We start from the raw sequence: 144,179 nt of genomic DNA on the forward strand, positions 1-144,179 counted from the left end.
TGTGTCCTTTGATAATTAAAGAGCTTCTATCATAATTATGAGTTTGCTGCTTGCTATTCTATTTTACTCTGGTTTTTATTTTGCTCGCATCACAACAGTGTCTGAACACTTTCTACTAGTGCATTAAGCAATGTAAACAATATCTGTCACGTGACATATAATCTAGTATTTTGTCTTGGTAGCTCTTTTATTTTAAGGTGTACATGCCACTGCAAAATTCATTTTGGTAATAGGTAATGCTAACAACCTTCCTTTCAAAGGTGATCCAGAGGGTGTGACGTGTCATCAATTGCTTATCTTCTCTGAGGAATTCTAAATAGGAGCTATGTGAGATTCCTGCAGGTAGAATTAGCTCTTGTGATTATACATATTGTTTGAGTGGGAGGATGCCATTTTCTATTTGGGATCCCACTAAATGCAAGTAAGTTGAAAGGACTGTGATATCTAGTGATAGTGGTTTTAGTGAAGGAAAAGTGGATGTGTATAGCTCCTAATTCTGCCTTTCAACTGAAGGAAGAGATAAAGTGGAAGATGTAACACCTTTCATTGGACCAACTGCTGCTGGTAAAAGAGACAAGCTCTATGTAGCTTGTGAACTTGTCTCTTTCACCAACTGAAATTGGTCAAATAATATTACCCACCCACCTTGTCTCTCTAATATCCTGGGACCAACACTGCTACAAAAACACTACAAACAACTAGTTGAAGGAAGACATTGGCAAAAAATCCTACTGTTTTCAATGGGAGCTGGCATGGGTTTAAATAAAAAGGGCATGTCTACATGCAGAAATCTAACAGCATAATAGTACTGGTACCCTGGTATACCAGGATAATTATAGCATTACAGATATACCAGTATAATTCTTGAAGACACCCTTATTTCAGAATAACCATAACTAAGGCTAAGATTATGTCATGGAGCCCACGGAAATCAGAGGATAGAAGTGAGCTGTAATTCACAAAAGCTTATTCTCTAAGGCTGTGTCTAGACTGGCAAGTTTTTCCGCAAAAGCAGCTGCTTTTGTGGAAAAACTTGCCAGCTGTTTACACTGGCCGCTTGAATTTCCGCAAGAACACTGACTTCCTACTGTCTGAAATGAGTGCTTCTTGCAGAAATACTATGCTGCTCCCGTTTGGGCAAAAGTCCTTTTGCGCAAAGCTTTTGTGCAAAAGGGCTACTGTAAACAGCTCAGATTTGTTTTACGCAAAAAAGCCCCGATCGCAAAAATGGCGATCGGGGCTTTTTTGCTCAAAAGCACGTCTAGATTGGCACAGACACTTTTCCACAAAAAGTGTTTTTGCGGAAAAGTGTCCGTGCCAATCTAGATGCTCTTTTCCGCAAATGCTTTTAACGGAAAACTTTTCCGTTAAAAGCATTTGCGGAAAATCATGCCAGGCTAGACATAGCCTAAGGGTATGGCTACACTAGCCACCCTAGTTCAAACTAGGGTGGCTAATGTAGTCATTCAAACTTGCAAATAAAGCCCAGGATTTAAATATCCCAGGCTTCATTTGCATGTTCCCAGGCGCCGCCATTTTTAAATGCCCAGTAGCTTGAACTACCGGTCCGCAGCTACACGCGGCACGGGCAACGTAGTTCGAATTAACACTCTTAATTCGAACTACTGTTACTCCTCGTTGCAGGAGCAGTAAAAGTAGTTTGAATTAAGAGTGTTAATTCGAACTACCTGGCCCGTGCCGTGTGTAGCCGCGGGCCAGTAGTTGGAGCTACTGGGCATTTAAAAATATTTAAAACCTGGGCTTCATTTGCAAGTTCGAATGACTACATTAGCCACCCTAGTTCATACTAGAGTGGCTAGTGTAGCCATACCCTAATGCCCTAATACATTTGTTAATTTTAAAATACCACTGGACACTGTTTTGCTGAAACAGACTAACACAGCTACATCTCTGAAAAGTGAACAGTGGTTCATTGCTGATCCCAATAAGGATTTTAAGAACTAGTTGACTAGTTGATTCCACCCCGCTTGCTGCCTCTATTAGATAAAAGCAGCAAAGGAAGGGAGAGGGGAAAAGGGCGTACTTCAAAGTGGCAGCACCACACAGCTGATCCCCAGCTCAGCTGTGCAGCGCTGCCCCTTTGAAATGCCAAAACGGCGTTCAAAGGGGTGGCGCTGCACAGCTGATCCCTGGCATTTCAAAGAGGGGTAATGAGGTGGTGTTTCAAAGCGGCAGCTGCTGCATGGAGCCCGGGGTCAGCTGGACTCCCCAGCTGATCCCGGGCTCCACGCAGCATTTTCGCAGAACCCAGGATCAAGCGGGGCGTTCTCAGCAGACCCCGGGTTCTGAGGAAATGCCACGTGGAACCTGCAGTCAGCTGGGGAGTCCCCAGCTGATCCTGGGATCTGCATGGCATTTCAAATCGGCAGCACAACATGGAGCCCAGCTCTTAGTCCCCCGCTGACTCCAGGCTCCATGAGGGCACTTCTACTTTGAAATGCACATGAGCCTCCGCTGAGGACTCTTGTACATTTCAAAGCTGGAATGCCCGCATGCAGCCTGGAGTCAGTGGGACTTCTCACTGGCCCTGGGCTGCACATGGACTTCCGCATTCCTCCTTTGAAATGTACAAGAGCCCCCACTGGGGCTCTTGTACATTTCAAAGGAGGAATGCGGAAGTGCGTATCAACTAGTCAAGTAGTTGATGGAAACTCCATCGACTACTCAACTAGTAAATTAACCTATATTTAACATCCTTAGATCCCAAAAGCACCCTAGTCAAAAGACAAGAAACAAAAGATGAAATAACTGCAGTTTTGCTAGGGAGTTTAGAGGCAGAGTTTGAAAAGGTCTGGATACACTGAACACTTAACATTCTTTAAACTTCTTTAAACTAAAATCCAAACTACCTGAATTTTAAAAATAAACATAAAAAGGATAAACTCGTAGGCTGTGTCTACACTGCACCCCTTTTCCGGAAAAGGGATGCAGATTAGACAAGTTGGAATTGCAAATGAAGCGGGGGATTTAAATATCCCCTGCTTCATTTGTATAAACATGGCTGCCGTTTTTTTCCAGTTCGGGGCTTTGCCGGAGAAAAGTGCCAGTCTAGACAGGATCTTTCGGAAAATAAAGCCTTTTCCGAAAGATCCTTTATTCCTCTTAAAATCAGGAATAAGGAATCTTTCGGAAAAGGCTTTGTTTTCCGAAAGATCCTGTCTAGACTGGCGCTTTTCTCCGGCAAAGCCCCGAGCCGGAAAAAAGCAGCAGCTATGTTTATACAAATGAAGCGGGGGATATTTAAATCCCCTGCTTCATTTGCAATTCCAACTTGTCTAATCTGCATCCCTTTCCAGAAAAGGGGTGCAGTGTAGACACAGCCTAAGGCTATATCAACACTGCAGCGTCTTAGCAGTAAGCCCTTTATTTCAAAATATAACGTGGTTTGCTATTTTGACGTCCCTGTAAACCTCATTCCATGAGGAGTAAGGGACATTTCAGAATAGTGGGTTATTTTGAAATTGACTCGAAATAAGCTACACAATTTGCATAGCTGAAATTGTGTAGCTTATTTTGAACTATGGGTGCAGTGTAGACACATCTGTAGAAGCTATTTTATGTTTAGCTAGAAGCCATCTTGTATATCAGAAACCATTTCAGCTTTTCTCTCAAGCACGTAGACCAGAGTGAACTTTCTGTCACCCCGTGAGAAGAGGCCTACAGGATGGGCTATTGGTATGTGTTAATTGGGCTGGTTGGGACAGGAAAGGTACTCCCTCGTACCTGTCCGCCATCTTGTTGATAAGGCTTTGTTTTTCCAAATTTAATTGAGGATTTCTGTAATTGATGCCCTGACGTCAGACTGTTTGGCTAAGGGTATAAAGATACTAGGATTGATTGTATTAGCAGCTTTACTGGGCCCGACTTTGCTGGGACCACGTTTGGCTCACTTTGCTTTACTGATCAATAAAGGAAATCAGTTGTTAGCCGCCTAAACAGAGAGGAGCGTGTTTTTGCTTCGACAATTTGGAGGTTCCACCGAGATTCCTAACGCGCCACTTGCCCATATGGACGGACCGGCACTCCACTTCCAAACCTCTCAGAGCGCTCAATGGAAGGTAAGGAGATACCTGTTATGAAATCTCCTGGTGAGGGCTTAGGATTTGGAGTGCCGGCCGGCCATCGGGGTAAGGGGAGCTACGGAATTCAATTTTGTGGAGTGGCTAACATTTTTGTCTGTCTGTGTCTGTCTTTGTCTATTAGGCCTGTCTTATGTGTCACAGTTCCAAAAGGTCTCTAGTGAGGCAGCCATGTGCTGGACCCTCTGTGTTCGGGCGCTAAAAGCTGGTGTGGTGCCATTACTCTCTCTCGGCACACGGAACTGTGGGGAAGCTTTGTTGTCTCTCTCTGTTATTTGTGGGCGTAGTACTGACCTCTGAGGCTAACCCCAGGCCATAGTACCCCATTCCGCCAGGTTGTCTCCAGGCGCCAGGACGTGGTGTTCTGCTGGGCTGGGGCAGGTGCTGGAAACCCCTGTGAGCCAGGTGGACTTTGAGTCCAGTGCCTCGCAACCAAAAGGGGGGGGACCAGTGCGAGCAGGTGAATTCTTAATTCGGTGACTCGCAGAGCAAGCAGGCGGATTCTGATTCGGTGACTCGCAGAGCAAGCAGGCGGATTCTGATTCGGTGACTTGCAGAAGAAATAGTGTAAGCAGGTGGACTTTTAGTTCGGTGCCTTACAGAATTAAGCGCGCACAGAAAATGGGGGTAGGTCAGTCTACAGGAATTCCAGTGCCTTTATGATAAGAGCCTTCTGGTATAGGATCCTAATGAAGTCTGATATTAAGTGCCGGATGTCTTAGGGCAGCGCCACTTAATAGAAACACCCATGAGAATTGGACAATAAAGAAAGATGCATCTAAATGTGGAAACTGTAGGAAAAATGTGAAAAAGGAGAAAAAAAATGTGTGTGAAAAACGAGTATGAATGTAATGAGTGAAGAATGAATGCCGCTGCATAGGTCTGAGACTTGAGCTGATCCCAGCTGCACCAGGGCTCTCCCACGAGGGAGCTCTGAACGCAAGGAGGGGGGTCAGCTGAACCTCGAGACTCAGCGGATATGTGAGGGAGTGACGACTCCCTTTATTTCATGAGCTGCTATGGTCTGACACTCTAGACCCGGCAGACTCTTTCTTTGGAGTGTGTAAAGTTAGTTTAGGTGGGGGTTAGTCTAAGCACCCCCCCACTCTGCCGAAAGGCACCCCTGTGTACTACATGTACGTGCATAATGGTCCAAGGACCTGTAAGCATTTAACAACTTGGAAAAGAGGAAAAATTAAAGCCCTGAGGGATGAAAGTAAAGCTCAAAAAAGCAAAAATCCTCCTTGCAGTAAGATAGGTAACTTAAAACTTGCTGCAGCACCTCTGTGCCAAAATAATGCACAAGAAGTGGGGAAAAAAAAAGAAAAGAGATTTCTCAGTTGGCACACCCATATCAACCAAGCTTGGGGGGGAAATTTGGCACAACATCACACCTCTATCCCTCTTTATAACACATACACAGATAGAGAGGAAACATGAAAAATAACTGAAAGGAATTAGCTCTTCCCTTTGAAAACACGGGCTCCTGTAACAAACTTGCCCGATCCAAAGCAAAACACAAAGTTTAAAATAAGTTTAACAGTTTAAGGAAAGTGTTCCTCCAAATCCTAAGGGGGAGGAAAAAAAACGTGCTTTAAGAAATGACTCCTTGTTTCTTGCAGCCTCTTTTAATCATCTTAGCAATGAAACAGTCAAGTTAAACATTTGGCTACAGACACTTTGTTAAATCTATTAAAGAGAAAATAAGGAATTCTACTGAAACTTAATTGGTTAACCACATAAAAGAATAGAATCTATACATTGTAAATTTGTAAAACCTGCACCCTAAGGGTTAAATGTGTCTTCCAAGGAACCTAATTATTGTTTAAAAAAATCCAAGCCCAGAAACTTCACAGTGTTTCTGTTCAAGGCCGAGCTGATAGCACTTTGGCTTGCTTTCATATACAAGGTTGTGTGTGTCTGCAAACTGCCTGTCTGTTCTGGAAGGGGGGGAGCACTGTCCCCCATAAGTAAGTCTGTAACATTGCATGTGATTCTTTTCAGGAAAGGAAAACCTTTTTGCTTGCTGGAATAGTAACTAGCAAGCACCTTGTTCTAAGAGTTTCTGTAGCAGTAAAAAAAAGCCTGGTCTGCAGTACAAGAGGGAAACTGAGGCATGCCACCTTTAACTTAATAATTAAACAATGAAGTAATTTACTCAACCCCTCTGAAGCTAGCGTTCAAAATAAAAGCATACCATTGGGTAACAGCAGGCTGATCAAAAAGTAGCAAAAATCTGTAAAGAAAAAGTGTTCTAAAATATAATGCACCACTCCAATGTGGGTATAAATGTTTTTTTTTGTCTTTCAGATCATCAAGAAGCGCTAATATCATCTGAAAATTAACTGAAGAAAAAAAAATCATGGTTCTGTCTCATGACATAATAAGTTTGTGTTCTGTCCAGATTTGTCTTGTGTGTGTCTTAATTGTGATATATGTATTTCTAACATTGTTGTGTGTACAATATTGTTGTTTTAATGAAAGAATAATTTAAGTCCCTTGAATAATCTTAACTGCGTGCTTTACACAGATGGCTTTTTTGCTTTTATAATTTTAGTAAAGTTTTAGTAGCAGGCTATGCAGTTTGTACTGTCTAGAATGTAGTGAAATCTGCTCCTCTACCTGCTATTTTTCCCTTCTCTCCTACCATCGCCAGCTCCTTTGCCGTCTCTGTCAGAACTGGCCCTCCTGCAAGACCAAGCCCCAGAATTGGAAAAGCAGGAGTAGAGACTGGCAGGGTGCACCTTGCAGCCAGACCATTTGTGGTGCAGCTCTGATGGCCACATTGTTACCCCAGTGGTCTTGCTACCTCACTTGTCGCACGTTGGCAAAGGGGGGATGGTAGCAATCCTTAAAACAAAATTGGTTTGCTCCCAAATTCTCCCAAGCAGCCAAAGATTACTGTCTGGCTTGCCCTGTCTGCCAAGCCCACAACGTGGGTAAACCTGTAAAGACAGTTCCGGCAACCAGACCTCCGCCTTTGGGACCATTTCTGAATTTACAAATGGACTTTATTCAATTGCTTAAATGTCAATCTTTTGAATAATGTGCTGGTTATTGTTTGCTTGTTTTTGAGATGAGTAGAAGCTTATTCCTGCAGGAAAGCTGATGCCATCACAGTGGCAAAGAAACTTCTAAATCATTACATCCCATCATGGGGAATACACCTTGTGATCTCCAGTGATAAAGGTACCCACTTTACTGGGCAAATTGTTCAAAAAAAACTGGAAAAGTACTACTCTACCAGACAAGCACTGCACTGTGCATGACACCTGGAGAGCGCAGAAGCAGTAGAAAGATGAAACAGGATTTTAAAGAACAAACTTGCTAAAATATGTGAGAACTCTGGCTTAACATAGATAGTAGCACTTCCGATTGCCCTAATGAGCAAGAGAGCCACTCCTAATCAGAAAACTGGACTCAGTCCACATGAAATTGCATGTGGCCAACCTATGAGACTGTTAAGCAGCCCAGAAATTAACCTGGCTGATGCCACACTTGTTAAAGGAAGCATAGTCAAGTATTATCAGAAACTTATGAGGTGTGTACAGTCTTATCATTCACAGGTAAAGGACGCCTTCCAAGAGGCCCCGACTGAGCCGTGCCATAAACTACAACCAGGAGACTGGGTTTGCGTGAAAGTTCACAAGCGAAAGACTGCCCTGGAACCCAGGTGGAAGGGTCCCTACCAAGTCCTTCTGACCACCCATACTGCTGTAAAGTGCGAAGGATTGCCCACTTGGATTCACGCCTCTCACTGCAAACTGGTTCCAGCGCCTACAGAGGTTGGCCCCAACAAGGAGCACCGCTGACCTGGTACCGGAGACCCAGGTCCAGAAGCAGACGGGGATCACCACAGACCTGGTACCAGAAACCCAGGTCCAGAAGTAGACGAGGATCAGCGCAGGCTTGGTACTGGCAATCCAGGCCCAGAAGCAGACGATCCTAAGAGGCCGAGGCCAAAGTACCAGCTGCGGCCCAGAAGAACCTGCCAGCGATAGGTGAAGCAATCTACGAAGTCCTGAAGAACAGCCAGCATGAGGCTGGACAAACAATTCATGTTGAGCTTATGCTTAGTCTTGTTTTTAATACCTAGTAGTTATAACCTATATGGTTCAAATGTACTTATGCTTTTAATGAACCAAGTTTCCCAAGAATTTAATTCCACAGGTTGCTGGATATGTGCTCACAGTCCTGTACATTCAGAAGGAGGCATCCCAATGATTCCAGTCCCACTAAACAACACTCAAATGAATGGCACACTGTTTAGTGAACTAAGCCAAATGATACTTGGCAGGATAAAGGGTTTACTAACCCAGGGTATATCCGCCTAGCCTTGACCCCAATTGGAAAGTACTGCTGGACATGTAATGGTTCAGGAGCCAGGGTGAGAAAAAGCCAAAACCGAATGGCCCTAGACTATGTCCTAGCTAGTAAGGGCGGGGTTTGTGCCTTAGTAAGAAGAGAATGCTGTGGGTATATTTCTGACACCAGCAAAGAAGTAGAGGAAGATGTCTCAGAGATTGAAAAAAACTGTGGAACGCCTAAGGCAGGGGGAAGACTGGACCCTCTGGGATTGGTTGGGAGGCTGGTTTGGACATGTGGGAACTTGGATTTTGCAAGGTATAGTTTTAGTATTAGCTATATTCTTTTGTGCCTATTTTTGTTTCTTGCTAATCAATTGCTTTATTTCTTGTATTCTGGAAAACACAAGACAGACCCTTACCAAAGGGAATGTGGAACTCGTGATGTTAAAATAGGATGAGCAGAGAAAGGAACAAGAAATGTACATAAATATTTTAATGGAAAATGGAGGTATAAAATGGTTTCAAGGTTAGCCTTTAAAAGGCTAAAAGTGGGGAGTTGTAGAAGCTATTTTATGTTTACCTAGAAGCCATCTTGTATATCAGAAACCATTTCAGCTTTTCTCTCAAGCACGTAGACCAGAGTGAACTTTCTGTCACCCCGTGAAAAGAGGCCTACAGGATGGGCTATTGGTATGTGTTAATTGGGCTGGTTGGGACAGGAGATGTACTCCCTCGTACCTGTCCGCCATCTTGTTGATAAGGCTTTGTTTTTCCAAATTTAATTGAGGATTTCTGTAATTGATGCCCTGATGTCAGACTGTTTGGCTAAGGGTATAAAGATACTAGGATTGATTGTATTAGCAGCTTTACTGGGCCCGACTTTGCTGGGACCACATTTGGCTCACTTTGCTTTACTGATCAATAAAGGAAATCAGTTGTTAGCCGCCTAAACAGAGAGGAGCGTGTTTTTGCTTCGACACATCCTAAGAGAAAAAAAGAGAATGCAGGGAGAAACCATCACCGGAGTGGGGGTTATCCTATTTATTGCACCCAATGTAGCATGCATGATTACCTATCCTATGGGGACTGTATACAAGCTTTGGAGACCAGGGTGGCAGAGCTGGAAGAACTGAGGGAGGCAGAGAGGTATATGGATGAGACTTTTTAGGACACTGTACAGTAATCCCATCTCTGGTCAGACAGTCTGGCTGTGTCTAGACTACATGACTCTGTCGTCAGAGGCATCTAGATTAGACACATAGGCAAAGTCAAATGAAGCCGCGATTTAAATGATCACGGCTTCATTTAAATTTACATGGCTGCCGCGCTGAGCCGACAAACAGCTGATCAGCTGTTTGTCCGCTCAGCGCGCTAGTCTGGACGCTCCCCTGCCGACATCAAAGCCCTTTGTCGGCAGCCCCGTTATTCCTCGTGGGATGAGGTTTACCGGGGCTACCGACAAAGGGCTTTGATGTCGGCAGGGGAGCGTCCAGACTAGCGCACTGAGCGGACAAACAGCTGATCAGCTGTTTGTCGGCTCAGCGCGGCAGCCATGTAAAGTTAAATAAAGCCGCGATCATTTAAATCGCGGCTTCATTTGACTTTGCCAAAACAACAAATCTACACGGCTCCGTCGATGGAGCCATGTAGTTTAGATGTACCCTCTCTGTGCTACTGAGGAGAGTGAAAGTTTCAGGAAAGGAGAACAAGCAACTGGAGCAGAGGGAAATTATCCCACAGTTGGGATCTTCCTTCCAGATGATGTCATGGTATCCTTTCATACTGAGGATATCTCTCCAGGGAAGGGTACTCCAATTATTAGGAAAAGATAGGTGTTAGTAATCAGGGATTCAATAATTAGAAACAGACAGCTGAGTTTGCAATGACCTGGAGAACTGGATGGTAACTTAAATGTCTGGGGTGAGGGTTGCAGATCTCTGGAGATATCTAGATAAACTTATGTATAGTGCTAGGGAGGAGCCAGTGGTCATGGTGCATATAGGTACCAATGACATAGGGAAAGAGAAGAGAGAGGTCCTGGAGGTCAAATGTAGCTACAAGTCAAGGTCAAAGTGATACATTTTTAAGTGCTTATATACAAATGCTAGAAGTCTAAATAATAATATGGATGAACTAGGCTATGTCTACATAGCAACATTATTTTGAAATAACTAATGTTATTTTGAAATTACAGCCTGCATCTACACAGCCGGCAGTTATTTTGACATAATGTAGAAATACTGTCAAGCTGGAGGACTTCTTGTTCCTACTCCTGTAACCCTCACTTTATGAGGAGTAAGAGAAGTTGGAGGAAGAGTGCTCTATTTTGAAATAAGTGCTGTGTAGCCAACACCAAAACTCGAAATAAACTATTTTGAAATAAGCTACACAATTGATGTAGCTCAAATTGCGCAGCTTATTTCGAGTTAAGCCCTGCAGTGTAGACATGCTCCTAAAGTGCCCTGTATTGAATGAGGCTATTAATATAATAGGCATCATAGAAACTTGGACTACATGTAGACTGCAGAGTTAAATAGGAAAAAGATACGCAATTTGCAGTATGCAAATTGCGTATCTTTTTCTGATGTTCTTTCAAAAGAGGCTTTTCCAAAATTTGGCACATCTACATGGTGCCAAATTTCAGAAAAAAATTCTCTTTCAACACATCCATTATGCCTCCTAGAATGAGGTTTACAGGGATGGTGTAAGAGTGCGTCTGCTTTTCCAAAAACTTTTTGATATAGACAGACACAGAACTCACAAATAATGTCTGTGACATGCAACTTAGGATATGTTGGGTTGCTTACTGCAGGGTATGTTGTAATTAATATTTTAACCAGAACATAAAAAACATTTAAAAAATTTTGTACCAAATGGATGCTGTTGTAAACAGCTGAGGAAAATGCACTGTGAATGATCTCTAGTCATAATAGACAAGTTTCTTGCATTGTTTTCTATTATTGAAACAGGTTGCTATTAAAATGGCTTCCTTAAAATGGCTGTACAGTAGAACAGGTCATCTTCAGCAACTTTTGTTTTCTTTTGAAAATAATATTGCTGTGGTAACTGAAAAACATTATCCTGTATGGATGACTAGGCTGAGGTGAGGACTGGAAAAAATTCAGGTGCAACCTCGTGAGTCTGCAGATTGTCAACTGAGAAAATTATACAGGAGCCTAGCCAAGAAATACACTACATAACACACATGGCTTGCTGCTCCCTGAGAGGTGGTTCATGTACAGTAGCACAAACGTATATACCAGCCTGATTGTTCAAAAAAGAAAGGGAATCAAGTGCTGTGATGTCATGCCATGGTTTAATGGCAGAACGATCACAGAAACAATGTTTTCCTTTTAATATTTAACAAAAAACTGTATTGGAACAAAGAAAACAGTGTACCCCCTAACACTACTTACTCACTCTGCAGTTTCTTTCCAGCCAGTCATTCATGTCTGGGAAAATTTAGCTGCAGAGCTAGTACTGAAAGTTAGTGTTGGTTTTGGGTTTTTTCCCAAATTCTTCAATGCTGAGTTTCCCCAGCAGGTCCAAATAACATTTCACTGGTCCCAGGACAAATTCTTAGCACAGTCTCCACCTATTTCACACAGGTAGATACATAGGTACAAACCTACTCTCATCAGGTTTATATAAATAACATTTAAAAAAAGTCAAATATCCATAATTTAGTCTGCATGCTTTTTTTCTGACAGGTGATGGGCTTTCGGCTCTGTGGCCAATCCCCTCCCTTGGACCAGGCCCTGGGAAAGTTCTCCAGCCCCCTCACAGAGATGCAGCGCTCTGGGAGAGGGTGCTGGTCCCCCCTCTGTGCGGTGTCCCCGGACGAGGTCCTTCCCAGCAGGTGCAATGTCCAGATCCTGTGCCAGAGTGGCGCGTACCACGCTGCAGGGATGGGCGGGGGGGTTGAATCGGGACTGCTGCTCCTGCTGGTAGAGGAACTCGTGTCAGGGACAGTCTCCCCCCGCTGCCCAGTGGAGAATAGGCCCAACCCGGAACTGGGCCGACGGCCGCAGGCAGGGATTGGAGCCGGAGCCGGAGCCGCGCTGCATGGCCAGGTGGCAGCTGGGGCGCGGCTGCGCCTGGCCCGGGCTGAGGGAGCGAGCAGCGGCGGCCGCCCCGGGGGATGGAGCTGCTGGAGATAGACCTGGAGGGCGGGAGCTCTTGGGAACCCGCGGCAGGAACCGGGAGCCCCGGGCCGCAGCGCCAGGGCGCCCGGGGCAGGGGCGGCAGCAGCGCGGACAGCCTGGCCGAGGAGGAGGAGGAGGAGGAGGAGGCTCCCGCAGGCAGGTCCCCCCGCACCTCGGCCCTGGTGAGCGGCCTGCTGACCGAGCTCTACAGCTGTGGGGGCCGCGCCCGGCACCGGGACAGCGTGGACAGCTCCACCGAGGCGTCCGCCGGCTCCGATGTCTTCCCCGGGGGCAGAGGCAGCAGCGCTGAGTCCCGCTTCCTCCACGAGCTGCAGCAGCGGCCGAGCCAGCGGCACCAGATCGAGTATCTGGGTCAGAAAGGTAAAGGCACGACCGGCTGCCTGTGCCTAACCCGCCTCCACCCTAACTATCCACCCGATTGGCACAGGGAGTCTCCTGCCCCCGGACCTCTCTCTCTGATGGCCTGGCCACCCCCAACGCAGCCAGGGTTTCCTGACTTGCAGTGCAACCTCAGCTTGGCCTGGTCACTCTACCAGCTTTGGGAGCTTTTAGTCTCTCAACTCAATAACCTTATCCCTACTCAGCCACTTCACTGACACAGGCAATACCCTGATCTAAGCCTGGCCTCATGATGCCTGTCCAGGACACCCTGATCAGCAGCAGAGTTGTCTTGCACCACACCTCTACCTCATTCCTGCCTAGCCACTCCATTGGCACTGGGTGTATTCTGCCCTGCTCTCCCCCCTCTGTCATGCCCGGATATCCAATTGGAAGTGGGTGTTTTTTATCTCATGCCCCTATCTCCACCTTGCCCAGCAACTCCATGGAAATGAATATTTCCTGCCCAGCCATCCTCAGGAACCAAGTACCCTGCTGTACAGCTTCACCTCATGTTGCCTGGCCACCCCATAGTAATAGAAATCTCTTGTCCTGCATTTCAAACCCAGCCCTGCCTGACCACCCCTCCAGCACTGGAAGCATCCCGTCCCTCAGCCCGAACATTCATACTCCACCACCCCATCAGCAGTACCCTGGGTGGGTGGGTGGGTGGATGAGGTTCTGCAGCCTGCAGTGTGTAAGAGGTCCAATTAGATAGTCATGATAATTACTTCTGGCCTTAAAGTCTATCCCTGTGTAGCCACTCCACTGGCACTGGGTGTGGCCTGATTGGCATCCTACACTCACCCCTGGCCAGCAACTCCACCAACACAGGAGTTACATTCTTCCAGAATTATCCACAACTGCACAGGGGTTCTGGCCATTGTGACCCTTTCCCTCCTCTGTACAGCTCTTCTTTGTACCAGAGGAACAGTGATTGCATCACTCAAATCCTTCACAACATCTTTTATTTTGCCTCCTTTCTCTGCACTCCCACCTCCTCTCTATTATCCTGGAGTTACTTCTCCACCCACTACTTCACTTTCTCTGCCCATGCAAGTGTTACCTTTTCCTTCATTTCCACAAAAGTTACTTTCTTACCTCTCTTTCCAAAACAAACAGGAGCTGGTTCTGCTACTAAGTATTGCATTCTTCCCAATTACACTGCTGTTTCTCCTCTCCATAAACTGTTCATTCTATCACCTGCACAAAAGAAAGAAGGATAACCAGAATTTCATCAAAATATTCAGTACTTGAATGGTGACCAGGTGCAGCATGAGTGAAATGCATAACTGAAAATATTGGACCATGTTCATATTTTTCTGAAATCTGTCACACAAGACATGGGTTCCTGATTTTTATATGAAATTACATAAATCTCAAATAGTGACCAGCTGTCACTTATTCCTGAAAGATTTGTTGACCTTACCATTGCCAGATAGTGCCTTAAGGAAACAGGTTTTGTGAATTTATTTAGCTCTGTGTGACCTTATGCACAATTTCTATAGTATTAAACTAGTGAAGCTTGACAACTCTGTAAACTTGGCCATGCATTACGGTTTCTTTGTTATTAAAGGTAGCATTTGGGTCACTTTTTTTTTTCTGATGAACTTTTTGACATGTTAGCTTGTTTGTTTGGAAATAGAGTCTGAGGGGAAAAGGTAAACAAAGCTTTTACCTCATTTGTCTTACACTTTGGAAAACTTGAACTCAGTCAAAAGCAAAATAAATCTATCCAAGAATGTTCATGAAAACTAAGCAACTGTGATGCCAGATATTAAGCAAAGGAGGACTGTACAAAGGCCTCTTGTCTCCTGGTACTAAATCATTCTTGTTGATGGGGGGAAAAAACCAGGAAGTGAAACCTGCCAATTTCTTCAATTCTGTGCAAATAGCTTTCTACATCTATATCTGGCCTCTTAAGGTGATATTACTCTGTCTGATGTTATGGAGGGAAACCACAGTCTTCCTCAGTTTCTAGTGGAAACTTGCAGTTTCAACTCATGATTCGTTTAGTCTAGAATATATTTAATGAATCAAAGCTTGTGAGGGTTTGCATGAGTATAACTGTAAATTAGTGAATGGCTCTGATACACAGGAAAGAATAAAATCCAGCTCACTCCCTCTGTTGAATCTACCTTCAACCAGAGTAAAAAACTAATTCTTACTCCTAAGTCCATGAAAATGATCTGATTCCTCTATGTATTCAGAATCTACAAATAAAAGTGTTCCATATATGGTTTCCAGAGAGAACCATATTTTAAGGTATATATGTAACTGCATAGCTAGTAAGTATTTTAGCTATATCTGTCACAATAAGCACAAATTTATAAATTAGAAAAATTAAAATTCTTCCCTTTCACAGTGTGTGTAAGTTAGTTATTGACTTTGGCTTTGCTTCTGAAAACACTTATGCATACGAGTAGACCCATCCAGTAAAGCTTCTATAGTTAGAAAAGCAACATGTGTAAATGTTTGCAGGACTGGGTCCTTTGAGTGACTGCTATTGCAGTTATTACCATTAGTCAGGTGCGGGCAAAATATGGCCTGGAGGCCAGATCTGGCCCTCCAAGCCTTTTAGTCTAACCTGTGGCATACACCACTAGACCCAGAGGCAGGGAGTAGATCCGGGTCTCAGAGTGGCTGGCTGTTCCATCTGCCCCTCTGTGCTGGGGGGAAGTGGGGGAAGCTTTGCACACTCTGAACCCCCTCATTCATCTAAACTGCTTCTCAGACCCCACACCCTCTTCTGCACCCCAGTCCCTGACCCTGAGTTCCCTTCTGCACCTAACTTCCATCCCAGACCTCACGACTCCTCCACAAAGAAAAGTGAGGCCCTTGACCACTTACCAAAATCTTGGAGTGGTCCCCCATCAAAAATGATTGCCAACCCCTGCCATAGGTGCTACAGGGAACTCAGGTTGTGTGTTTTAGGCTAACTTATAATAATTTTGTGTTCTGCTTATTGACAGATGCTGATGAATTGGCAACTATAGTACGAGAACTGAATTACAGAATTTGTGTTCAGTCAGCAAAGCTGCTTCGTCATCTGAAGCAGAAAGATAGGCTTTTACATAAAGTGCAGAAAAACTGTGATATTGTCACAGCATGTTTGCAGGCCGTTTCCCAGAAACGACGTAAGTACTGTTTTGCGTACGTGTATATTTATTGCGATTAGTTTATTTAATTAAATAATTTGCAGTATTTCAATTAAACCCTTGAATTTCTCGCAGAGTACTCTTATGCATTTTCAACTTTAGCATAGAAGAAACCTTTTTTGTTTCTGCTTGCTGTGTTTAATTGTAAACTTTTGTATGGCTTGGGGAGTTGGTAAGTGCTATCATTTTTTCTTTATTATTAACTGTATATTGTATGTGTGTTTTAATTCCAGAGTAATATTAGTAATATGCCATTTCTTTGCTAAGTGGATTCAGAACTATAGATATTGTTAGGAAGCTTGTATATCAGAATCTGTCACTTGTGCAAGTGTTTCAAAATAAGAACTGTAGGGAAGAAGAAAAATGTTGCTTTCTGAGTGTTAGTTTGTTTTTTTTCCTCCAACTAAACAGAATATTTTTGTATTTGATTTTTTATCATTGTCAAAAAACTAAACTGCTTTCAATAAGTTGTTGTACAGTGAAATTGTGAAATATCATATCTAAAATCTTATCGTAGCTTTAGAAAGGATATATGAAAATTACCTAACATTCCGTCTTATTTTTTTATTAACACGCAGCGTGACAGGTACAGTAAATGTTCAGGTAAAGTAAATATAAGCATGACCACTTACAAAAATGCCTGCAACAGCTTTGAGGTGCATGTAAAAGGTTTATTTTATAAACTTACTCTAGTGACATTTGCTAATGGGGTGTAGTTAGGGGTTTGTTTCTATTATAAAACTAAGTCTTTGAACATTTACAAACGGTTATGTGCTCTGCGTGAAATTTAGCAAATGAGTTCTCAGTTGACATATAATACTTACAATGCATGTTCTTCCTCTAATCTCTCCTTTTTTCCCCAGAAAAATTTGTAAGGCCCCAATTCTGCAAGTGCTTACGCACAAACAAACAAGATTACCTTTAATTTTGTGAGTGGTCCCAAAATTGGGCCCTAAACAATGACAGTGAAATCCTGGCAACAGCAAAATCAATGGCAAACCTCCCATTGATTTTTACTGGATTCAGGATTTTTCACCCTGAGTGTAAAGAATGGTGAATCTGAATTTTAGGTGGGTTTTTTTCAGTTCATGCTATTGGAAAGTGGCACTTTAGTTTGAAAGGGAACCAACTAGCTACCCCGGAAAAAACAATTTCAGTTTAGAAATGTGCAGTTATTGTTTAACAGCTGTATGTGTGTATGTATGAAGCCTAGTTACTGGCATGAAGTATATTTAAATGCTTTTGTATTTAGTAAACTTGTTTTAACATTGTGATAGATATCTAGACACACTAGGGATGTAAATCGATTGACTGATTAACCGATAAGCAAAAGCTTGTAGTTTAATGCTACAGACTACATGAATCCCCTCCTCCAGCCAGTAAATTTTTAGCCAGGCTGGCCAGCAACCTGTCTGTTCTGGCTTGCAACAGGTCCAGGACCTACCCCTGCTGCGTCTCTGCATTTAAAGTATATTAGGAGGTATGTGGACAGGCAGCCTGGCTTAATTCCAGTTCACACCAGGTCCAGGAGCTCAGACCTCCCCTCTTCCTGGACAGGGGGTTGCTGCCACCTCTGCATCAGAGGCAGCAGCTTTAGGTGACAGGCAGCCGGTCTGCGAGAGAGGCTGGTTTTTAAATTGGCTTCCCTTGCAGACCAGCTCTCATCAGGCACCCTGTGCTGCTGCCTCTTGATACAGAGGCAGTAGTGCGGAGTGGCAGGGGGCTCCTCGGGAGTGGGGCTGGATTTCACTGGCTGCTGGCCCCGCTGTGGGGACTACAGAATAGTCGAGTAACCAATACGAATTTATAAGGTTACTCAATTATTCAATTAACCAATATTTAATATCCCTAAGACACACACAAATCAGGAAGTTCAAATGTAACCCAAAACAGCTGTAACTTAGACATCTTGAACATTTAGGATGTAATCCAAACCTCACTAAAGTCAGTGGAAAGATTCCTGTTGACTTTCATGGGTTATTGATCAGGCCCACACAGTGTTCATTTTTATGCCTTAATGTAAAAATACTAATACTGTATATGTACAGTGTCAGAATTACATTTGCTGTGAGTATAATTTTGAACATTCTGATATTTATGCATCTAAAATCTTAGAAATGTTATGGCAATAACAGATTTTTCTGCTTGTCTTCAATTTTTAAGAAGACTTAAAATGAATAATTATTGTGATAATATTGAAATAAATGCATAATATGAAATAACCAACATTTAACTGAATTTATAGCTTGTCTACATGCCTCAGTACTTGTTAAATATTAGTAAAAATCATTGGATGTTATACATTATTGTACTAGAAGCATAACGTTTTAAACCTCTTTTTGAATCTTATCAAAGGTAATTGAATTTCCTGTCCACTTGTCTTTCAAATACAAATGTTGTTTCTAGTGGGTACTGAATTTTTTTTTTCAACTAAGTTTTTAAATATCCAGTTTCTGGTAGGTGAGCCATTATTTGAAAAGTACTTAAAGAAAAATGTTGATAAGCACCAGAAAAATGAAAGTGTGTTTTTGTTATGAGAAGTATAGCTTTCTAATATGCTGCTTCATATTAGTAAGGCAGCATCTTGTATTACTAACGAATGTTTGTGTTAAGAGCCAATTAAGGAATATCTGCGACCATCCTCCCCCCCTCTCTAAAAATGTCTCAAATTTTTCTTAGTGACAGGCTAAAAAATTGTTCAGACACATAAGTTAAGACATATTAAACATTGCTTAAAAACCTACATATTTACATAATGGCTCTGTGGCAGATGTACAAAGTTTGATAGTATGTTTATGTTGTATATAAAAAACAAAGCACACAGCACTGAAATTTGCATCTAAAGCTAAGAATCCAGTCTTAACTTGCCTGTGATGTTCAGTTGTTACAATAACCTCCTCACCTATAATAATAGATCAAATATAAACAAGCACTTTTGTTAAATAGTTAATGGAGTGATTCTGCCTGGACTCTGTGCTTTATTTATATGATATATTTCAGACCCTTAAATGAACATGGTAAATCAAATTAATCCCTTATGCAACTTCATTTAATCAATGGAGCTATATGACGGATATATTTAGACCATTATTTTGTGGCCAAAAATATTGTACCCTTATCTGTTCCTCTGCAGCGAATAAACTGTCAAAGAATTTAAATTATCAGTGTAAAGGTTACGGGCACATCTACACTGCACTCTTATTTCAAAATAATGTTGACCTGGAGAACTTCTGACTCTGATTTCTGTAACCCTCATTTCACAAGGATTAAGAGAAGTTAAAGGAAGAATTATCTTCCTTTGACTTCCAGCTGTGTAGACAGTGCCAAAAGCTGAATTAAGCTATTTTGATTTAAGCTATGCAATTGACGTAGCTTAAGTTGTGTATCTTAATTTTACTTTTGCCCTGCAGTGCAGACATGCTCCAAGTGATAACATAAGAGTTTAAAATTTAAAACTTTTATCATACCATGTAGATAACTATCAGTAGTTGTCAGTAGTTATCTAGGCTATGTCTAGACTGCAGGCTTCTTTCAGAAGAAGCTTTTCCGGAAGAGATCTTCCGAAAAAACTTCTTCCGACAGAGAGCATCCACACTACAAAAGCGCATCGAAAAAGCAATTTGCTTTTTCGAAAGATAGTGTACACACTGAATGGATGCCATCTCTCATGTAAGCTGTGATTGCTGTGGACGGAATGGCCACCAGCGCACCTGTGCTTTTTCCTCTTCTTTGGAAAGAACTCCCTGTTCCCCGGCCACATATGCCTTTTTCCAAAAGAGTTCTTTTGGAAAAAGGCTTTTTCCTCGTAGAATGAGGATTACCAATGTCAGAAAATCCCCTCTGTTGTTTCGATTTTCTTTTGGAAGAATGCGATTGCTGTGTGGACGTAATTGAAGTTTTTTTTTTTCAGAAAAACAGCTGTTTTTCTGAAAAAACCTGTTGTGTAAACATACCCACATAGAGCACTTCATATAATTAGATGTTTTGACATATGCATTTGTAGAATGAAATGCATGATGGTCTCAACTAGACATTGCTGTAGAAGATAAAATGTATTGCAGAATTAAATGCATTTTGATTAGAAGTATACACTGCTAGGGTACTGTTGCACAGTGAATAGGTGCTAAGTATAGTAAACCATCTTGGAATTTTAATTTGAAATAATAAGACTACCTTTGTTTTAATGGAACCTGTCTGAAAAAAAAATACAAAAATGTTAAGTGGTAAGTCAGTGGAATAGAATGTCATAGTGGTCTTTTGATGCCAGATATTTTTTTCCCAAGCAGTCATTATCTATAATTTAGTAACTATCTTATTTATTTGGTATAGTAAGAATGATGAGGCATTTATAGATATCTATTAAGGATAAACTACTTCGGGTCCACATTTGGTGTGTGCACAAAACTGCCATAAACAAACAGAGTGCTTGCTTAATGTAGAAGAAACACTGTATTTATATCTATCAGGGATTGTGGAATAGAATTCAGTAAAGAATAAATGAAGGGACATGTGTCTGTATTACATATCAGAAAATTGCCTAATATTATGTTGGCCATTTTCATTCAGTGGATATGTAAAAGCAATACCTTATTTTCTTGAATGAGATTACACAAACTTTTTGGTTGATTTCTTGACACTATGCTTGCCATCTATTACATTTCCTTTCAGAGTGACCAAATGTAAAGTAGAGTTTCTTGAAACCACACATTTTTACCCTATATTTAAAAGATGTTAGAGTGACTTAATTTTATTTCCATTTAACTTGTAAATAAAAGGTTAGTCATCTATCAGATTGCCACACATTTAATTTGGGGTGTTTAAAGCTAAAATTATTGTACAAGCTCTATTGAAATTAGTGTCAAAGAGGTGAGTAGTGACAAGTATTTTCCCCTTCTAGCAATATACTTTAGCAGAACTAGGTGGATTAAATTTCCTCTCTTTTAATATTTTTATGAGACTTAAAAATATTCATGTAGTTACAAATTTATCTTTAGAGGGGAAGCTGAGTTAATCTGTAACAGGAAAATTTTTAAAAAACAACAAATAGTCTAGCAGCACCTTAAAGACTAACAAAACATGTAGATGGTATCATGAACGTTCGTGGGCACAACCCACCTCTTCAGATGAGTGGAGTATTAGAAGTCCAGATCCAAGTATAAATAAGGGAAGGTGGGGAGGGTGGAAGAGAGAAAAAAGGAGGGGGGAGAAAAAAGTGAGAGAGACAGCGAGTAGATGGTTCAAGTAGTTACAAGAGGCTGATAAGAAAAATTAGCACCTCCATTGGTTGGTTCATTAAAGTCATTTTTGATAACTTATCTATATGTTTCAAAAATATTAAATATGTTGTATTGTAATGCCTTTTTAGATACTTAGGAATAAACTGTTTAGCAATGTTGCAAATATTGTTTTCCTGCAGAGTTCCATAAGAGACCCAATAAATGTTAATTTTTCAGGTGTGTTTTCCCCTCTTCTCCTGCCTTCCAATTCTAGCCTCTGACAAGTGATGGTATCGAACTGCTGAGACAGCAGAGGGAGCTATAATATTCCATTTCCTGAAGAAATGGAGACTTAAGATGGGTGTTGGATTTTTATTTTGTTTTTTTCCCCCATTTGCAATGGTGGCTATATTGTCCCTTCATTCTGTTTCTCCCCCTTGTTTTTTGTTCTTGTTAAAGGATTTAGAAATTACTTGAAATATGGTATTTTCATAGATTGGTCTCAATTGCATGATCAGACAAGAACCTCATTGATAAGAATTAGGCACAGATTGATATTTTAAAATTGCATTAATGAAGAGTGTATTCTGCTCTTGGTATAAGGTATAACATAGGAATAAACTAAAAAATGTGTCTCTTAAATTTATAGTGGACACTGATGAATTCACATACACATTCTTCCACCCCCACTTTTTCTCAGTCCCAGTCTGCTTTCCCCATCATACTCCAGCTCCCTGTCCTAGTCTTCCTGCCCTGTCAGTCCCAGTCTGCACCTTCTAACTCCCAATCAGAGTTTCTTTATCACCTCTTACAATTTTACCAAACTGCAGTTCCTGGTCTACTCCTTTCCCATTCTCCCTGTTCTGGCTCATGTCTTATCTTTCTGACGAATGGAGAGTTTCCCTCCATACTGCCTATGTATCTGTACAGAGGTCATAGAGAGCACTGGAGACACAGGCTTCCTGCCCTCAGTTCTGGTGTCTGGCATCACCTTGTCCTGGAAATGTCTGGCTTCACCCTACAGTCCTGGCTTGGAGCATGCTGAGTTAGAAGCCTTTCAGGGTGGAGGAAAAAATGTGTTTGCACCTATTTAGTATAGGGTGTATTCGAATAGTCGACTACCCAATAAAGCCTAGGCTTATCGGCTAGTTGAGTTGACAACTCGCATTTCTCCCCCGTTTGCCGCCTTATATCAGAGGCAGCAATCAGGGGAAGCAGGAGCCAGTGCTGGGGGGAGCCAGCCTAAAAGCTGGTTCCCCCCACACCGTCTCCGGTGCGGGAGGGAGGCAGAGGCACAGCAACACTGAGGCTCTGCCTTTTAAATGTAGTAAGAGCTGCGCAGCCAGCAGCGGATTTGGGGCAGAGCGAGTGGGGTGGCTGCCCCGGGCCCTGTGCTAGCAGGGGCCCCGCGCTTGCAGAAGCCCCACGCATGCGCCGTGTCAAAGGGGAGGGCCCTGCGAAATTGTGCTGCCTGGGACCCCGCGGCACTCTCATCCGCCCCGTGCGCAGCGCTTACTACCTTTAAAAGGCAGAGGTGCAGCATGCATCCTGGACCCACTCCGCTGTGGCTTTGCAGTTTAAATGTAGTAGGAGCTGGGCCTCCTGCACATCTGGCTTATCATGTACTCAATACAAATTGTATCAAATACACGATTAGTCATTTACTTGACACTTAACATTCTTAGTTTAGTGGAGACTTCTTAGGGTTTAGCCGTGAAAAATCTTCAAAAAGTCCATTCTCATGGAGCATGCTCCATTCCCCACTGTTTCTAGTGCTGACTGGATTGAGCAAGTCCTGTGCAGCTGCTGATGTATTCAGAAGTCCAAGCATCTCATACTATATGGATATACAATGGTTTCTCCACCAGCTGACTTGCGGGATTAGTAATCTCTGTGTTTGACTGAAACAGATATGAACCCTTCCCTACTATACCCTACTAGGGCCCTGAGGACTTCTAAGAAAACTGTGAAAGTCCCACTTTGGGCTGTAACTGCATAGATGCCTGGCTGGGTGACAATAGAAGCACCTTTGGCTTCCACTGAAATCTCTGGGAGTTTGAAACACTTGATGCCTTGTAGGATTGGATTGTAAGTTGCATGACAAATATTGATTTTGGTTTTCAAAAGGTATGTTCTCTGCTTAAAAAGGACAATTCTATATGCCAGAGATTCTCAAACTGTTGGGACCCTGTCACCCAACCCCCACCCCACTTGGAATGGGGTCACTGGAGCTGGCTTAGACGTGCTGAGGCTTGGGGTTGACGCCCAGGCCCTGTTGCTGTGGGTTTCAGCCTTGGGCAGCAAGGCTCAGGTTGCAGGTCCCCTGGGCCTGAAGCCTTTGAGCTTCAGCTTTGGTCCCTCTGCCCAGAGGGTTGGGCTTAGGCTTTGCTTCTCCTCTCCCCCCCACCTGGGTCAGTGGAGCTTGGGTGGACTCAGGCTTTGGGTCTGCCGTCCTGGGGTCATGAAGTAATTTTTGTTCTCCGAAGGGGATTGTGGTGTAATGAAATCTAAGAACCCCACACTACTTGCATGTTTAAAGCTACGTTTACTATAAATGACAAAGCAGGGACGCTGTTTTTTCCTTTCACAATTTTGTTTATCCTTCACATCTAGCACCAGATGAGAGAAAAACACTTAGAAGGAAAAAAAAAGACAAACATGATATGATTTACAGAGACACTCAAAGGCAAATGTATTTTTAAAATATCTAGATTTAAATGAGTCCCTTAAAGATGTTTTATCTATTTTTAAATTTCTGTCTTTGGTATTTATATATATTTTCACATACAAAAATATTGTACAAGAACATTATTAAGGTTGTGTCAGAGAGGTAACCATGTTAATCTGTAATAGAAAAAACTTAAACAACAAATAGTCTTGCAGCACCTTAGAGAGAAACTAAAATGTATATGGTATCATGAGCTTTTGTGGGCACAACCAGAGTCGGACGGAGGCATGGGCAAGCCGGGCAGCTGCCCAGGACGCCAACTGATGGGGGGCGCCTGATGGCAGCTGTAAGGGGCACACGGCATCCCTTACAGCTGCCATCAGGTGCCGCGCGCCCGGCTCCCGCAGCGCCAGCCCGCCTGCATCCCCACGGCGCCGGCCAGCAACGCCCTTGCCCCCATGGCCACGGGGTCCTACGTGGCCCGGTGCATGCGCCAGCAGTGACAGCTGGGCCGGACTGGGTTGCGCTTGCGCTGTGCGCCCCGGGGGCGGGCCTGCGCACCCTAGGGAGCCGGGCCTGCTCCCCATGGGCGGGCCCACGCATGTGCCATGTGCCCGGGGGCAGTGCCGCACGCCCGTGTCCGGGGCACCAGAATGCCTCGGGCCGGCCCTAGGCACAACCTACTTCATAACGCATTCATCTGAAGAAGTGGGTTGTGCCCACGAAAGCTTATGATACCATATACATTTTTTTGTTAATTGCTAAGCTGCAGGACTATTCGTTGACTATTAAGGTTGCAAAGTCAAGCACTCAGAATTGACATGCCAGAATTAAGGTTGCCTTATTCAAGCTGCTTCTGCATGTGCTTTATGATGTAGTCCTTTTTACATGATCACATACTATATCTTTCCACAGGGCCATACCTCATTCAATGCACAAGGCTCACATTTAATATGCAGCAATTCAATATTTTTATTTTCTTCTTCTTGTTCAGTGAGGCCACAGGTCTAGTTGACTGCACAGTATTCAAACCTCCTCAGCTTATAAACATATTAATTTTGGGGGGAACTTTTCTATGGCACTCTCATCTGAGCATTTCATAAATTTGAATGAATTTATCTTGATAACACACTCCCTTCCTGGGGTTTGGCTTTACTGGTTAACACCAATAACCACCTTCACCAAGGGCACCCTTGTGAAGTAAGAAAGTGATAATGTCCCAATTTACAGATGGGAGTTTAGGTGCTGAGTGATTAAGGTTGAGTATCCACTAATTTTTTTAAGTGCCCAATTTGAGACACTTAATACCTGATTTTTTTCCAGAGCACTTAGTGTTATATAGTACAAATCCCAATTCCTATTTCCTTCCTTTCTCTGGGTATGTCTACACTACCACCCTAGTTCGAACTAGGGTGGTAATGTAGGCAACCGGAGTTGCAAATGAAGCCCGGGATTTGAATTTCCCAGGCTTCATTTGCATAAAGCCGGGCGCCGCCAATTTTAAATGTCCGCTAGTGCGGACTCCGTGCCGCGCGGCTACACGCGGCACGGACTAGGTAGTTCGGACTAGGCTTCCTAGTCCGAACTACCGTTACTCCTCGTGAAACTAGGAAGCCTAGTCCCTAGGAAGCCTAGTCCGAACTACCTAGTCCGTGCCGCGTGTAGCCGCGCGGCACGGAGTCTGCACTAGCGGACATTTAAAAATGGCGGCGCCCGGCTTTATGCAAATGAAGCCCGGGAAATTCAAATCCCGGGCTTCATTTGCAACTCCGGTTGCCTACATTACCACCCTAGTTCGAACTGGGGTGGTAGTGTAGACATACCCTCTGTGAGGAGGAATCTGTACTTCATGATTGTTGCTTCCTGTGCAGATTGGGCCTACAAGAAGTCTGGGTCTTCATTGTGGTAGACTAGTGGCTGATTTTAAACCTTCAAGTTATATCACACTCAGTTCTTGCCTCTTGAGTCTGAAATAATTCATTAAAAAAGAAGTTTTTGTATTAGGCCTGGTCTACACTTCAGCATTAGTTGACATAAGGCAGATTAAGTCAATCAAGTTTTGTCAGTGTACACATTGCAGCCTTGCTCCTGTAGGTATTAGTGCCCTATTACACCAGTAAAATAATTCCACCTCCACAAGAGGCTCTAGCTTTCTGTCCAGGTTCTCTGCTTCCCACAGAGAATCCTTCTGCCCACCCACCTCAGTCCTGGCTTTCTGTCCCAGCTGGGTTGCTGCCTGCCCTCACTGCTCCCTGCTCCCCACTGGGAACATGGCAGTCAACAGGACTCTGGGCGTGGTTCTCCCTTCTAGGAGCATGGCTGACCCTCAGGGCTCTCTGCTTCCTTGGGAGAATGGGGAAGCTCTTGGCTCGTTGCTCCCTACTGGGAGCATGGATTTTCCCAGTGGGGAACTCCATGCCCAGAGTCTGATCAGCTGATGTGCTACTGGCAGTGAGCTCAGAGCCTGAGGGGAGTCTACCCCATTCCCAGGCTATCATGATTGCTGTCTGATCTTTCTCTCTTTCCCCCCACTCCTTGGATTTCAGGATCAGTTGCCTGTTTCCAGTAAAAAATGAACATGCAGTGATGTTACACACCTATGATCTGAATTAGTTTCCCTCAGTAGCAAACAGTCGGTTATTCTCCATGGGGTGAAGTTAACCTTGGTACAGAGGAATGGTCAAGGCACTCAGCACTCTTGCATTGGGGCTATTTGAGGGTGAGCTGGAGGGCTTTGAGCAGGGCATCTTTGGCCACTACTGGATTTCTGTATCCCCTGAATGCTATGGAAAGAGTTTCTATATCCCCATGTGGGTTGGTAAGGAGTGGAGTGCTGGGGCAGACAGAGAAAGTGGGACCATGGAAATTTATATTTAAGCAGATCTAGTGACTTCAACCATACAGTACTTGGCAACTCTAAGTACTGGCGTAAAGGCTATAATTCTGTTCCCTGAGTTGGGAATTGTAGACTTATCTTCGGACCCAAACTCTGTATCCAGTTACTCAAACTGTATGTGGATAAAGTGAATGTAACTTTGTATGTACAAAATATTTAATAACATCCAGTGTTATCTAGCATGGGAGCTAATACTAAACTGTTGAATAGTTAAAATTACAAAGGGGAAAAACATTTGAAAAAAGACAACTACTATAACAAACACAGTATTGTAAAATAAAATGCCTTGGGAGTATTACATTTCCTTAAGCAGTAGCTATAGCCGTGGTGTCCAATATACTAGCCAAATGTGGCTATTTGGCATATTGAGTGTGGATAGTAATAGAAATGTAGTCGTGTTAGTCTGGTCTAGCTGAAACAAAAAACAGGACTATGTAGCACTTTAAAGACTAACAAGATGGTTTATTAGGTGATGAGCTTTCGTGGGCCAGACCCACTTCCTCAGACACCATGGAGCTATAGACTTCAGGGAACTTGAAAGCGTGTTTTGTTAACTAGTTCTATTGTGATTAGAGCTTGGGCTCTTGAGATAAGAAGTGAGCTTTGTATAATTATATTCCTTGACACCATGCAGGAGCTAATTGAAACACAAAATAGATGTTATGGTGACTCTGTGGCCTCGGGGGCTGTGAACAGCAAGCACTCTTACACCATTACTCCCTGTGCAGCTGTTCATGAGGAAGTGTTGCTGTGAACAGCTGTTTGTTATATTTATAACACTTGACAATGAAAATTATGTTGAGAATGCTAAATAACTCTGTTTAGTGGGCGAGGGGAGAAAAAAGAAGAGTGAATACTATAAAGCAACATAAAAGACTAGAAGAATGTATAGTATAGTGAGCACCAAGATGATCACTTGCAGGAACCTTAAAATATAAAAAATGTAGATCATAAAGAATTTTGTTCATAACCTTCATTTTGTCTACAAATGCCGACAGATGAGTATATTAGAATTAAGGATGCTACAGTTAACCAATTAGATGGTTAACCGATAAGTATTAGTTTAAACTGCCTACCGCCAGCAACCCATCGGTCCGGCTGCAGGTCTGGTATGCGAGCCTCCTGTGGGTCCGGGAGCCCATAGGTCTGACAGGGTGTTTAACCATGTAACTGAAATTCAATTGGTTACATGGTTAGTAGATTTTTTTTGAATTTTTACATTCCTGATTATAATTATGCTTTAGAGAATACTAAAATATTTTACAATTTCTGTGTGCAGCACCCCACTGAAATACAGCCACTTCTGTGCTCAGTGGTGGTGTCCAACCAACATGCAGAACAACATAGAGGAATATTTAGGCAATGGATGCAAAGGTGACTTCCTATTTTTATTAGCCCTGGGATCATTCATATTAACAGTTAGTACAGATAGGACTCTGAGAACTGAGGTGTATCCATTGCCTCTGAGGCAATTATTTAACAATTTCAAGTACAACTCCCTGACTGACAAATATAATGAATCACAGTCACCTCTTCTGGGAAATTTTCCTGTAAGGATTTCCTGCCTTTGTTTCAGGATGCGACATTACCATCAAAGGTGCTTTAATGTGTGCACTTTCCCTGGGGCATGTGCCCTGAGTATGTACTTTGTGCATAGTTCAGGTTGGCAATGAATCTTATGGGTTTATTTGGTTTTGATTTTCAGTCCTCTGGCAAAAGGCAGTATTACTAATTCAAGGAAAGCAAGTACCATATCTGATTCCCCTATGCTACCTCTTTGAGCCTACTTGTTGCTTTTGAGCAGGCTAATGTAGTTGTATAACACACTGTGGCTGGTAATTCAGAACATCCACTGGCTATATATTCTTCTACTGTCTAATATTTTCCTTTTAAAGGAAGCAGTATCAATAGAAATTTAATTTGACTATCTGTCTAGTCTCTCACACTTAGTTACAAGCAAATAGCATTCTGTTTTTGGACAACAGTAGACGTGGAGCTCTTCTGAGATCATTTTAGGCTCTGCATCTAATTTTCATTTTCTGAACTATCAAGATGAAGAAAAGGTCTTTGTGCCTCTGGAGCTACATATTTTACTTTCCCCCTCTCTAGACAAAAAGGAAAAAGCATAAATGTGTGCTACACCTGGGTTCTTCATATGAGAGCTAAAACATTTCCTCTGGTCTTGGAACTTGCTATGGCAATGCTAAACACAAAGGCTATGTGTACACTCGCGTGTGAGAAATATGCAAATGAGGCTAAGCGTGGCATATCGCTGAGCCTCATTTGCATACCCAATGAGCCGCCATTTTTGCAGAAGAGGCTCTTGCGCCAGAAGGAGCTGCCTATACTGCAAATAATCGGCGTAACGGCATTGCACAAGAGGGTTTTACTTGTGCAAGAAGGGGCAGTGTAGACAGCTCCTTCGGGCGCAAGAGCCTCTTCTGCAAAAACGGTGTCTCATTAGGTATGCAAATGAGGCTCGGCGATATTCCACACTTAGCCTCCTTTGCATATTTTTCATGCAAGAAGCTGCGAGTGTAGACATAGGCAAAAGGTATAAGAAACGAGTGACTAGAGCTGTGAAGGCATCCATTTTTTATTTTTGGGGGGTGACGGAAGGTTTGCAATTTCAAAATTTCTTCCATTCTGGAACAGAGCAAGACCATTGCTTGCAAACCAAATATTCTGAAAAAATCTGGTTTGGGTGAAGTGAAACATTTTTGTTTTGATAAAATTTGAAATATTTTGTTCTAATTTTGACTTTTTAATACCATTTTCTTCAAGCAGTCAAATTTAAAGGCAGGGAATTCCAACAGGCCATGAAAGAGACCCCCATGATCTGTCTCAGTAGCCTCAACTGTGTGACACACATGCCTAAACTTTGAGGTCCAGAAGTCTGAGTTTTGCAATTCAATTGAGCTGCATTTCAAAATCCTCAACACCCATCCACAGAAACACTGTTGAATCTATGTCGCTGGCAGCGAAGTTGTCTGGTTTGATTAGAAAGGAAAACATCAGGCCAAAACATTGGAAATCTTGAAATCTGACAGAAAATTCTGATGTGAGTTCTTGCATGTACATTTTAATCTCTGCAACACTGATGGTGTGATGTTTGAATAGTTCTTTGAGATGTTGGAAATAGTGGAAAGTTGAGGTGTCAGTGTCCCAAGAAAAAATGGCAAGTTTCACAACAAATGCCTTCCATGTTTCAAAAAGACCTATAACAGTTTGGCCTGCACTCTGAAAACATAGGCTGAGTTTGTTCAGATGTGAACTGATGTCATTAGAAACATTAGTTGCATGAGCCATTTGTCATCATCCAGTTTGGGGTAGTTTTGACCTTTTTTCTGACAAAAAGATCTTGATTGTATCAAGACAGTCCACGAAGGTTCCCACACCTTGACCAATGAACATTGTTATGAAGCAGAATCACCTTGTATTCACTGTCCATTTCCTTAGGCAGGGCTTGAAACTGCTGATGTGTCAAGGCAGATCGAGCAACAAGAAAATTCACAATCTTCACCACTGTAGTCATTGCATTATTAAGTTCAGAGTTAGAAATCTTGGCACAAAGATTTTTTTGGTGAATAATACAATGAAAGTTTACTGTCGGGTGGCCAATGTGATCCTCAATGAACTTTACGAATCCCTTCTGTTTTCTGCCCATAGCAGGGGCACCGTTAGTTGTCACAGAAAATATTTTTGTGATGTCAATTCCCCTTTCCTCAAAAAGAATAACAAACATCTTCGCTATATCTTCCCCTGTTGTTGTGCCATGCATGGGTTTTAGGCAGCATAGCTCTTCTCGAACTTTGTCTGAAGGCACAGTATCTCTCAAGAACTGCTAACCGTGGTACATAGTTTATGTCCACACACTCATCAAGCGCAACTCTAAATACCACTGCATCTTTTAATGCCACCCTCTGTTGTTTGTTAATGTTTTCTGCCATTTCACCTATGCACGTCACCACTGAACTGGCAGACAAAGGCAAGTCTTTTATTCTGGAGATGATTGTTTCTTTATTGGGCAAGGCATCTGAACAACTGGAAAAAGCCTCTTCTATATAATCTCTATCTGTAAATGGCTTTCCATGTTTTACAACACAATGTGCGATTTTGTAACGTCCTTCTGTGGCTTGATTTTTTTTTAATGACAGAGAAATTAGTGAAGACACTGCTTTGCTTTTCGTACCTCATGATGACCTGTTTGATTGACTCATTCTTATCTGCTTTATCCTTGAAGTGTTTCTCATGCTTTGTCTGAAAATGTCATTGGACATTTGATGTGCCACAAACAATGCACTTACAACATAGAGCACAAACAGCATGCAAAAAGCAGTAGTTTTTTCAGGATATTCAATACATATCCAAACCCCCCGATGGCAGCAACTCATCCACTGAAGCGTCAATGCTCCCCTCCCCCTCCAGTCTCCAAGCTGGCCATGGCTTCAACAACCCCCTCCCCCTTCTGGTCCTCAGGCCGCTTGTGGCTTCAACCTCCCCCCCCCCCCCCACTTCTGGTCCCCAGGCTGCCTGCAGCTTCAACACCCTCCTCTGGTCCTCAACCCATCTGCCCCCTCCCCCCCCCCAACGCAGCCCTAGGCCTTCCCCATCCCTGTCAGCAGAAGCAGCCATGACACTCACCTTCCAGGAGCAGGAGGAAAGTGAGTGCTGCTGTGGAGCTGGGTGGGTTTAGATTTTTTGTGCCTTGTGGCGTAGGTATACGCTTTAAAAGAACAGTGGCACAGGGTCCCAGCTGCCGAGGGAGGAGAGGCAGGGCTGAGCTCCTGCCTCATGTGTCAAGGAAAATCCGCTTGTGGCACATGTGATGGGGGCTGCCAATCCTTCTCTTAGGGTATGTCCACTCTTGGCGGTATAGGGGGAACAAACCTAACTAACCAAACAAGAAAAAGTGGCAGCAAGTGTCATAGTTAGGGCTCCCAACTTTTGTAGTATTTGAAAGCTGGGTATTCCAATAGGTGTGCCAGAACCTTCCCAGCCCTGTCTCTTTGCCCCCACCCCAAGGTTCAATCCCCTGTTCACTCTTATACATAAATCACCCCCACAAGAGGAGTAGCTAACAGTATTTGGGACCCTGTTTACACTGGCTTTTTACAGCGCTATAACTTGCTGTGCTCAAGGTGTGTGTGATTTTTTTTTTTCACACTCCTGAGTGATAGTTACAACACAGTACATTTACAACACAGTGCAGACAAGCTGCAGTGATCATTCCACCACCGGTCAAATTATTATGCCTTCATAGATGCGATAAATCAGCCAGGTTGAGAAGAGTAGGCAGAGTTGACAAGAGAGCAGCCTCCCACCGACTTTACCACCGCGATAAGCAGGGTTCGACAAATAATGCAATCTACTCACCCATGGCGAGTAGATTACAACCCAGAAGAGCCGGGTTTGGACAACCTGCACATGCGCAGATCGCCGGACAGTGTGGCTGGCGAGCGGGGCTCGCTGCGGTTTGGCGAGCCCTGGCAATAAGTATGTAGATTTCAACTACATTCACATAGCTGAAGTTGCATATCTTAGGTCGACGGCAGGGCATAGTGTACACTAGGCCTAAGTTATTGCCAAACTGTCTCCTTGAGTCTTCAAACTGCCCAGAACAATAGTTCTGGGAACTGCAAATTACTCTATTCATGACTTGTCAGTGGGTTGTTAACCCTAGATCCAAGAGATGATTTTTTAATTTAACATTCAGGTGCTGATCGCTTTACCAGAAACATCCAACAGTGCTTATTTCACAATCTCAAACTGCCTCCATCTCCTGAGGTGTTAAAACATTAGCTATCCCCTACCCAGCTGTCACAATTTCCAGTTCTCCCTGAAAACATCTGCAGTGCTCTTAGCCAACTTTTGTATAATGCATATTAGAAGTGTAAAATAACTGGTATTTAAAACAAAATAAATAAAAGGCTAGAGTACTTACAGTGTATTTAAATATTTAATTTAATAAAACCCGCTAGAAACTGGTATGATTTTTGTTGCAGAGTCTAGGTTCAATATGTTACAGAATACTCAGGCCATTAAGCATACGTAAGATTAGTATTCCTGGATTCTGTCAATTTTATCTCCTTGACCTTTCAGGACTGGCTGTCATGAATATTATTTTTTTGACAGTATGTTAGCTACCATGGTTACACTGAAATGGTAGATTCAATTCTATTTTATTTATTCACCTTCTATCTTAGATATCCCTTTGTGGAATTACTACTCGTGGTTTGACTGCTTACCTTTTGTTCCAGATTCCCCCATCTGAACTTATTATTGGGCACTGGTACAAGCTGGTGGCTCACTTCATATTTTTGATATATTTTCTGTGAAATGTATACGCAAATATGTCTTAATAAATTGATATATTGAGCATAGTGTTTGTTTTATGATATATTTAAGGTGGCAGACTACTACCAGCATATGGCCTAAGTACTCCTTGTGCCTATTGGTTGGATGTAGTGAGGCCTAACACTCAACTTGATGGCCCATATCAGACAATTATGATTCATCATTTGGTGCAGTGGGCCCAGAGATTCCTCTGCCTGCAGTACCAAATGACACATTGAAGGAGAGAGATGACCAAAATAGGCAGTAGAGTTAGGGTTAGGGTTTAAGGTTACTGGAGGGAGGTAGTCATGACTGGTTGATTTACCTTTGTCACAATAAAAAAAAAAAAGGTTTGGTAGCACTTTATAGACTAACAAACCATGTAGATGGTATCATGAGCTTTCGTGGGTACAGCCCACTTCTTCAGATGACCGGAGTTATGAGTTTAGGATGTGCACATCCAAAATAAATAGAGGAGAAGGGGAGGGGGGAGGGAAGAAAAAGGAAGGGGATGGGAGACAGAGAGCAGAGGGAATCGGTAAGTATCTGAGGATTGGGTAGTTAAAATGAAGCAGATAAGAATCAAAGTCAATGGATAGTATCCTTCCTGACATGGGAGTCCACACAAAGAGCTATTTGCACCTTCAATGGCTGTTAAATTGGTAGTGTTCCAACCAGCTTTCATCACGATTGAGTCCACTAGCATGTGAATTGAATTTGCAGATGAACTCTAATTCCAGTGCTTCCCTGTGGACTCTCCTTCTGCCCCACCACACCCACAAACATGATTCAGTTCTGTGGGGATCTGGAATACTATTTTCGCCACCTCCACCTGAAGGAATATTTCCAACACACCGATATACAACATACTGACCTCACTGCTCCCCACCACCAATCCCACAAGAGGAAGGCTTCTATGTGGACCCCCACCAACGGATGTAACGGAAGTCTTGATTTCTACATTGACTGCTTCTGCAAACGCGCTCAAGCTGACATTATCAGCAAACAACAACATATAATGCAACCTCAGTCATGCAGAACGCAATGCTATTCACAACTTCAAAACAAACCCTAACACCATAATCAAAGAGGCCACCATAAACAAAGGAAGCGCTGTAGTCATCATGAACAGGAGGCAAACAGACAACTCACCAATACCAGATTCTACAGACCTCTCTCCTGTGACCCCACTAAGGAATACCATAAAAACATAAAAAAACTGCTCATGAAACTCCCTGATGCTGCTCAGGAACAAATTTACACTAACCCCCCGCATACCCAATCAGGGACTTTCTATCTGCTACCCAAAATACACAAACCTGGTAATCCTGGATGGCCCATCAAGGGAAAGTTATTGATATGAAATTGATAGCTCTACATCTACTATGTATTTGAGAGAGTCTGTGCTTCTCTGTCTACCCATCAATTTGTCTGTGAATGTGTTTGCTCAAGAACGCCTAACCAGTAAGCTAGGGCTATCAATTTTGTATGCACCTTTCTCTTCTAACTTAAAAGCAAGGTCAGGATTTGGTTTTGCCATGACATTGGGATGTGTATGGAATGCAATTTTATCATCAAAAGGAAAGGGAGAGCTGTGATAGCAAGGACTGTTATACTCCAAAATGACCACCCGGGGGACAGCAAGCTAGCGCGCCCCCACTGTCCTGACAGCCCTGCGGAGCAACCACTGGCTAGACAGTGCAACCCCCACTGCTTTGGGATTGCCCTGGGGAGCAATGCTGGTGGCAGGCTGGCTAGTGCAGCCCTCACCACCCCGGGATGGCCATGGGGAACAGCACTGGCAGTGGGCTGGTCAGTGTGGCATCCAGCACCCTTGGATGCCCCCAGGGAGCAGTTGCTGGCTAGCATCATCCCCTGCTCTGACTCATGTAGTCCCTGCCCACTCCCCTGTGGTGGTGGCTTTTCTCAGGAAACGGGGGTTGCATGTCTTTCTGTACCTTGAAAATTGACTAGTAAAAGGCTGGTCCCGAGCTCAAGTGGAATCCAACATCCATTCAATCCAATTAACTTTCTAGGTCCTAGGCCTACTGATAAACACACAGAAATCCACTCTTGCCCCAGTGCTGAGGATAGTTAATTGGTTCAGTCCTTGACTCCATTCAGGCAAGAGCTTTGCTCCTGGAAAATTGGTTTTGAGCAATCATGATCTTGGTAAGGTCCTTCCAGACCCACCGGGTCACAACCCACCGGGTCACAATGTTGGAGTCTTCTGGATCACATGGTGTCATGCACTTTATATAGTGCAGCATGATAGGTTGTGTCTTAGACCTCTCCAAGTGTGGCAGGCCACAGTGTGTTCACCTATCCTGTAGCATGTTGATTCAGTGCTCACCATTCCTGTTCAAGTCCTCAGTTCACTGGCTTGGTAGCTGAACCACTGCATGATCAGTGATGAGGGAGTGCCCTTTTTGAAACCCCATATATGAGTGTCTCTGGTCTTGGATGCATCAGTACTGCACTGGGGAATCCACTTGGGGCCCCTTAAGACTCAAAACCGATGGTCCTCAGAATTGCGCTCTTTTTGTATCAGCGTCTGGGAGCTCAGTGCAGTCCATCTAGTTTATAAAGCACTCCTGCCACACATCACAAACAAAGTCATTTTGGTTCTGATGGACAGTAGCCTGCCACGTTTTATGTCAATAGGAAGAGTGGAGCTCACTTTCTCCCTTCCCCAGCCCGTGCTAGGAAGCAATCCTGCTGTGGGAGTTTGGATAGTGCATTCACTCCACCTTGAGACGTGTGCCTCCTGAGAGTGCAAAACCAGCTGGCAGATCACCTCAGCAGATCTTTCTCCTTTTACCACGAATGCTCCCTTCAGCCACACATTACAAGGGGCATTTTCCAGCAGGGAGGGACTCCCCTTATAGACCTGTTTGCAACCCACAACCACAGGAAATGCCACTAGTTCTGTTCCCTCCAAGGCCCATGCCTGTGATCTCTTAAAGGACATCTTGCTTCTATCATCAATAGATCAACTGTATTATCCCTTTCTCATATCCTGATAATATACAAGGTTCTGATGAAGATCAAGCAGGACTGGGTCCTACCCTGGCCCAGGCGGCATTGGTTTGCCACCCTCTTAAACCTCCAGATGGAGACCTCATTCATGCTATACCCAAACCTGTTTTTTTGAGACCACGCTCAGCTGTTGCACTTGAGCCTCAGAGCTCTTCATCTGAGGGCCTGGAAGCTCCATGGGGGAGCATTTTACAATCCTGAGGAGCAAGTTTTCTCAGAGGAAATACATTTTATCCTCCGAGGCAGTAGAAAACTCCACTAGAGCCACTTACCTTGTAAAATGGAAGCGATTCTCTACCTCATCCTCCCAATGTGGCAATCTGCTTACGTAATCTTAGTGGCAACTCATATTGGAGTACCTGTTGCATCTGAAACAATAAGGCCTGACTTTCTTACTTTCAGTCAGGGTCCACCTAGCAGTGATATTAACCTTCCATCCTTGCATCAGCAACTGGCCTGTCTTTTCACAGGAGATGGTTATCTATTTTATCAAAGACCTGGAGAGGCCCTGGAGGTTTTTCGCCTTCCTCTGTAGCATGGGGCACGGATCACTGCTGGAGGATTCTCTGCATCTTGGGGCCTTTAAACCATTTGAGGACTTCAATATCTGAGATATAGGTGAGAGGATTATTCCAGGAGTGGGTGAGTGAGATTCTGTGGCCTGCATTGTGCAGGGGGATGATGATCATAATGGTCCCTTCTGACCTTAAAGTCTATGGCTACGTCTAGACTGGCATGATTTTCCACAAATGCTTTTAACGGAAAAGTTTTCCGTTAAAAGCATTTGCGGAAAAGAGCGTCTAGATTGACATGGACGCTTTTCCACAGAAGCACTTTTTGCGGAAAAGCGTCCGTGCCAATCTAGATGTGGTTTTGCGCAAGAAAGCCCTGATCGCCATTTTTGCGATCAGGGATTTTTTGTGCAAAACAATACCGCATTGTCTACATTGGCCCTCTTGTGCAAAAGCATTTGCGCAAGAGGGCTTTTGCCCGAACGGGAGCAGCATAGCATTTCCGCAAGAAGCACTGATTTTAGACAGTAGGAAGTCAGTGTTCTTGCGGAAATTCAAGCAGCCAGTGTAGACAGCTGGCAAGTTTTTCCGCAAAAGCAAGTGCTTTTGCGGAAAAACTTGCCAGTCTAGACGCAGCCTATGAGTCTATGAGATTATGCCCCCAGTAAGAGAGACTATTCCTCCTGACACCTAAACCTTGTTTTTTCAAAACTTACAAGTCCCCCGTTCAAACTACTGGGGATATACTTGATGCTTCACTTCTCCAGGAAAGTGGCCTTCTTAGAGGCCATCTTCTCAGCCAGAAGGGTTTTGAAATTCTGTGCCCTCATCTTGGAGCCCCATATATGATCTTCTTCAGGTATAAGGCTCAGTGGGTCCTCACCCAGCATTCCTCCTGAAAGAGGTTTCGCAGTTCATCAAGCAATCATCCTACCCCTGTTCTTCCTAAAGCCGTGTCCGAACACGGAGAACAATGTCTACACTCCTTGAATTTTAGACATGTCTTGGAGTTCCGTATACAAAGAACCAAGCCATTTTGGAGCTCACCTCAGCTGTCCGTAGTGATAACAAAGAGGATGAAGGACCATCTGCTGCGATCTCCACCACAGGATTTCGTCCTGGATTACATCATGCGTTTATGCGTGTTACAGGCTTGCTGATATTTTGCCTCCGGCTAACCAGACTGCTCATTTTACAAGATCACAAGCCTCTTTAGCTGCTTTCCTTGTGCAGGTCTCTATTCATGACATCTAGAGGGCAGTAACCTGGTCCTTGGTGCATACAGTCTCAGTTCACTATGCCCTCAGTCAGCAGGTCAGAGACAATGCCGACTTCAGCCATGCAGTCCTGCAGTCAGCTTGTTCTTGAGCTCTGAGCTCACCTCCAGTGCAATTGCTTGGGAGTCACCTTCATTGGAATGAACACGTGCAAGCACTCAAAGAAGAAAAACGATAATTAACCTTTCTGTAACAGTTCTTCGAGATGTAGTGCACATATCCATTCCAAAACTCATCCTCCTTACGCTCTTATTGGAGTCACCTCCTCAGAAGAAACTGAAGGGATGCAAGATCTGCAAGTCTCTTTATACCGGTGCTATGAGAGCATGGTGCCAGAGGGTGCTGAAGCTGACCCGAGGGATACCACTAGGAGAAAAAATTCTAGCAACTGTGCTTAAGGCGCAAACACACACCTGCATTGGAATGGGCATGTGCAGCGCATCTCAAAGAACAATAGTTACAGAAAGGTTAGCAACTGTTTTTTCTATAAATTGCTTGCTTGAGTTATTCTTTGAAAAGAGAGATTTCCTGGATATTGAAGATCAAATGCAGGGAACAGACATTGGGATAATTAGCACTAGGAATAGACTAATTTATGGAGCGTCAGAAAGTGCTAGCAGCTACTGAGCTGCAGCTTTGCAAGAGAGATTTGACTTTAAAAACAAGGTGATATACAGTTTTCTATCAAATTTACTCCACTCAGATCTGTTTCTTTTAAAAAGGTCTATTAAAGCTCTAGAGATGATTTAAAATGTGACCATAAGATTTTTAAAATATTGTGCTTACTGTAGTTGTATTATGACTGTGAGATTGTACGTCCACTGCAGACTCAGTTAAAATGACCAGAGTGTGTATGTGACTGAGCCTCATAGTGCCAGGGATTGCATTCACAACTTGGTAGAAATATGAAGGACTCATTAATTTGCATATACATTGTTGGAATACTTATTTACAAACAAAAATCCATACAAGCCCAATATTTTATTTATTTGTATCTTTCTTTGTGTAAGGCTAGAGACTGCATGTTGTATTTCCCAGCAATCAAAACCAGTGTAGCTAATGAGCTTTGTTTCCTCTTTATGATGTTGAAAGTAGGAGTCTGTGAGCACTCTTCTGATTTATATCTCAAATTCGATAGGCAGATGTAAACGATATATCTTGTCGAGGCTAAAGCTTTTTCGCTGTCCCTTTTCTGAAAACTGATGACAGATTTCTTTAAAGAACAGTAGCTTTTAGTAAAATTGCAATATTGACTTTGTGTCTTTCTCATTGTGAAATATCTCCCATCTCTCCCTTTTCTGGAAGCAAGAAGAGAGAAATTATCTGGAAATCCTCTTGTTTTGCTGTACCAGTAATTCAAGGTGGCTGGTTGTGGGAGACATTCTTTCTTATACTGAAAACCTGGTAGAAGGGTATAATAATTCTTAGCACTTATATATTATTGTATATGTCCAAATTATTGTACGGACAACCCCAGTGGGTTGAATACAATACAATCTGTAGCTGATTAGCTTTTGAGCAATCGTAAATTAAATAACTATTTAATTTTCAACATTTGGCTATCAGAATAGTTACATTAATAAATTTACCTTTATAAAAGAATTCCAAAGTGTTGTTTCATATGCCCAAGAATAAAGTCAAAATAAAAAGAGTAATCATGATACCCTATTATCCTCTGCTATTTTTACACATAGACCAAGAATCTCTCTATGGGTCCAATTTGCATTTCCAGGTGGCTAATAAATTTATTGAACTGATAGTTTTCATTAGGTATTGGGTACATACTTGCTGTTAGCCAAGGTAAAAATATCTAATTCTCTTTCACATTAGGTTGAGCTAATCTAAAATAGATCTTCTTTAACATAATGAGTTGACATTTAGATACATAGTAGTCTATTCTTATGAATTCAGGTTCTCCAAACTGCATATCTAAGACCACACAAAAGCCTTTACCATATCAATGCCAAATAATTGCTGGATGTATTTTGCAGAAGAGAAATAGCTGTCAATATATGCTACAAGTCCAACTTAATCCTGCAGAATTTCACTACTGACCTGTTAGATTCTTATATTGGAGGAGGAAATGTTTGTATGAATTGGCAGCTTCTGTTTTTAAAAAAGATTGGGAAACCTTTCACATATTTTCATTTAATTTTCATTGTCAGATTACTATCCTCCAAAGTCCGATACATTGATTCACTCTTTATACTGTAGTATCGTGAATGTTTTTAAATAAAATTGAGCGAATAAATTATTTTATTACATAGTAATCTAGAGGAGAGGCAAGCTACCATTTTTCTTTTATTCTGGTATTCCATTAAATTGTGGAATCTGACCTAAGAGTGAGAGAGAGAGGCATTATATACGGGGAGCCGACAGCCACGGCAAGACCCAGGGCATGGGAGGGTGAAGCTCCATTATCCTGGAAGGGGCGGATCCTCAGGCAGAAGGGTAGGAGCTGAGAGTAGCCCACTCTCAGCACTGCCTGGAGCACACCGCACAGTGCCTTGGCTCTGCAGGCAGCCCTAAGAGCCACATGGAGTGGCTGCATGGCACTCTGGCAGTGATATAAAGAGCTCAGAGCAGGGGCCAGAGCCCTGGGCCCCTTTGAATCACCAGGCCCCAGGGCAACTGCCCCCTTTGCCCTTCCTCCCCCCCGCCCCACCTGTCAGTGACCTTGTTTATATATAGTGGCAAGTGATAGAAATGAATAGCAGGAATGGAGAGGTAAAGGAATTGCATTGGAATTTCTTTCAGTTACCAAACCAAAATTTCAACAAAAATACCGAACATCCTCCCTCCCCCTCAAAAAAAAAAAAACACGGGGGAAAAAATTCTGTTGGGAGGGAGGGGGCAAAGTTGTTGAGCAAAAGAAAAAAGGACCCTAACAGTTATTAAACAAACTAATAATAATAATAATTAATAATAAAATAAGACCGCATTAAAACAGCAAGGCCCCTTTAATTGCGTACAGAGTCAGAATAGGGCTAGGGAGAGAAGAGGTTGAGCACTAAGACCCAAGGAAGGCATTGCTTCCCCTTGCTCAGGTCTTTGTTTTTTGCTGGTGGCCATCTTGTTTTCTTGGTCAAAACAGAAGGGAGCTTCCCTGCAGAACTAGGTAAGCAGAGGATCTGGGGGCGGGAGTCCGGGGGCTGGGCCCAGTTGCTGAGTGTGTCGTAGGGTTGCCACGTGTCCAGTATTTTTGCCTCCTGGCAGGGGGAAAAAAACAGAAAATACCGGACATGTTAGGTGTCCGGTATTTTCTGATTTTTTTTACCAGACAGGAGGCGAAAATACTGGACTGTCCGGGTCAATACCGGACACCTGGCAACCCTAGTGAGAATTGCACACAGTGTTGATTGTGAGAGCCATGTGCTCTCTTTACATCCAATCGAAATGCTCCTATAGTTCAGTCAGTACCCCCTGCAAATTCTAAGTACCGAAGTGCAATTAACAAAACTATCCTATCCCAGAAGACTTGTCTTCGTTACAACAGTCGTGTGGCCCACTGAGATAAGCGAGGAGGACCACTTATGTGGCCCACTCCCTAGGCTAGGTTGCCCACTGCTGCAGTAATGTGTCTGTTTCCTTTGTAGCTGGGGCTTTCAGCAGAGCCCAGATGTAAGTTCTTCTCCACATTGGCAAAGAACCAAATTAAAACAGTTTATTTTAACCCAGTTTAACATAGTGTTCCCCACCCAACATGGCTGATACTAACCTGTTTTTAGCTCCATCCAAACTGTTTAGTGAAATGATTAGGGGATGGTTAATTTTGCTCCCTAAAACCAGCCATGGAGCTCTCTCCTTGCAAAGGTGTGTGTGTGGGAGAGGTGCTCAGCTTTGTCTATACCAGGACTGTAGCTCTTCTAAACACTAAAGAATGTGCTTTGTATGTCTGTGTTCTATGTGGGGATGTGTCAGTGGCTGAGAGAAGTTGGGGCTACATTTGCTTTTCCTCTGAGCCTCCTTCTCGATTAGGATTTCTCTTTTCAGGGGGTCCTAGTGGAGCCATAGACAGAGGAGTTCTTCTGGGACTAGTGTGTCTGGAGCTTTGGGGTAGTATAGAGGAAATGCAGATTTCTCCCTCCCCTACTCTCACACACAGGATTTCTCTTGGGAATCTGTGGGGCTTATAGGTGGATCCTCCAGTCTTTTTCACTGGGATGCACCCCTCTCTGGAATGCTAGGTAAGTAAAAAAACTGCACCAAAGGACTCTAGCAGAATTTTCCTTACTGCTCCCTCCCTCCCTCCTCCTGGTTTCCTCCACAGGGGTTTTTTACTGTGGAAAGGGATGATCTGATCCCACCTTAAAAACTGGGTTCTTTTGATCAGGAGTTGTCTCTTAAATGTGTATCTGAATGGTGCCTAACTTAATCTGCTGCTGACTTTTGATTGGTGTCCCTGGAGGTCTTTCTATACAAATAGTAAATAACATCTGAAAACTTGCATGTTAAACAAAGTTCCTCAACTTATTTCCCGACTCAGTGCAAAAGCATTGTAAGGTTTATAATTCCTATTGTTTTGGCTGTTATTTTTAAATCAGAAGTCTAAAATGTACTCATAGCTGACTATTGAAGTTGTGGAGAGATCTAGTAATATGCTTTTGGAACACTGTTTGGCTTTGCTTTTATTTGTTATGTTTGGGTATTAAATCCTCACTGTTTCTGGAATAGTAGTCCAGCCCAATTAAGTTAGCTGTAAAATTAAATTTCTATACCAGCTGCTAAGCACATAATGAAATTCTAGGGATGGAAGAAGAGTTCTGTTTTAGAGCGGGGGGGGGGGGGGAGGGGAGGTCTATAACATATCATGTGACCAGCTTTCTAGTACAAATATCTTTTTAAATTTAATTATAAATTGAAACTGTCAGAATAGTAGTTTGTGGATTTTTTTGCATATGTGGTGCACCTTATTCTGTTAATGTGGTGATTTATTTTTAATAAATACTGTATGATATTAAAGTAGTGTTTGGTGACCTGAACATTGGTCAAAACAACTCTGTTATCAAGATAAAAGGGGTGTGTCATAATATTCATACTTATGATTTTGAGCAAAATGTTTAATGCATACAGGGCCTCTTTCAGGATTTCTGTTCTTTAATGATCCCCCTGTAAAATGCATTTCCATTCTGCAGCCCAGTATCTCCCACAGTTCTTGACAGCTGGGCTGCTCTCCTCTCTTTGCAGCTCCTTGGAGGCACATCAGTGTTTTGAAGCCATATGCACTGTCCTCACACCTTCAGCTTCTGCTTGCTTCCAGTTTCTCTGCATTTATGACAATGTGCAGATGGTGGTTTTTTACAGCTCCACCTTTACATCTGCTCACGGTGGGCATTTTTGTTAAAAATTGGGGCAGTACTTAGCAATGATTTCCCTCAGCCCCTCTTCAAGTGTGATTCTGACATGGCAAATGTGGACCAGGAATCTCTGGGCAGGGGAGGGAAAGTCAGCAAACATCAAGAAGATCTATTTAGCTGACTCAGAGGGTAAGACCAATGGGCTCCTGGAGTTCTATCCTAAGGATCCCAGAGAAAAATTGATGCCACTTTCGAAGAAGACTCTGGGGCTTTCTCAGCCTCCCTTCGGGACACCCGTAGCAGTTACATGCTTTGCTAGGTTATCACTCTCCTTCCTGGAAGATCTTGGAGCCTTGAAGGCTAGAGATCATGCTAACTTTAGCTCTATTTTAAAGAAAGTTTTCCTAGCAACAGCATTTGTTCCTGACGCCTAAATGGACAAGATGAGACTCTCAGATAAAGCAACGTGCTCCAGTTGTGATTAGACACCACTTATAGCTCTGTCCCTGGAAGGTGGATTGTCATTTAAAATAGGTGCTATGCTTTGCCAAATTTACAAGCCCTGCTTTTTGGAGAGAAGCTAAACAAGATCGTGGAGAATGTGTTAATATCTAAAAGGTCTCTCCCCAAACCACACTGCCCTTTGAGAGCATATAGGCTGGCCTTCAGACAAAGGCATTTCTTTTAGTCTTCATTTTTGAACAGTACCTAGCACAATGGGGCCTGATCTTGGTTGGGGCTTTTAGATGCTTCTAGAATATAAATATTAATTTTATTTTTCCTTATTGTGCAATTGAATGCTATAAGCCCAATACCTGTTTGAACATCTTTTAGAAAGCTGTCCAATCTCCATGTAAAATTATATGAATTTACCAATTTCCTTGGTTCCAGGGATTATAATTGCCCCCATATTTTTTTAACTTCAACTTCCAGACACTGGTTCTTTCTGTTCTTTTGTCTACTACACTGAAGAGCTCCTAATATCAGATACTTTCTCTGTGTGTAGGTTTTATAGGTGTTTTCATCAGATGTATAAACAAGTGTGAGATTCAAAGGTCTTCTAACACAGAAATTGCCATCTAAAGATAAAGGGACACATTTTTTTCTGAGTAGTTTCACCACCAGAAGGATCCAGATGCATTGTTAGGTGAGTTTCCCTTTCCTCCAAAGTTTTGTTACTTATCCTGTCACTGGGACACTGCTGCAGTTTGTGTGAAAAGTGGCAAAGTCTGAAACACAGGAAATCTGTATGCCTTGGTGCAGGACAGCAAAAGGGGGTATAGTGAATGATGAAATGTGGTATCCTGGCCATCAGATTATACGCTCTGTTGCAGAACTGTACCAGGTTCAAAGTGTCTGCAACCAAAAATATCTTGATTTAAGGCTAAGATTTAGTCATGGGTGTTTTTAGTAAAAATCATTGACAGGTCACTGGCAATAAATTAAAATTCACAGCCCTCTGACCTGTCCCTGACTGTTAAAAAAACAAAAGACCCCCAAAAAACCCCAACCCACAACCTTGACTAAATCTCTACTTCTGAGGCACCACTGCGCTGGGCACCCCTTGACTCTTGGGAAGGGATGGGAGGAGGGCACTACCAGCTGCTATGGAAGTCATTGAGGTCATGGAATTGGTGACTTCCGTGACCTCTGTGACAATATCACAGCCTTATCCTGATCATTGAACAGTAAAGAGCAGATCTTTCCACTGGGGAAATAAGTTTTTCTTGGTGTATGGGAAGGGACCAGAACCATCCACTCCTGTGAAATCTAACCTTAATTTAAAATAAATTATATGATTGGTGAGAGTCTTATCTGAATGACTATAATCCACGTTGTTTACTGATCCACTGAGTCATCAAAACCGTTAAGTATGACTATTCTTCATCTTAGGTGTCTGCTGCTTAGGGCTAAGGTCTTTCTCTAGGAAAAAGGAAAGAGAAGTGGGCTGGTAGACATTAGTGGAATGGCTCCATGTCCTTGAAAGTGGCCAAGTCCTGAGCCACAGAATAAATACCCTGTTTCTAGTCCCCACTGCCTGCAGTTGTTAGTGACAAACAGAGAGAATAAATATGAGTTAAAATGACACTATCTGGGTTAGCTGGGAAAACTGTTGATGGCTCTGGAAAAATTAAATTTTGACATCTTTAGAGAACATAAGAATGGCTATACTAGGTCAGACCAAAGGTCCATCTAACCCAGTATCCTGTCTGCCGACAGTGGCCAAGAGGAAAGAGTTTATAATTGTTTGAAAAATGAATGTTACATAAATATGTTTTCTGTTTCATAGGATGACTAATTCTCCCTACAGATCAGCCAAGGTTTCTGCCCAAGCCCAGTCCCATACGTTTTGGCTAAAGATGCCCTAGTAGAATGACACACATTTACCTACTTTGGAAGTATGAAAGACTGACCCTGATGTGATTTGAACTGGTGGTTCCAGGAACAATAGGAGGAAAAGAAGCAAGAGAGAGATTTTTACAGTTATTTCTATATTAAACATTTTTGAGACCCTGCTTAGAAGTATCTCTGTCACATCTAAGTTTCTAGGTAGTGATAGATTTCAGACTTGTGGCTTTGATCAATAAAGCATCTCCTCTGGCTGGCACTGAAATAAAAAGCAACTCTGAGTCATCCATTATGTCAGTAGGCAAGTGTCACCTTTCAAAAAGAACCACCAACACATAGATTTAATTACCTGCTTCGTGTATAATCTTGCAGTGCAGATGTAGCAGTTTTTTAAATACAGAACCAAACCATTTTAAAGAAATATTATGAAAAAATCACTTCTCTGCAATTTTAATAGTAACAGTTAAAAATGACTGCACTGAAAATTTAGATAAATATCCCCTGTTGTTTTTAGTTTGTTTGCTTTGACAGCAGTTTATGTATAATTGGCTTCACTTTTAAACTACATTGTGGTATGCAGTAGTGTTATACCTATGTTTGGACTCAGATACTTACTCCTGAGGGAATTCTGAATTACTGCACATACTCAGAATTCATGTCCCCCAGATTTCTTTGCTTTCCCTCAGAAAAATGAATTTGGAGGGGGAAACAAAAGGGAAGATACAAGAGCGGTCATGCACCCCTCCCCAGCAGTGCAGGTAGGTTGGTTCGTGCACCTGAAGTTGCCAGCAGAAAGATAAATCACCACTCGAGGGTGCTATGCAGTTGTGTGTAGGAGAGACGCACACACTCTGTCCTTCTTGCTAGCTTTTGCAGCATGCTTGAGGTGGAAGGGCAGGGCTTCAGTGAGTTTCTGAGGTAGTGTAGGCAGATTAGAATGTAGCAATCTGCCTGCTTCGTGATTTGTTTCTATTCTCTGTGAATTCTCCCAGGACTGTAAAACACACGTAAAAGTTTTAACATTGCAAGAGCGTTGTAAATGCTTATGGAGCTTTAGGGGTTAGAACTGGTCTAAATTTTTGGACTGAAAACATTTCCTATCAGAATGTTCTCCATGAACTGTTTGCTACAGACTAGGGGTGTTAAATTTTGATTAATCAGCTAATTGAGTTGTTGATGGAATTTCCATCCACTACTTGATTAGTCGATAAGTGAGGGTGCTCGCTATCACCGGTGTGCCTCTGCCTTTTAAATGTAGTAAGAGCCATGGGTGACTGTTACTGCATTTAAAAGGCAGAGGCACAGTGGGAACCTGGGGTGAGCGGGAACTGAAGCAGTTTCCGTTCACACCACATCCCGACTACTGTGCCTCTGCCTTTTAAATGTTTCAGTCCCCGCGTTCCCGGTTTCCCCGCTGCACCTTTGCCTCCCCTGCCCCCCCACAGAGATGGTGCTGGGGGGAACCGGCTTTCAAGTTGGCTTCCCCCAGCACTTGTTCCTGCTCCCTCCTTTGCTGCCTCTGATACAGAGGTAGCAAGGGTGGGAGGGCGACTAATTGAGTAGTGACTCGACTATCCGATAAGCTTATTGGGTAGTCAACTAATTGCTTACATTCCTGCTACAGACCTCTGGAGATGGCCAGTAACCCATATGAATTGAGTTTGATTCCCAGCCCTCACTTGCTTTTCAGTCACCTATGATGTAACACTAAGCATATGGCTGCATAAATTTGTTGACTAATAACTAGAAAGAATTGAAGAAGACCTCTGTGTGTGCTCCAAAGCTTGTCCCCTCTCACCAACAGAATTTGGTCCAATACAAGATATTACCTTACCCCTTGTCTTTTTAACTGTAGTCAGTTTCCCTGTTTGTATGTTTCTCAAAGTAACCAAGGAGGAGATGATGTATTTTTAAAAGATACCAAACTGAAGTTTTAAACTACCAAAATTGCCAAGTAGAATCAGAGCAGGTTTTAATGCCTGAAAATATTTGTAACTCAATTTTTGAGTGACTCAGTTAAATTGGAATAAGTCTGTTCATCTTTCACTGAATAATAGAACTGCAAGAATTCTAAAAAATAGGCTTGTTGATGTCCTTTTCCTTTAACTGTCAATCAAAATTTTATTGGTTTGAAAGTGAAATTCTGTACAATGACTTCTTATTTCTGTCATAAGCCCTCTTAAAATGTTGTTGAACATACAATTTAAATTCGAAAATGTAACTAATTACTCTTACTGGGTATAGGTTGGTTTTTGAATTTAGCATTTGATGTACTACTATAAAAGTAAAATGTGTTCCAATTCAGATACATAGAGGAAGCTGTTAGAAAGATAATCTTCTCCCTGAAACAAAATATCTGTATTATATATACAAAAGCAAAAAATGGAGCTGGACCTTTTCAAGCTTGTTCCCTACCTCCAGGGTTGGACTGCAGTGTTTGATGTCAGGCTATCCTACTGAAAGGAATATTGGTAGCATCCTTCTTCCTCTCATTGCTTTAGGGTACTGCAGCATATATGGGCCTCTTTCTCAGGAGGGTTGTCAGTAGTGGGTACTGTACATATGTGTTTCTATGCATTTAGGTTGGAGTTTAATGCTGGGAGTGATTTTAAAACACATTCTTATTTGGGCTTATAAGGATTTGCTATTAATCCTTTGCAAAAATATCAGCCTTGACCATTGTTGAAAAATAAGAGGCACACAGCCAGGTAAGCAGACATGCCCTTATAGCTTGTATCAGCATCTCTGTTTACAAAGCAGTCAGAAGCAGCTGCTTTCCAGCACTATTGAAGGGTTGTATGCATAGTCCACTGAATGTACCCAAGTGCTGATGCTCCTCCGCAGCTAGAGCCCCTTTTATGTGGCTGTGACAAGCTCTTTGATAGATGCTCAATGAATGTTGACATTCATTTTATTTTTAAACCAAGCTGCTACTTCCATTAGCTTCACGCCTGCTTGCTCCCAGGTGGTGCTGGAGGAGGCGGAGGGAACTGCTGGGCTTTCAGTCAGTGATGCTGGGAGGGGTTGTGGGCGGGATCCGCTCCCCCTTCTCTTCTGCACCTCGACTTTGCTCTCTCTGCACTGCAGATGTCCTCCAGCAAAGAGAGCTTCTGCAGCACACTCCTGCGCCCTCTCTCCTTGTAGCGCCTCCAGACCGGCCCTCCTGCTGCTCTAATGCCTGGGTCAGGAGAGATTTCGGTCTCTAAGGAAAGTCTTACACAGCTGTAAATAAAACAGAGCGTCGTCTGAATTTGCGTCACGGGGGCCGCTGCGCACCACCTGCTGGGGCGAAGCCCAGCGTGGATGGTTTGTCGGAGCCCCGTGGGCACCCATGAGGCAGGACAAGCTTACGGGCTCCCTGAGGCGCGGAGGAAGATGTTTGAAAAGGCAAAACACAGGCGGCGGCGTGGGCACCATCCTGAGCAATGTGTTGAAGAAGCGGAGCTGCATTTCCAGGACGGCTCCTCGCCTGCTCTGCACCTTGGAGCCAGGTAGCGTGTGCGCGGCCGAGGGCGAGCGAAGGACCTCGGCGGGCTTTGCTCCCCAGGCCTCAGCGCCGGCCCGGCTGGGGTTTGAAAGTGGCGCTGCTGTCGGTGGCAGCTTCCCTAATGCTCTTAGCCAGGCTTAGCCGGGCGGGCAGGAAGGGGCAGGCAGCTGGCCTGGAGCCGCAGCCGGGCGAGCGTGCGCTGGGCGTCGGAGAGGACCCCGGGCGGCTGCTGCCAGTCAGGGACCAGCGCTTCTCCCGGGCGGGGGGCGGCCGGAGATGAGATCCCCGGGTAGGCGCCGGGGGGATGTGGGAGCGGGGATGCCTCGGGCGTGTCTGTCATTCCGTACCCAAGGCAAATGGCCGCTCCCTGCCAGCCGCAGCCTCTCCAGCGCCGTGCTGCAGGGCTGCGCCTGGAGAGAGGCGCGGCCGCAGCCACTGCGTGTCAGCCTGCATGGACCCTCCTCGCGCCGCCTGGCCCTGCCCCGCCCTGGCCCCGGAGCGGCTTTGGGCGGGGACACGCCGCTCCTGCCCTTGCTGCAGGCTCGGTCCCGGCCGCCAGTTTCGGGGCCTGCCGCGCGTGGCGGGCGGGGATGATGAGCGCAGAGCGGGTGCTGGCCGCGCTGCCGCTTACATGGCAGGCATCTCTGTGCGGAATGGCTGACGGCGCTTTGCCTGCCCGTCTGCCCGGCCCAGGGAGAAAAGCTGCGCGCCAGCGTGGCTCTGGGAGGCGCTTGGGACCCGTTGTTGAACTTAGGGGCATAGACCAGTAGTGCCTGTGGGGTGGTACCTGAAGACTGGCCTCATCCCTTAGCTGTCCTTCCACTTGGGAAAATTGCCTCTCCTCCCTGGGGAGTGGATGGGTGAAGCAGCGGCTTTGTGCTCCAGCAGCAATGGAGTGCACCCTGTCTGGAAGCCTGCCCCTCCTCTGCGTCCCAATGGGCCATGCTACCCGCAGTTCTGCTTGCTCAGTTCCTGACCTTCTCTGGGACTGGTGCGTGGCCTTTATAGCTGGTCTGTTCTTGCTCTTCTCCCATCTACCTTATGCCTACTCTCCCTAGTCTTTTTTTCTTCTTTGTGTTGCACTGCTTTGTTGTCCCCATCCCTCTTGAGATGTGAATTAGTGAGCTGATTGCCAGGGTTCTCTGGGCAGGCATCATTTTGGCACTCACTTGGAGATGACTATGCCTCCTCATTCTGATCTATGGCTCTTTTATATGAGGTTAAACAACATGGCAAGTAGTTGTTAATTCATCTTAGAGAGATTACTAGTCAATGAGTCTAACTCAGGGTGCAAATGTATCTCCTTAGGCCCCTTGCTGACAGGAGTGTCTCTCTTCTGCTTAGTGACATCACCCCTTTATTAAATCAGTGTCATCATCTGGAAAACATTTGTGAGTTGAGACTTGGGAGCCCTTTGGTTTCATTTACGCAGAACAAGTCTCCACTGTATTCCTTGCCATATCTGGGGTCTTCGATTAGATGTATAACATTCTGCCTATTTTCAAGATTATATTTGTCCAGCCACACCCTTCTCTATTTCTGGCTGGCTTTGTTAGTGGTGTTTTCTTTGTGTAAACTGCAAGACTACAGAGGCCTTGGTATTAGATGGGTCTGTAAGCCATGGAAAGCTGGAATGCTCTCTGTATTTGAGTACTGAGTTGGGGGTAAGTGCATGACTATTCAGGAGGGTTATTGCTTCTGTCTACTATTCACTGATACCAGAAAATGTTACCTTAAAGTGCCCTCTACGATTATACTTTAAGAACGGGTGCAGCTAGCTATTGACCTGAATTTAAATTGCTGTATATCTTTATTGTTTTCTGTATTTAGAAATAGACTGTTCAGGGATGAGATCTGGTTTTGTTGTACTGATACGTGTTTGCAGCAAATATGATCTAGCTCCTTTTGAGTGCCATGGGGCAGGAGCTGAATCCTAAGTAGTAGTCACTGCCAGGTGTAAGCACTAAAATGTCCAAAACAGATTCTTTTCAATGCATTGAAAATATTAATATAGAAGACAAATCCTTGAATCTCCCCAAACCCATTAAGGCTGTTTTTTACCTTAAGTGCAGATAAAAACATTCAGATGGTAAATTCCCCGATTACAGTTTTAAAATGGCCAAATCTAGGGTAGGGTTTCGTTTGCTGAATTTTTTCCAATATGTATGTGGAAGATTTTGCTTTCAGTCTAAACCTTTGTATACCACCTCTTCTAGTCAAGTTCTAAGCATCTCATCAGCAGTTTCATATGGAAATACTGTCAAAACTTAATCGCTCAGCACTAGCAAATGCCACTACGGTTTTTCCCCAAACAATACAAGGCCTAATCTAGGGAAGTGAGGAGTGGTTCTGTTGATTTGGCTTACTTGAAGCACAGAGTTCTTTACGTGCGTGCGTGTGTGTGAAAGACCATTTTCATATGGAAAGATTTCAAATACAAAGCACACATGGTGCCATTAATTAGGTGTCATAGGAAAAATGTCTTTAGAAGGGCTTTGTCCTTTTATATACATTCTTTTGATACCAGTTAGTGCAAAGAGAATGTGAGTGAAGAATTAAATTTTGGACTGTTCAGCACCTTAGTTTTGGACAGCGACATTCTGAATGATTGAGGACTAATTTAATCTAACATGCATGATATACATTGGATTTATGTATTATTATATATACTAGCTGGAGTTACCTGGCATTGCTTGGGGTGGGTGGTGGGGTCCTGCCCGGGATGTCCCATGTGAAGGGTGGTAGGGGGCAAGCATGGGACCTAGGGTGGGTGGGGCAGCCCAGCTTGCGCCCGGGGCTGCAGGTGCCGCGGTGGGCAACAACGCCACTACCTGCCCCGAAATTTTTGCCCCACTACCTGCCGCACCGTGGGGCTGCGCCAGGGGCTACCTTCTCCGCGGGCTGTGGCAAGCAGGTGCCGGGCTCCCCGCCATGCTACCAGGAAGCTGCACCAGATCCCGGGCCGCTCCTAGCACCACCACTGCCTCTGCCTCCCCACTGTGCTCGCCCTGCTGCACCCGCAACTGCTCCCTAGCAATGGCCGCGAGCTCTAGCCCGCTGCTTGGCAACCCTTGGCCGCCGCCGGAGGGGAGGGGCCCGGGCCGAGTGACATCACAGGTGGGAAGGAGGAGGGGGCTCCCCCGCCACAGCTGCACCTGCACAGTGGAACGGCTTGGTAGAGATGAGTGGGGCAGCTGCTGCTCAGAGCGCCGCCCCTCCCCTCGTGCTTCCACCACCAACCTTAGTGAGTGACTGTCCCCACCGCTTCCTCCGGGAAGCCACTTCTCCCCGCACTGCCAAAAGTACCTTAAAACCTTCTCCTGGAGGAAAGGTTACTCCATGCAAAGTTTGGTTGCGGTAGCTCTTATAGTGCCTAAGTTATTAGTGCCCAAACATTCTCCTTTATATATTAGATTATGGCGTGTCCAGATGCTATAATCAGAAACTATTACAAGCCAAACCTGAGATCCTACTCTCATGTCTGAGTTTGCATTTCAAAAATGTCATCTATATTAAAAATATTAATTAACTTTAATTGCTTTTATAGGCAGAAGAAACTCTTACATTTAAAAGAGTACTAACCAAATTTAATCAGAATATAGAGAAATGATAGCATATTGAATATAACATATTAAGCAATATACTAATTAATGTAATAAAATAAAGGTAAGTGTCTAGTGTTTTAATATCCAGAATCAGAAGCATATAGAAATAAAGGCTTTTTTATATTTTTATGTTTAGATACCATGCTTTAAGGATGGAATGATTTCCTATTCAGTGTACTACTGTGGTTTAGCATAACATACTTTTTTGGGAGTCATGTATGCTAACTGCATACTGAGGAATCCTATGGACATTGTATATTATGCACACATGAAAAAGTCAGAGCTCTTTGCCTTCCTTCTTTTCTTCAGTAGACTTTTCCATTGCAGCAAGTTTTTATTTTATTTATATAACATTCCATTACAATGGGTTATTTATTATATATAACACTGTAGTAATGGAAAAGTCCATTGGAGAAGAGAGGGAAAGTAAAGAGCTCTGACTTACTCACTGTGTGCACACAGTGAATAATGTCCGTGTGGAGATCCCTCAGCATGGAGTGATCTTAGCAAAATATGTTATGCTGAACCACAGTAAAATACTGAGCAGGAGATTATTCAATTTTTAAAGCATTATTTATACTTTTTAACATACACCTTCAGTTTGCTTTGAAAACAGGAATGGTAATAGAATGCGGTCATTCAAAAATACATAGTTCAATGTAGAGTTCTTTATTTTCTCTTTACTTGATTAATTTTTTTTTTCTAAATAGTGGTCATTATTTTGGTTTGTCTTATTTTCCTTTTTGTTTTACTGTTGTCTCTAGGGGTTGATACAAAGTTGAAGTTCACTCTTGAACCATCTTTAGGTCAAAATGGTTTTCAGCAGGTAACTTCATTTGTTTTCACTTGTTTTTAAAAAACTGAAGTTTTCTTTTCCATGTACTTATTACTGTAAAGGTGCATTGTTTTGTTTTTTATCTTAATATGGGTATATTAATTGCCACTATATAGGTTTGTTTTAACTAGCATTTTGGAAATTTTAATACAATGTTTTTGTTTTCTCTGGCTTCTTTGAATCCACATAAAGTCAGAGTCTTACATTTTCTGTTATATAAATAAGATTTATATTTTGCCTTGATTTAGTGTTTCTGTATTCATTCTAGAAACCAGTCCATCTTATGGCTAAGTATTTAATTTCTTAAACATGGGAAATAAAATGAATGTTTCTTACCTACAGTCTTGCATACATTTCTGTATTTCTGAATTAAACTAATGCCATGTTTCATGTGCTGGATGTTTTTGCTTTTAGTGGTATGATGCTCTCAAAGCAGTGGCCAGACTGCCAACAGGAATACCAAAGGAGTGGAGGAGGAAGGTAGGTAAATCTTCACAATTCATGAGATAATGGCAGTCACATATGGCTTGGAAATGGTATGAATTTGAGAGTCTTTTTCTTTGAATGCACTGGGGATTTTTCCTTGTTCAGAGCTATCCAGGACCAGCCACCTGCACTGTTGCACAGATAGGCAAGGTGCTATTTACACTAGTGCTGTTGATCATTCTTGAAATTCAGGAAAATTGTAGCAGGGCAGGTTTTGGCTTTTACCACTTTACTCTGCCTACATTCAGGCTACGTCTACACTGGCCCCTTTTCCGGAAGGGGCATGGTAATTTTTGAAATCGCAATAGGGAAATGCGCGGGGGATTTAAATATCCCCCGCGGCATTTAAATAAAAATGTCTGCCGCTTTTTTCCGGCTTTTCTAAAAGCCGGAAAAAAGCGGCGGACATTTTTATTTAAATGCCGCGGGGGATATTTAAATCCCCCGCGCATTTCCCTATTGCGATCTCTGAAATTAACATGCCCCTTCCGGAAAAGGGGCCAGTGTAGACGTAGCCTAAGGGTTTCCACTTACAAATCTTTCCTGATAGCTGATTGTCAATGCCTGAAAATCAGGGCAAATCTCCTGAGCAGACAGGCCTTTAAACTTATGAAGCTGAAGTTGACAACTGCTTTCAACAAGGCATAGTGCTGATAAGAATTCCCACACGAACATTTGGTCAGAGAAAAGCAGCATGCTAGACTAATAGGGGAGCTAAGGGTAAGAATGATGTGCATTAGAGACTGTCATTAATATGAAACAGCTGAGTTAGTGCTGTAAAAATGTATCCACTGGGAATTACATTGAGATTGAAAAATCTACTTTACTGCATCCTTAACTAAGATTTGAAGCCATATTCCCAAAAGTTAAAACCTTGAGCATTAGTCTTTTGCACAGACTAAGTGAAGGGGACATTCTGGCTTCAGTTTAATTCAAGCACCATTACGGAAGGTTTAAAACATACATAAGATATATACGTGGTTTAATATAATTTTTGTGTATTGGGATCTTTCTCCTTTTCCTTTCTTACACCCTTTTGGAATATTATGTATGCAGGGTATTTCCATGATATTAATTTAACCATAAACTTCTACGTTAAATCCAAAGGCCAAATGGTATTACTCTAAACATGTCTACATAAGCCTACATAATAGCAATTTACTACAGTCAAACAGTAACAATATATTTATAGGCATTTTATCAAGATACTTGGTAAAGGATGTTTAGACCCATATTGGTTGATTCCAAATGTAGTCCGGCAGATATTGGCTATGAACTTTTAAGACAGGGCTACATAACACGTGGCCCATGGCCGCATATGGCCTGTTCGATTGCAGCCCGTGGTGCTGTTTGTGTTTACGTAAGGCTCAACACGTGGCCCATTGGTGGGATCCTTTGAACATGGCCTTCACTGGAAACACGCTCCATAATGGCTAGTCAATATAATGGGCTTCTGTTGATATGTGTTTTAGTAGTTAAATTCCTGGACTGTCATTGCCCATTAAAAGTGCTGTCATGGGTGGAAATCGGGTAAATATTGCATTTTATTAATATCAGTAGAACTGACTTAAACGGGGCCTGCATGTTATGTAGTCTTGCCTTAATCTTTGTTTTCATGCCCATGAATGTGAAATAAGCTTTTTGAATATATTTGCGAGTATATGCAACCACACTAAAGTTGCGACCCTTGGCATGTACTCTGAGCATCATTGTAGCCCCCGGGGCTTTCATAGTTGAGTAGCCCTGCTTTAAGAGTTTACTTTTTTAATATCCCATAACAATCGCTTGATATCATAGAATCATAGAATAATAATAGGACTGGAAGGGACCTCAAGAGGTCATCGAGTCCAGCCCCCCGCCCTCAAGGCAGGACCACGCTCCGTCTACACCATCCCTGACAGATGTCTATCTAACCTGTTCTTAAATATCTCCAGAGAGGGAGATTCCACCACCTCCCTTGGCAATTTATTCCAATATTTGACCACCCTGACAGTTAGGAATTTTTTCCTAATGTCCAATCTAAACCTCCCCTGCTGCACTTTAAGCCCATTACTCCTTGTCCTGTCCTCAGAAACCAAGAGGAACAAATTTTCGCCTTCCTCCTTGTGACACCCTTTTAGATATTTGAAAACCGCTATCATGTCCCCCCTTAATCTTCTTTTTTCCAAACTAAACAAGCCCAGTTCATGAAGCCTGGCTTCATAGGTCATGTTCTCTAAACCTTTAATCATTCTTGTCGCTCTTCTCTGTACCCTTTCCAATTTCTCCACATCTTTCTTGAAATGTGGCGCCCAGAACTGGACACAGTACTCCAGCTGAGGCCTAACTAGTGCAGAGTAGAGCGGCAGAATGACTTCACGAGTTTTGCTTACAACACACCTGTTGATACAACCTAAAATCATATTTGCTTTTTTTGCAACAGCGTCACACTGTTGACTCATATTCAACTTGTGGTCCACTATGACCCCTAGATCCCTTTCCGCCATGCTCCTTCCTAGACAGTCGCTTCCCATCTTGTACGTATGGAACTGATTGTTCCTTCCTAAGTGGAGCACTTTGCATTTCTCTTTATTAAACCTCATCCTGTTTACCTCTGACCATTTCTCTAACTTGCTAAGGTCATTTTGAATTATGTCCCTATCCTCCAAAGAAGTTGCAACCCCACCCAGTTTGGTATCATCTGCAAACTTAATAAGCGTACTCTCTATCCCAATATCTACATCATTGATGAAGATATTGAACAGTACGGGTCCCAAAACAGACCCTTGAGGAACTCCACTTGCTATCCCTTTCCAGCAGGATTTAGAACCGTTAACAACAACTCTCTGACTATGGTTATCCAGCCAATTATGCCCCCACCTTATCGTGGCCCTATCTAAGTTATATTTGCCTAGTTTATCAATAAGAATATCATGCGAGACCGTATCAAATGCCTTACTAAAGTCTAGATATATGACATCCACCGCTTCTCCCTTATCCACAAGGCTCGTTATCTTATCAAAGAAAGCTATCAGATTAGTTTGGCATGACTTGTTCTTCATAAACCCATGCTGGCTATTCCCTATCACTTTATTACCTTCCAAGTGTTTGCATATGATTTCCTTAATTACCTGCTCCATTATCTTCCCTGGGACAGACGTTAAACTGACCGGTCTGTAGTTTCCTGGGTTGTTCTTATTCCCCTTTTTATAGATGGGTACAATATTTGCCCTTTTCCAGTCTTCTGGAATCTCCCCTGTCTGCCATGATTTTTCAAAGATCATAGCTAAAGGCTCAGATACCTCCTCTATCAGCTCCTTGAGTATCCTGGGATGCATTTCATCAGGACCTGGTGACTTGCTGACATCTAACTTTCCTAAGTGCTTTTTAACTTGTTCTTTGTGTATCCTATCTTCTAAACTTACCCTCTCTCTGCTTGTATTCACTACGTTAGGCACTCTTCCAGACTTCTCGGTGAAGACCGAAACAAAGAAGTCATTGAGCATCTCCGCCATTTCCAAGTTTCCTGTTACTGCTTCTCCCTCCTCACTAAGCAGTGGGCCTACCCTGTCCTTGGTCTTCCTCTTGCTTTTAATGTATTTATAAAAGGTCTTCTTGTTTCCCTTTATGCCTGTAGCTAGTTTGATCTCATTTTGTGCCTTTGCCTTTCTAATCTTGCCCCTGCATTCCCGTGTTGCTTGCTTATATTCATCCTTTGTTAGTTGTCCTAGTTTCCATTTTTTATATGACTCCTTTTTTATTTTGAGATCATGCAAGATCTCCTTGTTAAGCCAAGCTGGTCTTTTGCCATATTTTCTATCTTTCCTACACAGCGGAATTGTTTGCTTTTGGGCCCTTGACAACATCCCTTTGAAATACTTCCAACTCTCCTCAGTTGTTTTTCCCTTCAGTCTTGCTTCCCATGGGACCTTACCTACAAGTTCTCTGAGCTTATCAAAATCTGCCTTCCTGAAATCCATTACCTCAATTGTGCTGGTCTCCCTTCTACCTTTCCTTAAGATCATGAACTCTATTATTTCGTGATCACTGTCCCCTATACTGTCTTCCACTTTCAAGTTCTCAACTAGTTCCTCCCTATTTGTTAAAACCAAATCCAGAACAGCTTCTCCTCTGGTAGCTTTTTCAACCTTCTGAAACAGAAAGTTGTCTTCAATGCAGTCCAGAAACTTATTGGATAGCCTGTGCCTCGCTGTGTTAGTTTCCCAACATATGTCTGGATAGTTGAAGTCCCCCATCACCACCAAATCTTGGGCTTTGGATAGTTTTGTTAATTGTTTAAAAAAGGCCTCATCCACCTCTTCCACCTGGCTAGGTGGCCTGTAGTAGACTCCTAGCATGATATCACCCTCGTTTTTTACCCCTTTTAGCTTAACCCAGAGACTCTCTACACAGCTATCTCCTACGTTCATCTCCACTTCAGTCCAAGTGTGTACATTTTTAATATACAAGGCAACCCCTCCTCCCTTTTTTCCCTGTCTGTCCTTCCTGAGCAAGCCGTACCCTTCCATACCAACATTCCAATCATGTGTCCCATCCTACCAGGTTTCTGTAATACCAACTGTATTATCATTCTGTAATATCATTACCAACTATAGCAGTGTTTCTCAACCTTTTTTTATAAAGTACCCCATTAAAAAAAATTAAGTACCCCCAGTATCTACAGTTTTCAGCTATATACTTTTTTTTTCTACTATTGCAACAGATTTGTTTAAACAACTTAATTGTAGCTGGATGGGTGATGACATTTTTGGGTGTAAATAGTACAAAAATAATAAAGCGCTGTAAAACTTAAAACAAAAATTCAGTTTTCTCCAAATTTCAGTTGTGTTGACATACTCCCCAGACTTCTCTCAAGTACCTCTAAGGGTACTCATACCACTGGTTAAGAAACACTGAACTATACCATTTTAGCTAAGGCCATATGAAGTAGTTCCTCATATAGTCAATTATTTACTGCATATGATACCCATTTAACTGTGTATTATTTATATTATTTGAGCCCAAACCTTAAATAAGACAAGACTGATAATCAAAGGGTCACTACAAGTTTAGCACAACTCTTCTTTCTCATGATCTCATTCTTTCTGGACATAGATTTGGGCTTATTTTTCATTTTAATATCGTAACTCGGTTTAAAACCATAGTTCATCTAGCTCTAATATGGTCCTATAGTCCCACATTCCCTGTCTCTCAACCCAAACCATTTTCTCTTTCAGACAGAGAATAAAGTAAACAGTCATAGGAGTATCTTTTCCCCCTATTTGTTTTAGTAAGCAAACCATTTGCATCACATTGGAACCTTTCTGCTGCTATTTTCTTCCCTATAATGAAGTCTTTCTCTCTCCTTCCCTCTAATAACCTGTTTGCTATTGCATTTGTTACTTGTTCTGTGAAGCTCTGCAAAGAGTAACACAAGTTACAGATTCTTTTTCTTCCCCTTCACCAAGACCATATTTATGCTTTTGCTCATTGTTTTGCTAGCCAGAGGATCAGCAGCGTGACACTGCCATCGCCTTCCCCACATCCTTTTAAGTTTCTGCTGATCTAGGAGAAAGCATTCTACCCTGCAGCAGCCCAGTGAGAGATCCTCCTCACGTGGTAGGGGTGGACAGGATAAATGTTAAGCTGCCTCCAGCAGAGGTGGAGGACAGTGTCCAGGCCACTCCTTTTGTATGGGACATTTTTCCTCTTGGCCCAGGAGAAATGAATTATGAAACCAGAGAATATCTCTGGAGTTGCATTTTACTGCTCTTGCTACTAGCAAATATTATGTGGAGGTGCAGCAGCCACACAAATACATTCCCTTGCACAAGAGATTATAGGTATGTGTATGTGGGAGATGGAAAATGCACAAAATTTGTGATTCTGCAAGCTGGATTTAAATCCCTCCTGTAGCTGCATATTTAAGTGTTTAGTACAGTAGGAAGTGCAGGGATGGCTTTTCTCACTTAGATCAACTCCGCTTCCATTTTACCATTTCTTCTACCTTTCTACAAAGCAATCGTCTGTCATTATTAACCATTATTATGCAATGTTATTATTTACCTAATGTGGATGCAGAAATCTCCCCCTTTAAAGATGCACTCATTCAGTTATCATTTAGAGCAGGGCTGGGCAAGAGGCTGTCAGTGGGCTGGATCCAGCCCACAGCAGCTCCTGGCCCTGTCCCCTAATGCATTGCCTCGGAGCCGCTGGGGAGGTGTGAGCCCTTTTAGCTCCTGCTGTTTAAAGTGCTCATGCCTTCCTGGCAGCTCCCAGGCAGTGCGTTAGTGGAGGGGCCAGGAGCCGTGAGCCCTTTCAACTGCTTGAATCTGAGGAACTGTTCTGGATTGAAGTGTCATTAGAGGAGGTTTTGGAACAAATAGAAAAACTTAACGTAAACAAGTCACCAGGGCCGGATGGCATTCACCCAAGGGTTATAAAATAACTCGAATAGGAAATTGCAGAACTGTTAACTATGGTTTGTAATCTATCCCTTAAATCGGCTTCCGTACCTACTGACCGGAAGATAGCTAACGTGACACCAATATTTAAAAAGGGCTCTAGAGGTGATCCCGGCAATTACAGACCGGTAAGTCTAACGTCGGTACCGGGCAAATTAGTCGAAACAATAGTTAAGAATAAAATTGTTAGGCACGTAGAAGAACATAATTTGTTGGGCAAAAGTCAACATGGTTTCTGTAAAGGGAAATCATGTACTTACTAATCTATTAGAGTTCTTTGAAGGGGTTAACAAACATGCGGACAAGGGAGATCCAGTAGATATAGTATATTTAGATTTTCAGAAAGCCTTTGACAAAGTCCCTCACCAAAGGCTCTTGTGTAAATTACATTGTCATGGGATAAGAGGGAAGGTCCTTTCTTGGATTGAGAACTGGTTAAAAGCCAGGAAACAAAGAGTAGGAATAAATGGTAAATTTTCAGAATGGAGAGGGGTAACTAGTGGTGTCCCCCAAGGGTCAGTCCTAGGACCAATCCTATTCAACTTATTCATAAACGATCTAGAGAAAGGGGCAAGCAGTGAGGTAGTAAAGTTTGCGGATGATACTAAACTGTTTAAGATAGTCAAGACAGAAGCAGACTGTGAAGAACTTCAAAAAGATCTCACAAAACTGTGAGTGACTGGAAAACAAAATGGCAAATGAAATGTAATGTGGATAAGTGTAAAGTAATGCACGTTGGAAAAAATAACCCCAACTATATATATAATACGATGGGGAATAATTTGGCTATGACAAATCAGGAAAGAGATCTTGGAGTTATAGTAGATAGTTCTCTGAAAATGTCCACACAGTGTGCTGCAGTGGTCAAAAAGAAAAATAGTATGTTAGGAATTATTAAGAAAGGGATAGAAAATAAGACCCAGAATATCTCACTGCCCCTGTATAAAATTATGGTACGCCCACATCTTGAGTACTGTGTACAGATGCGGTCTCCTCACCTCAAAAAAGATATTTTGGCCTTGGAAAGGGTTCAGAAAAGGGTAACTAAAATGATCAGGGGTTTGGAACAGGTCCCATAAGAGGAGAGGCTAAAGCAACTGGGACTTTTCAGTTTGGAAAAGAGGAGACTGAGGGGGGATATGATAAAGGTATGTAAAATGATGAGTGGTGTGGAGAGGGGGAATAAAGAAAAGTTATTCATTAGTTCCCATAATATAAGGACTAGAGGACACCAAATGAAATTAATGGGTAGCAGGTTTAAAACTAATAAGAGAAAGTTCTTCACACAGCACATAGTCAACCTGTGGAACTCCTTGCCAGAGGAGGCTGTGAAGGCTAGAACTATAACAGAGTTTAAAGAGACGCTAGATAAAGTCATGGAGGTTAGGTCCATAAAAGGCTATTAGTCAGGAGGTAGGAATGGTGTCCCTGGAGACGGATGGCACGAGACAAATCGCTTGATCATTGTCTTTGGTCCACCCCCTCCGGGGCACCTGGCGCTGGCCACTGTTGGCAGACAGGCTACTGGGCTAGATGGACCTTTGGTCTGACCCAGTACGGCCATTCTTATGTTCTTATGCTTCTATTGAAAGGGCTCACACCTTCTGGGAAGCTGCTAAGGCACGAGCCCTTTAAATAGCAGGAGTTGAAGGAGCTCACAGTTCCTGTCCCTGCTGCTAATGAGTTGCCTGGGAGCCAAAAGGGAGGCACAAGCTCTTTCAACTCCTGCTATTTAAAGTACCTGCCCTTTCACCTGAAGCCTGCGACCACTTTGGAAATTTTTGAAGCAGCCCCCTCCTTCAAAAATGATTGCTCACCCCTGATTTAGAGGAAGTAACATTTCCTATGATATTCCTATCTCTAAGATTCCTTGTATCTTTGATTGAAGTTGAGCGTTTCTTTACAAAATTTTCTGCCTGACTTCATAGGTTGTGTATTAGCTTATAGTCACAGATGCACTTCAGAGCATGGTATGTATGTCATCCCTGTGTTTGAACTATGCTAATGTTTCAAGAATACATCTGGATGCCAGCAGTTCATGAAACCACCCCAAAGAGCCAACAGAAAGAGAAATTCTACAAGATTTCTCTTGCAGGTTTTCCAATAGATTGTTTCATCATGAAGTGTGTGGTATGGGCAGTTTGGGGTTGTGTTATCTTTTCAACTGATTCCCTGTCGATTACCATGTGGTGAAAGGGATGATGGATGCAATATACCTGGCCCTATATTTACCTGTTTTGCTGTTCAGATACTCCCTTATATTTGTATTGCTGACTCCTTTGTCTGTGGGGGATAGTGCTGTAAAATTAACAAGCACCCCCAGTTCTTTTTATGAATGGAGGACAGTCATATGGAGAATCTGCAGGAAATTATAGAGACCTTGGCTTTTACTTGCACAGAGTTCCCCTGGAAGTCAGTAGGAATTATACCTGAGTAACAGCTTCAGGAATGGACCCTCTATTTGAAGTTTAGAAAGCAGGTGTACTGCTTTTATTCTATGTAAATTGTTTTAACTCAGAAAAGACTTGCATCCTTTTTTTCTTCCTTCTGCGTTTGTTGTATCTAAAGGAAAATCACATCTGGCTAGCATTGGTGAGATCATAGCATTACATACCAGCATGTATAAACTGCTTTTATTTTAAAATAGGAATAGAATAATGCATCTTATTATCATGTTGTATCTGTTTTTAGGTTTGGCTGACCCTAGCAGATCACTACTTACATAGTATAGCAATTAACTGGGATAAAACTATGCGCTTCACTTTCAATGACCAAAGTAATCCTGATGATGACTCCATGGGTATTCAGATTGTAAAGGTAATTAGCATTTTCGCTAATATATTTGTGTGCCTACAATTTAATTTTTTAAATTTTCCCTGGAAAAGAAATAATTGTGTTTTTGGGAGGTATTGAATTTGTTTGTTTTTCTCTACTGCATTCCTGAAAGATACTTCTCTGTGGTCTTTTAGCCAAGTATTAACAGTTCCTGTGGGCATTCTTGCATATTAATTTGGTTAAAATTCACAACAATTATTTGTTTCAGTGCTGTTGCTATTGGTATACAATACATTTTGCCTGATTTCCACCTCTACCATGCCTGCTCTTCATAGAGAAGTAATGGAGAAAAAGGTTAATGAAAGACACATTTCAGTCTTGTTTGACTAGTGATGCCTTCTGCTTAGTTCCTTGCCTCCCAACATACAAAGTTGTGCCTAGAGATCCTCACACATAGTCCTATTTGGAGAATCCATTTGCTGCTTCATCCATGGTGCAGAAATGGTCACATCAACCTGCCTCTAAATCTTGCAGCTCTCCAGGCACATCCATGTAGAAATCCTGCACCTTTACAACTCAGTCCCTTAAAAATCTCCAGTCTCTGGTCCTGTGCTACCCTAGCAGCAGTTGGGAGGGCTGTATGGAAAAGACAGTATATCCTGGGACTGGATATTACATTTATTCAAAATCTGTGGAGCTGGTTGGAAAACAGCCCCAGTGGCCTATCTAATTTCCAGCCTTTCCCCAATTCATATACCTGGCTCAATGAAGAAACCTGAGGGGGTGGTTCTGGGGAGGAAACTGAGTCCTCTCTTTTATTTGGAAGAGGGGGGAGATCTGTGCATAGAGGGCGCACACTGTGCCCAAATGTTGGGGGCACAATACGAGCCAACATTGGAGAAAGATTTTTTGCAAAATACTTTTGTTAGCTTCAACTAGCAGAGAGACAACCAGTTGTCATAGGGTAATTCATCTGTTCCTTCAGTAAACTGCATTTATTTGCATTCTCTCAATTTTACACTGTATTTTCAGTCATGCAAAGTTTATAGCCCAGAGTTGTTGTAGTTATGTTTGTAAATAAACTTTCTAGACCTCCTAGAGTTGATGTTATGGTATGGTATGTAAAGAGATGTTTTCTTGCTTGAGGATCATACTTGCTGAATTAATAATGGTCTAGCAAATTTCTGATTAAGAATTTGATAGACTTGTAGTCTATAAAGAAACTATTTGCTGGTACACAACTATACTGTGATGTAATAAGTTGATTGGGGGGAGAAATAGGTCAGTGGTTTGAGCATTGGCCTGCTAAACCCAGCATTGTGAATTCAATCCTTGAGGGAGCCATGTAGGGATCTGGGGCAAATCTGTCAGGGATGGTACTTGGTCCTGTCATGAGGGCAGGGGACTGGACTCCATGACCTCTCAAGGTCCCTTCCAGCTCTGAGATAGGATCATCTTGACACTTAGCCTACAGTAGTGAAATACTGTTTCCCACACTCTGTATGTGTTTCAGTTATGTCATTTCCTTTAAAAATAGGAACCAGTTTTAGGAAGAGAACAGCATAGTTCAAATTACGGTTTACATAGCTCTAGTGTGGGGGTGGGAAACCTTTTCGGTTGGGAGCCACATCGAAATCAGTTGTGAAAAGCTGTGGTCCCTGACTGAGGAGAAAGACATTCTCCTCACACACCAGAGCCTAGGAAGGCCCAGGCTAGTAGATTTTTTGTGCTCCAGCTCTATGGTGGAGCAGCGGGGAGGCTGGAATGCCAGTGCAGGCTCCCCAGTGCTGGGGGCCATGAGCCTCAGGGGGCTGATCCAGGCAAGCTGGGGATTGCATCTGCCCCCCCAGGCATGAAATTCCCCACCCCAGCTCTAGTGTCTTCAGCTTACTCTGTTTTACATTGATTGTTTCATGAAAAGAATATTTTCTAAATTTCATTTTTGCTGTAGCACCAGTTTACATAAGTGATAATGCTTATATTTCTGAATATTTGCTTGAAAAATGGTACCCAGGGTTGGTAACTCTAAATTATACATATTGCCAGTACACTGCCTTATTAAAAATTAAAAGTGCTGTACATGTTTGTACCTTTCACTCACAAATGAGTTACAACCTCTAGAACAATGCCCTTTTTGCAGGCATAAAAAATGAGTCTGGGAACATTTTTGCAACCTGATACACAAGAGCCTCATTTTCTCTTTGCACGTCAAAAAGGGCGTTGGCTTTATTAATTTACTAACACAAAGTGCAATTACAAAGAATGCACTAATGTTTAAAGGACTAATGGTTCACTCAAGCACATGGTAAAAAAGTCTTTAGAAAATAGTATGTATAACAGCATAACATTTATATTCAGCTATAGAACAGAACTTGAAATTGCAGCTGCTAATTTTAATGTTAGTTGCCTGTAACCACCCACTCTGGTGCCTTGTTCATACTTTATAGTGGCAACAAATCGTGATATTCCATTGACTGAAATTCACATTGTAATTCTTTCTCTGTGCCAAGAAGTGTTTGGAAAAAAAAGAGAGATGTAACATTTCTCTTTTAGGTTTCTGGTTAAGGTATGGTAACAGCTTTTTTCTGGGTGTGATAATTTTTCAGAAGTAAACAGTACTTTACAAATGAGAATGTTCAAAAATAATTTTGCAGCTATTTATGTTTTTAACTCTTTGAACATAGCTTGTAACCTATTGATATTTCAGGAACAGTCATATACTAATCTCTCTTTTGGTAATTTATTTATCTATGACAGCTTTATCTGCACCATCTGGATTACAGAATAGTCTTTTCTATACCCCATTTTCCTGCTCTGTTTGTTGGGAACAAGGAAGTCAAGTGAACAGATGGCTCATCTCTTGCCCGAACTTGGGGCTTTCCTGGATTCCAGCCCTTCATTCAAATGATGGCATTCTTTCAAAAGCTAACATTTTAAAATAAATGTGTCTTCAAACAGTAGGAACATAATTATGTGTGTGCAGATTGGGGGAGACGTGAAGTAAGGGAGTGAAATACAAAAACATCTCAAATATCTTTCCTATTTTAGGATCTTCATCGAACAGGCTGCAGTTCTTACTGTGGGCAGGAGGCAGAGCAGGACCGAGTTGTATTGAAACGAGTTCTGCTGGCTTATGCTAGATGGAACAAATCAGTTGGATATTGCCAAGGCTTTAATATACTAGCTGCACTCATCTTAGAAGTAATGGAAGGCAATGAAGGGGATGCCCTGAAAGTGAGTAAAACTGTGCCATATTTCTAACTCTTATGATAGTGAGGATTACATTGAAAAGTGAACTTAATGTAAACAGGGCATAAGTTTGCAGACAGCCTAAAACAGCTCACAGAAAACTGATCCATTTCAGTGGGTCATACTTTATTTTAACTCAAAGGTGACAGTTTAAATGTCACCCCTGTTAATGCCCACTGATGACCATTTTTGCAAAAGACCCAGATAATGGGTAAAATCCTGACCCCAATTAAGCCAGTGGCAAAATTCCCATTGACTTCAGTGGAACCAGAATCCAGATCTGGCTCCAAAGTCCCAACTTTCCCTCTTCCCAAGCAGTCCAAACCTCCAGCTTTCCTTGACAGTTTCCATGAGGAATTTGTGTGCTGTCAGTCCAAAAATCTGCAGCATTTTGAAACAGAGTATGAGATCAGCATAAAGTAAGTGTGATTGAATATCAAAATAATCAGTCTGGGGGCTGCTGTACTGTGTGTTATTCATTTTCATGTTAAATTGTTTAGAACCCTCTCATTTTAATTTAAAGCTACCCATGCTATATTTCCAGAATGCCATAGAATCCAGGGACCAAACCACAGAACTGAGGCCTGTCTTGCTACAGCGCACCAGGACCAAGATTTGCCTGTGTTATGCATGGCCTTCCTAAAGTACAGCTTGTTCATCTACATGAGGAGTTTATTACGGGGATTGAATTGTTAAAGGAGATCATGACTTTCTCACAGATACTAACATGTTTATCTGGCTGTAGATATTATGTAAGACGTAGAAACTATGGGCAAAAATAACAGCTGTTAGAATCCAGAATGTATACATTTCTAGATAGATATCCAATTATTATAGGGAGGGCATTGTAACAATGGGAAATACATCATGGAGTAAAATTTGCCTTGTATAATTTTTACCCCTAAGTGATTTCATCAGTAATTCATAACTCCTTTATTTTATGACAACCATATGTTCTCTAGTTTATTAAGGGAGCAGCTCCTAAAACACTTCACTAGTTTAAGTAAGCATGTTAATGTTAACTCTCTGGTTCAATACAGAGCCAAACTGCTTATAAATAAAGTAAATGAAATTAACCTAACTAAAAGGATATGATAGATAAGTGCCATAGGCTGGTGCGGGGGGCGGGGGGGGGGGGGGGGGCGGGGAGGGACCTCAATCCAACACCCATGTGATTTTTATAAAGAGATTTTATAAAAACAGATTAAACAACATTGTTGGGAAGAGGAAAACATTACAAAATTGAACACTGTTGAGAAATATCCCAATTGTTTGAAAATCTACCACAGAGTCTACTATATGCTAATAAAGTAAATCACTGCTTTAAAAAAACCTCTTCCCTAAACACTTTAGATATCTATGAAGTAGGCAGAAGTGAATATTTAAGACTTACCAAAAGCTTTGTTGTCTTTCTAGCTGTCTTTCATGTCCAGAGTATTAGAAGCAATATCTTATGAAAATAAAACTCATTGTGCATGTGGCTATGTTAAATATAGTACTTTATGACTGAAGTAATAAGAAATTAGCATAATTGCAAATTTATTTATTACAGTTCTAATTACTATTATTAAATTACTTGTTCTAAAGGTTTGGGAACAGGATAAAGAAATAAAATAGTTTTTTTCAGAATGGAGAAAAAATCATAATGCAAACAGAAGATTAATAAATATATTTCTCAAAATACAATAATCTTAATTACATTGCAGAGAAAGAATAGAGATAATTCTGAGAATCATGAAGACAAAAATAATGCATTAGTTCAAAATAGATGAGTCATGATAATTTGCATATAACACTTTTTCTGTTAATTCTTTGAAATCCGTAGAAGTATAAAAAGTTCTAATAAATGCTTTAAAAGTTACAGGTGGGGAAGACAGTCATTCAGAGCAAAAACTTCTTATATGTTATATTTCAGGTGCAGGTGGTGATATATCAGTCCTTTTAAATACTTGCATATAGCAGTTTTCATTGAGATGCAATTATATTTGTCTCATTTTGCAATCTTAAATATTTTACCATAATCAGTTGGTGATTTATTGTCAATATAGATATCTTCTTTGTATAATTAAACATATTTGTTAAGTTGTGTATTGTTATACTCAGTGATATTTTTTGTGACGATACGCACCGGTACAGCATACCAGCACCTTTTTTTGGGAGCACTTGTGCCGTGCTGCTTTCCCCCAGTACAGCCCCTTGCCAGTCCTGGAGCACTCTCGCCACTTTCCCCTGGCACAGCTCCCAGCCGGCCCTGGGCGCACTCACTCCCTGCCGCTTTCCCCTGACACAGCCCCGAGCCTGACTGTCTCCTTCTGTGGGAAATGCAAGATGAAACTCAATTTAGTATGTTTTCATGTATTCATTCTTTAAAATCAAAGTAATAAATGGCGTATACAAATGTCTTATTATACTGCTCAAGTTTATTACCTTGATGAAGTGCAAGATGAAGTGCACTGTACAATAACATCATGCCAGGTAAAATGCAAAAATGGTGCTATTTAAAGAGCAGCGTTGCCACATATTTTGCCAGTAATTTAGATGCTGAATTGGATAGCAAGTCTTCCATTTGTGACCTGTAAACTGCACAGATTGGATTGGAGAATTTCCTACATAATTCAGAGCATCTCACATACAACAACAGAAGTATCGAAAATTAGCTTTGATTAACAAAATAATACTTCCATTCTGGTGTGATTTGGCTTCTATAAGATTTTGATCCTTTATATCCTGTTATTTTTTGAAGTTATCCAGACTCCTCCATTAGCAGTGCAAGTTAGTTGAAGAGTTGACACTTAGGAACCAATCCTGCTAGTGCTCTGCACCTCGAATGTCTATGGATGTTTAAAGTGATGTTGCCGTCTTTCATTATAAAATACTGAATTAAACATCAGACACTTAAAGCACATCTTGCCATGGTATCTAAATTATAGCTCAGTGGAATAGAACATACTTGTGCATTTTATATTTATTTTAGAAGTTTTTGCTATTCTTGGAAGATCATTTGCTCTCCTCATCAACCCTACATGACTACTTGATCTTTTTCTCACAGATCATGATTTACCTGATTGATAAAGTACTGCCTGATAGCTATTTTGTCAATAATCTTCGTGCATTGTCAGTGGATATGGCTGTTTTCCGAGATCTTTTGAGAATGAAACTTCCTGAACTGTCCCAGCACTTGGACATGCTTCAGAGAGCTGCTAACAAGGAAAGTAAAGGTGGGTTCAACAAAAATGGCATTGAGCTGTTTTTCACATTTGACTCATTGAGCATCCATTTTAAAAACAACAATGGTTTAAATATATATGTATATATTCAAACTTTGAGAACAACATTTTTAAAAATGCATAAGGATACAGTTGAACTTTCACTAATTGACTAACATAGTTAACATGGCAGGAAAAGGTTCTTACACTGGTGAATCTTGAACCAACAGCTCTTTCAGGTGATGCAAATCAGAGATTACTGTATAATCAGAGATTACCCATAAGTAGTTGTGGACATAATTGGGTTGACAATGCCATAAATTGTGTCTTTGGCAATACTAAATCACATAGCATTGTACAGAGGATGTCCTGAAAAGTTATCTGAATAATTGGATGGCCTTTGATGTCTTCTTCAGTTTCTTGGTGGAATCTGTATTTGAATTATATTGTTATTATGTGAAGACTAATTTCATGGCAGTGGGTTATGGCTGGTTATTGTTCTTCTGGCTAGATGCTAGTGACACAGACCATAAAATGTCCTTGAATCTGAGAAATGATCTTTGTTGTCTGAAAACAGCTCTGCACTCTGAGCTCTAAGGCATAACACTTATCCAAACATTATTTCCTAAACAAGACCAAGTTTTTTGTTGTTTTACATTCAAGTGCCTTTTGAGTTCTAAACCTGAAAATTTTGAAGGCCTTTGTAAAAAATGAGTCTTCTAGGAGATAATCTTGTGATTGATAGTATAAAAACAGCTAAACACAAAGACTTTAGTTCATGTTTCCTGGCATGGTTATAAAATAATTTTGAAGGGTGATGGGGAGCATCACTGGCCTTCTATAAATCAATCCCTATCTCCAAAATGCATATGAAACATGCTCCAAGCACAGGAACTTCAGAATTTCAAACTGAAGGCGTAGATCTTTCATGAAACTGCTAACAAAAAGGAACTCCAAATACATTACAAAGGCAAAGGCAGGACACTAGGATTTTAATACAACAGACAGGATTTAAAAGAACCACTCCTCATAGGGCAAGTAGGACAGTTACAATAGTCATCAGCTTCTGCAGAATTTAAGTGTTATTTTAAAAAAAATCTAGCTATTGTGATTGCAGGAGACAAAAAAAAATCTCTTCCAAATATTAATGAGTATTAACTATATGGTGCTGTCTTCTGGAATCTGCAGTCATCACCAGCATCTCTACTGCTGCTCAGATCATGTTTACACTACTTTTTATACTGGCAAAACTTATGTCACTCAAAGGTGTGAAAAAACACACCCCTTAGTAACAGAAACATTGATGGCACAAGTGACAGTGTACACTGTGAGGATGTTAAGAGGTGAGTAATTGGCCAGTCGTGTAGTCGATACAGTTTGTATTGACTATATGTTTAGTTGATAAGGGAAGGTGCTCTGTCCTGGCTCCTGTGGGATCCAGGAGCTACCCCGGCTACAGCTCTGCTGTTTAAATGTAGTAGGAGCCAGGCGCATAGGTAGCCTGGCTCCTACTACATTTAAAGGGCAAAGCTGCAATGGGGGTAGGTCCCAGACCCGGCATGAGCAACAACTGAGCAAGCCTAGGTTGGTCCCAGCTCATGCAGCAGGGTCCAGGACTGCTGTGGCTCTGCATTTGAAATGTAGTAAGAACCGCTCGGCTATTACTACATTTAAAATGCAGTGTCGCAGTGGGGGTAGCTCCCAGACTCGGTCTGAGCCGGGACTGAGCTGGGCTTGCTCAGTCCTGGCTTGTGCCAGGTCCAGCAGCCCCTGTCCGCCAGACATCCCAGCTGGACAGGGGCTGTTTCTTTCCTGGCAGACGGGTTGCTGCTTCAGGGCTTCCCGCTGGACCCGCTGCAGGCAGATGCTGCTTCGTGGCAGCCTCCCTTCTGTGCTGCTGCCTCTGATAGCTGGCTCCCCCTCAGCACCATCTCCTGCTTCCCCCCCCCCACCCTTGCTGCCTCTGATACAGTGGCAGCGGGAGGAGGGGAAGAATGCGAGTAGTTGACTCAGCTAGTCACTTACATCCCTGATACACAGTGCTATGTCAATGCTAAAGCTTCTCTTACCACCATAAGTACTGCTGCTCATTGGAGGTGGTTGAATTCTAACAGTGGAGCTCTCTCCTGTCAGCATAAAGTAGCTAAACAGGAGATCTTAGGGCAGTGCAGCTGTGTCGGTACAGCAGTGCCACTGTATCAACTATAAGGTCTGTAGTGTAAACACAGCCTCAGTTTTTCCTACGTTAGACTGACTCACCATGTCATTGTTCACTGCTGTTATTCAGAAGCCCGTGGACAGTTGCAGACTGAGAGAGCTTTGAGCAGCAGCAGTGGCCCTGGAACTACTGTCAGTCTTCAGAATGGAGCACTGCATCAGTACACACATAAAGTAATGTTGGGGAATAATGAACTGTGAATGACTGCCATATTAATTTTTCCATTTTAGGAGGCTATGAACCCCCACTTACAAATGTCTTCACAATGCAGTGGTTCCTGACCCTCTTTGCTACATGTCTTCCTAATCACACAGTTTTAAAGATCTGGGATTCAGTATTCTTTGAAGGTTCTGAAGTTATACTGAGAGTAGCACTGGCTATCTGGGCAAAGCTAGGCGAGTAAGTCATTTTTCTTTCTTTCTTCCTTTTTGTGCAATGCATGCAATATATATGGTTTTAATGTGTGTCATTTTTTGAAGTACAGATTACAAATGTAAACATGATATGGCCTTGCAGAAGACTTACTTTTAAAATAGATGTACAAAGTGGCAATATAGCTTTCTAAGTATAAAATGTACTCTAGGGAGTGATCTGGCAATGGCAAGAGGAGTGGTGTGATGACCTTATAGGTCTTTACCCTGTAAAATTTCTATAATTACTTACAGAATACTCTAGATTAAATCAACTGGATTTCTGGGCATAAAAGTTCCTTATCTGTACTACTTGAAAGAAACGTTAGATTCATAGGCCATAGGACTTCTCTGAATTAATTCTTGTTTAGCTAGAGCATATCTTTTAGGGGAAAAAAATCCAATCTTGATTTTAAAATTATAAGTGTTAGAGACTCTACTGCAGTCCTTGGTAAATTGTTCCAGTGGTTAGTTATCCTCATTGTTAAAATTTGTGCTTATTTTCAGGAAGAAACATATGTTGCTAAAGTGTAGTTACAGCAGTGTTCAGCTCTTTAAAAGGCTAAGCCCTGCCACTCCCCCACCCTCAGGCCAATTAGGGACTCGGGGTAGGGGAGTGCACAAAGTCTCCTGGCCCCCACAAGAGCATGCGGCCGCTAGAGAGACACGCCAGCTGTTTTAAAACAGCCACGTTTATCTCTAGCTGCTGCATGCCTTTGGGGGGCGGGAAGCTTTGCGCATTCCCCATCTCCAGGCCAATCGGGACTTGGGGGTGGGGAACATGCAAAGTCTCTTGCGACCTGTCCTTACCCTTCCAGGGGCATGCAGCAGCTAGAGACACGCCTGTGGTTTTAAAACTGATTGGTCTGGGGGTGGGAGAGCAGCAGGGTGGTCGTGGGCTGGATCCACCAGCTTGACAGGCCGAATCCGGCCCTCCGTGGGTCCTTTGCCCACTCCTGAGCTAGAGAGACGCGTCGGCTGTTTTAAAACAGCTGGTGTGTCTCTCTAGCTGCCGCCCGCTCTTGCAGGAACCAGGAGACTTCACGTACTCACTTACCCCCAAGCACTGATTGGACTGTGGCCAGGGAGAATGTGTGAGGACACCTAAAGGAAACTGTCAGCTGTTATAAAACAGCTGGGTTTCTCTCTAGGGGGCAGGGTGGAGGAAGTAGGGGGAAAACTTCCCATGCTCCCTTACCCCAGGACAATCAGGGTGAGGTGGGAAAGCACAAGAAGTCTCTTGGCCCCGCCCCTTCCAGGGTGGCCCCTTTTTAAAAATTATTGCCCATTCTGCCCTATCTAGTGCAATTGTCTGGTGAATGGGTATTAACCGACACATTTTCTGGAAACAATCTGAGGAAGTAATTGCTTTGAAGAACATTTTTAATCAAGATTTTATTAAGTATAATTTATAGATGGTGAGAAATCTGCAACCTGTCTCAATTTGTAAGGGAACAATTATTAAATACATATTTTATTTTCACTATAGATATTTACATTACAGAGGGCCACGTCTCCTTGGCATTAATGAGAGTTTTGCCACTGACTTAATTAGGAAATGTTAGCAAGAACAGGCCAACTATCTAATACTGTCAGCTGGAAAACTCTCTACTGGAGTCAGCAAGCAGCTGCATCCAGTTTTTTCCTCTGATACCCAGGAACCTGCCTTCCTAACAACTAACCATTCTCATTAATTTAAGATGAAAATATCCCCAGAGAATTTCTAAATTGCAAAATAAATTACCACTTAAAGCTTCAGAACCACAGGCAATTGCTTTTACATTATATTTGCTTTTGTATCTTGCATGTTTAATCTGAAAAATAATTATTTTTCTTTTATAACTAGCAAATGGTGACTAGTTAGCTAAGACTAGGGATGTTAATTAATGATTAATTTACTAGTCGATAGGCATTTCTGCATCCCTCCCTCTGGAGCTCTTGTACATTTCAAAGGGGGAAAGTGGAACTCCAGATGCAGCCCGAGGCCAGAGGGAAGTGCCACTGACTCCAGGTTGCAAGCAGGTGCCAGCTTTGAAATATACAAGAGTCCCCAGTGGGGTTTCTTGTGAATTTCAAAATGGAAGTGCCTGCATGGAGCCCGGGATCTATCAGAGGCAGCAAGGAGTGGGGAATCGACTAGTTGACTAGTCCTTAACATCCCTAATGTAGAACAGAGATAAGGAGAATGAAGTGGGTGTCGTCAATACCCAATGAGGGGAATATGCCGTAATTGAGATAGGAGATGACGGCTTGGTTGAGTTCTCGTTTGGCAGACAGACAGAGGGAGGAACAAACAGCAACATTTTGGCATGGCCTGGATATTGTCTCAGTTGCCAGCCATGAGGGCATGTCAGAATGGCAGGCTGAAATGGAGTTCTGAAAGTCAGGTTGTTGAAAGGCTGATCTGAGAATCATCAGCACAGATGTGGTAGAGAAGCTGCTTGAGAATGTGAAGTTTCATAGAGGGAGAAAAGGACTGGGCAAAGGACAGAATTCTGTGGGGCTTCCACAGAAAGAAATATCAAAGTGACTAGAGATGTAAAAGGAGAAGCAGGGAGGGACAGAATCACAGAAGCAAAATGGCCAGATTTCAAGGAGCAACCATATCAAAGGCAGCCAACAGATGAAAAAAGAGTAAAGTCCTGAGATTTGACTGTGGAGGGATTTTTAGTGGCAGAAGAAATTGGATTATAAGGTATCTAAAATGGAGCTGTGGGAGAGAAACATAAGGCAACAATTATATACGGCACATTGAGTGAATCTAGAGGTGAAGGGAAGGAAATGATTGTCTCTTTTCTCTTTGAGAATTGTTCACTCTCTGATAATAGCAACAGCAAAAGAAACACCTGGAAATAAAAGTGGAGTAATGTCAGCCTTTTGCATTCAAGTCTTCGGGAGCTCATAGAGATGATGTTTTAAAGAAGTGGAATGCTGCTTTTCTGGCCTCTGATTTTGTACAGAGATAGACAAGAATTATATATTTGGAAACCAAAGTAGCAGTTAAGCCGTGCTGTAATATCACACTCATATAATAACCATATAGTTATAAACACCATATGAACACACTTTCTATCTTTATTATTTTGCTCTGATTGGCCTTCCTTTCAGCTGAAGTGTCCTGACGTTTCAGTTAGAAGTAACAGCTCCAGATTCCTATGACAACTACCATACTTAGACACCCACAGAAGGTGACTCAAGTTTTCCTTCTATAATTGTTCTGAACAACCCTTCTGCTTCATAAGAGGCTATAATAGCAGGTTATAATGGTTACAATGGATGATGGAAATCACAGGTCATCTGGAAAGACTAATTTGTTGTAATTCAAGGAATACCACCACTCCATAATTGATTATTTCCTGCCTTCTTAACAAGGAAGAGAAAAAATTGTGACGGTCAAGGCAGTGAAGATTCTCCTTCATATCAGAATCTGCTTTTTGTACAAATCCTATGTAAACACATAAGATGCCACCTGGAATTCTTTGCTGATCTAGGAGGCAGAAGATCAAAAGGAGTCATTCAAAGCTGGATCTCTTATCAGTGAACTGAATTCCTAGAGGGACTGGCTCCGTAGGAAGTCTGTCACTGACAAATTGGAGCTACATCAGCAGATGTTCAGTAGCATGTTATCCAGATGGATCCTTCCTCAAGTTCCTTTTCCTTTGAACCATCACATGCAACTTTTGTTCTGTTCTACATTGTGGAGAAAAAAGCCTGACAGGTAGATGAGTTCTTATCACTTTTCTCATGGAGAAGCAGTCTATGTAGTTCATTCCTCCCTTCCCTCCTGTAAAGGGATTTTTGCCCATCATAAGTGTACCTTCTTGTTGCTGTGTCTAGGAAGTAGCTTTCATCCATTGCTGTCCCTCCAGGCTTCAAACTGCTTCCTCTTTGTGACTCAGTCCTCTAGCCAGGTCAGTATAGAATCCCCCCTTACAGAATAACAAATTGCATACCATCTTAGGCAGTCTTCTGTTCTAACAGAGGTCCTCTGCTACCTTGCCAGTGGCTTGTGGAGAACTCAGGCCCCCTTGCTACTCTGTGTTTTAGCCCCAGGATCCTTTGACTAGCAACCTAAGTCAGCTCAGTCTTAGACCTTTTTGTTTCCTTGGGCTCCTTTCTACCCTATTTCTGGGTTTATGATGAGAGGTCTGCACCATGTGGCTGTGTTGCCCCTCTCAGCTGGTTGTCAGATTCCCTAGTCTGGGACAGGAGCCCAAGGTTTACTCTCCCTCTGGATCTCTTCATTGTGCCTGGCCAGTTCCCTTCCTCTCTAGGTAATGGCTGCAGAGCTCTTCGCCGCCGCCTCTTCTTGCTTTCTCTTCCTGGTTGTATACTGCTGTCCTAGCTCTCCCCCCTCACTAGGCTTCATCTGCAGTCATTGCTTATCAAGCTTTGATTTTCTAGTTAAAGGTAACATAATAAAGTGTACTTAGTAGAAACAGTGGTTAAGATTTTCAGAAGTGACTAATGATTTGGGGTGTCAATTTGAGACATGCTGCGTTCCAGAAAGTGTTGTGCGCCTTACAAAATCAGGGTCTTTCAAGGTGTCTTCAGGTGGGAGCATAAAATCACTAGTTAGTTGTGTAAATATTTGCCTGTAACTTTTTCTCTGATGTCTTGGTGACTTTAATGCACATATTCATTTTTTGCTCTCTTCACATCTTTCTGTGAAGTGTATTTCCATCTTTCTTTCCATGTAATTTCTTTGGCACCGGAAGAATACCTCTCCCATTTACACAACAGGTATATAATGTTCAGGAAAGCCCTACAGGGACTTCCCCTGCTTAAGGTGATTTGCTCCTGACTGCATTATACTAAAGGGCTGTGTATACACTGCACCCCTTTTCCGGAAAAGGGATGCAGATTAGACCAGTCAGAATTGCAAATCCGCGGGGGATTTAAATATCCCCCAAGGCATTTGCATTTACATGGCTGCCACTTTTTTCCGGCTTGGGGATAAGCCGGAGAAAAGCGCTTGTCTAGACGCGATTCTCCGGAAAATAAGCCCTTTTCCAGAGGATTTCTTATTCCTACTTGAAAGTAGGATTTGCAATTCCGACTGGTCTAATCTGCATCCCTTTTCCAGAAAAGGGGTGCCGAGTAGACACAGCCAAGGAGACTGAAAATCTGCTCCCTGGCACCTTTAGCTTCTACTCCAGTAATGACAGTAAGACTTGGGCTAGTCACAGGCCTGACTCATCATATGCTGTTTAAAAATTAAAGCTTTCTATACAGTATGTGCTGCTGTGCTGACAAGTACAGTTCTCTGGAAATTTGAAAACTAAAAATGTAATCCTTATAGCCTTCACAACTGCAACATTTAACAACTTTACATGTAGCATGAGTAGGGCCTTAGCAAATTCACATCCATGAAAAATGCATTACAGACCATGAAATCTGGTTTCCCATCGTGAAATCTGGTCTTTCATGTGCTTTTACCCTATTCTATACAGATTTCACAGGGGAGACCATGTTTCTCAAACTGGGGGCCCTAACCCAAAAGGGAGTTGCAGAAGGGTCACAAGGTTATTTTAGGAGGGGGGTCACAGTATTACCAGTCTCACTTCTGCGCTTCCTTCAGAGTTGGGTGGCTGGAGTGTGGCAGCAACTGTAAAGGCAGTGCCTCTCGCCTTCCCGTAGCAGTAATGATAGCAATACTGTATTATGCTACTCTGACTTCTGCATTCAGGTCTGGGTGGCTGGAGAGTGGTAGCTGCTGACTGAGGCCCCAGCTCTGCAGACAGTAGCACAGAGGTAAGGGTAGCAATACCATACCATTGCCATCCTTGCTTCTGTGTTGCTGCTGATGGTGGCTCTGCCTTCAGAGCTAGGCTCCCAGCCAGCAGTCCTTGCTTTCCAGCTGCCCAGCTCTGAAGGCAGCACTGCTGCTAACAGCAACATAGAAGTATGGGTTGCCAGTACCACAACCGTCCCTAGAATAACCTTGCGGACCCCCCCCCCTTCATTTTGGGTCAGAACCCCTATAATTATAACACTGTCAAATCATGAAATTTGTTATTTTAAAAATCCTATGACTGAAACTGACCAGAATGGACTGTGAATTGGGTAGGGCCCTAAGTGTGCATAATACAGCACTGCAGATTCTTTTCCACTCCATACTGTCCACCGTGTTCAGACAATAATACTCTCCCTACCAAAAATACCTGCTCTCCCTGCTCTGCTACTACTAGACTATGGCAGTGATTCCTAGAATCTCATATGTGTTCATGAATTCCTGACATGTGCTAACACAGAGTGAACACTCCCTCAGTGCAGTGAACCATAGACGACTTCCTGTGATCTGCTGGGTTTTTTAAAATGGTAGTTTTCTTTGCAGTAATCCAAAGGCTTTAAGTCAGCAATATAGAGGATGTTTTGTATGATTGTCCTGTTCGCTTTTGAAATGTATAATTGGATCAGAAGAAAAATGTGTGTTGTGATACAGGCAGATTGAATGCTGTGAAACTGCAGATGAATTCTACAGTACTATGGGTAAACTGACGCAGGAGATGCTGGAAGACCATCTGATAGACAGCAATGAGCTCATGCAGGTTAGTAAGCAGTGGTTAATGGTATAATTCGTGTTATTTATTTGTATTGTAAAAAATCTTCAGTTTTCTGTGTGTGAAGGATGAGATTTTTGTTAAAATGTTGTTTCAAGAAACTTTAAGACAACAACCTCCTGTCAACTAACCTATCAATGGAGCAGATACATTATCAGCGGTCAAAGCTAAAATACCCCACAATAGATAAAAAATAAAATCTTTGTTTATAAGAACAATTAGTCCTTCTTTTGACAAGGAGTTGCCAATCAATTGCTTTTGTGTTACACTCAATGAGATTTTGAGCTATATAATGCGATGTCTCATTTCTAATTTTTTGCCTTAAATTATATTTATTATCATGGGATCTTCATATTCAGTACATTTTATGGGTGACTAACTAGCTCATCAACTGTGTAAAAAAAAAACCAACTCCTTTGTTTAAAAGAAATAAAATCCACTGAACTGTTAGTTGCAAATTATAAACAAAATGTGTTTGCTTGTTCTGGTTGCCTTCTTAAATCCCAAATCATTGAATAATAATGAAAAAGGCCTTCACTATTGCAGATGGAGTTTTCTACCGGCAGTTAAAGTGCTAAATTACAGACACATTTTTTTCTTGCTCTGCAGTTGCACCCATTCAACAGATTAAGTATTTGTGTGCATCCATAATTCTGAGAGCTAGGGGTTTGATTCTGTGCTCATTCAGCTCAGTGGCAAAGCTCCCATTGACTTTCATGGTACTGATTTAGGGCCCCAGTGACTAAATGGGTGCTGTTATGGGACTGAATAACAGTCTCCAATACTACGGCTATGTTGAGGCTTAAATAAAATGTTCTGGTTTAAATATCTTTAATTAGATTATCTCAAAATAAGAAACCTATGGTAGGTTTTTGTCACTCTCTAACCTGTGCACTTATTCTGAGAGTTCTTACTGACTAATCAGTAGAACTGCCTTCCAAACTCCAATTTAGTGTTAAAGCAGAGAATCACTGAAACAATATGTAATCTTGGACAATTTGACATTCTTTTTTCCTTGTGAAAGAGTGTTATGGATGAGAGGTGGTTAGTAATTTGGCTTTAGTTTCCTTTTTAAAAAGTGACAATTTACTATCTGAATTGCCCACTTACATTTCTAAATTGATTTTTATAGTTGTTCTCAGCAAAAATCAAATACCGAAGAGGAAATGATGAATGCCAATTCAAGCTGTTGCCATTTCTGTATTAGTTATCTCAATTCCTGGCTTGATGGGTAGTAGAAAATCGAGATGTGGCATGTGTCGTAAAAATAACATTGGTGGACCTGAAGTGGGTAAAGGGTTTCACAACAACAGATTTTTGTTTTCCTTTCTGTTTGTGCATAATCATAGAATATTAGAACTGGAAGGGATCTTGAGAGATCATCAAGTCCAGTCCCCTGCCCTCATGGCAGGACCAAATACCATCTAGATAATTCCTGATAGCTGTTTATCTAACCTGCTCTTAAATATCTCCAATGATGGAGATTCCACAGCCTCTCTAGGCACCTTATTTCAATGTTTAACCACCCTGAAAGTTAGGAATTTTTTCCTGATGTCCAACCCAAACCTTCCTTTCTGCAATTTAATCACATTGCCTCTTGTCCTGTCATCAGAAGCCAAAGAGAACAACTTTTCTCCCTCATCCTTGTAACACCCTTTTAGGTACAGTAAACTTCTGATAATCCGGCACCTTTAGGACCCAGAGGGTGCTGGATTATCAGATATGCCAGAGTACTGGAAGGGGGGCTATCAGGGGTCTGGAGTGGGGTGTGGGGTCGGCGGGGAACTGCACAGTGTGGGTGAGGGCGGCGGCGTGGGACCAACCCGGCAGAACCCAAGTTGCTCTGCCCCACGGCTTCGCCAATCCGCCGCTGGTCAGTTTCAGCAGCAGCGGTCTTGGGGAAGCCGGGGGCAGAGCAGCCGGGGTGCTATCAGGTTGGTCCTGCAGTACCGCCCCTCACCTAAGCGGCGCTGTAGGACCAACCCGGCAGCACCCCAGCTGCTCTGCCACCGGCTTCCCCAAGTCATCTGCTGGTCAGTTTCAGCAGCGGCGGACTTGGGGAAGCTGGGGGCAGAGCAGCTCCAATTGCCCGGCTGGCCAGAGCACTTCCGGGTTCCAGTTGGTGCCGGACTATTGGGAGTGCTGGACCACTGGATGCCAGAGAATTGGAGTCTTACTGTACTTGAAAACTGCTATCATGTCCCCTCTTCAGTCTTCTCTTTTCTAAACTTAAATTCTTTCAATCTCCCCTCATAGATTATATTTTCTAGACCTTTAATCATTTTTGTTGCTCTTCTCTGGACCGTCATCAGTTTCTCCAAATCTTTCATGAAATGTAGTACCCAGAATTGGACACCGTACTCCAGTTGAGGCCTAATCAGCGCAGAGTAGAGTGGAAGAATGACTTCTCAAGTCTGACTCATAACACTCCTGTTAATGCATCCAAGAATCATGTTTGCTTTTTTTGCAGCTGTGTCACACTGTTCATTCATATTTAGCTTGTGTGCACTATGACCCCTAAATCCCTTTCTGAAGTACTCCTTCCTAGACAGTCACTTTTCATTCTGTATGTGTGAAGCTGATTGTTCCTTTTTAAATGGAGTACTTTGCATTTGTCCTTATTAATCTTCATCCTGATTACCTCAGACCATTTCTCCAGTTTGTCCAGATCATTTTGAATTATGACCCTATCCTCCAAAGCTCTTGCAACCCCTCCCAGCTTGGTATCATATGCAAACTTAATAAGTGTACTCTCTATGCCAATATCTAAATCGCTGATGAAAAAGTTGAATAGAACCAGTCCCAAAGCAGACCTCTGCGGAACCCCACGTGTTATGCCCTTCCAGCAGGACTGTGAACCACTGAGAACAGTTATCCTGTCAGTTATGCACCTACCTAGCCCCATCTAGGTTGTACTTCCCTAGTTTATTGATAAGGTCATGTGAGACCATATCAAATGCTTCACTGAAGTCTAAGTATACCACAGCCACCATTTCTCTCTAATCCACAAGGTTTGTTATCCTATCAAAGAAAGCTATCAGATTGGTTTCACGTGATTTGTTCATTAGAAATCCATATTTGTGATACCTATCACCTTATTATAATTAGAAGACAAATAACAGGTAAACTGCAGGCCCAAGAGAAGGGCAGGGAGGGAAGAATCTTTTAACTGTTGTAATTATTAATGGTACCTTCCCTTTATATTTATCTTAATTATTTCTTCTCACCTCAACCTAAGTGATAAATAGTCCAAAGTGTTTACCTGTTATGTACCTCTGATGATAACCTTTAGGACTGGCTAGTATTATAGCTGATATGGGGGGGGGTCCCACAAGGCTCTGATACTTTCCCTTCAGAAGTTTAAATAGAATGTTTAATTTTTCTGTGTTCTCTCTATTAAGAAAGTTTGCTTGGTCTTATGTCTTAATGTCCTTCCTGAACTAATTTTTCACTAAACAGAACAAAAAAATTGAAAACAAGTGTAAGTCAGTACATGGACACCTGTAAGGTACATATAATTATCAGGGGTGCCGAAGCATCAGCAATGGGCCCTTCCCACAACAGCTATGAGTAAGAGCAGTGCTGGCTGCCTCACTGCTTGCTCCGGTTTGACCCTGTGGCTCTTCTGTCACAACAGGGGGCCCACGGAACCAAAACTGAGTGAGTGCTGGTGTGACGAGATACAGGGGGTTGCAGCACCACTCACATTTGCCCCAGGGTTCTTCCATCAGGACAGGTTTGGGACTTACAGTACCAAAACTGAGTGGCACTGCAGCTTGGTTGCAAGGGGGTTGTGGTGTTGCTCAGGTTTGGACAGAGGTCTGCAGGGCCAAATCTGAATGGGCAGTAGAGTGACCAGTGCTGCTCCTTCTTGACATTTGTTATGGGGTCAGTTCCTGCAGCCGGGGCTCTTGCCTTTGCCTCTGTGATCTGCCTAACTTGACCTGACTTCCAGCCTGACTCCACTTCCACTAGCTAATCTTTTGCAAGGTTTGCTGTGTGATAGCTTCAAGAAGTGTGGCATATGCCCACAAGGGAGAGCCAACCAGGAAAAAGGTGGTGGGAGTCTGGGTCATTCCCTGTGGAAAAAATATTTGCAAGCATTCCTGAACCACTTTATTCAAAGAACAGTTATTTTTACTAGAATCGGTGTGGTATATTGTTTTCAGCATCTACAGAGGAGTGAGCCAGAAATGTGTTGGAAGGGTGATGCTCTTATGTTCTTGAAAGTATTTTACCAAATCGGAAATACAGGGATCATTTATCTAACAAATGTTCAGGGTTTTGTTTTTTTATGGGGAGAGAAGGGAAGGGTTGGGCTATAGTAGTGTAATCCATTTGGTTTTTCCAATCATTTCAGTAGAGACAGCCTCTGGACCCACTATTCAAGTAACTCTCAATCTTTTCAGACTACTGTACTCATTTCAGGAGTCTGATTTGTTATGCATGCCCCCAAGTTTTACTTGAAAATGGAATCAGGGTCCCAGAGGCAAAAGTGTAGCCCCTGGTGCAGGAGCTGCTTACAAAGGACTTGCTTAGAAAATGCAACATAAAAATACAGCAGTGTCAGAGTACACAGTCCTTAAAAATTGCTCTCATTTTTACCATATATTTATAAAATAAATCAATTGTAATATGAATATTGTACTCACATTTCAGTGTATAGTATATAGCGCAGTATAAACAAGTCATTGTATGAATTTTTTGTTTGTACTGGCTTCATTAGTGCACTTCACTAGGTAAATATGATTCTAGATGAGTTGATATACTCCCTGGAAGACCTTTGCATACTCCCAGGGACATGCATACTGTTAGTTGAGAACTACTGCACTATTCCACCTGTTCTCATGTGCTCATATTCTGCGTACACTCCTTTTTTAAAATATTTCTCTTGCATGGAGATTATGTATACACACAGGGCTCAGTACATAAGCAAGCCTTTGAAAATTTGACTCTTCAGTTATGAGGTTTTAGTCTGGTACCGGAAGGAGCCAGGCTGGAGGAGCAAACAAGTCCCAGAGTTAACTCATTTTTCAGATTAAACAATTTAAGAAAGTAAGCATTGGTTCCACGTGTTTTAAATAATAGACAAAAAAAGCATTTTTAGGACTAGAAGCTAAACAAATACAATATTAAGGCATGTAATTTCATTGGTCTGCAAATAAACACCTTAGTTCTGAGATTTGGCACAATGCTGTATGCCAAGTGTCTGCAACAATTTGTGTTAGCTTAGTAAGTTATGTCTTAGGGGATGTCTACACAACACAGTTTTTTTTCGGAAAAATGGCCATTTTTCCAAAAAAACTTGAATTATGTCCAAACTGTAATCATGTTCTTTCAAAAGAAAATCGAAAGAACAGAGGGGGTTTTCTGGCATTGGTAATCCTCTTTCTACAAGGTAGAAGCCTTTTTCTGAAAGAGCTATTTCAGAAAAAGGCATGTGTGGATGGGGAAGAGAGAGTTATTTCGGAAGAAGAGGAAAGAGGAAAAAGCACAGGTGACCTGGTGGCCACTCTGTCAATTGTAATCACAGTTTAAATGCAAGATAGCGTCTATTCAGTGTGGATGCTATCTTTTTAAAAAAAACAGATCACTTTTTTGATGCGCTTTGGCAGTGTGGATGCGCTCTTTCAGAAGAAGTTTTTTTGGAAGATCCCTTCCGGAAAAGCTTCTTCCTAAAGAAGCCTGAAGTCTAGACGTAGCCTTGATGCCTTTATAACAACACTTGCTTCTTGAAAGTAGTGACATTCATACAGGAGCGGCCTGAGGCTGGCTGAGGCAGCTGGTGCCCCAGGCGGGTGGCGCATTTGGCGCTCCCGCCCCGCACGGCCGTCAAGGGCCGTGACGTCATCATTGGGCGCCTGGGCCAGCGGCGCTCTATGCAACTGCCTAGTTCGCCTAGGCTCACGGGCCGCCCCTGCATTCATATAAATGTCTGGGGTATTTTTTAAGTGTGTTATTCAGGAAGGAAATGGGGAGATAATAGAAAAAGGGGAGAGAGGGATTAGTGAGTGTATATCATGGGCGTAATATAAAACTTTGGCAACTAGGAGCAAATGGAGATGAACAGAACTGTTTTACATAAAGAATAACAAACATATAGAATAAGTTATTTAGGCTGCTGAAGAACTGAAATGAATTCCTTACAAACCTAGAGTTCTTTCTCCGTGGGGAAGGAATTAAGGGATATGATAAAGCAAAAAGGTGGGTTGGTGATCAAAAAAAAATGGGTAGATATGTTGGGCTGAAGTGGTTTTCCCCATTACTCCTCAACCAAAACATTTCCATTCTGGTAGATTTGTGCAATATCACTGTTTGAAGCACAGAAAACATTTCTCCTTCTCAATTGCAGGAAGGTTCTGTAGTTTCATCTAGGGGGGAAGTTTCATTTCACGCTGTGGGATTTTGAGGGGCATTCTTCTGATCTGGGGTATATGCACATACCTCAAGATATAAAAGTCTCTTAATGCCAAAACCCATTAAACTGCACAATTTGTCCTCTTTTTCTAACCCAGCCATGAATGTTCCAACTCCTGCTTCTAATTGCTTGCATCCCTGCATCTGAGGAAACATATTTTTTCTCTTCTGTCAGGAAGACTTGGCATTCAATCAATATTTGTGTCATTCTTTGTGCATTAAGCACAGAGCCATGAACAGATTATTTAGAACCATTTTCAGAATTTACATTTATCTTAATGAAGACCATTTTGCCTTCAGATTAAAATGTCACTGGAAAAACATACAAACCAAGAGTTTCTCCCAATGCTAATAAGAAATTTCAAAATTCCTGGCTTTGAGAAGCCACTTAATTTCAAAATGAGTAAAAGTCATTCTTTTAAAAATGTTTTGAAACAATGTTTTGTTGAGAGTCTTTTATTCTTAATACAAGTTTTTAATGGAGTCTGGAAGTGCTGAGTATTTGTGCACATAAAAATAGAAAATCTTTATCAGATGCTGAATTAAATAGTTACAAGCTAAGCAATAGCATTGCAAAGGATGATGTATTGATGCTGTGATTGAATGTATTTCTGTGTTCACACCCTCCACACTTGTAATAATCTTTGTACAAAATATGCCTTGTGAGGTATTATTTAAAAACTTATGACTCACTGGTCAATAATATCATCGTGGAATGTATGTAGCAATATTAAATGTAAAGTTTGAATTCAGTAGCACATGGTCAAATTCAGGTAGCCCTGACTAAGCAAATGTTGTTTAAACAGGTTTATCTTGAACAAAGGAATGTATGTTTACCTCAGTTTGCATACAAGTAGAAAACAGGATCCTCGGGCCAGCAAGAGGATGCAAACTAGTTTCTGAAGGACAACTAAGGATAACACCTGTAGCTGGTTATCATCAAAGTTGATTGGCAATACCGTGAAATGTGATAAACTTAATAGGCTAGACTTGGTTCAAGGTAAAATGCTTACCACATATTCCCAGGAACACTACTGACCAAATTCTCATATCAGGACCTTCCCCTAACCCTACTTCCCAAGTCAAAGGGCTGGTTCCTTTGTCTTAGATGAAATAGAGCAGCGGTTCCCAACGTTTTCCAGATGGGGACCCATTTTGATAATTCAGGAAGACTTGGTGACCTGTGGCAATTCAAAAATGGGGAGAAGGGAGGGCAGAGCCACCTGGAAAGACACTTGGCAACCCTTTTGAAATGTAATGGCCACCCATATTTGGGTCCCGATCCATAGGTTGGGAAACCCTGAAATAGAGGGAGAGATAGAAAGAGAGACCCTGGGGTGTCTTTGCCTTTCACTTTTATAACTCAATCACCCTTTGAAATGCATTGTCCTGAGGATTACCCTGAGATCAGTGGGTTTTGTCCTATGCTCCAATGACCCCTTGGGGTGCATGTCTGAGGAGGCTGTGAAAGGTTGTCATTACCACAGAACAACAGTTTTCCATCTGAGGTCTTCAGATTATATTCAAGATTTCCAAAGGGGTTCATACCTCTATTTGAATTTTTTTAGCAGTCCGCAAATGCATGAAGGTTGAAAAACACTGCCCTAAAGTTCCTTCCTGTTGTCAGAATAAAGACAATGTCTTCTGGTGAAAGAGGTTCCATGTGGTTGCTTGCTAAAATGCATATTTATTTGTTTCTGTCCCTCTTCATTGCCAAAGAATGGCTGCTTGACAAGTGATTGCCCATCAGCTTGGATGACATTTAACTGGAGGTGTCAGCTTGTCCTCTGTCTTTGAGGCAATGGATTCACTCACTCCCCAAACTTATCACTCCCCAAACATTGAGTCATAATTTCATAACTCTTAATAGGCTTTTTATTCATGCATTTCACCATGAGATAGTTGACCAGTGTGGTGGTAGTTTTCAAATGATATGTCATAAGGCATATTTTCTACAAAGATTATTACAATAGTGCAAAGGGTATGAATAAAGAGGTGCATTTGGTCACATTGTATTATCTTTCTTTCTCTTGTAAGCATTACTGACTTTGTAGTTAAATACAATTTTTATTTTTTAATCTAACCTAATCCATTATTATATTTAAACTGATACTTCGGTATCTCCATTCAAAGTAGCTGGTGGTTGGAGAGTAAAAGGGCAATGAACCTCTAATATTTAAACTGTTTAACAGTGAAGAACACACATTTTGGGGGAAATTTGGAACTAGGAGTATGTTGGGGTCACCCTGAAGGTAGTAACCAAGGCTGGTGGAAATCAGAGTGTGACTTATGTGTTGTTGACAGACTGCTGGGGTCATTGTTGCTAGACCAGGACTACAGCTATACACCGACACTATAACGGGGATGTTAACTGGTAACCAGATAAATGGTTACCTGGTAAGCATCACCCTTACCTGGCCATGGCAGCTCCTATAGGGAGTGCGGTGGGGAGCAGCCTGTGGCAGGGGCCATTCTAGCCTGACCCCAAGAGATGGGGGTCACTCCAGCCCCACTGGAGTGGCCCCCTCGCTCACCCGCCTTTAATTAGTTAAACTGGATTTTACATCCCTACAGACATTCAGGGTGTGACTTACATGCTGTTTGCCTCTTTGTGAGTGGGGAGCTACAAGAACAAAGCATTCTGAGCTGCCCAAGGTGGTAGGGCATGTGGTGACAACTCAGTGTACCCCAAAATGTGACATGCTGCCACACAAGAACTCTTGCACAAGAACACGTCCACACTGCCATGTGCTTTTGCACAAGAGCTCCCATGGCAGTGTGGACGCTCTCTTGCGTAAGAAAGCTCTGATGGCCATTTTAGCCATAGGGCTTTTTTGCGCAAGAAACCCCTGTTGAGCATCCACACTGCTCTCCTGCGCTAGAGGGCTTATACTAGTTAGAAAAGAGCATTGCTCTTGCGCAAGAATCCCTCTTTTACCACGCTTTACTGTAAATCTTCTTGTACAAGAGCGGGCGAGCACTGTGGACGCTCTGCGGAAGAACGGCCATTCTTGTGCAAGAACTTGCCAATGTAGACATAGCCAATGTGTCTGTCACAAATAATTAATCAGAAAATGATTAAAAGTGAAAGACTTAAAATTTGGTGAACTTGTCATTGTTTTGTTTACTTGCATTTATCTCCACTGGGGCAACAAAATCAATGAAATCCATTTAATGTTTATTTATAATCTCAGGGTACCTCCTGCTGGTCACTTTGGGAACTAGCGCTTCAGCACTGGGGCTGGTGTCCCTTTCAGCTGGTGTCACGCCTTCTGATACCTTCCTAGGTCAGGTCCCCTGCACTCTAGAGTCCTCCCCTCCCAGGGAATCTCCAGTCCCCCTATACCAACCTTGCCTCAGTGACCTACTGCCAGTTGTCATCTAGCCCCTTGCCTCAGGGGCAAATTGCAGTCTGAAATGGCGACTCATCACTGGCAAGAGGGTGTGGACGTGCTCCCTTGCCTACTCTGGCTGCTCCCCTGCAGCCTTAGTACACTTAGGTCTTGCCTCAGACTCTGAGGCCTGGGAGTGAGGTCAGGCCAGGGCTCCCCAGCTCTGCCTGCTTTTCCCTAGCCCTGCTCTATCTACAGCCCTAGTATTCTCAGACCTAGTCTCTGGCCCTGGAGCTGAGAATGAGGTCATTTAACTCATTATCAATATTCTCCCTGGCATCCGGAATGGCACTATTATGACAGACAACATACCAGATGGTTCCCCTATCACTACGGGGCACCATGTCATACCTCCACTGCCCCCCTACACCTGCACAGAGGTCTGTGACCTCTATATGTTCAGACTGATTGTATTCCCCATCTGAGGGCACGGACCTAGAGAAAGGGTAAATTGAGGATGAACCAACAGTCTAGCAATCAGACATACCACCCAATGATAACTCCTCCTCCGCTCCTGATGAAGCAGTAATCCTGAATGATCCAGCACCTAGTTATGACCTTAAACAGTTCCAGGCACTATTTAAGAGAGTAGCTATCAGTCAGGAGGTAGTCTTATCAGAGGTGCAGGAAAAACACCACAAGCTCTTAAAGAACCTGCAGCTCTCTGCAAAATCCAAAATTGTCCTGCCTCTATACGAAGCTATTCTTGAAGCAGCAGACAAAGTATGGCTAACCCCAGCAATGGCCCTCCAACCAACAAAAGAGCCAATAGAAAGTATTTTGTCCAAACAAAGGGCATGAAATTCCTGTAGTTACACCCTCAGCCTAACTTTTTGATGATTGATGCTGCAAACCAAAGGCCCAAAAACCCGCAGCACAAGGCTCAGACACAGGACAAAGACCACAAACACCTCCATGTCTTCGGGAGGAAGATGTACTCCTCCTCAACTCTGCAGTTTCACATAGCCAACTATACAGCGTTGCTTGTAAATCATGATTTCGACAATTACGCAAAACTAACAGAGCTTATGTACAATATTGTAGAGGACAAAAGACCTATCCTTAAGGCAATCATTGAAGAGGGATACACTGTATCCCGGACAGTGCTACAAATGGCCCTTGATGCTGCAGATACTGCAGCTAGGTCTACTGTGACGTCTGTGGTAATGAGACGTGCATCTTGGCTGCAAGCAGCAGGAGTCTCTAAGGACCTCCAGGCCAAAGTAGACCTGCCATTTGATAAGACCAAATTATTTGCCACAGGTACTGACGAGGCCTTGTACTCTAGCAAAGATTCGCACACTACTTTGCACACATTGGGGAGGTACACTCCACCCTACTGGAGGAAGTGCTACACACCTTACCAGAGACACAGGCACACAGCCTTTACTAGACAACAGCAGTACTGGCCTTTTGAACAGAATCGCTTCCGACCTCGAAACCACTGTAGAAGAGCCCCTAACAACCGCTCTTCCACGACTCATGCCTCTAGGCAGCAACTTTGAGAATTTGGTCGAGGGTCTGGCCAACCTCCCTTCCGCTCCAGTACTTGGCGAGTCCAACATATTTCACCACCGCTTGCGCCCTTATTACAATCAGTGGGCAGCAATCACTACAGATGGGTGGGTACTAGAAATCATCAGCTGTGACTATTATATCCCCTTCAAAGCAGTCCCCCCAACCTTCCCACCCTCTCCCTCTTTCTTCAGGGACCCCTCTCATGACACACCACTCCGCCAAGAGGTGCAACATCTCCTCAATATAGGAACCATAGAACGAGTCCCAAAAAGATTTGAAGGGAGAGGTTTTTATTCAAACTACTTTCTCACTGAGAAGAGGTCATGGGGTTGGATGCCCATCTTGGACCTTCAGCAATTAAATGAGTACCTCTGCAAGCAGCGATTCAGAATGATCATTCTTGCCATTATAATTCCAGCACTGGACAGAGTGGACTGGTTTGCAGTCCTCGACCCTCAAGATGCATATTTTCACATCACAATACATGCCCCACACAGGCGCTTCCTATGATTTGTGGTAGCCTCACATTATTTCCAGTAGAAAGTCCTCCCATTTGGACTCTCCTCTGCCCCCAGAGTCTTTTCCAAGACCCTCACAGTGGCAGCAACACATCTCAGATGCAACGGCATTACAATATTCCCCTATCTGGATGACTGCCTTTTCAAGAGTCCGTCACAACATGCCACGAGAAGCACGATCAGGTTTACAAAGGCCTTTCTTCAGTCACTAGGCTTCATTATCAATTAGTAGAGATCCAAACTATGCTCTGTGCAATCCCTAGAGTTCATAGGTGCTCACATAGACTCATGCTGTTATGGAATCTATCTTCCCAATCACCGTTTCAACAATATAGAAAGCCTCATCACTATCGTTACCACTAGCCCAACCATACCCATCCTAACTTGCTCAAGCTTATGGGACACGTGGCAGCCACCACATACGTAGTTCCATACACTTCCGATGTTTTCAGCACTGGATTTCTTCATAGCACACACCAGCCAGTCGCCAGGTCCACAGCCATGTATCACCTCCTCCACGGGTCCTTACTTCCCTCCAATGGTGGACCCAGTGGACACAGAACTTATGTAAAGGGGTGCCTTTCCACCAAAAGCAGCCATCCAAACAGATTACTATGGACGCCTCACTGATGAGGTGGGGTGCACACTTCCAACAACAGATTGTGCAAGGGAATGGGTCCAAAAACGAGTCCAAACTCCACATAAACTTGCTCGAGCTTCGAGCAGTTCACAGCGTGTGCAAGCACTTCCTCCCACACATCCAGGGCTCTTCAGAGCGTATCCGCACCAACAAGATGACTACTATGTTCTACACCAATTGCCAAGACGGTATGAGATCCCAGTCGTTATTTGAAGAGGCAATCAAGCTGTGGAATTGGTTATCCACCACAACATAACTATTATGGCAGCATACTTACCTGGGAATAAGAATATTATGGCAGACACCCTCAGCTGCAACTTCCTCAAAGAGCACGAGTGGGAGCTGCAAGATCACATCATCCATGAGCTCTTTTAACGTTGGGGTGTACTGCAGATAGACCTCTTTGTGACCAGACAGAAGTCCAAATGTCCCCAGTACTGTTCAGGAGCGGGCGTAGGATATGGCTACCTGGGAGATGCAATGCTCCTTTCTTGGGGGACCCATTTACTATACACCTTTCCTCCCATCCTCCTCATTCCCAGAGTCCTCCGAAAGATACAGGAAGATGGGGCCCAAGTGATTCAATAGCCCCAGCGTGGTCTCAACAGACATGATTCCCATGTCTTTATCAACTGTTTTTACGACCTCCCTGCCCGCTTCTGAACCACCCGGACCTTCTCTCTCAGAACAAGGGCTCAATACTACATCCCCAACCATGAACGCTATGCTTGATGGCTTGGTACCTATCTGGTTCTTAGAAGCGGAGCAGCAGTGTTCCCAGCAAGTGAGAAACATACTGCTGCACAGCAGGAGGCAAACAACACGCAAGCCTTACCTGTACAGATGGCATCACTTTAAACAGTGGTGCACACACAAAAAAATCCAAACCTCTGGGGCGCTACTGGAATATATTATGCACCTGAAACAACAAAATTTACCATTCTCATCACTCCAAGTGCACATAGTGGCCATTACGGCCTTCCATCCCCCCATTGATAGGTTCTCCATATTTTCCTATCCCATCTGTAAGAGATTCTGGAAGGGTCTACAAAACCTTCATCCACAGTGTACACCCATACCTCCCACGTGGGACTTAGGATTGGTTCTCCACACACTCACAAACCCACCTTTTGAACCAATGGCAACTTTATCACTTACCTTCCTCACCATGAAGATGCTATTCCTCTTTGGAATCACGTCCACAGGGTGGATTAGCAAACTTGTAGTGCTCGTGACTTTGCCTCCATACATGATCTTTCACAAGCACAAGATTATTCTGTGGCCTCATCCATCCTTTTTACCCAAAGTTAGGTCGGAATTCCATATCAATGAACCAATAGTCCTTCCCACCCTCTATCCAAAATGGCACTGCTCCTGAGAAGAGACTTCATTACACATTCTGAATGTTAGAAGGGCAATTGCCTTCTATCTTGATAGGACTCAGTCCTTTCGATTATCCCAGAGATTGCTGATATCCCTGGCTGAAAGGTTCAAGGGACTACCACTGTCTTCTCAGCGCTGATAACATCATGCATTACTTCCTGTTAATCGCTCTAGAACAGGTCATTACCGATGACTCCAGGGGCCCATTCTACCAGAGCAATAACGACATCAGCGGCTTTCCTAAAGGGGGTCTCACTCCAGGAAATACTCAGAGCAGCAACATGGTTGTCAAATTACACATTCATAAAGCACTATGCTATTCTACCATGCTCCACAACAGATACTGCAGTAGCCACGATGGTCCTCTCCACAATTTGTAGCAATTAATCGAAGCCCACTGTCCATCTCATGGGCACTGCTACATAGTTGCCAACAGTGGAGCACCCACAGGGACATCAGTTGAAGAAGAAAGAGAAGTTACTTACTTCATGCAGTAACAATTGTTCTTTGAGATGTGTGTGTCTCCGTGGGTGCTCCACGACTTGACCTCATCCCTACTTCTTCGGGCAATAATAGCAGCCCATGAGGGCGTCAAAGAAGAAACAGAGGGAAAAGCCAGCTGTGCACGCTACTTCAGAGGCAGGAATGCTGCTCTCCGCTTGCACACGCGCAGCCTGCCTGATGATTGTTTGAAAGTCTCTGATCCATAGCGCTGGGATGAGCCCAACACCAACAATGGAGCACCCATGGGGGGACACACCTCGAAGAACAATCGTTGCTGCAGGAAGTGAGTAACTTCTCTTTACATCATAAAATCAGAGCTTTTATGTTTCCTTTTGAACATGTGAATATGCAGTGTTTACTCTTACAGACCTATGAAATCTGTGCAGTGCTGTAGTTTTAGTGGGGCTATTGTTACCAGCACAATTGTAAAAGGTGCATTTTTTTTCTAGACAGTTTATTCCATGGCACAGTTTCCTTTTCCACAATTGGCAGAATTGAGGGAGAAATATACATACAACATTACTCCATTCCCTGCAACCGTAAAATCAACTTCACTTTCAGGGTAAGTCTGTAGTATATCCAGAAAAATCTAACCATCTGTACTCTAATATAGCCTCTATTAGTCTGCATTTGTCTCTATATTGATCTTATAAAACTACTGTAGCAGAAAGGCTAATTTAGTTGCTTTTCCCATTGCACATCTAAAATAGATGAAGACCTTTAGTAATGATTGGTTAGCATTGATGCACTGATGTGTCTAAGACCTGCTTTCTTTTCCATTGGTTTTCATTCAGCAGCAGACTAGGCAGAAATAGAGATAGTGATGAGGAGAATGACCTGGATGACGATGATTCGATTGCCAATGCAGTTGGCTGCCTTGGACCATTGAGTGGGCTCTTGGCACCAGAGCTAAAACAAATCAAAGGTAGGCACAATTTCAATTCATTCTGAACTATACAGATATATTGGTGTGAGCTTGATTCGCCTGCAGGTTAACTATGAAATGTATGGTTGGAATTGTATGCAGACACCATTAGGAATATTCTGTAACTTGCTGTACAGTCTTTGGATACTTGGCCTACTAAATTAAACCACTTGTGTGGTGTATAATAGGTGATGGTTCGGAATAAAAATTTTTGCCATGATTATTACCCAAAAATTTCCAACAGTCCTAAAACTAAGCTGAATAGAGCTGTTGGGAGCTTAGCATTTTTGAGAATCCCAAAGATAATTGAATAGGGCCTTATAAGCCTAACCCTAAAAAAGATTCTGGTTTTGGTTACCATGTGTTTATATAGCACCAGAATCCATGAGCGAGTTATGCAGGTCATCTCCACCCCATTCTTATATGACGTGTGCGATAACAGAAGTTCCCTTGGAGTTGTTGCACAGTGTGCCAGTCATGCCACTGAGCCCACCTGTCTGCCCTCTGGGATGCCCCACCACAACATCCTGCTAGGTTAGAAGTGCTGGTCTCCCTTAGCCAAGACACAGGCTATTACCCTAAGGTAACAGCCCCTCAGGAGAGCAACATAGACACTGAACCCACTCAGTTCTGGGAGGGCTCAGCTATAAGGCCATTTACAGCACATCTCCAAAGAGGATCTAAACCCCAAATAAATCCATCTTACTCTGTATAAAAATTTTAAACTAATAAGGTTAGCCCCCTTTACCAATGAAAGAGATATATCCACAGTGGTTGCTCTGTCCCCCTTCTCCCCCTCCGCCCCCCTCCCCGGTAGCAATTATTTACACTGGTCTTGATAATAAACAAAAGTTCTTCCATGCAGAAGAACAGCTCTTGGGCAAAAGCCTTTTGTGCAAAAACAGAACTTTATTAATTATGCAAATGAGGCACATGATATTCCATGTTTTGCTTCATTTGCATATTTTTTGTACAAAATGGGGGCAGTATAGACATAGCCTAAGGGTATGTCTACACTACGGGATAAGGTCAAATTAAGTTACACACACAACTTCAGCAACGTTAATTGTGTAGCTGAAGTTGAATTACCTTAACTCAACTTTTGGTGCAGTCCACACTGCAGGAAGTCGAAGGGAGAACATTCTCCCTTCGACATCCCTTACTCCTCGAGGAAGCAGGACTACCGGCATCAACCAGAGTGCCCCCCTCAGTTCAAAATAGCATGTCTTCACTAGACCCGCTAAGTCAAACTCTGAAAGATTGACAGCAGCAGCTTCAGTCTTCTCTGTAGTGTAGACACACCCTAAGAGAAATGGTAACAAAACATACTCCTCATTCTAGTTCTTATCTCGGATGCAATTTTTCATAGGTCAGAATTTATCCTTTTTCCTGGCCTGGGTCTGTCAGCTTCTTTTATATCCTCTTTAGGTGGGAGGGCAGTTTTAAAGACTAGCTGAAAATAAAAGCCTGACAAAAAGCCTGACAAAAGACTTCCCCAGGTCAGGAACACTTTGTTTAGTTTCCTCAGCCCCATGGGAAAATACCAGATTCAAGATGGATTCCAGTACCAGGTAGCATATAGTCAAATGCCATTCTAGGACCAATCACAGTATGGGCTTACAGCAGTGTGTCTCAAAGTGGACTGTGGCCCTGCCAAGTATGCTGCAGGTGGGCCCATGCCACTTTGTTTATCTAAACTGCCTGTAGCCACGGAGCCTGGCAGCTCCGACTGGCTGTGGTTTGCTGTTCCAGCCAAGGGCAGCTGTGGGAAGTGGAGTGGCCCAGACTTTCCTATATATAATAAAATGGCTATAGAATCTGATTTTTGTGAACTTTTTCTCTCAAAGATGCAATTTTCTGACGTTTTCTGTCATTTTCTTTCAATAGTTCTTAAGATGCACAGGAATGGTTACACGAAAAAGCTTCTTGGTATCCCTGATTGGCAGCCATTAACATTGTTCATTTTTATCATTGTAATATCAAGAATCTTTCTTGGATCGCACAGGCCTTTGCTTATAAGTGGAATGGTTACAGTTGTTCTGTCTGTTTCTTTACCAGCAACTATTTCTGTTGGATTTAATTTAAATATTCCTCCTGGTTGTGTTTGCCGAAATCTGTACGCTAGAGCTCTCCATTAGATATTGTTTTCTTTCTTTTCTTGGAGGACTTCAAGTCTGCAGCTGCTGCCTCAGACTGACACTTACTCAGAACGTTAAATCATTATTGCTAGGCCTAATCCAAACAAACATCCCATGAAATAAGTTATCCCTTTGACCCCAATGTGCCATTTTAGCGTCACATCAGAAACAGCTGAGAAAATAAGTTGCACTGCTCTTGTTGCTCTGCCCGTCTTTGATCATACAAACTCCCTAGCAGTCTGCCTCTCCCTCTTCACCCACACCTGCTGATTCTGCTGCTCCCTCTGATCACTATCAGATAGTCAGTCATTTGACCAAATGACTAGTTTGACTGAAACAGAGTTACATATCAGTTCATGCAATGGTAGTCTCAACTTCTAATAACTTTGTATTTGAGAAACTTTGTTTACTTCTTGGTGATGTGAAATACCCACTTTAGTTGACTGTGCTGTATGTTTTTATGCAAACAATAAATTCAGTTTTATATGTTGGTCTATTGCGAGGTTTAATAAATTATAACAAATTAAATATTTAGAGTTTTATATAAGAATATAGTTATAATAGCTGTTTTTATTTCACAGTGCAGTGAAAATAACATGAGTTGGGCATGTATTTTCCTCTTGTATTTCCTTGGTTAATTATTAAGTGAGCACAGAGAATTCTGACGTATTCTTCACCCTCACTTTTTCCCCCACTGTGTACAGACCAGAATGGAGAACAGAGTTTGGGCTCTAGTAACATTGCGGAACTAAGTCCAGGGGCAATAGACTCCAGTAGAAGTGAATACCATGCTGCTTTTAACAGTATGATGATGGAGCGTATGACCACTGACATTAACGCTTTGAAAAGGCAGTATTCCCGAATAAAGAAAAAGCAGCAACAGCAGGTTCACCAGGTGTATATTAGATCAGGTAATGTATCAGAACATGCTCTTTCTCTTTATAAGCCAACTTCACTATCTGAAAAGAGAGGCAAAAAATATTTTGTCTCTTTAAATAATCAATACGTAGAGAGAGAGGACAAAAGAGAATGAATGAACTTGCAATACATTAATGATATGGCAGAAGCAATTTCATTCAAGAAAACCATATATAAGATGATGTCTTTGTTTTTCTTTTATCAGGGTCTGAAGATGACGACCCTGGGATCTTGTTAGGTCCCAGGGACCAGCTGAATAATGGTATCTACAAATGTCTTTGCTCTCTGGGTATATCACATTGGTTTTACTGATGAAAGTGTTAAAATCTGTGGCATCCTTGGACTTGACAATACTTATACATTGTTAAAGAAACGAAAATAATATACTTTAGGAAGCAAGGAGTAGATCTTCAGCTGGTGTAAATTGCTATAGCTCCATTTAAATCAGTGTATTGAAGTCAAGGGAGCTGCACCTCAAATAGTCATTTGCATCTCCAAGACTGACAGTTCAGGTCCAATCCAGGATGGCAGTGAGTATGTGGGAAATGAGTTTGTTCCCAGACCATTTCCTCATGGAGAGAGATCCACCTGATAATGAATACCACAATTGGCACTGATTGGCAACTTTGATGGCAGCATCAGCAGAGAGGCTGAAGATTTTAATAGGTGTGGAGACGGAGCTCCCATCTCACTGCTTGAGGTGATCCCTCCAAGTCACAGCTGAAACATGTTGATGGGCCATTGTAGGAAAGTTTGTTTCATTAGTGCTATACAAAACAGGCATATGGAGGGTTTTAGTCTCCAGAACAGACAGTCCAGCATGTTTCATGACTGTAAAATTCAAGTGAAAGAGGGGAAAAAAAGATATTTTAAAATACTGACAATGCATCTACTGCAAACAGAAGTGCTGGCCAAACTGAAACAATGCAATAGTAAGATACTCATTTCCAATGATTGCCAAATACTTTCTGATTTTGCTAACCATGATTAATGGACTACTTTATATTTAACACACTAATTCTGAGTCTATCACTGTGGTAAAATGGGAAGTCCTGATAGAAATAAGCTAGTTTGTCCTGATTTCAGTTCAGCATGAACAGATGTCTGTTAAAAATAAATTGGTGAATTTTTTCAGCTCTCTACTCAAGGAGTGGCCTGTGTGACTGACCGAGTGTAGAGACTGTATTGCCTCTTGCTGTTGAAGGAGGAGCGTAAAAGACAGGGAACTCGCTAATGCCCAGGTTAATGTTAACCTTTCTACGATAGCAGGCATGTGTACTCAATAAGAATAAAAAGCCCTGTGCGGGGCTATGCTCCGCTCTAAAGAAATACAAAGCAAAATCATATTGGCAATACTTTTCACATTTCGGTGTCCCACCTCCTGTCGTGCTCCCTTCTGCAATTTGTAAAATGATATAACCAGTTTCTAGATAGCTGTTATTTTATCCGTAGTTACTGATTTAGGTATTAACAGTAAGAAAGCAGGTGGGACGAGGCAAAGCCTTTATTTACCATACTTTCTTGCTCTGTTTTTGACTACAGTATTAGAGGTATTCAGTTTCCACTAGGGTCAGTCCTACAAACCATCACCTAATCACAAGAAACAGCATGAAGACTGATTGGTGGGTGATCCCTGATGTAATGATTTGTTTTTGTTATTTAAAAATGTGTAACTTTTTTTAACCTTTTCTTTCAGACAAAGGGCCAGTTACCAGTCTTCTCCCCTCTCAGGTAAACCATTCTCCAGTCATAAACCACCTTCTTTTAGGAAAGAAGATGAGGACAACTAATAGAGCAGCCAAGAATGCGGTCATTCATATCCCAGGTCACGCAGGGGGCAAAATGTCACCCATTCCCTATGAGGATCTTAAAACAAAACTCAACTCTCCCTGGCGCACTCACATCCGAGTACATCGCAAGAACATAGCTAGAGCCAAAGGCCAACTGAGCTATGGGGATACCATAGGACTTATAGAAGAGCAGAGTGAAGGCTGCAAACCAAATAGCTGCAGTGCAAAGGAGGGCCCTCCAAGCATTTCTGATTTGGGGGAAAGAGAGGGAAGTGGCCTGGATAACAGGACTATTAGGAAAGCGGATGGACAGTCAGCTGAGCCTCTTCACAAGGACACTAATGCAAATATGTCAGTGGTTCAGATGAAATTAGAAGCATTGGAACTCACCCAAAATAACAAAACTGATGCTGAGCCAGTGTCTAATCAGCCGTGCCCAACACACTTGTCCGAATCATCTAGTTTGTCCAGTGACAGTGGAACATTGGCTAAATCTCCCCAAGCAAGCAATCCTAAATCACAAGTGTTTAGTCCTTTCCCCAGTGTCAAACCTCTTCGAAAATCAGCTGCAGCCCGAAATTTAGGTTTGTATGGCCCGACTGAAAGAACGCCAACGGTGCACTTTCCGCAGATGAGCAGAGGTTTCAACAAGTCCACCAATGGCAACAGTGGGACTAAAAAACGATGATGTACCTTCAGCACTTTATATTTCTGAAAAAAGGTATTGATTTTTTGTGTGTGTATGTGTGTCCAACAAAGTTTCTAAATAGTTTAATTCTTTAAATGAAGTAATGGAGCAAAAGTGATTAACAGATGTACAAATATGTATCCTTGAAAATTGTGCTCTTGTAACGTAAGGATAGATTAGGGAAAATGCACTGTGACATTGTAATGGTCCTGTAGTAAAATAAATATTGATTTGCCATGTGGAGTATGCCTCTACTTTTTAAATATAATCTGTAGGAGAAACTGTAGGGCTGCCTCCTTCCCCCCTTCCAAGGGTGCTCCATGACCCTCTCAGAGCTATCAAGATAACTTTTCTGTCTTATTCGCCTATACCTATCTACAAAGCATTCTGTATGACTATCTGCCTTGTGATTAAGTAGAACTGCCTTTAGATCTCAGTGTAGCTCCCTAACTAGCTAGAGGAGCTGCAATTAAACAACACAATATCAGGCAGGTATAGAAATCAAAAGCATGTCTTGCAGTGCTGAAAATTACCTCTAATATATGGGAGCAGCTGGCTGGGAATTCAAAAACTCTTCAGCAGCAGGTCTTGGCTACTGGTGTTACTGCTTTTCAGTTTGAAGTTGGTCAACTAAGCTAAAATAAGGAGAAAAACATGCCCTCTTTTCACAACATTACAGATTGCTACTAAAAAAGAACTGAAGAATCACTGTGTAGCATGATTAAGGATACATAGAGTTGTGGATTTATTGGTAAACCTCTTGACGACAGTGTGTTAAAAATAAAATCTGCAATTTCTTTCCATTTTAAGATAAGTCAAATTTAACATTAACTGTTGACTGACAGTGGGCAGAATTTACAAAACCATTTAAGTGACTTAGGAACTTAAGCCTCCCTTGCAAAAGTGATTTAGGAACCTAGGTTTCATTGGCATTCAACTCAACATCCACTTAAACAATCAGACCCACTCCAATTTCTAAAACAGATTCAGAAACAGGCCTGTGTATTGGGTATGTAAGCTTAACATTAATTCAATTAATTTATTTTGCTAGTGGCTCATAATTTTTTCTTAAATGTCCAGAATGTTGTGCCCTTCTTATGCAACTGTGAAATTTTCGAAGCTTGTAATTTCCTTAAGCCAAATAACCCTGATTCTCTTTCCATACTTATTCAAACAGTCAAACAGGGAACCTGAATGTAAAACACCAGGGATAATTCAACTTCATGGTTGAAAACTCAAGTTCCAAAAAATACTCTGATTGCTCTTTTGCTGTTGACTCTACCATTATGAATATATTGGCTCTGGTTCCCACTATATTGCTTCAGGGTTGCACTGACATTAAACTAAAGTAATGCAGCAATTAATCAGCTCCACTGAATGTAGTGTTTGTCTCTTCCTGTATTATTTAAATGTGAACTTTAATGTATCATTGTTTATTCTTGTATCCCATAAAATACATAGGATGTGCTACAGATATTTATGTATCCCATAATTTTTTATAGTCTGTACAGTGTGCCCTGTTTGTTATTGTGAGGGCAATTTTATCTTGTTTTTGAATTTTTTAGACGTGTTTAGGTGTAATATAAATATAAAAATATGTATATTATAAACTTTAAAGAGATGGAGATCAGTCCTTGCCCATTGCCTCAGAGCTATGTAGGATATTTACCAATGACTACCTGTGAAGTTGAATACATTTTTTAAAATGTAGCATTTAATCATTGATCAGAGACTTGGAAGTTTTTTCAAAGAAGTGGAAACTAAGGAGGAAACCATACTGTGAATCAAACTCCCAGTGAATCAAACTCCCGTTTGTTACTGTGAATCAGATTTCCGGTATTAGTGTACTGTGCATATATACATATCTGTTAACCCTGTAAAAAAGACTGACATTCTAAACCAAATGATAAAATGTCAATTGTGTGCATTATCAGCACATAATATGATGTTAATATGCTTAACAGATAATCAGCTGTACTTGGATGGCAGTAAGCGTAAGAAATGCCATAAAAGAAAACTAATGCCAGAGTATCATATGCAGCCAGTATTTGATAAAGCTCAATGGGGGGGGGAGGGGGGGGAGCACCAGTTCCTTTAATAATGCCACACTTTTTATATGATGATTTTGACTAGTCAAATGAACTAAACACATTTAAAGTTCTGCTGCAGCCTGAAACATTCTATCCATGATTGACATAGATTCCTCACTTCATGCTAATGACTTCTACCACCTTTCTGAACCAGTATTAGCATCTCAGCAGATTTGGCACCTTTGGCATTGAAACCCTAAATTCAATTTCCTGAATGCTACATAGTGGCTACAAGTTGCTACAAATTAGTGCTACAAATTGAAGTACCATTCTGTCCTGAGAAGTGCCCAGAAGAGGACCAGAGAAGCAGAGAGAGAAGATGTCTGGCCTGGGGTTTCCAATATAGCATCCTGTCAGGTGGAGGACTACTGTGGAGTCCTGCAGCATTTGGAAATGAGGCCTTATAGCAGTGGATCTTGGTAGTTACAATGTCCATGCAGACTGCTGTGTTTTTGCTGGTCCCACAAGAGCCCTGGCAGGTTGGTATTTGCAAGAGATATGCTATTTTCAGGGTTTGGCTGTGTTTGTGCAGTAACAGCCACAAAGAAGACCAGGGTAGAGATAACTCTTAACTGTTCATTCCAGGGTGCACTGCACGGAACACCAGCATCCCTACAGGTTTATTTCTGGCCATACTCTGTACATAGGAATGGCAAATACTGATAAAATGCTATGCACTTTACATTCAATAAGTCTTCTTCTGACTAATGCTTTTTTTCCAGTAGATAATTAGATTATCATTTTTTTCCAGATCTTGGGTATTTTTAAATAAAACATACCCAATATGTCACTAATGTCAGATTAATCTTTACTATTATGATTACTTTTAAAAGAGCAAGAGACTTGGAATTTACTAAATAGATGCCTTCCAGAGATGGAATGTGGACTAAATTTGAGGAGATGCAGTGTCCACTCATTTCCACTAGGAGATGTTAATCACGCAAAAGAGCTCCGTCCTCTGTTGATGGAGCGAAATCTATTTTCATACTTGCTGGAAGCAATTGATTTTTGTCCTCGAACAATTAGAAAATAGAATTTTATATCGGCAACAGATACTATAAAATGCATTCAAAAGAATGAATTTGAATGGCAGTGAACTGATTTATTTCCTGATGTCTGGTACATGAGTAGCAGAAACTTGTGGGGGGAGGGGGAGAAATACAGCACCCTGTAATGAATGGAACTATTTCCTTTTCAAATACTAAAAATAATTAATAAATAATATATAATAATAAATATCTCAAATAATAAAACATGTTCTAAAAGCAATTTTAAAGTGAAAATTTCAATATAAATATATCCTTATTGCACTCTTCTTATTAGTAATACAAAAGTGAAGTAAGTTTGATGGTGAGAATTCAATGCTTTCAGCGAAATGCCGAATTACGTGAAGTGTATTATTGTAGTGAATTCTCATGCTCTTTTAAGGATAACAATCACCTGGTTTAATTGTAAGAGGCCAAACTCCTCCTGAGTATGACTTCATTGACTTAAATGGCATTAATGCACTGATGAATGTGCGCCTACAGATCTTCAGTAGCTGATGGCCTAGCAAAAATAAATCACTGCATATGGTGCCAAGTGGTCATAATAATAATTAGCACCAGGGACTTAATATAATGCTGTTACTGTACCACTCAGTATTAAAACTCATCCTGAAAAGCATCCTGCTTCTGCTGATCCTTGGCTCGTTTTTCTTCACACATCTCTTCTTGTAGGGAGGTTTATGCAATTAGGTGGGGCTTGCGCTGAGTATGATGGTTTGTGCTCTTTCTGATCGCCCAGCCTAGTTCACACCACTGTAAATATTTTGCCTCTGCCTCTCTCTCATTTTTTTCTTAGCATGCTCTAGCTTTCTTGTTGGGCCATGAATGGAAAAGGCAGCTACTAAGAGAGCCTGCTTCCAACTGCTGAAGGCCTCATAGGGTGCATCTACACAGTAGGACTTAATTCGAAATAAGCTACGCAAATTGAGCTATGTCAATTGCGTAGCTTATTTTGAAATTGGGAGCATTTACACAGCACTTATTTCAAAATAGAGCACTCTTCCTCCAACTTCCCTTACTCCTCGTACACCTGAAGAAGTGGGCTGTGCCCACGAAAGCTCATGATACCATCTACATGTTTTGTTAGTCTGTAAAGTGCTACCAGACTTCATTGTTTTTTAAGTTTATCTTCGTACAATGAGGGTTACAGGAGTTGGAGTAAGAAGTTCTCCAGCTTGACACTATTTCACCATTATTTCAAAATAACTGGCTGCTGTGTATCTGCCAGACTAAGCTATTTTGAAATAATATTGCTGTGTAGATGTACCCATAGAGTGACTGTAAGTCTTCAAAATGGACCTGGAAGTGAACAGGGACCTAACACTGAGAATGGAGTTAATGATGTTACTTTCCCTGATAGATCCAGGATATTTCTAGAAGAGCTCATTGATTGCCCCTTTATGAGTTTTACCCATAGGTTCGCTTTAGTTGCCTTACATATGTGCTTTTGTTAGGTGAAAGGGGGCCTGCCCTCAAGAAATTGCCAGAGTTTTGCAGGAAATGTTTTTTTTGAAAAACTTCCAAGAATTGCTATGACCTGCTACCGTTAAGTACACAAATACCATTTCCAGTATAATAGATTGACACCCTGGCACTATTCTTCTAAAAACAAAGTGTTTACTTAATGCAGGGGTGGGGAACCTTTTTGGAGTCAGGGGCCGCTAACTCACAGAAAAATCAGTTGGGTGCCTCACACAAATGAGAAGCAAATATAAATAAATTAAAAAAACCCTCCTCACTGACATGGCCTCTGATTGAGAAGGAGAAAGACACTCCCCACATTCCACTCACATGCCAGAGCCTGGGTGGGGGCCAGTAGATTTTGTGTGTTCCAGCCCCATGGGGATGAGGTCAGGGCTGGAGCATCAGCATAGGCTACCTAATGCTGGGGGGAAGCCCTGAATCTCTGTGGCTGGATCCAGGCAAGCCAGAGACCACGTGTGGGCCCTGGGCCTTGGGTTCCCCACCCCTAAGTGTAACTTAGTGTAATCTTCCCTGATAGAATTAATCTAACCATAAATCAAAGCAAATGTAAATCCCTTGACAATTCTTGAGTACAGGTTAAAAGTATCTGAACCGTAAACACATATACAGAGCAATACTAAATGGCTGCATTCTGTATCCAGTGATCAGTTGCCTGCAGCTGCTGCTAGCAATCTTACATTGTTTCATAGGAATATAGTTAGCATTTGCAATCAAACAGACATCTTTATTATCCAAGTCTACAGACACATATTCATCAATCCTGTTTCTATCTGTATTTTACTATAGCTTTCTCTCTCTAAGCCTCTCTCTGTAAGTCTCCTTCTGTTCCATCACTGCAGCTGTTTGTGTGGTTGCTGCTGCTGCTTCTTTCAGGTCATCGTCTTTGCTGTTCTTTGCTCTTGTAAGTGTCTTTCTTCTAATGTGATAGTCTTCTACGCCCAGCCTTGACTGACTTTTGCCTGTTGATTGCCTGTCAATTCAGTTTTTCTGGCCACTATCCCCTTTCAGATTGGCTTATTTCCCAATCCTGACATTAGCATATTTTATCTTCCAATCACCTTTAAGCCAACTCTGATTGGCCCATACTTACAGTGCAAACATAATCACTAAATCTGTCTTTCAATCAAAATTGTTACCTAACAAGTGTTAGTATTCTGCACTTTGTACTGGTCTGGTCTGGTGACTCACCTAGTTTTGGACTGAAAATGTTTGACTGATGCCGCCCTGCAGTGTTGGAGGTGGTCTCAATGAAAAGTGAACTGTTTTTCATGAAACATTTTTACAATTGTTAGTGGATAATAAATGTTATAACTGTGACTACTTGACTGTAGAGTTTGCAACATGAGTGAGAAAGATATTTTCACTCTTCCCAAGCACCTTTATCAGGGAGATGCTATTTCAGCTTCAGCTAATGCCACCCTAAGCCAATTTTCAGTAGTGAGTAAAGTTCATACTATATCTGACTCAAAACCCTAGCCTGGGACTGGCTTTGCTGCATAATCCCTGTTTTTTTTTCCAGTGCTTGCTCATGTCCATTTCACAATAGGGCTACGTCTGGACTGTTTGTTTTTTGCGGAAGAGGAAATGCAAATGAAGCGCTCATTTGCAAATCTCGCACTCTCATTTGCATATTCTCTTCTGATCCTTTTTGCAGAAGAGGTTTTGTGAAAAAAACCCGCAATGTAGACGAGGCCATTTTTCGGAAAGAAAACCTTTTTGTGCAAGATCCTGTAAACCTCATTTTTTGAGGAAGAAGGGATCATGCGCAAAAGGGTTTTTTTCTGAAAAATAGCCCCATCTACACTGTGGGTTTTTTTTGCAAAAACCTCTTCCACAAAAATGATTGGAAAAGAATATGCAAATGAAAGCATGAGATTTTGTCAGCCGGCGGTCAGGGCAGTGTGTGTGTGTATGTTTCCGAGAAAAGGTTTAACGTCCGTGCCTTTACTGCTAGGACCGGGGTCCCATCGCAGAGGGTGGCCAGCAGGCCAACAGACGCCCCGTTATATAGGAAGAGCTTATTACATCTTAGATTTCAGCTGCTAGAATTTCATAATTCCTTCGCAGCGGGCAGCCTTGGAGAAAGACTGAAAGATGCCCCAGTGGATCCTGTCACCTGGGAGTGACACAGATCCAAACGCCCAAGCTCTTCCTATAACTGTCCCTTTAGACCGGCTGAAGTTCTTTTAAATTGTGCTTGGTTCTGTTACAGCAACTGAAGGAGTCAGGTTAAAACTTAAACAGTTACAGGTTTATTAAAGAAGCTTATAAATCATATGGTTACAATGGCTATTGCTCTATTTCTTAACTATTAGCAAAATATAGGTCTTAAAAATGGTTACAAAGAAGATAAAGATAGAAAAATAGAAATAATGGTACCAAGTAACAGCTTACTCTTTCTATGTGTACACTTAAGACAGAGGACCACATCCAGGTACCATTTTTACCCCCTTCTGTGCCTCTCGACTCCAGCATGTCAGGCCAGGGCCGGTCCCTCAATTCCTAGGAAAGACGAAAATACGAGGTGGGCGTCCCCATAGAACCTCGGGAGGTCAAACACCTAACCCGACCAGCAGGTAGAGGGTAGAATGACACTCAAAGTGAGTGTGTGCTGGGCCCATCTTATATACCCATGGGGTCACGTATTTCTCTTTCTTATCTGTAATGCCAATTGATGCTGGTCTGTCTGCTGTGAGACCAGTTCTTACAAGGGAGTTGTGAACTTAATTTACACTTGTAAGAGAGAATTGAGATGATTAAATTTTGAAGTACAGGACATTGTTTTCTCAGTGGGAAATTCCTCTTCCTGGGACTGTGTGTGTTCGAATCAACATAGGTGCCAGCCGCAGCCTCGAGGCCAGCTTATTGACTTAGCTGCTCTCTATCCACGTATCTGTGTTTCAGCTTCTCAGGATCAGATGAGCCAGCATAGACTATGCTGATTTTATTGCTCCTTCTCTGTCCTGTATGCTTCAGGAAGGCAAATAAGATGGATGATATGGAGGCGGGCTGTCTGGCCACAGATTTGCAAATGACAAAAAACACTGTAGAAGTAGCCTGGGGGTACGGCTAAATTACATGCCTCTGACGACAGAGGCATGTGAAATAGTCAGTTGCACAAGGCATAAGGGAGCGGTCAACAAAGGCTTCCCTTGTCGTCCAATCTGCGTCTTCACTCACGTGCTGTGCTGATGATCAACTGAGCCAGCACAGCGTGGTGGACATTTTTATTTTAATGAAGCCAGGGATATTTAAATCCCTGCTTCATTGACTATGTCGGGTAGCCTATTTTACATGCCTCTCTCGGCAGAACCCACCACGTGCACCAGTGCCTAAAGATTTTCCCTCAGCTACCTGTAGAGGAGAAGCCCTAGCAATCCCTGGAGCAGCACCTCAGTCCCTTAAGTATTTTCATTGCCCTCACCTGGACTTTTTTCAATTTGTCCATATACTGTCTGTAGGAGGGAAGCCCAAAACTGAATGCTACACTCCTGATTTGGCCTCATTAGTGCCAAATAGAATAATTACTTCTCTCAGTCTGCAGGCAATGTTCCTACTAATGCATCCCAATATGCTGTTAGCCTTCTTGACAGCAAAGGCACACTACACTGTTGACTTGTATCCAGCTTCTCAGCTATAGGTTGAACCGGTCTAGTCTGGCACCCCTGAGACCTGACTCCGCTGAACCAGAACATTTGCTGAACCATGGTGTGTCAATATTGTCTAGCAGCATTACCAACACTTCCACTGCTTACTGGGCTCTTCAAAGACATTTAGGAGAAAATTAGAGCTAAATAACAGCACAAAACACTGAGAGCCAGGACTGGTGACTATAAACAAATTTTATGGGACCACAGGAAACTTGGCCACAGCTCTGATTAGTGGTCATCCAGCTTTCTAAAATCATGCTGGATCATGGATGTTTCTGGATCAGAAAGTGCTAGGTTAGAGAGGTTCAAGTTGTACTATAATCCCTAGGTTATTTTCTGTAGAACTGTTGCTTAGCCAGTCTGTCCCCTGTTCTACAGTAGTGCATGGGATGTTTCTGTCCTAAGAGCAGGGCTCTGCTCTTGTCCTTGTTGAATCTCAGATTTCTTTTGGCCCAATCCTCCACTTTGTCTATGTCACTCTGGATCCTATTCTTACCCTCCAACATGTCTACTTCCCCTAGGTTAGTGTCATCTGTGAGTTTCCTAAGGGTGCAATCCATCCCCTCATTCAGATCATTAATGAAGAGGTTTAATAAAACCAGCTCCAGAACCAAACCCTCCACTTGATACTGGCTACCAGCTAGACATCAAGCCATTGATGGCTACCAACTGAGCCCAGCAATCTAGCCAGCTTTCTATCTACTTAGAGTCCATTCTTCTAAACCATACCTCATTAACTTGCTGGAAAGAATATTGTGGCAGTCCGTATCAAAAGCTTTGCTAAAGTCAAGGTATATCATGTCTATTGCTTCCCCATATTCACAGAGCCAGTTACCTCATCACAGAAGGCAATCAGGTTGGTCCTAAATATCCACTGTCTTCTCTCCTTTTAAGTTTTCAACTCTAATATAAGGGCAACTCAATGGTCTTAATTTGCTTTCACTATTATGAATTATTAATAAAGTATCAGCAATGTTGCTTTCCAGGACAGGACCCTGCCAGTTGTAGCTTGCACTCTGATTTGGACGTAATACAGCAAAGGATGGTAACATCCAAAGCATTTAGGTGATACAAGAGAGGTTGTAAGTTACAACAATAAGATGTTTTGTGTATATCACACACACATCTGATTAGTTCCTATTTTGTTCTTAAATACCAATGCACTATGTAAACAGGGAAAATATAGTCAGTACAGTTGTCATAATAGATTTAGGATCAAGGGAACAAAATCAGACAAAGATTGCAGAAGTGGAAGCCGAAGATGGGAATGCTAATCACCAGGGCTATGTCTAGACTGGCATGATTTTCCGCAAATGCTTTTAATGGAAAAGTTTTTCCGTTAAAAGCATTTACGGAAAAGAGCATCTAGATTGGCACGGATGCTTTTCCGCAAAAGCACTTTTTGCGGAAAAGCGTCCGTGCCAATCTAGACGCGGTTTTACACAAGAAAGCCCTGATCACCATTTTCGCCATCGGGGCTTTTTTGCACAAAAAATACCACGTTGTCTACACTGGCCCTCTTGCGCAAAAGCATTTGTGCAAGAGGGCTTTTGCCTGAACGGGAGCAGCATAGTATTTTTCGCAAGAACACTGACAATCTTACATGAGATCGTTAGTGTTCTTGCGGAAACTCAAGCAGCCAGTGTAGACAGCTGGCAAGTTTTTCTGCAAAAGCAGGTGCTTTTGCGGAAAAACTTGCCAGTCTAGATGCAGCCCTCCAATGTGACTCTAGAGGATAGTATAAAATGTCAAGGAAGTTACTCTGGTGAGAGAGGGCAATGTGAACAACATTTGGAATTGCTTGTAGGAGAAGACTAGGAATACACTTTGACTTCATTACAATTAGTGAAAAAATTAAGAGTTGGATAGAACCTCAGGAGATCAAAGCAGGCCAAAAGCTGGGGAGTACGAGAAGACTAGAGATAAGGTGTAATATAAAGGCAGAAGGGAGAGCTATGTATAAATAGTGCCTTCCGGGGGAGAAGGGAGAGGTTGCATCTCATATGGTAGGAGACAGGAAAGCATCTTGTGCAACAAAGCGCCCAATACACTACACAACAGTAGTCTGGGTAGAGCAATTCTGCCCATGGACAGTGAGACTCAGGCTTCATCAGAAGCATTTCCAGTCCAGACCCTGATCCAACCCATCTGTAGAGCAGCAACCTGGTGGTCGGTTTGTACTTTCTTCTCTCTCAGCAGGCTTGAGATAATGCAAGGTTTGGAAGATCAGTATTGCAATCCACATGTCCATGACCTCTAGCCCATCTCCTTGGGTACTTAAGTCACGTAATGTGGAATGGACATGACAAGCAATCAAAGAAGGAAAATAACAACTACTAGCCTTTCTGTAACTGATGTTCTTTGAGATGTGTTGTTCATGTCCATTCCATGTCCCATCTTCTGGCCTTTCTATGGGAGTTAGCCAGTAAGAAGGACTTTAGAAGGTGTGGGGGCACCAGAAGCATAGGGCCAGCCCAACAGACAGCATTGAGGGGGAAAAAAATCTCCTGTGACTGTGCCTGCTGCCTGTGCATACCCAATTTGTAATGGACATGTTTAACACGTCTTGAAAAACAACAGTTGTAGAAAGTTTAGTAACAGTTTCAGAGGGGGAGCTGGGTTAGTCTGATTTAGCAAAAACAATGAGATGTCCTGTGGCACCTTGCTGGAGCCCACAAAAGCTTATGCCCAAATAAATTGGTTAGTCTTTAAGGTGCCACAGGACTGACTCCTTTTATTTCTTTGATTGTAAATAATAGTGATTTTCCTTCCTGATCACTAGATGCCACTGTTGCTCTGCACAAAAATGGCTGAAGTAGCTGTTCTATCCAAGAATAATACTGTGATTCTAAGGGAAGAAAGCAGGGAAATAACACCAGTGGTTGGGCTACTTATCCCTAGAGTCTCAACTCTGCAGGGAATAGCTTTCAAAGCAGTCATTCTCTCTTCTTTTCGAGTGTCAGCCTCTGAGGTTTATGTGACTCTTGCTATTGAAAAGGGCCACTAAACCTGAGCGTTTTGGGGATAAAAAAGAAGACAGTTCAACAGTTCACACACCAAAGAAAGAAAGGGTGATTTCAGCACTTAAGAAAAGCACTTTCATTTGTATACGAGGTAGAAGGATAACCAGATGCCCAAAAGATGAAGGACCAAAAGCAGCTGATTTAGGTCACGACTCACAAATGAAACAAGCTTGGCAGATTCAACCACATGCCCAGTGGATATTTAAGTTGTCTTTTACTTATGAGGGAATCATCTATGGAATAGCTGGTACATGGCAGGAGACAAGACAATTCAGGGGTACTGACAGGTACATAGCTACACACAGTGTTGGCTTACAGCTTGTCTGACTCTAGGGTACTAAGTCTCTATTATGAGCATTAAAACTGAGGGGGGGATGTCGGGGGCAAAATGCTTGCCTGTTCATATGGTCTTCTCTGAAATGTCATGTGCTTGATGCATCAAAATGGAGTCCATAGCATTTAGTTTTCCCTCCTTCCATCTAGTGTTAAGTCTGACAAGGCAGGGTACTGGAAGATCCTGAAAGGGACATTGAGCTTTTATGAGGGATAACTTCAGGTTGGAGATTATTTATTTTCAACATCTTTTGGTATATTACTTAGAATCTGAAAACAACTAACTGAAAAATGAACCCCGCCCCTCCCTTCCTGCAAAACCTCTGTCCTTTGTTATTGGGTCCCTGTTCCGTGGGCCCCCACAGCCTCCCCATCCTTGGAACCCCAGCCGGCTGCAAAATCTGCAGCTGGTCTGCTTTTGAACCGCACCTAGAGAACATCTGTACATGCTCGTGCTCTGTACGATTCACTTCCTCACCCTCGCATCCCGCCCGATACCAAGTGGCGGGACTATTGAAGACCCGTAGAGGGTGGGGAACCCCGATGGGCCAGCAAGTATTCCACCCTAGTTCCGCGGCCCATCGGGGATATTAGTTGGCGGCTTCTTCACAGAGCCGTGAACACGGGCGTGTACCTAGCGCGATTCACCCCCATCCCAGACTCCTGCCTTTTTCGCAGCACGAGGGAAAACCTGGCGCACGTGTATCTGGAATGCACCAGGTTGCAGCCCCTATTCTGGCTCCTCCAGAACCTCTTACTGAGGTTCTGGCTGCACTTCTCCTCACCCCTCTTCATTTATGCACACCCTATCCGTGGCCCCGCAAAGTCACAAGACCTCCTCGTCAACCTCCTCCTGGCCCTGGCTAAAGCCACCATATATAATACCAGGAGGAGGATGTTGGACGAGGGGGTTCTCTGTGTCTGTGGTGCCTACTTTCATTCCTCCCTTGTGTCATGCATCCGGGCGGAGTTCCTCTGGGCGGCATCCACTCGCTCCATTGACAGATTTGAAGAGCAATGGGTGCTGTCCAGGATTCTCTGCTCAGTGTCTGCATCCGGTTCTCTCATTTTGAACCTGTGACCTGCACTCCCTGGCCCATTAGTCATTATTTGTCCCCCGTGACCAGTTGAGCCTGGGTCTAGTCATCCCTCCCACAAGGCTGGGGGAGGGGCTTTGAGAAGTGGGAGGACTGTGCCCACCCACCCCTCCCATGGTCTCAAATAAGGACTGAGAAATAACTGCATTTGAGCAACATTTTCTTGTCAAGAAGTCCAAGATCAGGTTCTGATGCCACTGTTGTTACACTGGGTATGTCTAGACTGCATCCCTCTGTCGGCAGAGGGATGCAGATTAGGCAGGTCGACATTGCAAATGAAGCGGGGATTTAAATATCCCATGCTTAATTTGCATAAAAATGGCTGCCATTTTTGTCGGCAAAAAGCAGCAGTCTAGAGGGGGAATCTGTAAAGAAAGAAAGCCTTTTTCGACAGATCCCTTATGCCTCCTGGAAGAAGCTTTACAGGATCTGTCGAAAAAGGTTTTCTTTCTTGACAGATCCCCCTCTAGACTGCCGCTTTTTGCCGACAAAGTGCTGAGTTGGCAAAAATGGTGGCTATTTTTATGCAAATTAAGCACAGGATATTTAAATCCCCGCTTCATTTGTAATGTCGACCTGCCTAATCTGCAGGGGGATGCAGTCTAGACACACCCACTGTGTCCTGTGCTAGTCATAAATTCTTGCTCTTGCTGAGCAGCATCCCTGAGGTCCTCATTTTCTGCCTCCACAGTCTCTAAATTGAGCATAAATTCTGCATTTATTGCTACTTTTGGCATTTCTGTGTCTTGATTAATGAATGACCTCATTTTGAGGCAGTGGCGAACACGCTTCATGGAGGGGGGGCGGCCAGGAAGGGAGTGGTGCTGGCCGAGAAGGGGAGGGCTGAAAATATCATTTGTGGGTACAAAGTCTCCATCATCAGGACTGGAAGTATCACAGTCAGTATGGCCAACGCATGTTTTCTACGAGAAATTATGTTATTGGCTTTAAACTCTTAACTGCTGCTTCACTCTGTTGCTTTTGCCGTCTCTTACTTGTACCACTTTCAAATCTTCACTTGATTTTATAAAGGGCTTTTTTTAAAACACAGTAACACACAATAAATTAATTTGCTAAAGTGTATTGGTTATACAAAAATGTAATTGTATATACTTTGTAAGAATATTATATAATAATGGTTTGGGGGTGTTATTTACTATGGCCCTTATAGTCTTATACCCCCAAAGTCTTGAAATTTTGTCTGCTAACATGTTCTCATTATTAAATTCCTCTAATAACTGGTGCGTTATTATGAATATGAACATAGGGCGATTGTCAGATTAAATATAAAGTTTATTAAATAACTAGAATTAAGTTTATCATCACAAAAAAGCCTTTAAGGATGAATCTAAAACTGGATGAAGAGGTAGCTTAGAGTTGAGCCTGAAATGGTTATTGTATATGAAGACACATAAGAAAAAACAGAAATACAAAAGTATCCTATGCAGAGATAAACATCGAATTTAAAGGTTAAAATCACCTTCAGATAGGGTTGCCCCCCCCCCCCCCGCCCTCCCAAAAGAAACACACCGGGAAAAAATTCTGTTGAGGAAAAAAAAAGGGGGAGACCAAAGTTGATGAGCAAAAAAAAAAAAAGGACGTCAACAGCAGTTATTAAGCAAAAAAAAATTTAAAAATAAAAAAATAAAAAAATCAGCATTTCCCCTTTAAGAAGATGCTTTTTTTCTGGTGGCCATTTTGTTTTTCTGTTCCAGCCAAAACACAAGCCCCCTCTCAACCAGGTAGGCAGGGGTGGGCATCTGGGGGGCCCAGCGGAGGGGCTGAGGGCTGGGCCCGGTTGCTGAGTGGTGTTGGGTTGCCAGGTGTCCAGTATTTTTGCCTCCTGGAGGGGGAAAAAAACAGAAAATACCAGATATTTTAGGTGTCCTGTACTCTCTGGATTTTTTTACTGGACAGGAGGTGAAAATACCAGACTGTTCGAGTCAATACCGGACACCTGGCAACCCTGTCCCCCAGACCATGCAAAATCACTTTGCAGTAACAGAATTAATTATGACTTTCAAAACCTCCAAACTATGCAAAGACTGTAAACATCATTTCATAACGTAGAATCACTATAATCACAGAAGCTATTCCAGTCTCTAGTTATGTTGATGAAAACTTAGATGTGACCAAAAAATTGGTGAAGGCCTAAGGTCCCACAATGATTTAAATCAATTTTTTGCAGGTCAGTATAGCTTCTTTTGTTGTCTCTGTTATAATTGCAAGGTGCATAATAAATGGAAATGAATTGGTAGAAAAATGTCTACATTTGAGGCCTGGGCTAGGGTTGCCAGATGGCTGAAAGAAAAATACCAAACACCCCTCGCCCCCTCAAAAAAAAAAAAAAAACCACCAGGAAAAAATTTTGTTGGAGGAAAAAAAAGTGTGGGGGGAGACCAAAGTTGTTGAGGTTGTTGAGCAAAAAAAAAAAAAAAAACCCACATACACACAACCTCTGAAAACCTGGATCACTGCTAGCGGTTACCAGGTAGTCATTTAAAAAAAACAAACTCGAACACACTTCATAGGGGCGGCCAGGAAGGGAGTGGTGCTGGCCGAGAAGGGGGAGGGCTGGAACAGCTAACGGGGGAGGGCGGCAACGGGGCATGCCGGAGGAGATGGGGGGGGCCAACGGGAAGCAGGGCTGGTTGGGGCGGGGGAGTGGGTTGAACGGGGCTGGCCATGGGATATTGGGGGAAGGGAGACCAGCCAGAAGGGGGTGGGGCTGGCCAGGAGTAAGGAGGGAGGGAAGAACAGCTGGGGGGTTATGGGGGCCACGAGGGTGGCTGGGAGGAAGGGGGAGTGGGAAGCAGAGCTGGTGGGGGCGGGAGGAAGGGGGAGCAGAAAGCAGAGCTGACAGGTCATGCAGTGGCGCTGGCTGGGAGGAAGGGGGGGCTGGGAGAAAGGGGAAGTGAGAAGTACAGCTGTCAGGGGAGGTAAAGCGGGGGGGCAGGAAGCAGAGCTGGCGGGCGGGGAGAGGTGCAGCGGCACTGGCCAGGTGAGACATGGAAGAGGAACGAGCCGGCGGGAAGCAAAGCTGGGGAGGTGCAGGGGGGCTGGCCAGGAAAGATCAGGAGGAGAAGTGGGGGAGAACTGACCGGGAAGGGGGAGAAGGGTGAGCAAATTGGCCGGCGGAGAGTGGGACTGACCTGGGCACTTGCTGCCTGTCCCACGCAGGCTCCCAGCGACGCACGAGCGAGGAGAAGGCTTCCCCTCCTCCTCATGCCAAACTAATCTGATAGCTTTCTTTGATAGGATAACGAGCCTTGTGGATAAGGGAGAAGCGGTGGATGTCATATACCTAGACTTTAGTAAGGCATTTGATACGGTCTCGCATGATATTCTTATTGATAAACTAGGCAAATATAACTTAGATAGGGCCACGATAAGGTGGGTGCATAATTGGCTGGATAACCGTAGTCAGAGAGTTGTTGTTAATGGTTCTAAATCCTGCTGGAAAGGGATAACAAGTGGAGTTCCTCAAGGGTCTGTTTTGGGACCCGTACTGTTCAATATCTTCATCAATGATGTAGATATTGGGATAGAGAGTACGCTTATTAAGTTTGCAGATGATACCAAACTGGGTGGGGTTGCAACTTCTTTGGAGGATAGGGACATAATTCAAAATGACCTTAGCAAGTTAGAGAAATGGTCAGAGGTAAACAGGATGAGGTTTAATAAAGAGAAATGCAAAGTGCTCCACTTAGGAAGGAACAATCAGTTCCATACATACAAGATGGGAAGCGACTGTCTAGGAAGGAGCATGGCGGAAAGGGATCTAGGGGTCATAGTGGACCACAAGTTGAATATGAGCCAACAGTGTGATGCTGTTGCAAAAAAAGCAAATATGATTCTAGGTTGTATCAACAGGTGTGTTGTAAGCAAAACTCGTGAAGTCATTCTGCCACTCTACTCTGCACTAGTTAGGCCTCAGCTGGAGTACTGTGTCCAGTTCTGGGCGCCACATTTCAAGAAAGATGTGGAGAAATTGGAAAGGGTACAGAGAAGAGCGACAAGAATGATTAAAGGTTTAGAGAACATGACCTATGAAGCCAGGCTTCATGAACTGGGCTTGTTTAGTTTGGAAAAAAGAAGATTAAGGGGGGACATGATAGCGGTTTTCAAATATCTAAAAGGGTGTCACAAGGAGGAAGGAGAAAATTTGTTCCTCTTGGTTTCTGCGGACAGGACAAGGAGTAATGGGCTTAAAGTGCAGCAGGGGAGGTTTAGATTGGACATTAGGAAAAAATTCCTAACTGTCAGGGTGGTCAAATATTGGAATAAATTGCCAAGGGAGGTGGTGGAATCTCCCTCTCTGGAGATATTTAAGAACAGGTTAGATAGACATCTGTCAGGGATGGTGTAGACGGAGCTTGATCCTGCTTTGAGGGCGGGGGGCTGGACTCGATGACCTCTCGAGGTCCCTTCCAGTCCTATTATTCTATGATTCTATGATTCTATGATTCACACTCAACCAATTGAGGGCTCCCGGCAGCAATTGCGGCCCCTCCTCCCAGCTGGGACTTCCAGCCTTTCCCCCGCCCACACCAGGCTTCTGTCCGGTGCGCAGCCAGAAAAATCAGAAAATACCAGACATTGCACATGTCTGGTATTTTCCGATTTGTTTTACCGGACAGAGCGTGCAAATACCGGACTGTCCTGTACAATACCGGACAACTGGCCCTCCCGCCCCCCAACTCCCTGATAGGGCCTGCCTATATGGAGAGTTAGTGCATGGCAAGTTGGGATGTAAATGTACAGCTCCGTAGCCTGCAGCACATTAAGTTACATGCAAACTCTTCTTCTGCACACTAAAAGCTCAATAGTGTGACAGCAGTAGGTCAAAGCATGCCACAGAATTTTACCCGTGTAGTAGCTCACATAACCAGTTAGTGTGCAGCATGCTAGAGTGCTGTAGATTTGCACCTCAGCTTGCCACATGCTAGCTCTTTGTGTACATATGCTCTAAAACTTACACCTTCAGTGTCACCAATTTAAAGCAATCCGCAATCGAAAAATCTCCCTCCCTCCCACTGTGCAGTGAACAATTCTGTCCTCCACCCCATTCTCAGCTATCTCAGGAGAAAAAGGTGATCCTTGTACCAGTGTCTGAAAGACAAGAGGTTTGGGTTATTTTGGGCCAAGGAAAAGATTGAATTTGTTGTTTTGTTTTGGGGTTGCTGCCTGTGGTGTGAGGTTTGCTAGAGTTAATTGCAGGGTGAAGAAGACAGGAAATTTCTGTTCTAATCTATGTTTTGAATATACAGACTTTTGTAATGGTGCCATTTTCCTTCAAGAACTTAATATATATGGCATTTAACTATTATGTTCATTATCTTAAAGTAAGTATTGTTGATCTGTACTACATGCGTTGTTCTTTACCTTATAATGAAAGTCTGTGTTCAATCATTACATTATTTTGATTTAGACATTGCACAAAACACACAATGAAAACTTGTAACAAGCTGCTGTCTGCTAGTTCGGTCTGCAACTTGCAGTCCAGAATCCTGCCTTCCAAAATGGAAGATGCTATTTTGTTTCTGAAGCCACATCCCTTCATCTTTGTGGGCCAAGGGCAGCTGCTCCCCTCACATGCAAGTTCCATTTTTGCTGAATATTGGAAGCAAATAATTTCAACAGTTCTTAGAAAAGAATGGTAAAAGGGCAGCTCTGAAGTGCACAGTGCTTGTTTTGTTTCGGTGCTCATGGAAAGTGGTGCTTATACTCATGACAGAACTGAAGCCAAGAAAATGTATCAAGTTTCGTAGCCCTCATTTTCCTTGAGAAAAATCAAGTAAGGGATAGTTTACCTATGTGCCTCTTTGGTTCCACTTAAGCCCTCTAATATGCCTTATGCAGCCCTTGGCAAACCACCCTTGTGCTCTCAGTATTAGGTGGTGAGCTACATGGTCCCGTAGTGCCCGTACTTCAGGAATATTCAAAACATGGTGGCCCAGTTTCACCAATGTTTGGGTCTAGGTCTGGGTCTGGGTCTGGGTCTCTCACTCAGCCCCATCCACCTTCCCCAGAGTGTCTATGTTCCCTGGGCAGCAGCTGGCTGCCATCTCTATTCCCCTCCCTTGGCCAGGGCAAAAGCAACCCCTCCTGGAGAAGCCACAAGCACCCTCCCCACCTCCCAGAGGAGCCCCAGGGCAGCTGCATGGTGCTGATCCATCCTGCTCTGGGACAAAGCCTCAGCGTCTCTTGATTCAAAGAAGCTTTTGATATGTCCCATGCATGTTCCAGGGTGGCTGAGGCAGCAGTATTTTGTACTCTGCTGCCTCAGCTGCTCCGGAATCTGTATAGGGAATATCAAAAGCATCTTTGAATCTTGAGTCGCCTTTTCTCCCGGGCAGGCAGACCTACCACAGCAGCAACTGAGTCCCCACAGACTCTTTTCAATCACCCAGACCCCATGGCAATTGCCTTCTTTGTCCTCCCCCTGTTGGCAGGCCTGGCCAGAGAAGAGAGGGGGCCTTGCCTTCAGAATTTGCTGCTGCTGGCTGGGAGAGGGCTGGGAACAGGGGGGGGACTCTTCCTCTGGTCCCAGTTCTAGGGCAGTCTGACTGAACCCCAAACTCCTCTTCCCCAGTCCCACCCCAGAGCCACACTCCCAGCCAGAGCCCTCATCTGTCTACACTCTAATCCTCTGATCTAGCCCTGAGCTTCTTTCCGCACCCCAAATCTTACATCTCAAGCTCCACCCCAGATCCTGCTCACCTTCCTCATTGTGCAATATAGGGAACCTGTTAATGCTTGCTGTTTCCAGTCTAGTTTTATATTATTTAAAAATATATATGTCCACTTACAAGGCAGGTGTGTGTGTGAGGGTGGGAGTTGACCTGTTCTGTGCACCACCAAAAATTATACAAACCTGGAGCCTATGAGCTAGTCAGGACATTTTTGACCAACTAAATGAAATGTTGGTGGCATAGACGGTTTATTTTGCAGAGACATTTTGGTTTCAACTAAGAGTTTGTTGAAAAAGCTTGTTTTGTTTGGGTGGTGAGGAGTGAGAGAGAAAAAGTAAGTTGGAAATGTTTTGTTTTGGTTTCTATGTGGTTTCTTGAGGTTGCCACAAAACAGAATTGCTATCCTCAGGTCAGTTCTGTTCAGAATAGAATTTCAAAAGGGTTCTCTGGAGATGGGTGAATTTCATACACACAAAGTAAGATTTTGGATCTAATGTTGGACTTAGTGGACAAAATCTAAAGGTAAATTAGCCACAAAGAAAATGTGAATTTGAAGTTAATGGTAAATTGCAGAACCCCTTGTCAAGAGCAGCAGTGGAGGCTAAAGAGTACACTGCATTCAAAAATAATAGTTAAAAGTACTAGCTAAGCCAGCTTCTTAGTACAAAATACGATAGAGCGGTTATCTACTGAAAGAAAAGCTACATGAGAAAATGCAGTGCTCTGCTGGAGGTTGGCTGGGAACTGTGCAAGTGGTCGGAGCCCACTAGTGGAATGTTGCAGGTCCTAAACATAATTTGTTATGAAGTTAGGTTTTGTGTGCTGAGTCGCACTGAGTCATACTCTTAGTGGCAATTCAAAAAATATAAACGATGAAAGTTAAGCAGTGCTATTTCTAAGTCTACTTGTTTTTGCAGTTTCCCCATGATGTCTTTCAATGATCTATTCTGAAATGGAAGCCTTTGCAACCACATTCTGCTTGGCATACATCAAAACTGACAAAAAACAGAATATCTTACTCATTGCTCTGATACTTCATCAAATAAAATATAATGGTCAGCTCACTCTCTCACACACACTAAGATAAGAAGTGACTGGTCAGCTGCCCCACCCCACACAAATATAACCGAAAACTATTATTATTTTAATTTTTAACACATGTGACTATACTTCCCTGCTGTGTGTGTTATTGTCTTCTGTGAAATCTGAGAACAAGAATGTACACTCTTTTATGTTACATGATTGAAAAATTATGAGTAAGGAAAAAATGAAGGTGACTAATCTCTGAATCCATAGGCATATATTCTATACACTGTGGATATCAATCCTTTTTCCCTCTCAACATCTATAGATAATTTGCTCTGCAAATAATATTGCTAACATTTTTGTTTTTTCTCCGGCTGGGTTTGCAGGCATATCATACACTTTGTACTCTTACCTTCAAAATCACTCACAGAAAACCTTCACCCCTCAGGTTTTATTATTTATAGAGAGTTAAGAGATGATTAATAGATATTTTCAAAAATTGTAGATTCGTTGCATATAACCATGGCTTATCATGATCAATATATGACTACATTCTACTGATGTGTTTATAACTATCTATTATTAAAGCCCTACTAAATTCTAGGTCCAGTTCAGTCAATTTCACAGTCATAAGATGTTAAAAATCATAAATGTAATGATGTCAGCTATTTAAATGTGAAATTTCATAGTATTGTAATTGTAGGGTTCCTGACCCATAAAGGGAGGTTATTGTAGGTGGGTTTGTTTTACTGATACCCTCACTTCTGTACTTCTGCTGGCAATGGCACTGCCCTCAGAGCCTGGCAGCTGGAGAGCAGCAGCTGCTGAGCAGGAGCCCAGCTCTGAAGTTAGAGCCACTACCAGCACACAGAAGGAAGGATGGCACAGTGTGGTATTGCCACTCTTACTTCTGCACTGCTGCCTACAGAGAGGGCCCTGAGTCAGCAGCTGCAACTCTCTGACTGCTCAGTTGTGAAGGCAGCAGTGCAGACATGAGTGGTGTGGTATGGTATGGTGGCATGCCACTTTGCTGCTAATGGTGCCCGGCAAACAGCTGCCACTCTCTGGCTGCCCAGATCTAAAGGCAACACAGAAATAAGGGTAGAAATACTACAACTCCTTAAAATAACCTTGTGACACTGCTTTTCCCACTTCTCCCTACTGGGTTAGGACCCCCAATTTGAGAAACTCTGGTCTTCCCTGTGAAATCTGTATGGTATAGGATAAAACACATAAAAGACTATATGTCACCACAAGGAGGGGGGAGAGACCAGATTTCACGGTCCATGACTCATTTTTCATGGCTGTGAATTTGGTAGGGCCCTATCTATAACGTACACAACTCATGTGTGTAACATGCTTACAACAGCTGCTAACCATTTACTGACTATTTGTAAGTGGAATGTTAGTATAAAGAGTTATCCAGAAGGCAATAGGACATACAGTGATGAACTAGACCTGAAAGATGGTTTCTTTGCCCATCCAAAAGTGACCACTGTTTATTCTGATTGTTTTCAGTCATGTATGTCCTATTTCTTGTGTTTAGCCATCTTCCTCAGTGACACCAACTTCTCAATCAGCTATTTGAACAATTTGTCTAAAGCTACTTATTTCACATCACACTCAAAGCAGATCCTTCAAAGGTTGGAGGTGGAGATCATTTATAATTCAAGGCAGCAAGGAAATAATCAGCCTCACTGAGGCATATGATGCAGAAAGTGACAAAGTTCCCCAGTATACAGGAATAAAGCTCTACTTTTGCAAATGCTAGGAGCTGTGTAATTGGTGCCTTTCCCTTCCATGCAGCAACCAGTGCCCAGTATTTCTCTGTGAGAATGCAACTGAACAATATGGATGGATCTACATTTTCACATTCTGGTATATTTTAAACATTATTTTAATAAAATCAGAGACTATTGAATGAATTTCTAATCAGTTAATGTTGCTGTGGAATTCATTGCTGTTTTGCCTTTTAAATCGGGAAAGAGCAATTGTCACATAATTTAGGTCTATTTCACCATATAGTGCATAAGGTTTGCCATGGAATAGAGGTGACCAGGTGTTGTGAATTTAATGCAATAAAGATTAACGAGATGAATAGTAAAATGAGAAAGAAATGCAAACACAGATTTTTCAGGGAAATATCTGTAATTCTCAGATCCTGATGAAAAATCCACTGAAAGCTGTGGTAATTAAAATTGCATGGTTCCTTGAGTACATTTAAGATGATGGAAATTGCCACCATGTGGATTTACAGGATAAATAGCCCTCCTTTCATCTTCTCATTTTCTCGCAGTTTGTAAGAACTGATTGTCACCCGCACGTGTTCCTGATCTTGATTCTTAACCAGCTTTTAGACTTCACATAGTATTACCAAATAATAAGTAATTCCTTGCTGCCATTGAGCAGCACTCACGCAGTACACATGCCTACAGTTTCAATTCTGTGCCATACACATATGCAGCTAGTTTTGAGAGAAATATATCCTTGGTGATGACTTGCTAAATATAAATTACACACAGACAATGATGGACCACAATGGGTCACAGATCAGGTACTCTGGAACACTGAAGTTACATTAAAAACAAAAATGGCACAATGTGAGGATGGAGGCTCAGCAGGATTTCTAATCTTATAACGTCTTTGTTTTGTGGCTTTAAATCAGATGTAACACTCCTTCAGTCCTCTCAGAACCTTCCCTGCAGCACAGAGACATTTAGTGGCCAAGCAGAATAAGAAAGGGAACCACCATCCTAATCACAGGAAATGTGTCAGTGTGGTAAGATTCCTCCTCCATTATTTTAAAAAATGGCCTTAATTTGGTTTTGATGTTTGATGTTATAACTGAGGGCAAAGGTACAGGAGGGAAAAAGACTCACCCAAAAAGAAACAAAATCTTTTCATTGGTTCAATAGCCCAAATGAGTAGGTTATTCAGCTACTTAGCCAGCTGACAAAAAGGGGATTAGTTCACCTCTAGTCATGTGTGATGGGCTATACCAGGACTCTGCCCTCCACCCTGCCCTGGGGAATTAAGGCTTAAACAGGATCACCTGGCTAAAGAAGTCCCACTCCTGCAGCCCTGCTCGGACTGCAGCCCAGGTATAAATGCCTGGAGAGTGGCTCAATCTAGGCTGGCTACCAAGGTAGAAGGAGCACTAGCCAGAGCTTTTGGAGTGGAATGGATCCAGGAGGCTAGATAGGGAGATACTGCCAAGGATCTGGAGGAGGGATCCTTGAAGGATCCAGGTGGAGATGATTAGGAAGTAGCCTAGGGTAGGAGATTGGTGTGTTATCCTGAGGAGTTTGGTGTGTTATGGAAAGATTCCCTGCCAAGGTAGTGGTGGACCACACCACCATTGTTAGGGTCTTGGACTGGGTGGAGTAGTGAGGGCCTGGGTCCTCACCCCCTCCTCAGTCCCTGACCTGTGGCTGCTTCTACAGACTCTGGTGGCTAGGTTGGAATGCTCTAGTGAGGGCTGTATGTTTAGGACAGCAGCTTAATTACTGCACGTGTGGAGTTGAGGTATGACTTCAAGAGACCCAGGGATTGGACAGCTGGGGGCGGGGAATGGACATACCACTATGGAACAGAATGAAACAGCTAACTTTTCTCAAGGACAAGGGCTCTTTGGTACTACCATAATAAGGATACAAATAAATGCTGTTGTTGCTCTCTTGGTCTTCCTCTCCTATGGCTCTTAATCATGAGCTTTTTTTTTTTGAGTCACATGGGACTAAAACTGGGGAGAGAAGGCTGGACAATAAGGCATCTTTTGCTAGAAACAAAAGATAAACACAAAGTCAAGGTGACATTTGTTATAAAACATTTAAGAATGCAGAATGCTGTAGTGACCATTCAAACCTCTACACTAACACTGCTGAAAGCTGTAGCATGTTGTAGGCCATACAGTTGTAATTTGGTGGGCTAGGACCTTTGGAGATACATAGATGAGACTCTCATAATGCAAGTAAGGAAACAGGTGTCTGTTGTTGGGGAGGGCAGGAAGCTTTTTCAAGGGCCAGAGGTGCTTTTTTAGTCTCTGGCTGTGTCTAGACTGGCAAGTTTTTCTGCAAAAGTAGCTGCTTTTGCAGAAAAACTTGCTAGCTGTCTACACTGGCTGCTTGAATTTCCACAAGAACACTGACTTCCTACTGTCTGAAATCAGTCCTTCTTGCGGAAATACTATGTTTCAAGAAGTAGCCTGTAAGGGCAACAACAATCGTAGCAAAGGCTAAAGGACAGGCTAGATCAGCAGTTCCCTATCTGTAGTCCATGAACAATTTGTGGTTCATGGAAGTTGGGCAGGCCACATGATGTTGACCCCTCCTTGTGTACAAGTTCTATGAATTTTTGCACAATCACATTGAGTAAAAACCTTACAGGTGCCAAATTCACTGCATCAGCAGAATCCAGAGTGCTCTCTCTTCAGTCCTCTCCTTTTCATCCTTTTTCTATGAATGCAAAGGACCTGGATTTTCTATTTATAGCTAATGTACAACAACAGTATCCTGGTCACAAAGAATGAGTGAGGCCTTGGTCCTTTAAAGAACTTAGCTGTAGGCTGCTTTTTTGAAAAGGCTATGCCTTTTCTTCAGCTAGGGTGAAATCCACGTAACCTCTGGCAGGACTGCATCTGGGATGCAGGTGGTGATGCCGTATGATGCAACTGGCCTCTGTCACCGAAAATGGCTCAGGAGCTGTCTTTTTGAAGAACACTCAACCAGGGACTTTTTCAATCAGTCAGAAATCCACATCCCTTGTATGTGAGAGATTTGAATACTAGGAAGGATTTCCAGACCTCTCAGGAAAGAATATCAGCATATTAACCAGTGAGCAAAGTAATAATCATATGTTTTCTGTTAGATTAATCTCTTAGGACACGACAGGCTCCTTCTACACCACATCAAAAGAGGTCCTGTTTCATATGGGGAAGAACCTGATATGGAACAGTAGATCTAACAGTAGACATTTTCTACATACTGGAAATGAATTCCTGATGTGTTCCACGTTGTTTAAGTGCCACTGCTGCACATTGGAGTGATAAAAGGTTGACAGGTGCAGCAATTTTCTAATGTCTTAGAACTTCCTGTGGGAATCAGGGTTTGTGAAATTAAACCCAATATTTGGTGGAGGGAGTACAGAAAGGGTTGGGGCATATCTCTGATTTAAAATCTTTTTAACATAATGTCATTGGACTGGTTTATATTTTTAACCCTTGTCTAAGCAAATGTATTCACACTTACTTATGAACTATTGTTTCAGGGTACTGCATACTCCAAGGCTCAGTGGGGCCAGATTCTGTGGCAAAAGTCCCTAATTTATTCTTGTCTCCAAAACACTCCGTATTTTGCAGCAACCAAGTGCCTGAGATTTTGTTTTGTCTTCCTGCCCTGCTAGGACCATTCCTCTCCTCCCCACCATTGGCAGCTGCCCTTTGCTCTCCTGTTTTCAACACAAAGGGCTGTTAATTGGCTTACAGCACATGCTCCCTGCACTGTTCCAAGCAGGGGCGGATATAGGGCAGGGCGAACGGGGTGGCCGCCCCAGGCCCTGTGCTTAAAAAAGCCCCGCGCATGTGCCGTGGCAAAGGGGGGGCCCCATGGAGTTATGCTGCCCGGGGCCCTGCAAAACAGTCATCTGCCCCTGGTTCCAAGTGAGGTAGGAGCTAATATAATACCCTTCATTTACTCACTATCATTTGTCAGTGCCCCTTATGCCCCACGATTCAATGGGGGAGCAGATTCTGTGGCAAAAGCCCCTACTTTATTCTGTTCTCCCAGTCACAGGGTGCCAAGGAGCCAGCACTGGATTGCAGCTTGGAGCCAGGGAGTGAGGGGAGCTTGGATGCATAGACTGGCCAGCTGGGCTGCCTGGGGAACTGTACAGCAGCTAAGGCCCAAAGAGCCAGGGAAATAAATTGTTGAGATTGGTTATAAGCTTCTCCCTTGCTGGCCACACATGGAAAGAGGTTGGGAGCTGGGCCACTTGGACGCATGGAAGGAGTTTGAGGCCCTGAAGTTGAGTTGCTTAGAGACCACAGTTCATGGGCGGGGAAGAAGGGGGACCTTAATTGAAAACAATTATTGACAAATTTTATATCAGTGAATATTTCAAATCTGGCCAGAAGAGTGTACAGGCAGTCCCCGGGTTACGAACAAGATAGGGACTGTAGGTTTGTTCTTAAGTTGAATTTGTATGTAAGTCGGAACTGGTACATATTGTAGGGGAAACTCTACCCAAACATTTCTCCAGAGCTCAGTTTTATTCTCCCACACCTCACTTCTCTCAGTCCTTTATTCTCAAGCTGAGGTGTCTGCTGAGAAAAGCCGCTCTGCGTCTCACTGGTCTGCTGGGGGGAAGCAGCTAGTGCGGGGTTGTCTCATCCCGTTTGTAAGTAGGGATCCGATGTAAGTCGGATCTATGTAACCCAGGGACTGCCTGTATATGAAAATTCCAGTGAGAGTGGGATGGGGAATAACACTAAAATCTGAAAAAGCATCCATGTAGTGGATCTGAAAAAGCAGTGCGGAAGTGGGTCTACCCCATGAAAGCTCATCACCTAATAAATGATCTTGTTAGTCTTTAAAGTGCTACATGACTGCTTGTTTGTTTGTTTGTTTTACCAAGATCAGACTAACATAGCTACCTCTCTGGTACTAGCATCTGAGACATTGTGGAAAAATCTCAAATTCCAAAATGCCAGGTCTGCAGAGTGACAGAGCCCTCATGGATACAGATGGTGCATTTCTTGGAGGTGGTGGTTAGGCTCTGTGCAGACTGAGGAAAATCATCACTGCATTATTACACATGAGTCACATTTTCAAGGTGACCTCCACCCTTATAAGGGCTAGAAATACTTTGTTATTTTTAAATTAAAGCTGAGATTCTGGAGCACATTTCAACAAGAGGGTGAGTTTTGCAGCAAATTCCACAGGTGCAGAATTAATGAGGCCCTGCACTTCATTATTGATGTATATTCTGGTAGCACCTGGAGACCTCAGCAAAGTTAAAATGATACTGTGCTAAGCTCATACACACTTTTAAAAACTTCAGACACAATTTCCAGTGTAGTCTGCAGATCACATGGAGTTTACCGCGGCCACATCCTGCTCAGTCACCAGGCTGCACGTGGTTGCATGTGCTGCTTACTGCCTAATGCTACACAGCGTGCAGCTCACGTGGCCTGAGTGACGTGCTCTTCCCCTCCCCACTCCGGGCGCCTGGGTTCCCACCCACCCCGCCCTTGTGAGTGCAACACTCACCGGTGGATCCTTCCCCGGTCTCCGAGGATGCATGGGAGACATCGGGGCTGCCAGAGGGGGCCTGCAGGGTGGCAGTGCTGGCCTTGTCCTCCGACGCACTGCTGATGTCTCTTTTCCCCCGCCTCGGTGGTCCTGGTGATGGGGGTCACATGCTGCTGTCCACAGGGACGTCCGGTGCCTGCGGAGCTGGCTGGCCCAGGATGGTGTGGAGCTGTTGGTAATGGGGGCAGGTGTCAGCTCCTGCTCCCTGGCCCTCACTGGCCCGAACATAGCCCAGGCACAGCTCCTTTACTTTAGCCCGGACTTGCTCCAGGGTCTGGGCTGGATGGCCCTGCTGGGCGAGCACCTGGGCCATGCAGGCAAAGATCTCTGCGTTCCAGCGCTGGGAGCGGGTCTCGTACAGGGCCTCCTCCTCCTGCCACAGGTCCAGCAGGGCCTCCAGCTCCCCCGAGGACCAGGATGGGGCCCTTCTTTTTCTGGCCCTGGGGGCCTCCTGTGCTGGGGGTGCAGGTGGCTGATCCCCCCCTGGAGCTGCCATCGTGCTTGGGGGTGTCTGCTGGATGGCAGGGGCCATGTGGCAGACCTCTGGCCAGAGGTCGGAGAAGGGCTCCTGCCTTGTGACCTCAGCAGCCTGCGTCTGCTTTAAGGGGGCTTGGGTTAACAGGAAGTCCGGGAGCTGACTGCGGCTATGGAGCCTCCAAGCATCCACTAGGGCTTTTTTCCATTTAGCCTGCTTTTGCGCAAAACGTCTTAGCTGCCTGTCTACACTGGCCCTTTTGCGCAAAAACATTTGCCCAAGAGGGCTTTTTCCCGAGCGGGAGTGTGAAAGTATTTGCGCAAGCAGCACTGATTTCACACAGTAGAACGTCAGTGCTCTTGCGCAAATTCAAGCGGCCAGTGTAGACAGCTGGCAAGTTTTTGCGTAAAATCTTGACAGTCTAGCTGCACCCATTATGTTTTGCAACTACTGATGCTAAAATTGCCATTTTTTTGCATATTTGGGTAATTTAAAACAGGGGTGTGGCACCTAAAGTCTGGGGGCTGGATGTAACCTCCCTCCAGCTTGCCTGGATCCAGCCCCTGACGCTCAGGGCTCCCCCTATCATTGGGGAGCCCATGCTGGTGAGGGTTTTTTTTGTGTGTGTGTTGTTTTTTTTCTCACTTGTGTGCCACCTCTGACTGATTTTTTTTTTCCTGTGGGTCAGTGGCCCTGACCCAAAAAAGGCTTCCACTCCTGATTTAAAATATAGCACATCACTTAAACACAATGCTGGGTTTCTGAGACCCCTGCATTCATTCATGGTTTCTGGCATTTCTTCATCTTCCACTATTTTATAATATCTGGACCTATATCACATGCCAATAAACTAATTTATCCTGTGCACAGATTCATCATAAATCTATTGGTCTATTCACTGTTCTTTGTAATGTAAGTGCTGCTCAAAATATTCTGCTCTGCATTTAAAAAATGGAATAGGTTTAGATTTACTGCTTATAGCTTTATATATCATTCCCATCGAGACTATTTCTCATTGCCATATTTCTTTTCTGTAGTATGTTTCCAGTTTTATTTTAAATGAAGATCCTTGCTGAGCATAAAACTAGAAGAAAAGGATATTTGATTTACTTTAGGGCAAAATTCTCCCTTCTGAGTTTTGACAGACCCCAGCTCTGATATTTTATTCTACCAAATGCATGTATTTCCTTCTGATGTCCAGGGGAGTTATATGCATATCAGGAAAGCTGAGTACTAGAGCCACCATATGAATCTGAGGAGAAAATTTTGCTTTTTGTTTTTGCTGTCTTTTACTGTCTTTTTACTGCAGCTAGGACTACCTGTCTGAGAAATCAATTCCCTCTGATTAAGTACTAATGTGCAATATAGCCATGAAAATTCTATTCCATATAGTCTGTGTTACTGAAATAGAAAAATATGATTGAATTATGTGGGTTACTTTAGCAATGGTTTTGTCACTTTTATCCCTAGTTGTTACGAAATTCAAACTGGTCCTGCATTCTTGGAGTACATACAACTTCTATTGAAGTCAGCTGGAATTGTGCATGTGCCAGGAATGCAGGATCAGGTCCATTAAAAAGTTACCTTATTTGCAAAAGCATGGTATATATTTCTCCAAATATTTCCACTCATATGTTTCTCTGCATATATTCTCCGTTAAGCATGGTGAGCAGATCATATTTTCCATGGAATTACTCTATCATTGGGATTATGTTTATCACCTTCTGGGATTATTTTGTTTGGGTTATATCTGAAAATCATAGGAAGGATATTTGCCAACAAAGGTTTATTTGTATATTTAGTCTAGGTTTGGTACTTTTTAACCCTTTTGCTCTTACAGAGGAATAAATAACTTGCTTATTTTCCTGCAGAGCTTTCCCCCTAGTCCATAAGAATTCTAAAAATGCTTTATTTAATCATTTGGGGATTTACAAATGCAGCCTCAAAAGGGGCTGAATAGCAGACAGATAGCAACTTCATGACGTTTACCCTTCCTTACATATTGAACCTTCAGTTATCTAGTTCTTTAAATTGTCCAAAATGTTTGGTATAGCTCTGGCCCATTTATCTGCGGTTTAATTTAAAACCAAAGTAATTCCTTTATCTACCCATTTCCAAATTCAAAGCTTTAAATAATGGACAGCATTTTACTATAGCAGGGGCAGTTTCTGTCAGTATACGAAGGAGGACTTGTAATGCTTCTGATTTGATCTGAATTATACTGAACCCAGAGATTCTATTAAAGTCTGATATAAACATAGAAGAGATTTTATGAGTTTCTTGGATGACAGGTATTAGAACATTAGTGATGAAACCCTAAGTCATAAAAAACTGCTTTTGCCACAGAAATAAAACTAGCTGGGTTTCAGACCAAGCTTTCTGGGACCTCTCAGCCTTTTATTGAAACAGGAAATGAGGTTTTTCACTGCAGGGGACATGGCATGATTTTTAGCTCTTTGGATTGGTACATGTGGGGTGACACTGTATGCAGAAGTTACATGCTAGAGCTTCAGTCTCCAGGCTTCCCAAATGGCTGAAACTATCCTAGGAGGTTATTGGGACAATCACAATGCCACTTATGAAACAAAAGACAGGACTATGCAGCACTTTAAAGACTAACAAGATGGTTTATTAGGTGATGAGCTTTCCTGGGCCAGACCCACTTCCTCAGATCAATTTGTGGAAGAAAATTGGCGTGACCATATATACCAAAGGGATACAATAAAAAAAAAAGTGAACACATATAAAATTGACAAATCAGATTTTAGAACAGAGAGGTGGTGAGGGGGGAAGGTAGTATCTGTGAGGTAATATTAGGGGTGATAATTGGGGAAGCTATCTTTGTAATGGATGAGATAATTAGCATCTTTGTTATGGCCCATACGTAAAGTGTCAAATTTAAGCATGAATGACAGTTCTGAGGCTTCTCTTTGAAGTCTGAAGTTAAAATCTCTTTGAAGCAATATGCATGTTTTAAGGTCATTGAGAGAATGGTCAGTCTGGTTAAAATGGCAAGCAACAGTTTTCTCTCTGTGAAAGAGCCTGATGTCTGTTTTATGTGCATTGATTCTTTGGCGAAGTGTCTGATTGTATCACTTTGGTATATATGGTTGTGCCAAATTTTTTCCACAAATTGATCTGAGGAAGTAGGTCTGGCCCACGAAAGCTCATCACCTAATAAACCATCTTGTTAGTCTTTAAAGTGCTGCAAAGTCCTGCCTTTTGTTTCAGCTAGACCAGACTAACACGGCTGCATTTCTATCACAATGCCACTTATGGTTAGACTTTTACTTGGGTATTTGTGCTTAGCTGAGTACTGAAAGAGCATGTTCTAAACTAGGGTGAGGAGCATCAGGCTCAGGGGCTTGATGCAGCCCTGGCTTTGTCTGGATCCAGCCCTGAGTTTCAGGGATCGCCCCCCCCTCCCTCAGTACTGGCGAGTCTGCACTGGTGCTCAAGCTCCCTGCAATGCCCTACTGTGGGGCTGAGGCACACAATCTAGTAGCCTGCCTGCCCTCTCCTCCCCGCCCCCCCCCCCAGCTCTGGTGTGCAAGGGGAATGTGGAGAGTGTCTTTCTCCTTCCCAGTCAGGAGCCATGTCACTGATGGGGTTGGGGTTTTTTTTTCCCAATTGGTTTTCCTATTAGTCCATAGCCCCGACCCCCAAAAAGGTTCCCTACCCCTGTTCTAAACACTGCAGACAATTATTTCTAAAAATAAGTTTCAATTTTCATTCCAAGAATTGCAGCCTCTGAGTATTTAAGAGGTGTTTTGTTTTATATTTTCCGTTGGTGAAAATTCTAAACACTAAGTCATTCATATTTGCAAGGGATTGCAGACTCTTGGGTGAAAGGTGCTATATAAGTTCACAGCAGGCTGCAGGCTGGGATAACACTGCACAGAATGGCATGCCATAAACCTGCTTATTAGGCAGCAGGTTTAAAACAAAGGAAGCATTTTTTTTCACACAACTCAGTCAACCTGTGGAACTCCATTCTAGAGGATGTTGTGAAGGCCAAGATTATAACAGGGTTCAAAAAGTAGATAAGTTAATGGAAGATAGGTCCAACAATGGCTACTCTCCAGGGTGGTCAGGGATGGTGTCCCTGACCTCTGTTTGCCAGAAGCTGGGAATGGGTGACAGGGAGTCAATCACTTGATGATTACTTGTTCTGTTCATTCCCTCTGGGGCACCTGGCATTGGCCATTGCTGGAAGACCGGATACTTGGCTAGATGGACCTTTGGTCTGACCCAGTATGGCCATTCTTATGCTACTACCTTAGTTTCTCTCCTGTTTTTTCAGCAATCTGCATAGCTTTTTGCACATTTGAATTGCTGAGGTTAATTAGCCCTCTAGCTGACCTGCTTCCTGGCTACTGAAGATGGAGCAAACACAAAACCAAAAAAGAAATCTTCTATCCTTCAGCCCTTCCTGGGTTTTACTCCATATTTTCCATTCCTTCACAGAGTATTGTTTTGCAAAGCAACTTTCCCTGCACTCCATTGGTACCATCTCTCCTAACCAAGGGGTTTCCATTGGTCCCCAGTTCTCCCACTCCATTGAGCTCCTTGTGGCTTTTATGAACACCTACTGCTCCTTCGACAACTACCTGATTTAGTCATGTGACTCTTCAACAACCCATCCACCTCAGGGAGGGGAATTAGGTCTGGCACAGGTGTGGCTCAGCCTACGACAAAAGGCAAAGCACAAGATTACTGTAAACTTTTAAAATTGCATAAATAAAATTCCAAACTCTAGAAAGTGAAGAATTGCAACCATGACTTTTAGCAATTTTCCCACATTGCATTTACAGAATTTTCAATTATTATTTTTGCATGTTCTAGTCTATAGAGACTGCTGCAGCATACCCCAGGCACAATCTTAATACAGAACTCATGTGTTGGGGTTCCCCATAAGACCTCAACCACTCAGTGCCTCAAGAATTCCGTCCAACTCCAGTCTCATCGCTAAGGCTGCTTTATTTGGCACCCAGTAAAGCCTCACAGAATTGATCAAGCTGAAGTGTAAAGTGTGTGTATGGGGTGTATCACACATCCAAAGTTACACAGCAACCCCCTCTCTCCATATGCATTACATTGCATTTACAGGTTGGATCTCCCTGGTCCGGCTCCTTGGAACCTGACTAGTCCCCAGTGAGGGATTTGTTCAGACCAGGGGAGGTTATTTTAAGCCACCTGCTCTCATCCCCCCATCTGACCCTTCCACCAGCTTCCTGCCCTCTTTCCCACAGCCCAGCTGAGCTGCCCTTCAGCTCACGGCCCCTCCGACAGGCCAGCTGACCCATGCGCCCGCTCCCTCCCCTTCTCCCCCTCCCCCGAGATAAGCCGTGTGCCGACTTAAGGTACACAACTCCAGCTACATAAATAATGTAGCTAGAGTCAATATTCCTTAAGCCCAGCTTGGTGCCATCTTCACAGTGGGAGGTCGATGGGAGCAAATACTCTTGTTGGTTTCCCTTACTCCTCACGACTATTAAGAGTACCGGCGCCAACAGAATACCCTTAGCATTTGGCTTAGTGGGTCCTTACTAGACCAGCTAAATCAAATGCCAGAAGATGGATCTCTGGTATAGTAAGTAGAGATGTGGCCCAAGTTGCTCACTAAAAAGTGTTTTTCTCCAGCCCTCCAATGATTTTTGTGGTTCTTTTCTGCACCCTCTCCAATTTCTCAACATCCTTTTCATCATGAACACCACAGCTGTACAAAGCATTCTAATCTCAGTCTCACCAATGCCATATATGGTAGTAAAATCACCTCTTTTCCTCTACTCATTCATCTCCTGATCATTCATTCAGGGATTGAATTTGCCAGCAGAGCAGCAGCAAAGGACTGAACTGGAATGAGGAATCTGGTCCAAAGTCCTTGACTCAAGTGGTATCTGATTTAAAAATATAAAGATGAAATGTATGAAATGGGGGGAAAGGAACATACCACATAAAACTAGTTTGTGCTCTCTTTGCTTTATATGTGAAACAGTTGGCAACAAACAAATTGTAATTAAATTCTGTAATAGTTATATGCAAATTAGGTGTTTGTCCGGAGGATTGTTAGGGATCTTTTACTGTATATTCTTATTTTTGTATTTTTCCTACCTTTACATACCTGAGAGTGCCTGCCACAAATATAGTACATTCTGTAGCAACCCATTAATCTATTGCTTCTATAGTTAAGGCCTTGTGATCTGTATGAAACCTCTGCACAGAGCTCTGCTGACTTCGGTATGCTTTGCACAAACTTAAGGCTCTGTCTGCACACCACTTATTGAAGGATCAGGGGATTTATTTTTTATATTAGGGGTTCCTCTGCTACCCCAAACATTCTCCAATTTCACCTTAACTCTAGATTTTATTATTTCATGATTTTTATGGGGATGTTTGTATACCCATACAACTCCTAGTACACTAGTAGGGAATGGGGAATCTGTTAAAGAACCTATTCAGGGTAGAATACCTTAGTATTTGTTTCTAATTAGTTTTTATCCATTAATTAAAAGGAAATGCCTTATCATGCAGGGCAATTTTGATCTGCTGGGTGAATTCCACTGGTTAACATAGAATTTCTGTTAAAAATGTAACAATAATACAGCAGATGGATTTTAAGGATACAAGATGTGCATGAGTGCTCTTCTCACTTTTTAAAAGAAGTAAGTGTGTGTCTTCTAGTGAAAAGTCTGTCTAGGTTTAGAGGATGTACTTTAAAGGGGTTTTAGGGACTTGTGTGACTGATACAGAGTTTCAGGGTTTGCATAACTGAAATTACTTCCTATGCTGAGAGATACTGCTGAGCTCGCGTAGGCTACTATGGTTTTATTTATGATAGAAGTGTGTGCTGAATTCTGTTTTTAGAGAAATGAACATTTGCAGAGCTGTTGAAATTAAAGGAAAGGATTTCCAAATCCCCCCCTATCTCCCCGCCTTCAAGCTTTTTTCATCAGTTCCCAAGTTTGGTTGCTACTCAGACACCACATCACAGGGAAATATTTTCTAATATCATGCGCAAACACCAGCCTTTAATTGTATTTATTTTGAGTTCAGCATGTTGCCATAAAGAGATCTCCTGTCCCCCTACTAGATAATTATAAGTACCGTCAAAGTCAAACAGTGACAGCAGTAAGAAAACAGTGGCCTTTCTTAGCTAATATTCAAAAAATGCTCAAACTCCACTACCTATCTCAAAAGTCTGCAAAATACCACTACCTTGCCCTTCTACCACCCAGAAACCTTACCCTTTTTGCATAGGTTATTCCTAGAATACTAGCTGCTTCCATAAATGTATGTTTCCAGAGGAATGGATTTCAGAAATGAATGTTGGTAAACATCAGTTGAGCATATGGATAGAACAAAACAATTGTCTGAACATGCTAAGTATATTTTTTATGCAAAGGGTCCTGTGTTTTTTCTTGCTTTATTTTAATATGTTGACTAGAGGGGGGAAAAGCAATGGTACTGGAGTACAGCATTCCTTGTCAGTGCATTGTACTCCTCAAATACTCTACTTGCAATTCTGACATCTACTGCTGAATATGTATGTGTTTTCTTTCCATTTCCAATCCTGTCATCATGGAGTTGCAAACATGACTAGACCTCCAATGGCAAACTAGTTAATAATTTCCTTTCCTTATTGCTTAACCATGTCAATCTTTTTTTTAAATCAAAGTAAAAGCCTCTTTAAAAAAACTAAGAAAAAGTTTTAAAAATTTATCACCAATTTTAGATTCTCCTACATTTGTTCTGATTCACTTAAAGTAAGATGTAGCACAAGCTGAAGTATATTCAGAAACAAGGGGGAAATAGGCAGTAATTTACTCAAGAGTTCCCTAAACAAAAGTTGAAGCTTTTAGTGTTTGTATCTGGGCTTCCTTGAAATCTCAACATCTGACTTAGCCCTTCTGAACAATGAATCTTCTCTTAAAGAAAGTGCCAAGTGTTCATCTGAATTCTTCCAACTTGAAAAGAAAGGGAAACAAATTCTACTTAAAATTCCAGTGTCTATTGTATTGTTGATTGACAGATCTGAGAAATTCCAGATGGCATAATGTGTCTTTTTAAACATAACTTTTGATCTCATTTACATTTTTTTCTTGTTTCACCTGTTGTTTGTTTGTTTGATGGGGAGAATAAATAGGTGGGCATACTAACTCTGCCATGGAGCACAAATGGGCTATGAAAAATTTATGTTCAGGAAGTCATAACTAAAATAGTTAAGATTTATGTACAAGTTAAGCAAAGTGGAATTTTATTCTGTGATTTATTATGTAAAAACCTCAGTATACTTAGCAACAGACAGACCAAACAAACAGGCTCTGAGGCTCAGTGCCATGGGGTTTTTATTGTTGTGAAGATGTGCCCACAGCATCTATCTGACTAACTCACAGAGGAAGTCTGTGGTAGAAATGAACCTAAATCTTACCAGTCCCAGTGGTGACGACTGAATGCGGACTATGCAGAGGAGCCAGCTGTGGTAGATCTTGGTATAGTCAAACCTGCTCATGTTGCAGAGCAACTGCAGAAAAAGAGGGTGAACCAGTATGTGCCTTGCAGTGGGAATGAGAACATGAGGTCCACATGGTGAAAAGCTAGTGACTTTGGTTTAAGGATTTTCTGAGCACAAGCAGGAAGGAGGCAGAGATAGTTTTCTGAAAAAGCAGAGGGGCAGAAACCAAACATGAGTGAAGAAAACTGTTTCTTGGCAACAGAGATTGACTCACCATGTATTATAATAATAATTTCACAATCACATGGTTTCTTTTTACCTACAGGTCCCAGTGAATAGTATCTATAGGGACTATCCCTCATTCACTGTAGAAGTTGGAATATATTTAGTGAGGGGAATGCAAGTAGAAAAAAGTGGAAATGTGGTTAAGGGAATGACAGCCAGGAAAACTGAATTCTATCCTGGGCGTGCCCCATACTTCCTATGTGGTGTTAAAAATCACTTAGATGTAGGTTTTCAGAAATGGCTACTAATTGTATGCTCCTCAAATTCTTTCCGCCCAGCTTGCCACTGATTTTTCAGAATTCCTTCATTCCTATGATCTTGAGCCAAGCAAGGGGCCAGCACAGTCCGCAGCATAACAAAAAGAAGTTTGAAGTCTGCTCTAATTTACACTTTTAAGTGGGGTCTGCATGAAATCTCCCCTGACATCTAGTGATGAGCTGGGGAAGAAGACTTCAGGAATGGACATTGTTTGTACAAACATGCCCACTTGGCCTCGATGAGCAGCTGATTAAGAGTTGATTGAGAGTCTCTTGTTGCAGATCAACAGAGCTGAAATCGCTGCTCACCGGATCTAAGCATGAAAGAATCTGCCCAGCCTGCTCTCATAGTGAGGCTGCTCCCCCATTAAGAGCTGAAATCATGGATAGCTGTTAGGTGGTGGGACCTCAAGACATCCCAGAGGATGCGGAGTAGTGAGTGGCCAGCAGAGAAGCTGACCCCACAGCAAGCACCTGGACAGCAGAGTGAGCAAGGTGCCTTATCCATGCCCCAGGGTAGGAGGTGAACTTATGCAGATGAACTTCTGAATTCTGGGTCTTCACTGACCAAGGACAACTGGGAGTGGTGGAGGGAGAAGAGAGGGCCATGTTTAGGCATTTTAGGTTATGTGACAGAAGAACGAGGGATGTCAATGTGTAGATTGCATGATTAACTGATAAGCCTGGGTTTATTGGTTAATCTTGTTGACTACATGCATCCGTCTCCTTGCTGCCTCTCTATCAGGGGCAGAGTGAGTGGGGGAGGAGGGAGCAGAAGCCAGTGCCCATGAGGAGCTGGCTTAAAAGTCAGCTCCTTGCAAGCACTGGATCTGCCTGCCCGCCCCACCCATGCCACTTTGCTGCCTTTGATAGAGGGGGCCAGGTGGGAGCCAATAGTCGTGGGGAGCCAGCTTTCAAGCAGACTCCCTCTATGTGTCAGCTCTGTGGACCCACCTGCCTCCCCCACTGCTGCCTCCTACAGAGGTGAGGGGACAGGCAGGAGCCGGTGGTGCAGGGAGCTGACTTAAAAGCCGGTTACTCCCAGCACCAGCTCCATGGTGCCACCTTACCCTCCCCCCATGCAGCTGCCTCTATCAGAGGCAGCAGTGCGGGGGAGGGGGCAGGGGAGACTGCTCCCTGAGATGTGGCGCAGCCTCTGTCCACAGGGAGCTTGGACTCTCCCACGGACGGGGCTGCTGCCAGCCTGCTCTGCTGCCTCTGTATCAAAGGCAGCAGCACGAGGCAGCAAGCAGGAGCTGGTCTGTGTGGGAAGCCAGTTTTTAAACTGGTTCCCCTCGTGGACTGGCTCCTGCCTGCCACCCTGCGCTCATGTCTCTGATAGAGAGACAGCTCTGTGGGATGGCAGGGGCTCCCTAGGAGTGGGGTTTGGAGCACACTGGCTGCTGGTCCCTCCCCTCCAGGGTCTTGTGAATAGTCATGTAACAGCTAAAACTTCGTGCAGTTACGATTACAGCTGCTCCCTGAGTTACAACCACCTCCACTTACGACCATCCGCACTTACAACCAAAGCGGTCGTAAATGTGGATCCGAATTACGAACGGCAATCCGTGCTTACCAACAGCGCGGTCGCCATGTAACTCTATGGGATCCGAGTTACAAACACTTCGAGTTACGGACCAAGTGTTGGTCCGTAACGTGTTCGTAACTCGGGGAGCGGCTGTATTCAATTACATGATATCTAACATCCCTAATAAGAACCTGAAGCAAAAGACACAGCCCAGTTTACTCTAGGGTGGGTGTTTTGCTTATAGTTTTATGCTCATGAATCCTGCTTGTGGTGTTTTCCCAAGCTAATGCCTGATTACTAAAAAGGAGGAAGGTAAACTTTTCTTTTCTACACTCAGCCTCTGTGCTTGTGAGAGTGGCACTATTGCCTCTTAGAGGCACCCTGGGAGTGATGTGTCACTTTCCCAGGTTACTGGGTCTGACCATGAGCCCGTTCTGTATTGTATTGTCAAAAGGAACCCAGAGCTATTGAACCCAGCCTTGGCTGCTGCCAACTCCACCTGGCAGAAGAGTTACACATTCAACTTCCAATGACCCTTGGGCCATGCCAGTGGCTAAGGATGCCATAGCCATGCTCTGTGTTCCCAATTGAATGTCCTTTGCTTAAATCTATGGTACTTCTACAATATTTGTACTGATTCCATTTAATAATGTGCTTATTTTTGTTTCTTACCGGTTTTTCCAATTTATTTTTGCTGAGTTGTATGGTGCATGGATAACAAGACATTTTTAGAAGGCTTATTAGCCACATCTGGAAACTGTTAACAAGGCTGTATGACAAAGGGGGACAAAAATTCCCCCAGAAGGCATACCATAAACATTTGCCTTAGACTTCAGCAATGCAGTCTATTTGATGATAACATTTTAGACTTCTTTCTATACCATGGTCCCTCTATTTGTTAGTGAAACGTGCAGCTGGATTTTCAAAGGCACTGGGCACCCACAGCTGCTATTGACTTTGATGGGAATTGTGGATACTCTGCACCTCAGAAAAATCAGAATGGGAAGTGATGAACTTGCTGGAGATCAGCTGTGTTTTGCCTTTGAGAAGAGCACTGCCTGAAAAACTGATCTGAACTGGCAATGAATAGCCTGTAGGAAGGAGAAATTAGCAGGAATATCCAGGGGGAATGAGACAAAAGTTTTCAGAGCTGCCTGTGTTTTCCTCATGTTACCCTGAATCGGATACTCTTTTGATGTGGTGAGGGGCTAGAATGGAAGCTATTAATACCAGTTAAACTTTTTATGTGAGGGGGAATATTCTGAAAACAAATTCAGATTTTTATTTGTTTGGGAACAAACACAAAACAACTACTGATGAAAGGCTCTGCCTTCGAATAGACTATGTGCGGCTTAAAGAACCAAGGGGCTTATTTATTTACTGAAAGATTTACCTGCCATTGCTTGGGTATTTAATCTCAATTAAATTGTGTTTTTGGAAAATAAAATGAAAATGTACATGCTTCATTTAAGTCATTGCTCTGAAGTGGGAGTGGGGATGAAGGGTTCAGTATACAGGCTGGTCTGGGAAGAGGGGACTACCCCAGCCCTCTCCTCACCTGGCCTCAAGCTGCTGCAGGAAAAGCGCCTCCCCATGGTCACTGCAGTTCCAGCAGGCACATCCAGGGGAGAGTTGCATGTCCCTGCCTGGGGCAGGTTAAGGTTCATTTACCCCCTGCCCTCCCCAGCCAGAGCGAGGAATGCAGCAAGCTGTGCACTTTCTCCTTTAATCTCTGATGAAGGGGAACAACAAGCAATTTTCCCATACAAATTGGTGGGGAGCAGCTTCAGTCACCCACCCTCCCAAAAGGGTATATGGGAGGTTTAGGACTGGGGTAGTTCCAGATGGAAGTGAGTGCACCCCCAGCCAACCCCTTACACACCCTGGTGATTGTTTTTTCTGTATGGTTTTCTCAGAAGCAATCCCATTCCAGACACATCCTATTTTCCTGGCACAATCAACCACCTGACCTTGCTTTAAGTTGTGGTAAGAGGAAGCTGCCTCCTGAATTTGGTGGCCCTAGTGCTTACTGTTTAGGAGGGGTTTTTGGATGGGCAGACAGACAGACTCTCAAATATATTGTAGATTTAACACTGGGAAACTGTTTTATCCTCCTTTTTCCAAGAGGATGTGCTGGTGGCAGTAAAACTATACAATAGTAATTAAACAGTATCTTTCTTTATGTGAGTGATGGATGGTATAGTCCATCCTCTTCTTGTTTTGTCCACCAATTAGGTCTAAGATCTGATGCATCAATTTTAGTTCATTAACTTCAGGTTCCACATCTTCTGTTTTTTACCAAGCATGATTTCAACATAGTGCTTGAGTTATATCAACGCCGCCTTTTATGTTTGAACTAATTCAGAACGTCTGCCTGGTTCTCTCGCACTAGTTTATAACATTCATTATTGAAAATAACTTGACCTACTTTCCATCAGCATTTGTCAGTATAGGTTATTATAACATCTGATGAACTTCAATACTGTATACTTTTTATAGTTGTGCTTAGAATTAGGGTAAATGTGCAATTCCAGTTATTATAACACTTCCCTCTCTAGTTAGCTGCCTTGACTGCAGCCCTCTCCCTGCTGTATTTATTTATTGGAAGTCCTCTTCCTGCAGCAGAATGTGGTATAGGTAAGGAGAAGGAGCCCCCCTCCATTCTGAGCCCTCACCCAACAGAGACAAGCCAGAGCAGGCCTCACTTCTTCCTTATTCTGACTTAGTGCTGAGGTCAAGCACCTTTTGACTCACAGGGTCCAGATTCTGAGGGAGCTGCTTGAAACAACTCCTGTGGCTAAGGAGGGTTGCTTCTCAGCAGCTCTTTAATCAGCCACTCAAATCACTGTTCTGTAATGTGAGGCACTTCCTCTTCCCACGGGGACAGATTAGGGTTGTAAAATCCTGTTTAACTGGTTACACTTGGTTTACTGGTTAACTGATTAAATGGGGCTTGTTGGGGGGCTGAAACACCCCCTGCCCACAGTGGGCTCTGTGGGGTTGGAGCAGCACCGGGCCCACAGTGAGCTGCTCCCAGCCCCCACTGACTAACTGTAACACCTCACCCTTTAAGGAAGAGGCTTACTGATAAGGTGACCAGAATTTGAAAATGTGCGAGGAGGACACTGAGTTGACAAAAAAACCATACTTGTATATTAGGGTTGCCAGATGGTCTCCCAAAGAATACCGGACAGCTTTTTCTGGTTATAATGTAGGAAGGAGGCGGGGGCGGCAATTGGTTAAAAGGAGAGGGGCTTGTATTGGCTGCAACTAATTTTTAAAAATCATTGTTCAGTCCAAAATGGTTCATCAGGTTTGAAAGTGAATTTTTAATTTGACAGGCAAAAGCGAATGTCTGCTGAATGTCATTTTTCCACAGTAGACGGTAGTCCAAAAGTTACATGGAATTTGGTATGGTTTAAATAACAGGCTTTTGACATGTGAACACGGAAATGGAGTTTTATTTATCTTTGCTGTGGGTGGCCTCTATGTTCTGAGGTATATTATTAGTATTAAAACAATCTGAAATTTGCTGTGCAGCCCCCATAAAAATACATACACATGGAATTTATGTAACCTTCTGCCAGGTGGTGTCGGCTGCAACAAGGGCTGGGTTCAATATCTGGGTTCCTCTTAACTTTACAAAAAAGAACCACCTAAAAGGCCAGAAAAATTAAACACTACCCGCACACCTCTAAGAGGCAGTGATTCCCCACTGACAAGCACTGGCTCTGTACATAACAAAAGAAAACGTATATTAAAAGGGAGAGGGAAAAGAATGCAACACTGATTCAAAACTGCAAACCAGAAGCTAATTCCTGCCCCACTCTGCATTGTGAAAGTCCAATTACTTCTGGTAGAAAGTAATCGCTCGCATTAACTGCATTATCTTTAAACCATTGTTCAGGATTACATCAGTATTACAGGTTGAGCCTCTTTTGTCCAGCACCCTCAGGACTTGACTGGTGCCGAACCAGAGAATTTGCTGAACCACGGGAGGTCAGTATTGTCTAGCAGCACGACCAACACTTCCACTGCTCACTGGGCTCTTAGAAAACATTTAGGGGTAAACTAGAGCAGGGTCAGCAGCCTTTCAGAAGTGGTGTGCCAAGATTTACCTTATTCACCTGCATGTATGGGTCTGAGTGTGGTTGAAACATTTTAAATAATAATAGTCCTACTTATAGCAACTTCATTAACAAATAAAATAAGATGTAGCTCTTACTGTTTAGTGCAGTGGTCCCCAACGTTTTGGGGCTGCCGGGCGCCTGGGGGCGGGGCCGCTCACGGGCCACGTGCTTGGGGGCGGGGCCAAGCATGCGCCGCACGCCCGGGGCCAGCACCGACATGTGCCGCGACCCCGGGCAGGGTGTTGCACGCCCGGGGCCAGCACCGGCATGTGCTGCGACCCCAGGCAGGGGCCGCCCAGGCGCCGCATGCACAGGGCCGGCACCGGCATGTGCCGCGCACCCAGGGCAGGGTCCGCTGATGCGCCCGGGGCTGGCACCTGCTGCAGGCCCGGGGGTGGGGCCAGCCCAGATTGCTCCGCAGGCGCACATAAATGGCCCGGCGAGTGCCATGGCGCCCGCGGGCACCACGTTGGGGACCACTGGTTTAGTGTGATCCTTGTCCTTGCTTTGCTTTGCTGAGTTCTCCGATCTCAGGCTCATAGTTTGATGCTTTAAGCAGCACAAAAACCTGAGTGTTCAGTCAGACACCCCAAATAAACTGTCCCCTGCTTCCACCTCACTCCAATGCCAGCACCCACCCACCCCCTTTTATCTCCCCACCCACTCCTATAGAATCTGCTTCCCCCAATTCAGGAGGGAGCTGGGATAAAATCCTGTTTCTCAAAGTAGCAGACACTAGCAGCCTGTCCTGTCCTAACTCCCAGCTAAAGCACAAACAAATTATCTGAACCTCACAGCACAAACAAACTACCTCCCTGCCTCCATCTCACCCCAATGCCAGCACCAGAAAAAAAAAGGGGGGGGGGACCAAACTTGTTGAGCAAAAGAAAACCAAAAACCAACCGCATACAAAAAAGAGTTGCTGCGCCTTTAAATCCCCACGGTCCCCACTCCTCCCCCCACTCCTAACAGAAGTGGTAGGGGAAAAATGTCCCAAGCACCCATCCATCTGAGAAAAACAGAAAATTTTACATTTTACATGTTTGGTTTTTTGTTGTTGTTGTTGTTGTTACCAGAAAGAAGCCGCAAATACCGGACTGTCCAGGTCCATACCAGACACCTGGCAACCCTACTTCCCCATAGTTTGAGCAGCTCTGCAGAAGCCCTGGCAGCTCCCTTAGCATCTGCTACAACTGCACTTGCCCCTTGTGCCTGGTGCTTGCCTTGCAGCTCAAGGAGAGCCCATGTTGTCAGATAGGGGCTGCATCTTGTCTGAGCCCACGGCTCTTCTGCAGCCTTCTGGCCACTCCTGATTCATCAGGGATGTTGTTTCAGATTTTGGGGGGAATGTGGGGGAGGCAACTTTAACTGTGATTCCAGAGGATTTTAGGCACCTAAAAACAGCAGATTTCTTTTTTTTTCTTTTGCTAATAACTTAGAATTTAGCTGTTGATTTCACAGTACACACACATCCTGAAATATTTCTATCA

General features: G+C 42.9%; 1 protein-coding gene and 1 long non-coding RNA gene across 9 annotated transcripts; one reads left to right on the forward strand and one right to left on the reverse strand.

Annotated features, from left to right (window-relative positions):
- Positions 1-12,404: 12,404 nt before the first annotated feature.
- On the forward strand, positions 12,405-100,050 carry TBC1D30 (TBC1 domain family member 30). Of its 7 annotated transcripts, none has more exons than XM_025188266.2 (14): positions 12,406-12,933; positions 15,924-16,088; positions 53,556-53,617; positions 54,041-54,106; positions 63,247-63,372; positions 66,379-66,564; positions 69,629-69,797; positions 72,234-72,402; positions 78,859-78,964; positions 93,798-93,910; positions 94,146-94,273; positions 97,116-97,322; positions 97,535-97,591; positions 99,026-100,050. In XM_025188266.2, exons 1-14 carry the CDS (start codon positions 12,549-12,551, stop codon positions 99,805-99,807), a joined length of 2,721 nt encoding a protein of 906 aa, XP_025044051.2. In that variant the 5' UTR covers positions 12,406-12,548; the 3' UTR covers positions 99,808-100,050. The 7 variants fall into 7 exon arrangements, with proteins under 7 accessions (XP_025044053.2, XP_025044051.2, XP_075787195.1 ...); XM_025188265.2 differs by having other exon boundaries at positions 12,409-12,933; positions 94,143-94,273; XM_025188268.2 differs by lacking the exon at positions 97,535-97,591 and having other exon boundaries at positions 12,405-12,933.
- LOC142829727 (uncharacterized) lies at positions 14,050-35,327 on the reverse strand. Of its 2 annotated transcripts, none has more exons than XR_012904474.1 (3): positions 35,184-35,327; positions 33,138-33,221; positions 14,050-14,154 (listed from the first exon to the last, which is right to left on the reverse strand). It is a non-coding gene; the product is annotated as an uncharacterized LOC142829727 (long non-coding RNA). The 2 variants fall into 2 exon arrangements; XR_012904475.1 differs by lacking the exon at positions 14,050-14,154 and adding an exon at positions 27,964-28,059.
- Positions 100,051-144,179: the final 44,129 nt, after the last annotated feature.

This window comes from Pelodiscus sinensis, chromosome 1 (genome assembly GCF_049634645.1).
Source record: "Pelodiscus sinensis isolate JC-2024 chromosome 1, ASM4963464v1, whole genome shotgun sequence".
NCBI lineage: Eukaryota > Metazoa > Chordata > Testudines > Trionychidae > Pelodiscus > Pelodiscus sinensis.

Bases quoted from the DNA above. Each gene is read 5' to 3' on its own strand.
- TBC1D30 (XM_025188265.2), top strand. From the start codon at position 12,549: ATGGAGCTGCTGGAGATAGACCTGGAGGGCGGGAGCTCTTGGGAACCC. The intron at 53,618-54,040 runs GTAACTTCATTT...TTTTGCTTTTAG, and splicing joins GTCAAAATGGTTTTCAGCAG to TGGTATGATGCTCTCAAAGC. The intron at 72,403-78,858 runs GTAAGTCATTTT...GTTGTGATACAG, and splicing joins ATCTGGGCAAAGCTAGGCGA to GCAGATTGAATGCTGTGAAA.